The sequence below is a fragment of the Camelina sativa genome, chromosome 9 (assembly GCF_030686135.1).
Source record: "Camelina sativa cultivar CO46 ecotype springtype chromosome 9, ASM3068613v1".
NCBI classification, from domain to species: domain Eukaryota; kingdom Viridiplantae; phylum Streptophyta; class Magnoliopsida; order Brassicales; family Brassicaceae; genus Camelina; species Camelina sativa.
Window position 1 is genome coordinate 19,027,958 of NC_141888.1, and position 144,179 is coordinate 19,172,136.

The window sequence follows — 144,179 nt, forward strand, 5'->3', positions numbered from 1 at the left end:
CTCCTTTTCTTTGGGTTTTTTCTATTCGCTCTGATGTCTATTCCACGTTCTTAACTTTCATGGCTTATATTTCTAACCACTTTTGCTGCAGCATAAAAAACTTTCAATGCGATAATGGTGGTGAATACCAAAACCTGAAATTTCTCAATTACTTCTCTTCTCACGGCATCACACCTCGGTGACATTAAACAACTATGTTCGGTCGTTACTCTTCCAAGCAAACATGCCTAACACATATTGGGTGGAGGCACTTATGATGGCAGCTCATCTCTTCAACATTCTTCCTTCCTCTGCCATCAAAACTGAAATTTCATTCACCAAAATGTTCCACAAGCCGCCCACTTACAATCACCTCCGGGTGTTCGGGTGTCTCTACTACCCAAATCTCCTCCCTACTACTTCACACAAACTCGACGCTTGCTCCACTGCGTATGTTTTCCTCGGCTACCCTTCCAATCATAAAGGCTATCATTGTCTTGACATTACTACTCGCAAGGTAATTATCTCCCGACATGTTATTTTTGATGAGTCAAGCTTTCCTTTTTCCAAACCCTTCTCCGCCTCCAATCTCTACACCTCTCGCCGAACCACCACTTACACAAACTATCTCTCCTCTTCTCCGCCAACAAGCTTCAACCACCCCACAAACTACCGCCTCTCCCACCTCTACCACCTCCAGCTCCGCCGGTGGCACCACAGCCTCCACAGGTCGTTACTCACTCTATGAGGACGCGTAGCAATGGCGGAAACACAAAATAGAGACAACCCCTTTCACTTCATACTGAAACGCTCTCACCTCTTCCCACCTCTCACTTAAAAGCTTTAGAAGATCCTAACTGAACAGCAGCCATGCATGAGGAACATGGAGCTCAAATTAAAAAGAGGACGTGGGACTTAGAACCACGACCCCCTAACACTAACATTGTGCACTCAATGTGGTTGGTTAGGTATAAATTTGGTGCAGATGGAAAGCTCTCTCGCTACAAGGCTAGGTTGGTCGCAAATGGAAAATCACAAGAAATAGGCATCGATTGTGAGGAGACTTTCAGTCATGGCGTCAAGCCAGCAACCATTTGTCTTGTCCTAGAGCTCTATCTTTCTCGAAACTGTCCTATCCATCAACTTGATGTCAAGAATGCATTCCTTAACGGCACACTCGAAGAGACGGTTTTGTGACACCCTAGTTTTATAGACTTGCGGAGAGGTTTAAAAGAATTGATTTGGCCACCTATGTCACCAAAGTGCACTAATCTTTTCGGTCAAGGGTCCTGAGAGAACTCTAGAGTTAAGCTTGCTCGAGCTAGAGTAGTCTTAGGATGGGTGACCTTACGAAAAGTGACTGTCGGAACTATGCGAGTGAGGACAAAACACAGGGAAAGATCATGTGGTGATTTGTAGGGACGGTAACAAGCCTTTAAAAACCTCCCTGACGTAGCAAACCGACCGTCGGATATGGATGGGCTCACGGGCCTAGTGAGAGGACGTGAGGCCCATTAAGGAAGGCGGTCCCATAGACTGAGTGGACATGGGGCCCACTGAGAGATGATGGTCGGGGAGTTACAATTGGTACCAGAGCCGAACCCAGACGAGTGTGGAGTCGAGTGGGCTCACACCGTCGGGGGTGACGGTCTTGGTGTGCAACAAGGACGTTGTGATCTGTTAGTGGGGGTGAATAGTGACACCCTAGTTTTAGAGACTTGCGGAGAGGTTCAAAAGAATTGATTTGGCCACTTATGTCACCGAAGTGCACTTATCTTTTCGGTCAAGGGTCCTGAGAGAACTCCAGAGTTAAGCGTGCTCGAGCTGGAGTAGTCTTAGGATGGGTGACCTTTCGGGAAGTGACTGTCGGAACTGTGCGGGTGAGGACAAAACACAGGGAAAGATCATGTGGTGATTTGTAGGAACGGTAACAAGCCTTTAAAAACCTCCTGGACGTAGCAAACTGACCGTCGGATATGGATGGGCTCACGGGCCAAGTGAGAAGACGTGAGGCCCATTAAGGAAGGTGGGCCCATGGATTGAGAGTGGACATAGGGCCCACTGAGAGATGACGGTCGGGGAGTTACAGGTTTACATGCACCAACCGCCAGGTTTCCACGACCCAAACAAACCCGATCATGTTTGTTTGCTCAAGCGGTCCCTCTACGGACTCAAACAATCCCCACGCACATAGAACCAACGCTTCGCTCAATACGCCCGTAAAGTCGGTTTCGTGCAAAGCAAGGGAGACCCGTCCTTGTTAGTCTACAACAAACCACATGGCACCGCATATCTCCTACTCTATGTCGATGATATTGGTCTCACTGCCTCCTCCAACAAGCTACTTCACGACATCATCACCTCCCTTCACAGCGAGTTCGAGATGACAGATTCCGGTGAGCTTCACTACTTCCTCGGTATCACCATCAAACGCAACACCTCCGGCTTCTTCCTCTCACAACGAAACTACGCTGCGGACATCCTACATCCTTTCCAATGATGCTACGACAACGAGGGAGTGATAGATAAGGGATTATGTAATATTCACTTACCATCTATGTATAGCTAATAAATGGAGAGCACTCTCATATACTTGTATATATGTTGTACCTCTAATGAATAGAATGGCAACTCACATTTATTGAGTAACACTTTCATGATGCATTGCAAAAAAGTTTTTTGGTGAATAAATACATTCGTACAAAAAAAAAACATAATGCTTCATATAAACAAGCAGCACAAAAATTATTCGTTAAAGGCGTGTATATGCAGCTTACTTGAACTAGCTTACTGCTATAGGAATTAAGGCATGCCAGTGTCTAGCAAGCAAATTCGTCGTCTCGAACCATGAAAAACTATCCTCTGAATCAAGATGGATGATATTAGAAAGTGAGTTTAATTGGAACAGTAAAAAAAAAAGTGAATAATATAATGGAATAGAAAAGAGAGAGATATGTATTTACTGTACATATTAATGAGGATTGGGGCTTCAAACTGGAGACTATCATTGTGAGCTTCAGTAGCAGGATTGTTGAGTCTTGGGAGCAAAGGTTAAACGCCAGCATCCTTAGGAAGCTCAATGCTTTCTTCCAAAGAGATTTTCTATGGCATTGAAGTGTGAAAAGGGTAAGTTCACAGAACCGACTCGATCTGTGGAAACACGAAGGAAGAGATGCCAAAATGGTTTTCACTGTGAATCAATTGCCCTTGGCTGTAAAATGAAGACACCACTCACCCCACATCAGTTATAGGACTTTTAAACTCACCAATGGACATCACACATCACACCTCTGGACCTTTTTTGTGTTTTTGGTTTTTCTGCTAAGATTATAGATATATAATCTTTGTGTGAATCACTACATTGTGGACCAGACAAGCTCATCCGTTTATCATAATCAAGACACATGAGGATCCTTGGTCAATCTGTGCACATGTAGCAAAGTAACAGTTGAGGTAGATGAGCTCACACATTCAGCATTATCAAGACACAAGAGGATCATTGGTCAATCTACGACATCCTGTTTTTTTTTTTTTTTTTTATGAACAGCAAGAGGATGTGAATGAGAGTCCATGAGTTACCAACGAGTAAGGGGCGAGTAGGTCATCACTTACTCCATCTGCAAGAACCAGCTTGTAAACAACACAAAGAACAGGTAAGAGTGATACTGAAGGAGAACTGTGAGCAACGATCCCTTGAGAAGCATGAAAGTTAGCATTCACCAATACTAAGAGAATTTTTTAAATTGGTAAAAGTGACATCATCAAGTGGTTTGGTAAATATATCTGCTAGTTGTTTCTCAGGGTCAACATGAAGTAATTCTACAAGCTTTCCTTCAACCAATTCACGTATGAAATGGTGTCGAATATCAATGTGTTTCGTGCGAGTGTGCTGAACAGGGTTATTAGCTATGTTAATAGCACTAGTGTTGTCACAATGAATTAAGAGAGTTTGAGTAGTGATACCGTAATCAGCAAGCATTTGCTTCATCAAAAGAAGTTGAGTACAACAACTTCCCATGTCTATGTATTCTGATTCTGCCGTTGAAATAGATACACAATTTTGTTTTTTGCTATGCCACGAAATAAGATTGTTTCCTAAAAAGAAACACCCACAAGTCGTACTTCTGCGATCATCTGTAGAACCTGCCCAATCTGCATCACAAAAGCCAACAAGACTCGAATTAATTTGTTTTGTGTAATACAGACCATGATCTAGTGTACCTTTAACAAACTTAATGATTCGTTTGACAGCTGTTAGGTGTGACACACGCGGGCTAGATTGATAGCGAGCACAAACTCCCACACTATAACACAATTCTGGTCTTGTGGCTGTAAGATAGAGTAAGCTGCCTATCATTCCACGATACAACTTCTCATCCACCTTAGGATCAGCTTCATCTCTAGTGAGAATACACGATGTGCTCATTGGAGTACTTTTAGGTTTGCTAGTATGCATCTCAAACCTCTTAACAAGTTGTTTAACATATGTACTTTGCAAGATAAAAATACCATCGTTGGACTAGAGGTGTCAAATGGGCCAGCCCGCGTCCATTTGGGCCGTCCGCTGATGTGACCCGCGGACGCGGCTATGGATCGATGGAGGAGTGTGTCTTCGGTCAAGTCAGAATCGGTGGGACTTCCCTCGGCCAATCATCAAGGGTCCGAATCCAGAGAGGATTCCAACGACAGAAACGAGAGTTGAGGAGGTTCCAACGAACGGTTTGTGAAAACGGTAGTGAAGCCTTCTCGGAACGTATGGACGCGGCTGAGCGGATACGGCTAATGGCAGGACTCGGTGGGAAACGGAGGTGGAAGCGACGCGAGATGGTTCTGGGAAGTCTCGAGGACTGATGGTAAAGAACTCGAGGCTGGCGAAGTGGAATTGATGATAGACTCGAGAGCTGGCGGAAGAGAACTCGAGGTTGGGACGGTGGGACGAAAGAGATGGACGATGGAATAGAGGTGGTTTGATGCGACGACACAAGAGGGTTGGCTCTCCTCTTGATACGGTCAACTAAGAGATTACAAACCCGGTTTGTGAATCTCTTAGGGTTTCTCAAGAGCCAAGTCCCGGACTTAGGCTAAGGAGAGAGGTGAGACAAGAACAAAGAATCTCTCTTTGTGAAAATTTCTATTTCTTTCAAGTCTGATTTTTACAAAGAGGGTTGATGCCTTTATATAGTGAGGCTTACATAAGGAGACTCTAAAAACCCTAGGGACGTGGCCATGATCTAAACCATACACATGGCCAAAAAGCAAAAGCAAAGATAAAGCAAAGCAAAGACCAATCTAACGGTCATAGAGGGATCTAGAAGAAATTCAAAAGAAAAGAAGGGAAGGGGATAGGGTGGCCACGTCATTGGCTGAACGTGGATAGGATCTTCACTTCCTTGGCTCCTAAGCATGTCAATAAGTGTTTCCAAGTCATGAGCCAAGTGGGATCAAAGTGGAGATGCACTAGAGTTTGCTGCCTCGTTAAAACCTCTTTGGTAAACCCATTGGGACAAACCCAAAGTAGGAAAAAGTGTACAGCTCCTTCTAATGGCTTAGGGATGTCTTCACACTAGCGTGATGGTGAAGACACTCAATTCAAGCTTCCCAAAGCTGGTCGCGGCTTAATGTGCCTAAGTGGTGATGCTAAACTTGGGTCCATTGTGCGTAGGTTGAAGCTCGGCCTTGAAATACTCAAGAGGTGACTTTGTCTTGTTCCTCCAAGTTGATTCTTCCTTGGTCGCCTTGTTGGAGCTCCCTTGGTCGCGTTGAGGCTCCTGGGAGGGTCGTCGGTGCCTTGGCCGCGTTCGAGATAGGCGTTCTGTCCATGTCCGATGCTTCTCGGTCATGCGTCTCGGAGCCGTCCGGGACGTCTCGGGCGTCTTGGTCAGGGGGTCGAACCCGTGATCACATCATTCCCTCCCTCTTCTAGAAGTTTTGACCTCAAAACTTTGCTTTTCACCTGATTCAACATAAGAAGACCCAAATCAGTAGCATCACAAGTTCATTCGCGGCTTATTACCGGGATCAAAGGAAAATAGTAGAGCCTTAAGGGTAAAGGATAGGACTCCCCTGATAAGGCTAGCGGTGAATGGTGTTTTGATCCCTTCGTAGGCCGCGGTAGGTTGTAGACGCTCTCCAGGATGCCACACATAGTTTTGGTCCGAACCAAAGTTGATCAAATGCATCGCCATATGACCTTGTGCGGTAAAGGTCTTGGCGCTAAAAGTGGAGAGAGATGACTCGGTCTTGGCGACTCCCAGCTGGAGCGTACTACTTGTAGTAGTCAATAATATCACTGGATGGACAGACCTTTCAGTGGCCATCTTCGGTGGCTCAGCTTGCTTGAAACTCTCCATTATCAAGCACTCGTCGGTTATGGCGTTGAACACACGGCCTGACTCCTCTTTGGCCTCGCACAGAGAGTTGTCACTCGTTATGAGAGAAGACTCTTGCAACACGTCCTGCTCTGAGGGTGGTGGCTGATCGTCAAGTCGGCCTTGGTCGGAGACGGTGACTAATTGGCCTTGGTCTGCGTGATGATCAATACTAGCTCCTCCGAATGTGTAAGGTTCACGGTCAGGAGGTTCGGCTGGCGCCTTTACGAACCCGCCTCCCCCATAGGCGTGCTCCTTATTATCCAACTCATGCTCAGATTGCTTCGTCGAGGAGACGTCCTCAGCTAGCTTGGTGCACGGCCTAAGACCCGTTCTTGACATTTCCGGGCTTGTTCTATCCTCGGCGCTAACTCTTCTTTGGACCGGTTCCTTGTGCAGCGTGGGCAGGTCACGGTGCTGAACTGGCGGCACAAAACTCCTTGGACTTGGTAAGGTCGCGGCGCTAACCATTTCCTGGAATGGTTCCTTGTATCGTGCTAGCGGCTCGCGGAACTGCACTAGGGGCGCATAAGTACTTGACCTCTCGGCAGGGGCCGAGTTACGGCTTATTCGCAGGGACGGCATAGGAACTGGTGCTCGGAGTTGAGTTGAGCGCGCATACGTCCTGCTTGGCTGCTCAACATAGGCCGAATGGTGCCGTGATCGCGGAACCGGTGTAGGCAGTGGCTCATAGTACCGGTGCCGTGGAGTCTGTCTTTGCGTAGGAGCACTTGGTGACCAGGTAGGGATGCCTTGATTGTGACCTTGGTGACCACACGAGCTTCTCTCGGCCCGTTGACGAACTGTTGTTGACTCAATCCGGTCGAGCCTGTCATTGAGGTCTCGAAGCGTGTGTTGGAGCGAGATCAGCGCGTCTGTTGTGCTGGGTGGCTTGGGAATAGGCTCCTTTCTTCTTATGGATCGGTGCCTCGGCTTCTTGGTATACGCGACCCAGTCATCACTATCGGAGCCTTCATATAGGCTCGCCCTTGGTTCTTCAACGCGGGTAGCTCGTGATAAGGACGGCCAATAACAGGCTGGCGATCCACGTTCGAGCTCTCCTTGATCTAACTCCTCGCCATAGTCCTCTTCGGACCTATATTCGTCGCTGGTGGCCTCTTGCTCCGGTTCCAGGCCAAGTTCTTCATCACACCACGATTCCACTTCGGATTCGCTTTCAACAAACTCCATGCTAGATCAGTGTAGGACCAAGCATTGCAAGTTGTTCGCGTCTTGGGAATGGCTTCGGAACGAGGTGCGGACGATGGTACGGACGGCTGTCGGAAGTCGTCGGTGTTACGGTCAGATTGGTCGGACGGCTAACGATGGCACGGCAGAGAGACAAACGACCAACGGTAGTTGGGTGAAGACTTGCTGACGCGGCTACACGACCAAAGGTTGATCCTCGGTTGTTGACGCGTCTTGGTCCGTACGTGATGTTGCTGTGCTGGCTGAGCAAGTGGTGTACCTCGTCAAAACAAAAGAATATTCGTGAGTATCTTTAAATTCAAATGGACCACAAGGAGATATTTATCTCACCAAAGCAAAGATTGAGGACAGCTCACAAAAATTCAAACCTAAGACCAACAAAAGCAAAAGAGAAAGCAAAAAGAAAAAGAAAAAGCACAAAAAGACAAGAAATGCTTTAAGACTAAAGGAAAACACAAATCCTAAACAAACTCTAGCAATTTCGATCTAGATGCAAACAAGATGAACAAAGATGCAACAAAGATGAACAAAGATGCAAGCTAACAACCTAGATAAAAGGATAAACAAACTCACACATGCACAAAATTAAACCAAAATGATGCAACGAAACAACTAAACAAAATGATGCAACTCTATCTACTAAAGCCCAAAGCAAAAGTAAAAGCAAGTTACTAAAAGCCAAGGTGACAACTCACCCATGGACCACAAGGTGCATAGGGAACTATCCACGTCCACATTTTGTGGCCTTGACCAAAAGCACTTTAGAGGTGGCTAGTCTCTTATCACACAAACAAAAACTATTCCTAGACCACACAAAAATTCAACACGGCTTTGACCAGTTTGAATTTCAAACGCTTGGCTTAAAATTAAAGAGGAAAAAGCAAGTGGTAGAAACCAAATGTCTTTCACCTTTATATTTACCAAGCGACAAGGTTAAAAACACCAAAACACAACTAAAGCAAAGCACAAACGAATCTATCACCCTATAACAACAAAACAAAAAGCAATTCTACCTTTAAAAGATCTAGACAAAACAACTAAGAACACTCAAGAACAAGACAAGAACAGCAAGAACACAAGAGCTACAAGAACGAACAAGAAACTAAAAACGAGATGGAATCTAACAATTTAAGACAAAACTAACAACCTAAAACAAAGACAAAAACGAAACTAACAACACAACTCAACACCAATTTAAACCAAAAGAACAAACTGCACAAGCGAGACAATAAAAAGCTAACAAGGCTAACACAAAAGCTCAAGATCCAAACTTTGACCAAAGAGATAAGTTTGTGGGTTAGAAAGACACAACCTTTGAAGTCAGGAGCTTTTAGAGCTCTGATACCAACTGATGTGACCCGCGGACGCGGCTATGGATCGATGGAGGAGTGTGTCTTCGGTCAAGTCAGAATCGGTGGGACTTCCCTCGGCCAAGCATCAAGGGTCCGAATCCAGAGAGGATTCCAACGACAGAAACGAGAGTTGAGGAGGTTCCAACGAACGGTTTGTGAAAACGGTAGTGAAGCCTTCTCGGAACGTACGGACGCGGCTGAGCGGATACGGCTAATGGCAGGACTCGGTGGGAAACGGAGGTGGAAGCGACGCGAGATGGTTCTGGGAAGTCTCGAGGACTGATGGTAAAGAACTCGAGGCTGGCGAAGTGGAATCGATGATAGACTCGAGAGCTGGCAGAAGAGAACTCGAGGTTGGGACGGTGGGACGAAAGAGATGGACGATGGAATAGAGGTGGTTTGATGCGACGACACAAGAGGGTTGGCTCTCCTCTTGATACGGCCAACTAAGAGATTACAAACCCGGTTTGTGAATCTCTTAGGGTTTCTCAAGAGCCAAGTCCCGGACATAGGCTAAGGAGAGAGGTGAGACAAGAACAAAGAATCTCTCTTTGTGAAAATTTCTATTTCTTTCAAGTCTGATTTTTACAAAGAGGGTTGATGCCTTTATATAGTGAGGCTTACATAAGGAGACTCTAAAAACCCTAGGGACGTGGCCATGATCTAAACCATACACATGGCCAAAAAGCAAAAGCAAAGATAAAGCAAAGCAAAGACCAATCTAACGGTCATAGAGGGATCTAGAAGAAATTCAAAAGAAAATAAGGGAAGGGGATAGGGTGGCCACGTCATTGGCTGAACGTGGATAGGATCTTCACTTCCTTGGCTCCTAAGCATGTCAATAAGTGTTTCCAAGTCATGAGCCAAGTGGGATCAAAGTGGAGATGCACTAGAGTTTGCTGCCTCGTTAAAACCTCTTTGGTAAACCCATTGGGACAAACCCAAAGTAGGAAAAAGAGTACAGCTCCTTCTAATGGCTTAGGGATGTCTTCACACTAGCGTGATGGTGAAGACACTCAATTCAAGCTTCCCAAAGCTGGTCGCGGCTTAATGTGCCTAAGTGGTGATGCTAAACTTGGGTCCTTTGTGCGTAGGTTGAAGCTCGGCCTTGAAATACTCAAGAGGTGACTTTGTCTTGTTCCTCCAAGTTGATTCTTCCTTGGTCGCCTTGTTGGAGCTCCCTTGGTCGCGTTGAGGCTCCTGGGAGGGTCGCCGGTGCCTTGGCCGCGTTCGAGATAGGCGTTCTGTCCATGTCCGATGCTTCTCGGTCATGCGTCTCGGAGCCGTCCGGGACGTCTCGGGCGTCTTGGTCAGGGGGTCGAACCCGTGATCACATCATCCGCGGTGGGCAATTTCTATTTCCTAGACCGCGACAGGCCGGCCCTCTAAGCCCGCAGACGTAAAAGTTATGTCCAAGCCCGCCCCACTAAGCCCAGCGGGTTAGCGGGCTGGCCCGCGGGCTTAAATAATATATTAAAAATAAAATAAAATTAATTAATAATAATTTTAAATAAAATTAATGTTTATATTGATTTTTATAGATGTTTTTATTATTTTACACTAAATTTATTTGTTTTACCACATATATTTCAAATATATATATTTAAAATTATATAAAAATAATTATATATCAATATTAAATATTTATTTTTATTAAATATTTAAAGACCGCGGGCCGGCCTGCCAACCTATGGCTATAACCCGCTACAACCGTAATCCGTTTGGGCTAAGCCTGCAAGGCCCGCTTTTTAACGGGCTTAATATTTAGTGTCCATGCCCGTCCCGCTGAGATACTATTTGGGCTAGGTCCGCAGGCATCATGCCCGCTTGACACCTCTAGACTAGGTGATTTGAAGACCCAGAAAATAACTCAGCTCTCGACACATACTCATCTCGAACTCTTTAGTCATTGTCTTGACAAACATATCAACCATATCCTTTTGAGTGCTCCCAAAAACTATATCATTAACATAGATTTGGACAATCAATATTACAGAAGAAGTTTGATAGATGACAAGTGTTTTATCAACACTTCCTCTTACAAAACCTTTATGTAGTAGAAACTGGATCAATCGCTCAAACCAGGCATGAGGTGCATGCTTAAGTCCATAGAGGGCCTTTTTAAGTTTGTAAACATAGTCAGGATGTCGTGGGTCCTAAAATCCTTTTGGCTGTGCAACATAAACCTCCTCTTAGAGCAACCCATTCAGAAAAGCACTCTTAACATCCATTTGATAGAGTCGAATGTTGAGTAGACATGCCGTACCAAGTAACAATCGAATGGACTCTAGGCGTGCAACTGGAGCAAATGTCTCATCAAAGTCTACACCTTCAACTTGTGAGTATCCCTGAGCAACAAGTCTTGCTTTGTTGCGGACAATATTCCCTTCATTATCAATCTTGTTCTTAAAAATCCATTTTGTACCAACAACATTCACATGAGCAGGCTTTGGAACTAAATCCCACACATCAAGTCTTGTAAACTGCTCTAACTCCTCATGACATGCACTATACCAGAACTCATCATCAAGAGCTGCTAAGATATTCTTTGGCTCAATTTGAGATACAAAGCAAGAGTGTTGAAACAATTCAATCTGTGCTACAGAGCAGGATTGCTGCAGCATTTCCTGAAAGTTCAGTTTAACATACCAAGTGGTCCTTTCATCCATGTTCCCAGTTACATCTGCTACGGAGTGGTTCTTATGCACCTGTAGTTGATTTGGAACATCTAAGACTTCTGATGACTCATCCTTTTCATCTTTGTCATGTGATGTAGTTTCTTCTGTGTTCTTCTGAATATGGGGTTCTGCAACTGGCACCTGCTGGATCTCCTGTTCATCATCTTCAATACGAACCAGCACAGGTCTACTCCTGTCATCGAATACCACATTAACAGAGTCGACCACCATTCTTCTTCACTTGTTAAAGACTCTATAGGTTGTACTGTTAGTGGCATACCCCAAGAACAAACCTTCATCGCTTCTAGAATCAAACTTCCCCAAGTGATCCTTGTCATTTAGTATGTAACACACACAGCAAAAAATGTCAAAGTAGGCTAAGTTTGGTGTTTTTCCTTTCCAAATCTCATAGGGGGTGGTCTTAGTACCAGGATTAACATAGACTCTATTGATGACATAGCATGCAGTACTTACTGCCTCTGCCCAGAATTTTTGTGGAACACTATTGCCGAGAAGCATAGCTCGAGCCATTTCCTGTAAAGTTATATTCTTCCGTTCTACAACCCCATTATGTTGTGGTGTTCTTGGTGCAGCATACTGATGTCGAATTACTTGTATGTGGCAGAATCTCTAAAATTCCTCATTCTGAAACTCACCTCCATGATCACTTTTGATCTGAACAATGCTTCCTTTCTCAGTTTTAAGTTGTAATGCAAGAAATTTGAAACTTTCTACTGCTTCTGACTTCTCCCTTAAGAAACGTACTTATGTATACCTTGAGAAATCATCTACTGAAACACATATATTTGTGGGTGTGATGATGAATGTATGGAATGATGAGATATGAAATGAATGGATGGCAGGGTGTTTCAATTCCCCTTATGCAATTGTAGTACAAGAGGTGTCAATCCAATCTGAGAGTTTGCAATCAATCAGGATGTGCATAAATGTCTAAGTCAAGCCAAGTATGAAGGATGTTTGTCACTAACAATCCGATTGATGAAGTGTAAAATGCATAATGTAAAAGCTACTAGAACTAGATGTAAATGGAACAGAATGATTATGACAATTATGAAGCTAGAACAAAAATAGAAACTATGGTAATGCAAGTAATGAACTAATGCAAGGCAAGTAATGAACATGACACTAAGTGAATGCAACAAAAATGCAACTAGAATGAAACCGGAGATAAGACATGACAACTACAAAGCATAAACAAGAAATCTGGGGATGAACTCGAGCAAGCACTCGAGCAAGTGTAGATCGAGTGCAGGGTCGAGCTGGACAAACGCGAGAAACAGAGCAATATGAAAGCGAATCAAACAACGACCAAACAACATGATTTAAGCTAAGAAATCAATAAACAAGTTAGGACTTGAGGAGGGATTCATGGGCTGGACTAATGATTGAGGTTATCTAACTTGGTCAACAAATCTCAAACAACTTGAGCTAATCTCTAGACATATATCTCTAAGAACATGTTTAATCCACTCTCATGGCAAAAAACGCTCAAACTCATATATTTCCAGACTTGTTCTCACAAAGTAAAGAATCTACACAAGCAGGAATTAAGCAATATGTCAAATACCAAACAAGACCTCTAATCTCTTAGCAAGCCTAATGGTAAACTCTAGATCTAGCCTTATCTATGCTCCTTAGACATTGGTGTGATGCTAAGAGGCTTGAAATCAAACCCTACCCTCTCAGTTATAGGATCAGCATTAAGAACATCTAGCCTAGAAGAGATTATAAACAATCAAGCTTGACCAAATCAAACAAACCACAAACACAAGCCAGCCTAACCCATCCTCAAGATCCTAAGCAACTACTCACAAGAACACATGATGAACATCAAAGTCATAAACCCAGAAAATACTGAAACTTGCATCAATAGAGATAGATGAAACAGAGATCTAAAATATTGAAGAAGGAATCAAACAAGAATTCTTAAATTGAAAGTTATGGAACCAACAAAATCCAAGAATCTTATGTTTTTCTCCTACAAGGAGGTACAAGATCTAAAATAAAAGTGCAAACGGAATAATTCCCAAAAGGGTAAAAACTAGGTTTTCTGACTCTCTAAAAAGCTGGACTCCTTGGTGGCTGCAGGGTACAAGCCCTTAAATAGAAAAAGTAGTGGAAGCCCTAAAAATGCTAAAAGACAAAACAGCTAGGCGGCTCGGCCAACTCGACCCGGTGCTCGGTCGAGTGACCGGTCGAGTTGGCTTCTCTCGTGCATCTTCCACTCGGTTGAGTCCCTCTCTGCACACGGTCGAGTGTCTGGTCGAGTGGGCGGTCGAGTTGGACTCTGGACCTTGTTTCTTCAGCCTTAACTCTCTTGCTTTCTCCTCTTGTTTGCTTCACTTCTCTTCAGCATTGCTTCCATGCTCCTTAAGCTCTAGAATCACCTGTTTATGCATGAAAAGATGCAAATGCAATGCAACTATACTCTAATGCAAGAACAGTCCTAAACCTATGCAATAATGGTCAAAATGGATAGCAAAAGATGCAAAAGATGTGAATATACTAAGGGAAAACAGGGTAAAATATATGAACATTATATACCAATACAAAAAATGTACTTCTTCCCATTTATGCTCTCAACCTGTATTGGCCCCATGAGATCCATATGGATTAATTCAAGCACCCTTTTTGAGGCTATGTCTGGAACTCTTTTATGATTAACCTTGATTTGTTTTCCTTTGTTACATGCTTCACACACAGAATCAAGCTTATCACCAAGTTTAGGCACCCCTCGGACCAATCCTCCATTAACAATCTTAACCAAACTCTGCACATTCATATGTCCCAATCTCTTGTGCCAGAGTTCAACTTCAGATACAGTTGCGGCTAAGCATGTTGACGAAGGTTTCCACATGTAGCAGTTGTTGCCAGATCTAATCCCAAACAACACATTATTGTTGTTTTCATCGACTGCTTGACAATCGATTTTTGTGAAAATCACTCTCAAACCTTCATCACATAATTGACTTATGTTGATCAGATGTGCTTTCAGCCCCTCACAAAGTACATGTTGATCAGTGATGGCTGATTATTATACTCAAGTTTTCCTTTACCTCTAATGGAGCCTTTTTCACCATCACCAAAGGTTACTTTTCCACCCGGGACTTTTTTCATAAGCTGATAGGATGTTTGGATTTCCATTCATGTGACGCGAACAGCCGCTATCAAAATACCAAGAATCACCACCTTCACTACTTGTTGATGTAAATGCCACTTGTGCTCTAGAGTCTTCTTCCCCAAAGGTTATTCTAGAGAGATTACAGCAGAGGTTGATTTCCTGAGTCTCTTGAATTGCTAAATCATACATTCTTTCATTGTTTTCTAAATCCTTACGGTAAAGATCCTTTTTAGCTACCCAGACTTGGCAAAGTGAAGTGGATCGATGAAACATTTCCTAGCCATCCAAAGCTCCTTGATTTTGTTCTTAAACTTGTAACGAAAAGATCTGACATGCCCAGTTTTGCCACAGTGATAACACTCATAGATCCTACGTCCTTGTTGTGATTTGGTCCAACCTCTTCGCTTAGGTTGATGTTGTGTGTTCCTGTTTGGTGCTAAAGAGACCTTCTGTTGTACCACTTTTTCCAGAATACTTGACTCTGTTTCATGATTTGCATTGCTCTTAACAAAACTTACTGATTTATCACGAGACAACAGCTCCACAGTCTCCTCCTTGTGGTAGCCCAGACCTCGATGTTCGGATCCTACAATTCCCATTGACAAGATCTCATCAAGCTTTTAACCTCCATTTTTAAAATTCTGATTTTTTTGTGATTCTCATTCAACTCCCTTTCTAGGCTTGTTGATCTTTCCTTCTCCAAACCATACTTTTCTTGTAAATTTTTGAGTTTCTTCTCAAACAGCTCCTTCTCAGTAGGAGGAAGTTTCTCACCGATCAATACTTCAGGCTTCTTTTCTTCCAGCATATTGACTTTGGCTTCCAATTTCAGTTTCTCTTTGACAAGAAGTAGTTTTTCATTACACAACTGAACCCAATTGTCATATAGAACACAATAGCTCTCTTTTGTAATTGACTCTTCCTCATTATCATCTGAGCTTTCAACTGGTACATCAAGCTCTTGACACTGAAAGCAAAGAGATTAAGCATTCCTTCTTCTTCATCACTTTTAGACTCTAAATCGCTATAGCTCAGGAAGGACTTACACTACACAAAAACATGCCAGTTGTGACCAAAAAATTAGTCCCAAAATGGTCACAAAGTCACTGTTTGAGACTAATTTAGGACTGTTTAAATCGGTCGTTAATTTTTGGTTGCAAATAATAACGGTCGCAAAACGGTCGCTAATTTGCGACCACTTGATGACGTTATATAACGTCGTATATAAGCGACCATTTTGCAACATTTATATAAAGTCACACTTTAAGACTAAAATTTGACAGTTTTAGTAGTATTAAATTTGCGACTTAATTATGACTAATTTGCTAATGTCGAATTTAGGACTAAGCTACAGTGGTCACAAAAGCGTCACGTATTTGCAACTTATTTGTGACGGTCAAAAATTATATATAAAAAAAAAATTAAAATAAAATGACAAATTTGATTTATTATACCAAAAAAGTATTGTATCCAAAAATCTATAACCCAACCAATTCCTAAAACCAAAAGATGCCAAACAACAAGATAACAAGTAGTTCTAAGATGTAGAGGATGAAGTCTTGAGTTCTTGGTTTGCATCTTTAGGAAAATAGTTCTCATCATCTGTAGAAATAAAAAACGTAGACAACAAATAACAACACTGATTATAACCAATTATTCTCAACTTTAATTGAGAGTATATTGGATTGCAAGAACTAAAGGTTTTTAAAACCTCTATGAAATGGCACTTACCACTATATATAGTGTACAACCATGTTATGATACTTGTTGTGTTCCTTCCAATTGATTATCAGCAAGTGCCCTGTGAAAGACAATGTGAATCACAAAAAGAAAAAAATAGAATCCTTGAAACAATAAGAAGAAACAAAGACAAGCATGAAGAAACAATATAAGGTAGTGCTAATCGATTTCTACTTATTTTTTGTAAAGCTCATGTTCAGTAAATATCAGCATCTAGTACAACATACACTATGACAAAGAAACATTGAAGATGAAAAAAAAAATCAATGGTGTGGAACCATTCCATGGGAACAAAACCATATTTTTTCATTGAGACACTACACTTTGATTCAAGTTAAAACAATTATAACAAGTAGACAAAGAAAAGAGTCAAGTTCATGATGAACACATGAAACTAAAAGAGCAAAGCAACAATCATCAATATGTAAAACTAAGAGAAATAAAATGCTGAAACTTCTCACGGCAAAACTAAGAAATATCAATGCTTTATATCTCAAGGTTCTAGAACACGATACTAAAGGTGAGACTTTTAAACAAATCTATCTCAAAAAGAACACAAAATTATCAAACTTTCATGAATAAACGTCAATATATCACCTCGAGATGCTTTTGTCCTTCTTCTTCAGACCATCCTCTTGCTCTTTACATAATTGTTATTAGTTTTCTTCACAATCCACACAAAAACCAATCACTAGTCAGAATTTCGCCAAAATCAGAAGATACGAAGAAGAAGGAGTACCAGATCTAACTAATAGAAGCACTAGACCGTGAATATAATATAGCCCAAGAAACAATTACCAAAATCAAAAGAAATGAAGAAGAAGAAGTAAGAAAAATGGACCAGATCCAACCAATAGAAACACTCACCCAAGCTATCTTCTGATACAGTGAATGGAACTTAGCCCAAGAATCAACTACCGCTCCTCAAACCAAAGTGCCCCAAATTGACGCAATCCCGAATCAGACCCAGTACAATCGTCTGACACATCGGTGCAGTTGGGACAGAGGATACTAAAGCAGCTGATTTTGGATGGATCTTCACCAAATCAGAGGTACAAACTAAAAAGAGAAGGATTTGGAAAAATTTGAGAAAAGCGAAGAGGGTTAATGGAAGGGAAGAGAGAGAAGATATGCAAAAGACTTGGAGAAATTTTTAGTATTCAAGGTGCTAGGTTTTTGTGTGTCTTAACAAAAAGTCACAAATAAATCTCAAATCAGTCACAGCAATATATGGGAGGTAGTAATTCCCGCTTATAATTTTGTTTCAATATTTCACCAAATTAAAGTTGTCACAAAGTGGTCGCAAAATACCGACTCCTTTGCGACGAGATTTGACTACTTATAAATAATTAAGTAGTGGCAAAATGGTCACGTACGTAATGGGTAGCAAAATAGTTACAAATTTGTGAAGATGGTAGCAAAGTAGTCGCAAACTGTAACCTATTTGTCACTCTATTGTACATATCACAAACGTATATGATTATTTATGGCTAAAATTATATAAATGTACATATATATGACTATGATCTTTCATATTCTGATTTTAAAGTAAACTCTATGTTTTAAACATAAAACAATGATATAGTAAGTAAATATTAAAAGTTATACAGCTTCCACATAACATTTTATGAGAAAGACAAGTAACACTTACTAGATGTTATGGATGATACATTTTTAATAATGATAATATTAAGTTTTTTTCTTTGTTGATACAGATTAAGTGTAGATGGTTGTCTAAATATATGTAAAAACGTATAAATTCAAAAAAAAAACTATTCTATTTTGTTAAATTTGTAAAAAAAATCCAAAAGAGTTACAAAAAGGAAACAAATAAGTCACAATCTCATGTGTTGGTCGCAAAATAGTGGGTATTTTGACGACTATGGGAAATTGGTGATATTTTTTTTACCGGTATCGAACTAGGAAGTTTGGTACATAAACTAACTTTCATATTTCCAGCATTTCTACCAGCTTTATTTACGGACAAATAAAATTGCAATTTGGAGTTGCAAAAAAGTCGCAATATTGGGACAGATTTGTGACTCACTGTTTTGACTAAAAATAGAGTTGCTAAGTAGTCTTAAATTATGACTATATTGCGACCAGAAATATATAGTTATCTACTAGTCAGAAAATAGTCGCAAATATAAGACTGTTTTCCAACTATATAATGGTGTCACAAATATGCGACTTTTTAGCTTCTATATTTCATATAGTCGTTTATTAGTCACAAATTGGTTACAAAATCGTCGCAAACTTTTGTGACGAAAAAAAGAGTCACAAAAAGTAGTCTCAATATACATGTTTTCGTGTTGTGTTATTCTTTGCTTTTTGAAAATTTGGACATTCTGTTTTCAAATGACCAATTCCTTTACACTCAAAGCATTTCATCTTCTTCCTCTTTGCCAAAGGGCATTCAGGTTTGTAGTGTCCAAAACCACTGCACTCGTGACATTGCACGTCTTTTCTATGATCAGCCTTCTCCTTATCAGTCTGTTGAAACGATTATTAGGTCTATCTGCATTGTTTTTGTTCCAGCGAGAAGACTCTCTTCCTCAATGTTTTTAAACCCAGACCGGATGAAAGGACCGACCTTGTTTTTTTTTAATAATAAATATAATCTAATAAATAAACTATAACTAGTGGTCCCATACCCACTAGCCACCTAACCACAATCACAACCAACAGCGGAATAACAATACCAATAAATATCCAATAATAACCAATATCATAACCAATAATTATAACATCAACAATATCCAATACTCAAATAACAGGAAACATGAAACCAGCAACCTAGCAATGTTTCTAATCACTCAACTCTAGCAACCTAGCAATGCCAGACAACATCAAATCGAGTCCCTAGAACATCCTCCTCTTCATTGCCTTGATTCCACGATCACACTTTACCTTTACATGCACCACAAACACATATTGCAATGCATGAGTATTTTATAAACACTCAGTAAGGCAATCCTCCCATCTACTGGGCAATACACAAAAGCAATAGAGTCATCTCTAACCATCAACAACAATCAACAAACAACAATAAACAAACCAGGACTCTGCATCGACCGTGCACCAAGATAGTATTATTATCTGAGACCTGATACTCTGAATCCACATCCTTAGAGGCATTCACCAGCCCCAAATCCTTCTCCTGAGCCAACCGTACCCTACTCAGAAGATCTGCTCTATCAACTGCTTCCAAACCCAACGGTTCATGTGAAACAGCACACAAGCTCAAAGCACTGATCTCTCCTAGCAGAGTCTCCATCTCCTGCTCCTGAGCCGAAGCTACCCTCTTCCGACTCAGAGCATCTGCAACTGTGTTAGCCTTACCAGGGTGATAGGCTATCTCCAAATCATAATCCGCCACAAGCTCCATCCACCGCCTCTGTCTCAAATTCAGCTCAGGCTGAGTGAATATATACTTCAGGCTCTTATGATCTGTAAACACTTGTACCTTTGCACCATAAAGATATGATCTCTAAATCTTCAGGGAAAAAACTACAGCAGCCATCTCCAAATCATGAGTAGGATAGTTGCCCTCATGCTTCCGCAACTGCCGCGAAGCATAGGCAATCACCTTCCCATGCTGCATCAACACACACCCCAAACCAACTCTAGATGGATCAGTATAAACCACATAGGGTTCCCCCTGCTCAGGCAAAGCCAACACTGGCGTAGTAGTCAACATCTCCTTAAGGCTTTCAAAGCCCTCCTCACACTCCTGTGACCAAACAAAAGGAACATCCTTCCCTGTCAACTTAGTCATAGGGCGTGCTCTACTTGCAAAACCCTGCACAAACCTCCTATAGTAACCTGCCAAACCTAGGAAACTCCTGATCTCTGTGGCATTCTGCGGTCTAGGCCATTCCCTGATAGCATGAATCTTCTCCGGATCTACAGAAACCCCCTCTGCAAAAACAATATGACCCAGAAAACTCATAATGCCCATACCTCGTCCTGAAAGCCGTCTTCCTCACATCTGCCTCATCAATCGGTATTTGATGATAACCCGACGCCAGATCTACCTTGGAGAACCAAGTAGCACCCCTCAACTGATCCAACAACTCATCCATCCTAGGAAGAGGGTACTTGTTCTTCACAGTGACATGGTTCAAACCCTGATAATCAATACACAACCTGAAACTCCCATCCTTATTCTTGACAAACAACACCGGCGCTCCCCATGGTGATACACTAGGACGGCTGAATCCCTTACTCAACAAATCCTCTAGCTGCTTCTTCACCTCTGCCATCTCTGTTGGAGCCATTCTGTAAGGAGCCTTGGATAACGGTGTCGTCCCCGGTTCTAGTTCAATGGTAAAAGGATCCGACCGAGATGGTGGTAATCCCTGCAAAGACTAAAACGCATCCTCAAACTCCCACTACCGGAATACCGCTAACCGTAGACGTCCCCACTGACTCTAGCATAGATATAGTAACCAAATAAGACTCACAGCCCTTCTCGATCATTCTCCCAGCCTGAATGGCCGAGATCACGAGGCTCCCCGAAGTCGGTCTAATACCCTGAAATACCAACTTCCCTCCTGGACGCTCAAACTCCACCCTACCCTGATGGCAATCCAAATGCACCATATGCCGATGCAACCAATCCATCCCGAGAATAACATCATACAGCTCTACTGGACTGATAAGCAAATCCGATGGCCATGACTCTCCTGTGATCTGAATATCAACCCCTCTAACTCGTCCAATAACTCTCAGGAACTTGCCTCCCGCAACTCTGACAACTCCTGTACGCTCCCCGGGATCCCCTCTGATTCCCGCGCTCTCTGCACACTCTGGAGTAATGAAGCTATGAGAAGCTCCAGAATCAAACATAACATGGGACTTAAACCCGCCCACCAACAAGGTCCCTACACAAACCTCATGTGTTGAGAACCTAACACTTTATCACAGGAAAAACATAAAATCTGAACCTACTAAAAATCACAAAGTTTAAGTACCAGAAATTATACCTGTGATCGCCCCGGCACTGGTTCCACCAGTCTCTACAGTCGTGTAAACCCGTGGCGCCTGCTCAATCCGTGCCACCTGCTGAGCTCCAGGCTGCACCTGCTGCAACGCTGCCACTGCTGCCGGCTGCAACTTGGCACAAAAAGGCCTGATGTGCCCTGTCTCCCTACAATGATAGCATACCCGAGGACCTGCCGTCGGAGCACTCCTCTTGAGACAACTAGCAACCTTGTGATCCTTGCTCCCACAACTGAAGCAACTCGCACAACTCTGCGTAGCCTCCCACCTCCTCTTGGTTCCCTGTGCTGGCCTACCGCCCCTGCTGCTGAGCATTACTAGGCTGAACTGTCGGACCTACTGCCACTGACTGTGCCCGGATATCCTCCTCAATCTCTGCTGCAGTCTCAACCAGCTTGATATATCATGGTTTTTGTGGTTTTTAACCATGATATAAGGAGTCTTTTAGTGTCCTTTCATTTGTTTCTAGATTGTTTTTGAGTCTTTACAGGTTTTTAGCATGAGAGGAGCAAAATAGAGCAATTTGGATGATTCTGGAGCATTTAACCGGAGGAGAACAATTTGGAGTCTAATCCTATGAGGAGCATCGACCGACACCACACAAGAGGGCATCGATCGACACCCCTCTCTGCCGACTCAAGACCCAAGTTTTGGAAGATTTACAATTTTGCCCCAAAGTCTTCCAAAATTGCAACATAAGTCTATGACGTGTTTTAGGACATAAAAATAGTGTTTTTAGGTTTTTAAAACCCTTAAGTTTTATTCTATCAAGTTTTATTTTTCCTGCAACCCTGAGAGATTTTTGAGAGCTTTTGGAGAGAGATCTGCTTTGTAGAGAAGAATTTCTAAACTCCTTCTTACTCTTTTAATCTCTATTTGCATGTTATTCAGAAAGATGTATTGTTCTTCATTAAACATGTCTGAGTAGTTTGTTTGTTAGGTTTAGGGTTTTTCATAGGGATTTTATGATTTATTAGATCTGTTTATTTAGGATTCTTTATCTATCTAGATCTTCATCTTAGGTTGTTTTTCATATTAATTCTTGATTGATCACCTAGAATTAATACTTTAGGAAAATAAATTGATATGAGAATATAATTGATTTTCCTGATAAAACCTTTTGATGAGCAAAATTATTACTTGCAAAGAGATTTGATTTAATAATTTTGTGAACAATCTAAACATGATTTTATTGCTGATTTTTAACCTAGAATTTTACAAAGAGATTTGGATTTTCTGTTTTAAATTTAGATATTATTTGCAGTGAGAACTGATTTAATTTACAAAAGTGTTTAGAGTTCTAGATCTGTTCTTAATTGCTTGAATCCTAAATTATTGATTGATTTAATAATTCATAATTTCCTGAGAAATTCCCTAGACCTAGCTTTTTGATCTTCTGAATTTACAACAAGTTTTATTTAATATTTTGCATTGCTTTAATTTAATTTAATATGTTTAGCATAATTGAAAAACTCTATAATTTATTGTGTAGACTTGAGTCCTTGTGGAATTCGACCCCTAAGTATTGCATTGACCTCTTAATTTGAGAGAGTAGCTCTAGGGTTTAATTTGAGCATATCAAATTTTGGCGCCGTTGCCGGGGACTCTTTGATCTACCATTAGATTTGAGTTTTAGATTTTGTCTAAATTTTTCTTTATATTTGAAACTTACACCTTTTTGTTTTTCTTCTCTTTGGTGTTTCAGGTGCATGCCTCCTAGACCTCACACAAGGAACAACAAGTCTGGTCCTACTGTGAATCTTTCAAACCAAGAGTTGGGAAAACTTGAGCGTGAGAACAGAAAAGCAACCAAGTCTCTGAAGAAGGTTAATCCGATCATTCTGATGCCGGATGAGGCTGGTGTTTTGAGGGATCAAGATGGCCACTTGCGCAATGAGCAGGGCCAAAAGCTTGATGCAGAAGGAAACGTGATTGCTGAACCTGTTGTCAACGAGCAGGCTGTCATGAACCAGCAAGCTGGTGTCGTTGATGATCCGAATCTCGGTGTCGATCGACACCAACCAGGTGGCATCGATCGACACCCACCTGCTGCAGACGTACATGGAGCTGCCAACCACGTCCAGAACCCAGTTCAAAGACAGGATCAAAACCGGGACCTGATATGGACCATTGCTGACTATAACCAGGCTGATCTTGTGTATGAGAACCGGTCTGCTATTGTTCCTCCACAATTCCAGAGGAATGATTTTTAGCTTAAGCCTGCTTATTTTCAACTGGTTGGGCAGAGACCTTTCTCAAACCTGCCCCATGAGAAGCCTCTAGACCACATTGAGCACTTTGAGGATCTTGTGACCAGTATCAAGGCTAATGGAGTGACTGAGGACTTCATATTCTGCAAGCTTTTCCCATACTCACTTGCAGGAGAGGCATCTCAGTGGTTGAAGTAGTTGCCAGCTGGATCTCTGACAAACTGGCATGATATCAAGGTGGCTTTCTTCAACCATTTCTATGATGATGCAATGTCAGATGAGCTGAGAGTGAAGATCACTTCATTCAAGCAAGGACATGATGAAGCTTTCAAGGCAGCTTGGGTGAGGTTCAAAGCTTATCAAAGGGACTGTCCACACCATGGTTTTTCAAGGGTACAACTGTTGAGTATCTTCTTTAGAGGGTGTGATTGGAAGTATCAGTTAGCTTTGGATGCTGCAAGTCATGGGAACTTCAAGACAAGATTTCCAGAAGATGCTGAAGTTTTGATTGAGAATTTGGCTTCTAGCAATAGCACTAAAAGAGCTGATGCTGAAAGAAAGAGACTGCATGGAGAGTTTGATTCAAACCAGCTAGCTTCTGTTAATGCTAAGCTGGATTCAGTGCATAATCTTCTTGTGGGAAAGAAGTCAGTCCAATTTGCTGCTGAAGTTGAGACATTTGAGCCAGAGTCAGAGAATACAGAGGAGAATGTCAACTATGTGTATGGAGCTGGGTATCAGGGACAGAGATTTGGTAATCAGCAAGGTAACAGACCTTACCATGGTGACCATAAGCAGCAACGGAACAATGGATATACAAGGACCTATGGGAACTCATCCTATCAGTCTCCACCTCCTAAGAATTCTTCAGAGAGTAGAATGGAAGCCATGCTTGAGCAGCTTTTGCAAGGACAGGAGCAATTGACAGTGACATTCAATGGGAAGATTGAAAATGTCTACACTGAGCTGAATGGAAAGATTGAAGCATTGAACATCCATGTCAAGAAGTTGGAGAATCAGGTTCTTCAGATTGTTGGGTCTGTCAAACGACAAGAGGGTTTTCTCCCTGGAAGAACTGAGTCAAACCCCAAGCATGCTTGTAATGCCTTATCTGTGAGGGATGAAGATGCTGTTGAAATTGCTTCTGCAGAACAGGAAGAGAAATCGACCAAATTCTCGGGTTCAGATGATGGTGTCGGTCGACACCCTTCTCAGACAGAATCGGAAAACACAAAATCTCAGGTTCCAGCTGTTGTTGAAAGGGTCTACAAGCCTAAGGTTCCTTTTCCCAAGCCAAGAAGGTCTAAGCAGGAGCTTGAGGAAGCTAGATGCAAGGCTATGATGGACAAGGTGATGATTGAGATGCCATTGATTGATGTAGTGAAGCTTTCACCACCACTTAGGCGCTATGTCAAGAGAATGGTATCAAATGGTTTGAGCCCTGAGGAAGGAGCACTGCTTACTAAGGATGTCAGTGCAATTCTGTTAAACCAGCCTCCACAGAAGAAGAAAGAGAAGAAGCAGGAGGTGGGTGTCTCTAAGGAAGTGAGTGCAATCATTCAATGTAAGACTGCGGAGAAGTTACCAGATCCTGGAAGCTTTGTACTTGATTGCTCTATCTCCACAGGAAGGTTTGCACACTCACTTTGTGACCTTGGTTCTAGCATCAACTTGATGCCACATTCTGTTGCTGTGAGACTAGGGATGACAGAATTCAAGCCAACTCAGATTTCTCTTATCTTGGCTGATCGATCCCGAAGAATTCCTGAAGGTTTTTTAGAGGATATTCCAATTAAGGTGGGCAACTTCATGATTCCCACTGACTTTGTGGTGCTGAAGTATGATATAGAGCCTAAAGATCCTCTCATCTTAGGAAGATCTTTCTTGGCTACAGCTGGTGCAGTCGTTGATGTGCAGAAGAGACACATAGAACTGAATGTGGATGGTTTGAGTATGAACTTTGAGATGGATAAGCTGAGGAGAGCTCCTACTATTGATGGACACACTTTTTCTGTTGAAAAGGTTTCTGTTACACGAGCAATAGGCTCAGTGTCGATCGACACTACCACAGTGTCGATCGACACCCCTCCACGACCGAGACAGAACAACTCCAAAACTGATGCTCCAAGTCTGAAACCTGTTCCCAAACAGAAAGTCTCCCACTCCACCCTCCAGAGTCCTCAGGTAAGGCAAAGGTACACCTCTTCTGCACCTAATCCTCCTCTTATCATCAATAAGACCTTCAAAGATAAAAAAAAAAAAAAAAACTGTTTTCCAGTTAACCAAGCTACGAGATTATCGTAGAGTGCTTGTTTATTCTGTTGATGATTTTGCAGGACAGAAAAGATACCCTCCCATACCTAAATCCCGCCCTGGTCCTATTCTTAGCATCATTGGCAGACCTCATGCACCTAAAGCTTATACACCACCTTGGATGAAGAGGACTTCAATGCCATGTTCTGCTCCTCCGGATGCTTGTGCTCCAACACAGTCAAGCTAATGACTGAAAACAAGCGCTTAGTGGGAGGCAACCCACTGGTAGGTTTTTCTTTTTCTTTTGATTTTGATTTTTATTTATTTTATTTTTATTTTTGCTTTCCTCTTACTTGATAACACTGGGGAGAGTGTTGTTTATGTCTGGGGGAGGTTGTCTACTAACTCTGTTTTCTGTTTTTGAATTTCAGTTGTGTCAGTCAAAACCATAAAGTTTGAGTCAAATTTTTCAAAATTTTTCTTTTTGTCTTTGGGAATTATGATCTTGACTAATGATTTCTCTTATTTGGCTAACACTCTAATGATTATTTGTTTATGCTTGATCTCAGAACTGAAGCTTAGAAAGACTATGAGCCTTATCAACAATCCTGAAAGCCCTTATTCAATGGATATCTGATTGATCTAACGTTGTCTCAACTTTTATCAGGATTTTAACCGAACTTAATCTCTTACTTTGGGGTTGGAAATCAGTGGACTAGACTTCTTCTTCATGCCATACAAGACAGTGCAATTTTTCAAAGTATGTCTCCCCTCTCTCTTCCCTTCAGTGCTCTAAAAAAAGAGAATAAAAGATGAGATGATTTTGATCAGTTTAGAGAGGTAGGTAAATTACCAGTGACCTCATTATTCTACTCTTGAGTCAAATGATCACACAAAGCTTGTAAGCGAGGGGTAGGTAAATTATTGATGGCCCCGGTATTCGCTTACACCTTTGATTAGAAGAAAAAAAATAAGAGAAAAAAAAATTGGAAGTGAGAAAAGTGAGAGGAAAGGAGATGTAAGAAGAATGTCTTGGCCTGAAGAGAATCCATATGCCACTGATGAATACACCCAAGGTAATAACTAACCTGTACTTGCTTTAATTTATATAATGAGATGACAATGGAGATTTCAGAGATTCCAAAGGATTGTGGGATTTGAGTAAGGAATGTTGATGCTTATCATGGTTGAGTATAAGAAGTAAGTTCTTGAGTTAGGTAAATGAAGAGTGCAAATAAAGAATCATCATGCAGTTGAGTGAGTTCCCTGTTTTCAAACCTCTTTCACAGGTCTAAGTTTTTGTTTTGCTTGAGGGCAAGCAAAGGCTAAGTCTGGGGGAGTTGATATATCATGGTTTTTGTGGTTTTTAACCATGATATAAGGAGTCTTTTAGTGTCTTTTCATTTGTTTCTAGATTGTTTTTGAGTCTTTACAGGTTTTTAGCATGAGAGGAGCAAAATAGAGCAATTTGGATGATTCTGGAGCATTTAACCGGAGGAAAACAATTTGGAGTCTGATCCTATGAGGAGCATCGACCGACACCATACAAGAGGGCATCGATCGACACCCCTCTTTGCCGACTCAAGACCCAAGTTTTGGAAGTTTTACAATTCTGCCCCAAAGTCTTCCAAAATTGCAACATAAGTCTATGACGTGTTTTAGGACATAAAAATAGTGTTTTTAGGTTTTTAAACCCTTAAGTTTTATATTTCCTGCAACCCTGAGAGATTTTTGAGAGCTTTTGGAGAGAGATATATAGTTATCTGCTAGTCATAAAATAGTCGCAAATATAAGACTGTTTTCCAACTATATAATGGTGTCACAAATATGCGACTTTTTAGCTTCTATATTTCATATAGTCGTTTATTAGTCACAAATTGGTCACAAAATCGTCGCAAACTTTTGTGACGAAAAAAAGAGTCACAAAAAGTAGTCTCTGATATATGATGTTTTTATCGGTTTTGAGTCTTTGTTTTCTCTCTAATTTTATATTTTTTATTGAGTCAAAGTGTGTTTTTGGAGTTTTTTGGTCCTTTATCGAGTCTTTACAGGTTTTAGGACACTTTGGAGGAAATTGGAGGAAAATGAGCTATTCAGGATACAAACAAACATATGAGATGAATGTTGGTCCACGTGAAAACCCGCCTACTAGAGGGACCCGCCTGGCTAAGCAACAAAGTCTAACCCGACAACTTTCACGTCAAAACCCGCCTACCTAAGATACCCGCCTGGCTGAGAAATGTCTTAACCAGGCCGTTACCTTTTTTTACGCTATTTGGAGAGCTTTATAAATACCTTTTATTTGCTAGGAGAAAAACACTAAGTTTTATTCTACGCTTTCATTCTGCTACCTGAGACTTTTTGTAAGCCACTCTTTTGGGATTCTAGAGATTGATCCTCATTGACAATTTGGAGAAGATTTCTAAACCCTTTCTTATTATTTCTGCAATTTAATCATGTTTTCTTCATCTATGATTTATGATTTCTCTTTTGCTATGTGTGAGTAGTTCTCTAATTGGGTTTTAGGGTTCCAATTAGGAGATTCAATGAATTGATGTTTTAATTATTGTTTGGAGTTCTTAATCTTTAGGTTCTTTGATTCACATGATCTTAATGCTAAAATAGGACTGATCACCTTGTTTTAGACTCTAGGTTTTTCTATGCATCAAAAGTGTTCGATAGAATGCCTGAATGAGTGTGAATTGAGCAATGTATTTCTAGCCTACGAAAGTTGATGTTGGGACGCATTGTGAACTTAATGAACTTGATTGTAATGCAAATTTGGCTAGGAGGTTGCAAATGAAAGTTTAGCAAACTAGTAGTCAAGTTTAGTTTCTAATGCCTTGAAAGAGGGTTAGTCTGTTATTGTGTTCATGTTCTAGAACGGTTCTTAATTATTGAATTCCATATTTCATTTTCTCATTAGGCATTGATCTCTGAAATACCCTATGACCCAATGTTTTAATCTTATAAGCTAATCGATTTTATTTCTTGCATTTTTATTTACAATTCTGAAACCAAACAAATTATCTTTCGTTCGCTTTAGCTATTTACGACTCTCGAAAATCTTTAGTGTACCATTGGTCCTTGTGGATTCGACCCCGTATATACTGCCTTGTGGTTAAGTGTATCGGGTAATTACTCGAGCAATCAAGTTGGCGCCGTTGCCGGAGACCAATTGCGTTACCTAGAGATTTAGGATTAGTTTATAGTCTAGAGCATTTTTATTACAATTGTTAACTAAAGCTGTTTCTCTCTTTTGGTGTTTTCAGGTGTATGACCCGCAGTGCAGGCTCTTCACACTTAGAACAATATCACGAAGACTTGGGAAAGTTTGAGAGAGAGAATAGGAGAAAGAAAAGACTTGCTGAAATGGCTGATGATTTAGCTGGTCGAAATGTTGGCAATGTTGATGATGAACATCATGAAGATGAACATCATGGAGAGTTTGAGGATCCCCCTCCTGCTGGGAACGTTAATCCTCCTGCTGGTGGAGAGGCTGCCCGTGCAGCTGCACAAAGAGAAGCTGTGCGTCACGAAGCTGCCCGTTTAGCTGCTTTTAATCAAAGACCAGCAAATGTTCGACAGACTTTGAGGGAACATGATGCTCCCAATGCCGAGATGTACCGCCGAGGTATCCAACATCCTCCAATCGCCAGAAATGATTTTGAGATCAAACCGGCACTGTTGGGTTTAGTGAAGCAAAATCAGTTTCATGGTTTACCGTCAGAGAACCCAGTTTATCATTTGGAGTACTTTGAGGATATATGTGGCACGACACGAATGAATGGGGTACCTGATGATGCTGTCAAATGCAGGTTGTTCTCATTTTCTCTGAGTGATAAAGCTCATCGCTGGTTTAAGTCGTTGAAGGGAGATACCATTCGAACATGGGATGAGTATAAAGCTGCGTTCTTGGGACAATATTTTACTCAAGCAAGGACTACTATTCTTAGGAATAAGATTTCAGGCTTCCAGCAACATGCTACTGAGTCATTCCATGAGGCTTGGGAAAGGTTCAAAGACTATAAGAGAGAATATCCTCACCATGGATTCACACCAGAATCACTCATCAACACGTTCTACAGAGGGGTTGATGAGAGGTATAAGATGGCCCTGGATACAGCTAGTAATGGGGACTTCATGACCAAAACAGAAGGAGAAGCTGAGATTTTGATTGAGAACCTAGCTGCTAGCAACAGTAATCATTGTGTTGACTATGATAGGACAATGAGAAGTAATGGAGGAGGAGAATCAAAACAGATTGCTGAGTTGACTGCAAAAGTGGAGCAGCTTTTGAGAAGAGATCAGAGGAGTTTGAATTTCTATGATGATACTGGTGATGGTAAGGTTTATCAGGAAGGTGCTGGAGATGGTTCTGAGGAATTACAAGCTGAGCTGAATTACGTGAACCAAGGATATCAGAACAATGGTTTCAACCAAGGCTACAAGAATCACCCCAACCTCTCTTACCGGAGCACTATTGTTGAGAACCCACAGGATCAGGTATATCCACCACAACAGTTTCAACAAAAGCAGTTTATACCAGGGCAAGGAAACTACAATAAGCCATTTGTGCCTCAGGGACAAGGACAGGGAAATGGATATAGTCAAGGAGGTTTTCAGCAAAAACCCCAGTTTAACAACTTCCAGGGAAGTTACCAAGCACCAGTTCAAGCTCCTGTGAGCAACACTTCTACGTCTTCTTCAAGGGATAATGAAATGAAGTTGATGATGCAGCGATTCTTGAAGGTCAGGTGAAGAATGCTGCTGAAATCAATGTTAAGGTTGATAGCATGTATCAGGATCTCAATGGGAAGTTCACAACACTATCTTCACATGTTAAAACTCTTGAGAACCAAGTAGCTCAGATTTCTTCTGCCTCTACGCGACCATCAGGTGTTTTACCAGGGAAAAGTGAACCCAAAAATAAAGAGCATTGTTATGCTGTTATGATTCAAGAAGAACCTGGAGAAGTTGTTGAGAGAGGTCATCAAGAAGCTGCAAATGAGAGTATTATCTCTGAGAAGGAAGTTCTTGTTGTTGATGTTGCTGTAGATAATGAGATTGTAGGAGATGATGAGCCACCATACGTTGCACCACCACCATATGTTCCTAAGCTCCCATTTCCAGGTCGTCTAGCGGAAGCTAAAATGCAGGTTGAAAAGGCGAAAGCTCGCTTTGATGAAGTTATGAAAGAGTTTCACATCGAACTCCCATTCCTAGAGTCAATAAAGAATACAAAAACATACAAGAAATGTTTGAAGGATGTCTTGTCTTACAAGAGGAGCATTGAAGAAGGGGTCATGATGATTTCAACTGGGAAGGCATATGTGCATTTTGAGAAGCAGGAAAAACATCAAAGGAACAAGGAGAAAATCCTTGCAATGGCACACTTGAAAGAAGAGGTAGAGATGGTTAGTTCTGACTGCAATGCTACCATCCCGATTGAGATTCCTAAGAAGCTTGGAGATCCAGGGAGTTTTGTACTACCTTGCCAAATTGGGAGATTCATGTTTGAGAGATGTTTATGTGACTTGGGAGCTAGTGTCAATTTGATGCCGCTTTCTGTGTCAGAGCGTTTGGGAATCACCAATTTCAAACCGTCAAGGATCTCCTTAGTGCTTGCTGATCGTTCTGTGCGATCTCCAGTTGGGTTGGTGGAGGATGTGCATGTTAGAGTTGGGAACTTCTACATCCCAACTGACTTCACAGTTTTGGAGCTTGATAAAGAACCACATGATCCTCTCATTCTTGGTCGCCCATTCTTACATACCGTTGGGGCTATGATTGATGTAAAAAAACAGCAAATTCACTTGCAGATTGGTGACCATACTCAGGAATTTGACATGAGAAGGTTGCTGAAAAAACCTACTATTGGAGGACAAGCCTTTTCAATTGAAACCATTGATGATCCTAGGGATAAGTATGCGAATACATGCATTGGTTGGAGTGAGGTCAAGGAAGTCTTGGATGGAGACCTTCAAATTCCAGTAAAAAAGGTTAGTGCTACTTGCAAGGTTAAGCCCAAATGGATAAAGGAAAATCCTCATGTAACCTTGACACCTATGAAGTGTGTTGGAGATACCATAGAGTATAAGGTGCAGTGTAAGGGAACCTCAAAACCTTTTTCAAAAGCTAGGAGTATTCTAACTTCAGAATTGAAAGAAAAAGGTCGAAAAGCTGTGAAAGGGGTTATGAGTAGAGTTCTGAAGCTAAAGATGAATGATTGGGGACCTTGTTTTGGAGCAAGTCCTTGTGCTCATACTCATTAGTTCACAAGAATCCGGTCAAGCTAGTGACATGAAACAAGCGCTTTGTGGGAGGCGACCCACCAGGTATTTCAGTTTTTACTAATTCTTTTTCTTTTAAATTTCTTTTGAGTCTGTTTGACCTCTTTTCTTGGATTTGTTTTCACACCGAGACGGTGTGAAGCAAGTCTGGGGGAAGGTGTCATATGTCTACTAATCTTGTTTGCTTTGGTTGTTTTTCCTTTGTTGCTTTCTTTTGAGTCAGTCAATTTGTTTTATCGAGTCAAAAGTGTGTTTTATTGTGTCAAAATGTTGGTTGAGAATTATGAGCTTTTCTTAGGGAATTGCACCATGCTTGATTCATTGCCTTGGGACCATTTAGCATTGTTTAAGGATGACTTGGAAGTTTAGAAAAAATCATGACTTGATCACTTCAATAATTCCTGTCACTTTGAAATTTGGATGATTTGAGCTTGACCTTGCTTATTTGAACTTAATATGAACTTATTATATCTCACTTAGGGGGTTGAGAATCATGTAATGGATCATACATTCAGAGTTTAGTTTACACCATTTTTACCACTCTTTGTAAATTCTGAATGGCTAGACTCGTCTTTAGTCTAGTACCACACCTTTACCCATATCCTTGCTTCATACCACTCGCATTCTTGATCATCATCATCATGTGCATTCATGTGCAAAAACTACGGAGTATACAGACCGACATAGCTTTCCTCTAGTTAGGATTGTCATTGTAGTTTGTTTGGGTGACTGATATTGAGTTTTTGTGGTTGTGTGGTTATGTTCATAAGCATGTGTTGAGTTTCCATGATTTAGTTCTTTTGATGCAATTTTGTGAGACGAGAACCGGTTCCACTCCCCCTATAAAAAAGAGAAGAAAAAAAAAAGAAAAACAAAACATGAGAATGAAAAAAAAAAAAAAAGAAGAAAATGGGAAAGGAGTAAGAATGGAACCGGAAAAGTCAGAGTGCTCTTATTTATTTATCAAAAGCATCTAGAACAATAATGATTTGTTTGGGGTTTAGCGTTGGTATCCGAGTTAGAGGGAAGCTGTGTACCTCCTAATTGGTCTGTGTCTCACTGTGATTTTGCATAATGATTTGCATCCGTTCGGATTGCTGGAAACCTTAAACACTTGAGCCACCTTGAAATTGTCCTTACACCTAGACCATAATGTGTTCGATATCCCCTTTGTGAGAGTGCACGCATTTACTAATGAATGTTAAAAGGTTAAGCTATCTGAGTCTGAAAGTATTTGCGATCATAGGATTTATGAAGCTGCTACGGTCATGGCAAAGTAAGATTTAGTACGGTTTGATATGAGCTTTGTGATAGTGGTTTGCAGGCAATTGTTAGATAGCATGATCCCAGAAGAATATGTGAATTCTCGCGTTTTCAAACCTCTTTCCTTGGCAAAGGTTTTTGTTTTGCTTGAGGGCAAGCAAAGATCTAAGTCGGGGGAAGTTGACATATGATGTTTTTATCGGTTTTGAGTCTTTGTTTTCTCTCTAATTTTACATTTTTTATTGAGTCAAAGTGTGTTTTTGAAGTTTTTTGGTTCTTTATCGAGTCTTTACAGGTTTTAGGACACTTTGGAGGAAATTGGAGGAAAATGAGCTATTCAGGATACAAACAAACATATGAGATGAATGTTGGTCCACGTGAAAACCTGCCTACCAGAGGGACCCGCCTGGCTAAGCAACAAAGTCTAACCCAACAACTTTCACGTCAAAACCCGCCTACCTAAGATACCCGCCTGGCTGAGAAATGTCTTAACCAGGCCGTTACCTTTTTTTACCCTATTTGGAGAGCTTTATAAATACCTTTTATTTGCTGGGAGAAAAACCCTAAGTTTTATTCTAAGTTTTATTCTACGCTTTCTTTCTGCTACCTGAGACTTTTTGTAAGCCACTCTTTTGGGATTCTAGAGATTGATCCTCATTGACAATTTGGAGAAGATTTCTAAACCCTTTCTTATTATTTCTGCAATTTAATCATGTTTTCTTCATCTATGATTTTTGATTTCTCTTTTGCTATGTGTGAGTAGTTCTCCAATTGGATTTTAGGGTTCCAATTAGGAGATTCAATGAATTGATGTTTTAATTATTGTTTGGAGTTCTTAATCTTTAGGTTCTTTGATTCACATGATCTTAATGCTAAAATAGGACTGATCACCTTGTTTTAGACTCTAGGTTTTTCTATGCATCAAAAGTGTTCGATAGAATGTCTGAATGAGCGTGAATTGAGCAATGTATTTCTAGCCTGCGAAAGTTGATGTTGGGACGCATTGTGAACTTAATGAACTTGATTGTAATGCAAATTTGGCTAGGAGGTTGCAAATGAAAGTTTAGCAAACTAGTAGTCAAGTTTAGTTTCTAATGCCTTGAAAGAGGGTTAGTCTGTTATTGTGTTCATGTTCTAGAACGGTTCTTAATTATTGAATTCCATATTTCATTTTCTCATTAGCCATTGATCTCTGAAATACCCTATGACCCAATGTTTTAATCTTATAAGCTAATCGATTTTATTTCTTGCATTTTTATTTACAATTCTGAAACCAAACAAATTATCTTTCGTTCGCTTTAGCTATTTACGACTCTCGAAAATCTTTAGTGTACCATTGGTCCTTGTGGATTCGACCCCGTATATACTGCCTTGCGGTTAAGTGTATCGGGTAATTACTCGAGCAATCAGTCTCAATATACATGTTTTCGTGTTGTGTTATTCTTTGCTTTTTGAAAATTTGGACATTCTGTTTTCAAATGACCAATTCCTTTACACTCAAAGCATTTCATCTTCTTCCTCTTTGCCAAAGGGCATTCAGGTTTGTAGTGTTCAAAACCACTGCACTCGTGACATTGCACGTCTTTTCTATGATCAGCCTTCTCCTTTTCAGTCTGTTGAAACGATTATTAGGTCTATCTGCATCGTTTCTGTTCCAGCGAGAAGACTCTCTTCCTCAATGTTTTTAAACCCAGACCGGATGAAAGGACCGACCTTTTTTTTTTAATAATAAATATATAAATATAATATAATAAATAAACTACAACTAGTGGTCCCATATCCACTAGCCACCTAACCACAATCACAACCAACAGCGGAATAACAATACCAATAAATATCCAATAATAACCAATATCATAACCAATAATTATAACATCAACAATATCCAATACTCAAATAACAGGAAACATGAAACCAGCAACCTAGCAATGTTTTTAATGACTCAACTATTTGAGATTCTTTGATTGGAGCACAAGATATATGCATATCTAGAAAGAAGATTTAGGCTTATATTATATTAGGAAAGTAGGTCATAGGATGTATCATATATATTGTTCTATCAAGGCAAACATGTTATTTGGCCGTTTGGAAAAATCTTTTAAGACTTTAGCAAAATAAGCTTTTAGGGTTCTTGGGGTTTTTAGAGTGATTAAGAATTGGCCAGTGACAAGTCTTTGAGGCTGGGTGTAAAGCTGATTAAACACATCTTGTAAGGTGGTTTATATAATTCTTAATAAGAAAAGAAGTTCTTTTCATTACTGTCTACATCTTGTTTTTACAATTGGTATCAGAGCGGTCAACCGACGAGAGCTTGATACTCAAAACAGATTGAGATCTTGAGACAGAGATGGATTCAGTTAATAAATTAATGATGCTTCAGAAGCCTGTGATGTTGGATGATAGAGGTTAGGTCGCTGGAAGGTCCGAATGGTTCAGTTGATCCATAATCTAGGAGAGGATGCTTGGACGACTGTTGAGGAAGGCTGGGAACCTCCTTATGAGAAAACTGAAGCTGGTGACAAGATCACTAAGCCTAAGGCTCGCTGGACGGTGGAAGAGAAGAGCTTGTCAAAGTATAATGCTAGAGCTCTTAATGCTATATTTGGAGCTGTAAACGATGATGAGTTTAAAAACCCAAAAACCGGTGAACCATTAAACCGGATAAAACCGGGTTCTATTTTTTTTTTTTTTAAATTAGTGCAATTAATTTAATTACTTACCTTTTCTAGTTTCTTCTTAGCAAATTAGTAATAGTAGGGTTTCTTAGATAATGAAGATTGAATGTTATACACTCTTAATTATTTTCTTATTGCTTTTAGATTTGAATTTCTAAACTATTTTACTAGTACTGGTTATACTTTGAGTTTGTTGCATTTTGAAATTATTACTTTTAAAGGTTTTTTTTAAACATTATGATTATTGAAATATTTTATTTGGTATATCCAATTATATCATAGTTATAATCATTGAAAGAAAATAGAAGACATATCCATACCTATTATTTATAAAAATATCATCAAAATCAATTGAACCCGGTTGACCCCGGTCGAACCATATTGACTCATGACCCATAAGCTTTTCCGGTTCAGTTACCGGTCCGGTTTTAAAAACATTGGGTCAAAGTCATAGGGTTTGTGACCACTCTTGCAACATCTTGGATATGGATGTGAGAGGCCTCCAATAACAGGACGAGCATGTTCAGGATCATTGTCAGGGTCACCCACATTGCTGTACACATCATAGTTGTAAACACGCTCCAACTTGGTAATTTCGATCACCAACTCGCTCACGGTTCTTGCCTTGTAAGGTATCCAGATCCTCTTTTAGAAAATGTTTAAGAGGCTAGTTTTGGAAGGCATCTAGAATACGCACTCGTACTTCTCATCAGGGGCTTCAAACCATACACGTTGTGCATATTCTTCCATCGGATCCTTCCTCATCCTAGTTCTGAGATACGTGGTTAGACTTATTGATTGCTTTACCCTACTCTTAGTTCACTTCATAAATATATATACTCTAGATGTTCTAGGTAACTTCTTATTTTCAAAATTTAATGTTTGATTAAATATGTACTAGCGCATCTTTTAACATTTTAATGTTATACTAGGTAACAACCCGCACAATGTGCTGAATAAATCTATACAGATAAAATTAGAGTTATGATAAAAGTTATTTTCTAGGATCTAAAATTTGTTTGTGTAAAAAAAAATATATAACCTGTGAGAATATGTTTAGATCAAACAAATTTTGATCGTATATATGTATCCTAGTATAGATGTATAATACGCTCTTTCTTCCATCTATGCAAGATTTTCTAGGATCTAAATATATGTATAATACGCTCTTTCTTCCATCTATGCAAGATTTTTTATTTTTTTTTTTTAAAATCTTTTATTTTGTGTAAAAATATGTTTCACCTATGAAATATTATACCAATGGTATTAAATAAGTCAATTCCCTATAATAATGTTATAGAAATAATTAAATAAATTTTAAATTGAAATGTTTAATTTTTGTTAATTAATTGTAAATGAATATTCCTCAATCATTCAATAGCAATTATGTGTAAATATCCATAAAAATGAGGGCAATAAATTCATTGGTGTCTCGAGCTCTCTAACAACGACACACCAGCATTTTTTTGAGAATGAGAAAGCTTCTCTATTAATATATAGGGGATATACTAATAGTAAGTGTCTCTAATTTTCTTGGAGAATCACATAGATCGGTTCCAATTGTTTTTTTGGGTTTTTATGGCCTCCAGTTTTGTCACATTTTTTTTTTTTTTTTTGACAACAAAAGATCAGCTCATATGAGCCAATGTGAAGAAAAATTGTTTACAAACAAAACATGGTGCGGAGAGGTACATGCATGACGTGCCAAAGAATCCGCACTTACATTAGCATTTCTGGAAATTAGAGATAAAGAGAAAGAAGAAAACTCCTCCCTGTCCATCTTGATATCGTCGAGGTATGTCTTGAACGCCGGCCAGTCCTGAGGTGAAGACACCATCTTCACCAAGTCTGAGCAATCTGTATAAAAAGCCACATCGCGATAGTCGTTCATGAACCACAAAGCCCAAACAAAGACTTCTACTTCAGCATGCAAAGGGGAAAGACTTCGTCGAAAATTAACCGCTCCCCTCTACAACGAACAAGTCTGAGCAGATGAACACACCCAACCCGCCCCGGCAAAAGCATCACCCGCCTTCCACGAGCCATCTACAAAACACCTATAACCGGAAAAAACCATAGGTAGATGACTTTTAAATTCTTGTATCCAATTATTTAAATTTTTCCTTCTAATATTTTACAAAAAAAAAAAAAAAAAAAACATGTACTCACACGGGTAGGGCAAGTCTCACCGCTTATAAGCTCGACGAGCAATGATCTGCCGCGGATATCGACCAAGCTATGCCCTCCAGCAACTCTTTTTGGGCTTTTATGAATTCCTTTACTTTAATTTTCTTACCAGTTTTTTCCACTATATTACCGGTTCAATATTAGACCGTGAGGCTGTAACCTTACATCGTCCTATGAGCTTTTGACGAGGCAGCTTGTCTCGACTTCTTCTGGAGATGGGGTTAATGAGTGCCGATGGTTTAGGGTACAGAGAGCTGAGACTCTTTGCTATGTTCAAGGTCAAGAGACTCGACGACGACTCTCTACAAAACATCTTGTTTATCTCTTCTATTTTCCTTACATTCATCATCGCTTCGTCTATATATTTATGCATGTTTCTGTAATTTCTGAAAGTATAAAAATTTATTGTTCATATACTAGCTGTGATGATTGGAAAGACACCAGTATAGGAGTACACGACATTTAAAAATCTCAAAGAGTGACAAATAGCAATGATCTATTAATCCAAGCGAATGGTACATTAGCGTACTAGTTAATATTGACATTAGCATACGTGAATATTGACATTAGCATAGTACAATATTGACATTAACTAGTACAATATTCACATTAACTAGTACAATATTGAGGGGGAATATTCTACTAGTTTATGTCAATATTAGCGTACTAGTTAAAGTTCTTTCGTATGTCTTTATGTTGAGTAATACAATATCTTTCTGACCTTACGCTATACACGCATGTAACGCACAGGACCACCGTGTGATAATTATGGACTTTTATTGCAAGCTCAAGTATAATGATGCGAACGACCAGTTCGATCAAGGAATTACAGAGTGTTATATACAACCAGGTTAAACCGGAGAATTTTATATACAACCAGGATTAAACCAGAGTCTACAAAACTTTAATTTTAAAGTACATAAAAATGGAACAATATTACACTTGTACAACTGTATCATTAGTTTCTCAAAACTGACAGAATAAAATCTTATTTTCCCTTTTTTAAGTGGACCCATCATTTAGGTTTTCCTATATAACATTTAGATATCTTTCTATATACAACTTTAACATAATTATTATTTATTTTTTAAGTTTGTTGCACCATTATTGTTTCCCATACATACATATCAGAATATTTGACTACTTTGTATTTTCTTCTCTAAATCATCTTTATAAACCAATAGAACGAAACATATTTTTTCACTTACACATTCACAAAAGAGAAAACATAGAAAAAAATGGATTCGGGAAAGGAAATGAACAACATGGAGAAGGCAACAAGGACTCCAAAAGACCGCCATCTGAAAGTTGGAGGCCGTGATCGTCGCATCCGTCTTCCACCGAGTGTTGCTCCCCAGCTATTCAATTTGACAGATGAACTCGGCTTCCAAACAGATGGCGAAACCGTCGGTTGGCTCCTTCGTAATGCTGAACCGGCTATTTTTGCCGCCACGGGCCACGGTGTCAGCACCACCCCAAATGATGTTATCCACTCATCTAATAACAATTTTCATAATTATTATTCTAACTGTAACAACTACACCATTCATGGTAACTGCAGCTACACCATTGATGGTGATAATTGGACAGGAGTAAATACTGTTCATCATGAGATGGTCTTTCCGGTCAGTATAATGAAAGAGCATGCGGCTTCATCTTGTTTTCCGGTGAAAGATAAAGAAGATGTGTCAGATATGTCGAGTCAGACGCAGCCGGCTATGCTACCGCCATTGATCCACCATCAACAGCAGCAAGAACAAGAGCCACAACCACAGTTTGAGCTTGGGAAGGTGGAGATGGCGGCGGATGAGAAAAGATATGTTTGGAGTGAGTAATGATTGAAGACTTCGTTCGATTATAGTTGGTTTTAGTTTGGTTGCTGTCTGCATTTTTTTCTTTTTCCTTCATGTTTTTCAGTTTGGAGTGATGAAATAGGGTTTGGCTTAGTCCGGTTTTAGTTTGCCTTTTTCCGTTGGTTGTATTCTCATATTTTCCGGTTAAGATGAATCAGAGTAATAAGTATTATTAAACTATTTCATATATAACATTTCAACTCTACTCAATGAAACTATCTCCAAGTGCTATTCGAACTAACGACCTCTAGATTTTGAATGACAGTCTTTACCAATTGAGCTATCGACCTTTGATACCAATTGATTGTACATTTAACTTCATATTTCGTTAATTTATTAAATCAAAACTTAGAAAAAAATAGCATCTAGTGTATTTTAAAAACTTCTTAAAATCTCAAAACTGACTGATGAATACTGCTAGATGAAAATAACATAGTCTTGAGTAAACTAAATCTTTCAAATTAATATCTACTAAAACAAAAAATTTAATTTGTCAAAATTTTGTGGTCTTTCAAATATCAACTTTCCTAGGATTGTGAAAAATCATTCAAGTATATATACCAAAAATATATATATATATATATATATATATATATATATATATATATATATATATATATATTTTAAGGAAAACTTGAATAAGGAAAATATCTAAAACTCTTAAACAAAATCCAGCTCATATTTCTCCTAAATATATTTTTCTTTATTTAGCTTCATACATTTATTCTAATATTTGTTTTACCTATTATTGTTAAATAAATAATGCAATAAAAGAGAGAAAATAAAAAAGAGGAATTTTGAAAATACATATTTTCCAATGTCACTTTTCAAAAATATCATTTTTCTAAAACTTTATTAAGAATGTCACTAAAAACTGATATTTGTATAAATACTAGATAAGGACCCGCCCGTTGTGCGGGTTTAAAGTTTTGTAAATTAAATTAAATTTAACAAAAATATATTAAAATTTATTGTACATTATTTATAAGTTTTATTTTGATTATAATATACTAATCTATATCTATTTACAAATCTTTTATGTATGTTACCATTAAAAACGTATTTTTTTACACCTATATAATGTATATTACAAATATATTTTTTACCACCACCTAGAAAATGTTTGTATGAACACATTAAACCAACTATTATATTTTTTTACTTTCACTTTTGCACAGTTTTTTTAATTACTAAAACATTTCGAATAAAAATAGTGTATAACCAACTATGGAGAGAACCTCGGCTCCGCCCTCCTCCCTCATGGAGAGAACCTTGCGTCCAACCTCCTCCACCATGATGAAAACCTTGGCTCCACCTTCCTCCCATGGGGAGATAACCTTGCGTCCAACTTCCTCCACCATAGAGAGAACCTCGGCTCTGCCCTCCTCATGTGTGGAGAAAACATGTTCACATCTTTTAGCTAACTCAAAATGGCTTGCTCCGACCACCAATGATACTAAAGATCATTTTCTAACGTCACAAACTCTTTTAATTGTAACTAATGTCAAATTTTCTAATGTATTCGGGGAAGTGTCTTTGACACACCATAATGTAGCTTTTGTCTCTAGAACGCCCCGACTGCCACATTGCTTAGTGAGCCCTATGTCCACGGGCCCACCTTCCTTAGTGGTCCCCGGCCCATATTTCTTAGTGGGCCCCACGTATACTCTTAGCTCACCCATATCCGACGGCCGGTTTGTTACGTCCGAGAGGCTTTAAATACTTGTTTACAGACCCTACAAATCACCATATGATATTTTCTTGTGTTTTGTTCTCACTCGCATATTTCCGACAATCAGTTCCCGAAAGATCATCCATACTGAAACTACTCCAGCTCAAGCACGCTTCGCAAACCAGGGTGTCACAATCTCCGAACTCCTATGGATCTATTAACAACAATTTATGTTTTTTAATCTATTTATCTATGTTTGTTGTACGATTGTGTTTGATTAGCCTATTTTGTCTAACCACTAGGTTGATGAGCTTCTACTCCTTATCTGCCTTTGAGATTGAATGAATGGTAACAATTATGTTTGCACAAAAAGGGTATATGACCAACCAATCAAAGCTGAGAAATTAGAAAAAAATTAAGTTGACATAAATATAGAAATAATAGAAAATTATAAGCACAATAATATATGAATCCCTAATAATTCAAAAGTGAAAAGATAAATTAAATAAAACAATCTAGAAATACTATATTAAATTTTAAAATACAGTATAAGAAAAAGAGACACATATATTAATCTTCTTTTGGGTCAACATATTTATCTTACCTTTACATTAAAAAAGTTTTACCAATAAAACAAAGTTGAAAATAATATTTTTGAGTAAATTATTTTGTTAGATGGAAAATATGAGATGATCTATGTTTAATTGTTTATATAGAAGTGAGTATTTACAATAATTAACTTAATCCCATTTCTATTTTTTGTAGAATTAATAACTTAAAATTAGAAATAAGTAAATAATATTATAATTTCAAATTTATGAAATATATATATACATATAACCTCCGTATAATTATTAAAAAAACTTTAAATTTTTATAATTTTTTGATAATTATCTTTTTACATTATTAATATTTTTTTAAACAAAATATTTTGTTTTTAATTGTAATCTCAAATCCTTCCTATTAAATATTAACTTTTACACATGTCAAAATCTCAGATAATTTTTTGATAATTATCTTTTTACATTATTAATATTGTTTAAAACAAAATATTCTGTTTTTTATTGTAATCTCAAATCCTTCAGATTAAATATTAACTTTTACACATGTCAAAATCTCAGATTGATATAAATTTTGACACATGTCAAAATTTTGTTAATGGCTAACTTTCAAAACTCAATTTTATATAATAAGATGTGTATAAACTTATAAAAAGAACACATAATTTATTTTTCTATGTGCATATTCAATTTTTTATATAAAAACCTTTTAAAAAGTTTTTTTTTTGTTGGTAGGAAAATCTTTTAATTTTTTTTATAAGTGGCATTGTGGCTGTTGTGTCAAATATTTGAGAAGTGTAACATATAGGTTGGAACGAACATAGGCACAGTTCATCTTTGGAAAAAAAAAAAGTTATTTAGTGGAAGTTAAGCTCTTTTTTATGAATAGTCAGAATGTCAGACATGAGAAAATTAAGGTTTCTGATCATCGAAGACTACCAACGATTTGAACTATCAACAACACCCACACAAAAACAGTGGTTGTTACCACTAGGCTACCAAAGATTTAATCAAATATTATATAACAATTTGAAGGCCAGTCATTGCCGGTCTTGGCCAGCTCTGGTTAGCAGAATGTCTATTTTCCGATAACGTTTACATCATGGCTGGCATTATTAACTTCTTGATCGCGGTGGGATGATCTGCAAGGAATATATATTGGTAAGTTATTTCAAGACATCATATGCATTGATATAAATATATCTACAACTACAGTATATGCATCGAATACTCATATCATACATCATCATTTACTCACACAATTCTTCCAACCTCGATCTCTCATCAATCTCTACAAAACACACGACCAATTTCATTCACGTCTCATTCTGGTGTTCATTGTTTCCGGTCCTTGAGAAGATGCTGTATGGTTTCGAGTTCTCTTGGTTATACAAAGCCAATTTTATTTCTTAATTTCAGAAATTACCAGAAAAAACTGAAGCCAATTTTATTTCTTATTTCATTGTTTACTTTCCGGTCCTTAAGAAGATGCTGTATGGTGTCGGTTTCAAGTTAAAGCAAGTGATTCTCATAGCCCGACGGACAATTCTTGAGTTCACTCCTAAGGGTGAACCTCTTTTATTCTGTTATTCATCCCCTCTTAATTAAATAACCAAATTATTAATTAAAGAAACAAATCTGTATATAATTCAATTTTAATTATAAACATTATATTATAGTTTTTAATTATAACATCTAAATCCAAGTTACATTTTTATAAATCCAAACCGACATATAATTGTATTTAATTGTGTAATTTAAACCCTAACCACTCTTTTATAAACCTAAATTGAAATACAATTTTGTTTAATTGTAAAATCTAAACTCTAAACACTCTTTTATAAAGCCAAACCGACATATAATTTTCTTTGATTGTAAAATCTAAACCCTAACCACTATTTTATGAACCCAAACCGACATATAAATTTCTTTGATTGTAAAATCTAAACTCTAAACCCTAACCACTCTTTTGTAAACCCAAACCGACATATAATTTCATTTAATTATAAAATCGAAACCCTAAACCCTAACTACTCTTTTGTAAACCCAAACCGACATATAATTTCGTTTAATTATAAAATCTAAACCCTAAACCCTAACCACTCTTTTGTAAACCAAACCGACATATAATTTCGTTTAATTATAAAATCTAAACCCTAACCACTATTTTGTAAACCCAAACCGACATATAAATTTGTTTAATTGTAAAATCTAAACCCTAATCACTATTTTGTAAACCCAAACCGACATATAATTTTGTTTAATTGTAAAAACTACACTCTAATCATTCCTTTATAAACCAAACCGACATAATTTTCTTATTAAAAAATCTACAAGATTTGTTTTGTCTTTTTATTTTAATTTTGATTTATTTTTATTAAATATGATATGACATAGCGTTTTGTTGTATATTTTTTTTTGCTAAATTGTAAATATTTCATTGATAATGAAAAAGTTTAGGTTACAATCAAAGATTAGAAACCTATAAATATGGTTCCATGGCAAAAAAAAATTAAAACATGGAAGCATAAGATGGTAATTAAACCAAGTTTTCGGTCCATCTATTCAACCAAGCAATGAAGCTTCGGGAACAAGATGAAGCGATGACGTTTTTGTTGTCCTTCCCGGATGAGTTGCAGAAGGAGAAGGGGATTTGCAGATTGTAAAACACTTCTTTGCGACAATTAGCTCTAGAAGCCTTTCGCAGGAGGTCCGAAACCGAGCCGTCAACGGTGAAAACTCCAAATCATCGATCACATACTCTCCCTGCGTCATGTGAGATCGATTCTTCGCTTCAATCCATGAGCTTTCCCTGAAACGGAACCTCACAAGCCAAATTTAGCAAATGGTGCAAGCTCCCTCTACCAAGTTCATTCCCCGAAGTCAGCAGCGCAGAGCAAAATAAGACTATCCATAACCACACCATAAGCCATTAGCCCTACTAGCTCCTCTATAGGACAATCAAGACGCATGGCAGAAGCGAGTACTCAAAGCAAAGCAATCTTCAAACAAAGGCAATAACAACAGGAAGCCACAACAAAGAACATGCCTTGAACTAAACCGAAGAATTGATATACCTGCGGAATTCTCAAAAGGAGAGGGGAACTAGCTACCACCGATAACTAAAACCTCAACTTATCAAAAACCACGGCAGCTACCCAAAGGAGCCATTTAGCATCTGGTTTGACGAGGGAACTTGACCAGCCACGAGAAAACACGCTCCTAATAATCCTGCTACTGTCCTCAAGCAGAAGGTGCCAACAGAGACGTAATTCTCCTACTATGTGAAGGCTCGACAAAATATAGATGAGACAAACAGCTTCCAATAGTAGCCATGCTCTGAAAACCTATGCGAAGGATGAACAGAAAAGAGAAGTTGAGGCATCAGAAGCTCAAGAGTTGATGAACAACACCAACCAAGGATGGCAAACCATCCACAGAGCTAATGAAAACCTCTCGATTCAAACTCCAACACACGAAATCGACACGCACGGAGTTGACAGAGGCTTCAGGCGTGTGGGAGTAAGCCGTCCTCAAAGCGAACAACCCGACACATAGAAACCCATAACTCCGGTAGACACGAGGTGAAACGCGGTGGTTAGACCAAGAGAGATCTTGGAAAAAATGAGTCCGAGCAAGGAGGAGAGGGGACACCGCGGCACTGCCTAGGGAAGCACGCTCGACCACCGGAAACACCAGGAAGAAGGCGAACTGGAACAGATCTACAAGCAGAAGCTTGCTCTGCCGCTTGAGATGCGAAACGCTAGGACCAAAAATCAGAGCCTTCACCTTGGTCCAATGCCGTCTACAGGCACTGGAGGCATAGAGCAGGAGATTTCAGCCACCGGAGAACGGTCGTCGCGCACGGCGGACCTTCGACACTCGCCACGAGAAATAGAGCCGAATCAATCCAAAGGAAACTTCAAGTGCGCAGATGAAACCAAACCAAGGTAACCAAAAGCCCTCTCACGGCGCTGGTCGCAACCAGACACCGGAGAGGCAAGACGCGGCGCAGTTAGGTTTGTCGCAAAGAAACTTCGGGAGAGAAAAAGTTAGGGGCGTGTGGGGTTCACGCGCAGTTGTGTGAACTTGTTATTGAAAGGTTTTGTTGTATTTTGATTGGTTAATTAAGAGAAGGTGAATAAAAGAGGTGAACCCAAGAATTTTTCTAGTCCGACAATCGTATATAGCAATAAAATGCTAAAAGATTTCTTTTTTTTTTCATATAGGATTACTTATTTTTCTTCTATACATAGGAAAAAAAAAAGAAAATACAATAATCGAACATCACTTTAGAGGATGATAATGTGACATGATGATGCTTAATAAAACATAAACGGATTCATATTAATATAACTATTGGCATCATATACCATACGTTTTATTTTTATTATTTATATTTATCTGTAACATATCATATCGATGTCGTTTTCTATGAGTTATCCACCACCTCCGTTGTTATCACCTCCAGGTCCATAGTTGTTGAAATCTTGTCTTGGGATGTAATGGTGATTCTCCACGCTGTTTCTTGGGTGTTCTAGTTTATCAGCTGACTCTTCTTCTTTCCCTAATATCTCTCGGTATATTATTTCGTTTCCTTGATTATTTTCCAGGGGAAGTATATTCCTTGCAGCCAAACATGAGCTAACCATGAGCATGATCGCTATGATAAAAACCACAGTATGCTTAGGTTTTATCCCCATCACGGTTTATATTATGAGCTGCAAAAGAAAGAAAGACTAATCTTTACATGTGCAAGAGATTTTAGTATTGACATTAAATGTGAAAAACTTACCTTTGCAACTAATTAAGACAAGAGTTGATGGGTTTAGTTTAATACCCTTAAGAGAAAGAAGATGGAGAGTTTTAAGACATTGAAATATATATACATGCATGAGAGAATAGGGTTTTTGTTGTAGTGGGTTGACTATTTGAGATATATTTTAAAATCATACTATTTGGGTGTGATATGATGGTGTTGGTGGTGACAAAAATGATGGAGGATTAATTTTTCTTAAGAAGGAAAGAATTGTGATGACAAAAATGATGAAGTTGGTTGGAAAATGGTTGTCTAGTATTAGCACTACGAATAGGGAAAACCCACGTTACTAATTTAGATTAGCAATATACCAAGTGGTGCTTTTCAAAAAGTAATTAGTTTTTTTTCTAAAACACCTGAGTACTTAAGTTTATGCTTAGGATACTCTTCGGATTTAACTTTTGAGATCCATCTCATGGTTGGATAGTGGTGGTGGTCGTCGTCCAAAATGTCAACTTTTTTAGGATCTTAGTGAACCAAATATAATAGAGTAGAGAACAAACGGGGAATGTTATCGTTTGATAATTGGAAACATATGTCTTAAGGCAATCTGTTCTTGGGAGGTGGCATATGGGAAGTGCCGGCTAGAAACGAGGTGAGCAAAGGTTCTTAAACAATAATAGTGTCAAGATGCTTTCCTAGCTAACAATTGTGGGTTATTCTCCAAAGATCTGTTACGCTGAAGACAAAATTAATAAACCATATGACTCGTAAAAAATTCAGAAGGTTCGAGATGAATCTAAAGTTAGTTTTTTTATTACTTTTGTTTTTCATGAGAGTTTTAAGAATGAAAAATAGTCTTTCCAAAGATGGATTACGCGTTTTTAGGCAGAAGCGAGCTGGAGTTCAACCAGAGGTTTTGGTTTAAAGATTAAAAATTAAAGTAGGGAAGGAATTCCCCAATTTGATAAGTAACGTTTGAACATCTTTGTTTGGGTATATTTTTGCTGGTAGAATTTTATTCACCCTTATAGTTACAAGAAAGTAAGTTGATAGAGTCGTTATTGTTTCATTTGATATAATAACATAGGACTTAGAAATTCTTATTGACTTTAAATTCAGAAATATGGATTTTTTTTTTGTTTTGATAAACGAATGATTCTATTTATTCAAATAGAAACATTACAAGGAAGAGGATAAAGTATCCCAGAGTTTAAAAGATTACAGATAAAAGCTTTCCCCAAAGCCATAGATAATAGTAGCAAGTAGATAGAAAACATCAAGCAAATATCCATGAGATCTATGAAACAAATGCTAAAAAGCAATTGGAGACATGTGGGATCATGGTTGCAGGAATGGACATCATCGAGGAACTCGAGAGATGACAAAGAGGCCACGGTCAAAAGACATAGTGCCGTTAGTAGGAGAATCAAAGCCAAGAAGCTAACTGGAGTGAGGAGCACTAGCAGGAGCAAATCCATGACAGGGATTCGGGGGGCAATAGCCCGGAGGGTGAAGAAGGTGCTGGTGATTGTTTGCTTAACACGGTGGTACCTGAAGTGATTAGCTATAATTGTCGAGGGGTGGATGTTGGTAGAGAACACTCTACGACCATAACCACAGCTTCGACGATTTGAATTCAGATCTTGCAAGCCACGAAACTTCAAGGACTTAGGAGCAGTAGAAGACAGAGTTGAAACTAGTGCCAGGGTTCGGGAAAAATAAGTGTGATAGCGAGACATAACAGGTGGATCCTCTCTGCCATGGAAATGGTGATCAAGAATTCCACACAAGGTATGTGGTCAGTAAGACACTGACGAGTAGAAGACAGACCTGAGCTTCGGAGGAGAGTTTGGTTGTAGGGCAATGGGAACAGGAGAGATTACCAATAAAGCTAATAGCAGGTGCAAAGGAGTAATGTAAGGCCCAAACAACATAGGTGGGTCCTCTCTGCCATGACAATGGTGATCAAGGATTCTGCACAGAGTTTGTATTCGACAGAACACGGGAGCAAGGATAAACAGCCTGAGCTTCAGTAGATAGTAAGATTGCTGGGAATTGAGTAGAACATGAAAGTTCCAGATTTTAGGACCAACAGACAATGACATAAGTTGAGCAATAGCCTTAGTTCCCACATACCCTTTGTATATCAAAGACACACTAGCTAGATGGAGACTCTGATGCAGTCTTCGAACATCGAGGATAGCCAAACAGACTAAGAACCGTCTATAGGATAACAGAGGGCTATACAGAGAGAACCTGGACTTTTGAAGGTTAAGCGAGACCCTTTGGCAAGCCAACATACCGAGTTCGGGTCCATAACTCATCCGCAAAGATCCGGTGGATGTTGTGGATAGCCAGGAGAATTGAAACGCGCAGCGGTTACCCAGAGAGGAGAAGAAGCTCTGCTTCTCTGGTGGGAGTGTCTGTGGGTCTACGAGGCTCTTAAGGTGACATGTCTTTGGAACAGAAGTCCAAAAGCGGAGGCGAAACGCTGCTCTGGGAAAATTCCTGTCAAGCATCAACTCCGATGCCGCCTGGGGAGGTTCGGATGATGTTGCGGGAAGGGGTTCGTCAGAGGCAGAGCACAAACCGGATCGAGCAATTGGGAAGTGTAGGGACTCTGGAGGCATCGACGGTAGGACTGGGCGAGAGTAATTGAGGATGGGGTTCGCCGGACAGCACATCCTTCGGTATGAGAGCAGGCACGAGTCTTCGCCGTTCGGATCTGGGTTGTTGGTCGAAGATTGAGAAGGAAACAAAGATGAAAAATAAAACGGGGAAAAGGAATTTAAAAAGGACATAAAGGAGTACAGGAAGCAGTAGACTATCATAGGGGGTGAGAGAACCCGATACCGGCGAGCCGGAGTCCTACCAGCGTCGGAGAGGAAGGGTATTCACGGTGCCTCGATAATAGTGTCTAGGAGAGGAATTAGGAAAGGTTTTCCAGAAATATGGATTTAAATGACATGATTTACCAACAAGTTTGAAATAACATGTAAATTTTGAAATCCAACACTAAACCATGAGACTAATAACACATAATTTTAATTAGTTCTAGGAAATCAAATGAATGAGTAATATATGATTTCAACAAATATTTTAGAATCAGTGACCCTTATAGTAAGATAAAATTTGATTAAATATTCGTTTGTGGAAGTTTACTTTGTTTTGATGCAAAGGGAAAAATGAAAGTTCCCACTGTGAACTTTCTTCCACTACTAAAAGTTGGAATCCAATTGATTCATTCATTAAAACCCCTAAGGACTATAAAACAAATTACTGAATTAGTTACAGTTTTCTGGCTTTTAGCTAGTACCAATGGGTGGCAACTTACATTTAATTAGCTTATATCCCTAGGACAGTAACTAATCCGACCATGCTGTAAAAATGCCACCATTTTTCATCATTTCAGGGTTCTATTTAACATTGGGAATAGCAAAGTGGATTCGTTTTTGTAGAATGATACATCCAACTTCATATTGCTTTTGCCACCATCGGCTAAAATTATAAAATACGAAAAAAAAATCCAAATCACCTGAATTTAAGATATGCATCTAAAAAGAAAAAATTATTCACCCTCCATTTCAAGAAGTGTGACGTTTATTGACTTCTAAATGCTTGACAGCCTTTCTAATTGGTTACAGAAATTCATTCTTTTTTTTGTTTTTTTTTTTTCATTTTTGATCAACCAAGAAGTTTTGGGCCAATGTCCCTAGGGTCCCTGGACCGAAGACTTAACCAGAATATAAACATTTCTCAATAATTCAGGCAACTTTGCCTACTAGTAGACAAATAACCATCTTGTTAACTTTAACAGTTCATGCAGTCTATCAGTAAGTACTGAACTTGGTTTAGTATATAATACAGTGGCTACACATTAGAAAAATTTATGAATTTTGAATGAAAATTTATGGTTTGAATGCAATCTATAGATGTTCCCGGTTTTTTCTTTTTTTTTGTGGCATCAAGTGTTCTCGGATTTTAAAACCTAGGAACTAGTAGTCTAGTATAAGATGCAAGTTGTGTATTGCGATCACGATTAGGCCTAAGGTTTCTATAGCTCTAGCGAATTATAAAAATAAGCCTCCTCAGTGTAAAACTATAGTTTAGTACAATTTGAGTGTTAAAATACTCTTGATATGATTTTCTATACGACGTTTTCATTTGACAAAATACTTTAAAATTTGTTGAAGACAAATATAAGATTTTGATTTGTAGTCAACATTTATATATTTTCATATTCGAATGAATGAAACTTGGAAAAAAAAAATTGTTGCCGAAAGGCAGTAAGGAATCAACCGTAAGCTTAAAAGAAAGAAGAGGTTTGTAATTGGATTAAGGAATCAACTAATGTGAACTTTCTTAGTTACTTCACAATTCAGTTATGATGGATACGAAAGAGCCAAAGACGATATCTATAACTAAGTAAATGTACTACTCGTTGACTGACCTCCAAAGGAGTGAAGCTCCCTAAATCTTGTTTGCGAGAGATTTCTATTTTGATGAAAAAATGTATGAACTCAACATATTATCCTTGACTAACCAAAAAGGAAAAGAAAACCCTTCGACCATAAGAAAATCGCAGGCTTCCCTCCATCTCAAGATCCAGACTTTAACCGGGTTCAACCCGGTTTGTAACAAATTGACTCGGTTTGTTTCCTTTTTCCTATAATTATTTTGTTAACATACTATTAAGGATCTTATGCTTGTTTAGACTAAACTGTATATGCTTTCTCATAATCATGATCTCTATTTGGATAGACATTGGAGACAACCAACCAACGCAAAACATCGTCAAATTATTAGGTATAAATAGGATATTCTTTACAAATATCCACTATTGCAAAATGAAGTTAAGCGAAAGCCACAGTATTGCAACGAAATCTTATAGTATTCTTTAGAAATATAAATTTCAGATCACTAAATTGTACCCTTGGGAAGTTCATCTACCATATACTAAAATAATATTATGAGAAACGATATGTACCAATATATTATTAACTTTTTTACTGAAAAAAACAAATATTATCTCTTTCTTTGCATGTAAGTTTCATTTAAGTAACATAACAGATAATTCTGGTTATATTATATATGGTACATCTAATCAAATTCATATCTGTGAGAATTTAGAATCTATTTTTCATATGATTCATTTATTTTTATAAATTTTTTCTTCTTTAACTCGGTTTGGTAAATATGCTCTAGAACATTCTAGTCTATCTTCCCTTATAACTTATCCAAAAGATTGACGCATATATATACACATAATAGAATTATCTATAAGGTTGAATTCCTCCTTATCAAACAACAAAGCATGTCTCGAAAAGATGTCGTTGTACACGAAGAAGAAGAGGAAGATCTTGGCACTGCCATGCAGAAAATGACGATCCCTTTGGCCGAACTCAATCAATTACCCAACGATTCTGTTTACAATTTCGTAGATGGGGTACGAAAGATCATAGAAGATCCCAATTTACTAGTGAGTTACTCACAACTCTCCTTAAGACATGTTTTAGTTTTGAATGAGAAAAAAAAAAAAAAAAATCATCATTGTTCTTTCTACCATGTAGTTCGAAGATTCTCGAGAGTTTGGCAATCTTCACCAAGACGACAAATCTGTTGAGGATTCAAAAGATTCAAAACAGTTTGAAAATTCCACAAAGCCGCCAACCGCGTCAAGAGGTCGTTTTAGTGTACCGCCAAAACGATCTAGAAACAAGCGAGGAAGACCAAAAAGACAATGCTTAAAGAGATCAGCAACTGTCGTTGATTCTAATTTCGTCGACATTACAGACAAGAGTTGTACACATTGCGGGACGAGAAATACCCCAATGTGGAGGGAAGGACCAAGAGGACCGAGGACGCTTTGTAACGCGTGCGGGGTGCGATACAGAACAGGTCGGCTATATCCTGAGTACCGCCCTGCTTCAAGTCCCGAATTCAAGCCTAACGTTCACTCGAACTTTCATCGAAAAGTCATGGAAATCAGAAGGGAGAGGCACTCACCTCCCACCCAATAGCATTGAGCTGTCGCATATCATTTAGATTTTTAATTACGGCCTTGAAGTTTTGTAGATTTTTTGTTTCTCACAAACTCATTGTCATACTAGATTTTAGTTACGGCCTTGAACGTTTTTGTAGATTTTTATTGTCATACCAATATTACGAATTGATTTATTTTTATAATAGTTCAAATAATTTTACTTATTTATGATTCATTGTTGAACTTATTCTGTTTTTCAATCTTCACCTCTGAATTCATTAATTCCTCTATCATTTTCCTTTTTATAGATGTAAAAACCTACAAATTCAGCTATAACAATTCACGTGGAGTTACTTTCAATAAAAACGAATAATCTTATATAACTCAAAAAAAATCAATATATGAATTTAGTTTCAAGTTTATAATATCACTATATAAAATAATAACAATAATAATAATAATAATAATAATAATAATAATAATAATAATAATAATAATAATAATAATAATAATAAATTCTTATCCTATTCTTTACTCTATAAATGACAAGTCACTTACCCAATAAAAACATGCCACATATGATTTGTCTATAATTAAAAAAGAAAAATAATCTCAATCAAGTTCTCTGATCAAGTTTCTAATTTTTTACATATATTACAAAATATTATAAAACAAAAGAAAAATAGAATCTCTAAATTTTCTCACACAGTACACCATGATCTTGAGAAATTTGGAATCATCTAAAGATTTCTTAAACGGGTTTCACAATTCTCGACAAAAATCCAATTCACGTTAGAATCCATATTTTGTTCTCTTGCTTTCTCCACATTTCTATTATTATCTTTTTCTAATCTTTCTCATAAACATCGACTTAAAATTGTATTTAAAAAATCATTTTAATCATTCAAGTTTGTTGACTTTCCTATATTTTAGATTTATTGATCTTTATTTTAAATTCATTGTCTTCTTTTGTTGTTGAATTTTTTTTTTCTAATCTTCAAAGAGTATGATTAAATAACTATGATAGTTGGATTTATACAAAGCAACTTAGAGGTTCAACAATATTTTCAAATTTTGGTTAGGACATTAGATTTTGATTTTACAAAAAAAAAATAAAAAAAAAAATTAATAATCACAATACTAGTATATAGCTCATATAATCTCAAATTCCAAAAGCATCAGGCCCTAGATCTCAAGACACATAAAATCGCATACTGGAGTTAGTAAACGATTAGGAATATTCAGTTGTAGTAGAGCTCGAGACCCCATGTGTAAGATCCCGACCCTAAAACCCCTTACATAGTCGTACATGTTCATTAAAAATTTTTTGGGCCTATCAACTTTTAACTCGTTCGCTTAACAATATGCGACAGCGGTTAAGTAAACAGGTGAAATAAACTAAAAATATGCATTCAAATTAAACAAGAGGTTCGAATATCCCAAAACCATGCAATAGGCTAGTACATCTTCTCATAAATATCAAACTATAAATAAAACTATCCAAAGCCACCATCCTCTCCCTTCCTTGCTGATATGTCTATATTTTGTCTCTCCTTAGCTACTATTTATCATGCATTTAGCTAGGATAATTCATTGGTTTTGCATCATTTTCTAGACCTTTCTATACACTTTGCATGTCTAGGTAGTTCTTGCATCATCCTTGCATACATTGTGCATTTCGGAGTATTTCAGGTATTATGGAGACGTTGGAAGCACATCCGTTCAAGCCATGCACTCCAGCCGTCTGATCGAGCCACTCTCACTCGCCACGCACTCCAGCCGTCTGATCGAGCCACGCACTCCAGCCGTCTGATCAAGCCACGCACTCCAGCGGTCTGATCGAGCCACTCTCACTCGCCATGCACTCCAGCTACTGGTTGCACACCGACCAAATCGTGCATGTCAGGAAGGCACTCCATCTTACACGCTTCAGGAGATTCCCGAACTGACGCTCCATCTTGTCGTTTTAAGTTTTAGGGATTCACATGTTTTTACTATAAATACATTTTGCTAAGTCTTTGTGAAGGACAACTTTTTTATCTCGTTTTTTTCAATTCCTTAAAGTTTTACCTAGCCACCAAATACGTTCTGAGACTTTGTAATCCGACATCTTTGAGTTTATTTAGTATTTTCATTTGATTTCTTTAAAAAGTTGTTCTTCACATTTTAATCTATGTAAGAATGTTTGTTTCAATGTTTTCTGGGTTTGCATCATTGATGATGATTTTCAGATCTTAGTAGTGTGGTAGTTCTTGAGGATGGGATAGATTAGGTGGAGGATCTTAGGATGTAGAGTGTTTAAGCTTTGATTGTATGATTCCCTTCTGGACTAGAGTTATAAATACTTGTTTCTCTCTGATCAATTGGAACTAGGTTTTAGACATTTCCGCACCCAAAAGGTGTTCAATGAAATGTCTGGCCAACTAGTGCCAGAGACTTACATTCCTAGCCTAAGAGATTAGTTGTCTAGGATGTTTGTTGACGTGAATGAACTTGTTTTTTTTATGCCATGCTTGATCATTTTTCTCTAGCGAGACCTAGGTTTGGAAGTGGTTGAGTTTGAGTAGCTTCTGTCAAGAGATTTGATTAGCTAAGAAGTGATGTTCATTGTTTATAGATGGTTTGCTTGTGGGATGTTAAACACTCTATAGACTAGGATACTCCACCGACATCAATTACTCCCATCCTTAGGACTTCTTTCTTTCTAATTTTTATTGCATTCCTGAGACTGTTTCGTTTCCTGCTATTTAGTTCATGCTTAGACTCGTTTTTTTGTTTTTACTCAAGTTCGCTTCTTGTCATACATTTTCGTTTATGGTTCTTTGACTCATTTCTTTTTTGCATTCTGATCACTATAGGATTGTTAGATATAAAACCCTCTTTGAATTGGCTTGACTTGTGATTTCTTGATTGCATCTTGATTGTTAGCAACATCCCATTTGGATTGACACCTTAAGTATTACAACACATAAGGTTAATTGAACCTACTAGGAGACACAAAAATCCTAGTTTCAATTTTGAGACTGTTTCGTTTCCTGCTATTTAGTTCATGCTTAGACTCGTTTTTTCGTTTTTACTCAAGTTCGCTTCTTGTCATACATTTTCGTTTATGGTTCTGTGACTCATTTCTGTTTTGCATTCTAATCATTATAGGATTGTTAGATATAAAACCCCTCTTTGAATTGGCTTGACTTGTGATTTCTTGATTGCATCTTGATTGTTAGCAACATCCCATTTGGATTGACACCTTAAGTATTACAACGCATAAGGTTAATTGAACCTACTAGGAGACACAAAAATCCTAGTATCAATTTGGCGCCGTTGCCATTTGGGATTCGTTTTGCTACATTTAAGATATCAAGTTTTGCAAGATTAATTTCTATTACACTTATCATTCTGAGTACTGACTTGTTTTGGTTGTCTGCTTGTTTGTTTTGCATCTCAGGAACCTATTGATTGCAACATTGCATGCACACTAGATCAAGAGGACATCAGAACCTCCTTCCTGCTATTGACGACATGAATCGGCTACAAAGACCACGACAAGCTCGTCAACTCACTGATCATCCCGCACCAGTCATTATGGAACAACCGAATGGACCAAATCCGGGACCGCGAAACATTGGTGTTGGGGATGCACCGAACACTCATACTCAGCGTGCTAGAATCGTCCCTCCCGCCGTGCAGAACAACAACTTCGAAATCAAAGGCAGTCTGATCTCCATGATCCAGGGAAACAAGTTTCACGGGTTGCCTATGGAAGATCCACTAGACCATTTGGACGAGTTTGACCGTTTGTGCAGTCTCACCAAGATCAACGGCGTGAGTGAAGATGGTTACAAGTTGCACCTCTTCCCATTCTCCCTGGGAGACAAAGCTCATCAATGGGAGAAAAACCTTCCCAAGGGATCAATCATCACTTGGGATGGCTGCAAGAAAGCATTCTTGGCCAAGTTCTTCTCCAACTCCAGAACAGCACGTCTCAGGAATGAGATTTCTAGCTTTACTCAGAAGAGCTCAGAATCATTCTATGAAGCCTGGGAGCGTTTCAAGGGTTACCACAGCCAGTGTCCACACCATGGTTTCAACAACGAGTCACTGCTGAGCACTCTCTACCGTGGTGTACTACCAAAGATACGTATGCTGCTTGACACTGCTTCTAACGGTAATTTCCTGAACAAGACGTTGATGAAGGATGGCAACTGGTTAAGAACCTTGCCAAGTCTGACGGCAACTACAATGAGGACTATGACTGCACAGTTCGCGGTGACGCTGGGTCTGAGGAGAAGTACAAGAAGGACCTCAAGAATGTCAATGAGAAACTTGACCGTATCTTGCTAAGTCAGCAAAGGAGCTTCCACTTCGTATCTGAGGATGACCCTTTCCAAGTTCCAGATGGGGAGGGTGAGCAGACTGAGGAGATCAGCTATGTCTAGAATCAGGGTGGATACAACAAAGGTTACAACCCTTACAAGACGAACCCCAATCTTTCTTACCGAAGTAACAACGTTGCTAATCCACAAGATCAGGTGTACCCGCCTCAACAACAACAGCAAGGTCAACAAAAACCTTTTGTGCCTTACAATCCTGGATTCGCTCCAAAGCAGCAGTTCCAGCAGGGTTACCAAGCTCCCTCAGGACCACCGCCAGGATTCCGCCCTCAACCATTTCAGCCAACTCCAGCCCCAGATCAAGAAATGAAGCAAATGATGCAATAACTTCTTCAGGGTCAAGCTAGCGGTTTTATGGATACTGCTAAGAAATTTGCTGACCTTAGTCAGAGGATGGAATGTTCCTATAATGATCTGAACGTCAAATTTGAAGCTCTGAATTCGAAGATAAGGTATATGGAAGGCCAATCTGCTTCTACTTCTGCACCAAAGTCTGGCCAATTCCCAGGGAAAGCTGTTCAGAATCACAAGGAGTTTGCAAATGCAATTACGCTGAGAAGTGGGAAAACTTTGCCTCCCAGACAGAGAGTTCCAGACGTCACTGAGGACAGTGAGGAATTAGATGGGGAGGATTTTGTTCAGGATGAAACTCAGATGAAGAACCCAGCTGAAGCAGTCAAGGATCCGGTTGAACTAGTGAAGCAGTCAGAACCTGAAGCTGTTAAGGAGCCTGCTGTTTCTGATGACAGACCTGCGAGGTTCATCCCTCCACCATACAAGCCTCCTCTACCATTTCCAGTGAGGTTCAAGAAGCAGCTTACTGAGAAGTACAAAGCCTTTTGTTCGAAAAACAAGTCAAGGAGATTGAATTGAGGATGCCATTGCTGGATGCATTCGCACTTGTTCCTCACTACCATAAATTCCTCAAGGATTTAGTGATGGAGAGATCAAAAGAAGTTCAAGGCATGGTGGTACTAAGTCTTGAGTGCAGTGCAATCATCCAGAAGAAGATTGTACCCAAGAAGCTCAAAGATCCGGGATCATTCACTCTACCTTGCTCCCTTGGACCTATGTCTTTTGATAGGTGTTTATGTGATCTTGGCGCTTCAGTTAATCTGATGCCATTCTTTGTGGCTAAGAGGTTGGGTTTCACAAGGTTTAAGGGTTGCGACATCTCCCTCATCCTTGCAGATAGATCAGTGAGACTTCCACATGGTATTTTAGAAGACTTACCTGTCAGGATCAGAGACGTGGAAGTGCCAACCGACTTTGTGGTTTTGGAGATGGATGAAGAATCAAAAGATTTGCTGATCTTAGGAAGACCGTTCCTGGCGACTGCTGGAGCCATCATTGATGTCAGAAATGGCAAGATTGATCTTAATCTGGGAGATGACTTCATCATGAAGTTTGACATCAAGGAACTTTGATGAAGCCAACAATAGGAGGACAAGTCTTCTACATTGAAAGATGGATAAGTTGGCTGATGAGTTGTTGGAGGAACTAGCTAAGGAGGACCATCTCAAAACTGCTCTAACCAAGGATGGAGAAGAAGGGTTCCTGCATGAGGAGACCACTTGTTACAAGAATCTGCTAGACTCCCACAGAGAAACAGATGGACAAGAGGAGTTCGAGCACCTATCTGACGCAGAGGAGGTATGTGCAGTTGAGGCAGAGACTTCAGAACGTGAGATCTCCCACTCGACCGACGTCAAGACCCGACTCGAGCCGCACCTCTCCCACTCAACCGTGGCCGCTCCTGACTCCCATGCTGACGACTGGTCGGAACTGAAAGCTCCAAAGGTAGAACTCAAAACTCTCCCTTCCGGACTAAGGTACGTTTTTCTGGGAACCAATTCTACTTATCCTGTCATAGTGAATTCTAGGTTGAGTGATGATGAATTGGGGATGCTAGTAACTGAGCTTAAAAAGTATAGAAAGGCTATAGGTTATTCTTTAGATGATATCAAGGGAATCTCACCTAGTCTTTGCACCCATAGAATCAATCTTGAAAATGAATCTTATGCTAGTATTGAACCCCAAAGAAGATTGAACCCTAATCTGAAAGAAGTAGTAAACAAGGAAATCCAACAACTGCTTGATGCTGGAGTTATCTATCCTATCTCTGATAGTACTTGGATATCTCCAGTGCACTGTGTACCTAAGAAGGGAGGAACAACTGTAATCAAAAACGAAAAAAATGAGTTAATCTCAACTAGGACCATCACAGGACATAGGATGTGTATTGATTATAGGAAGTTGAATGCTGTTTCTAGGAAATATCATTTTCCTCTGCCTTTCATTGATCAAATGTTGGAGAGACTAGCTAGTCATCCTTATTACTGTTTCCTTGATGGGTATAGTGGATTCTTCCAAATCCCTATCCACCCAAATGATCAGAAAAAGACAACCTTTAATTGTCCCTATGGCACTTTTGCCTACAGACGCATGCCATTTGGTTTGTGCAATGATCATGCCACCTTTCAAAGGTGCATGACATCAATTTTCTTGGATTTGATTGAGGAGTCAGTGGAAGTGTTTATGGACGACTTCTCTGTATACGGTTCCACTTTCTCCTCCTGTTTGTTGAATTTGTGCATGGTATTGACGCGATGTGAGGAGACGAACCTTGTGATGAAAAGGGAGAAGTGCCACTTCATGGTTGAAGAAGGGATCGTTCTGGGACATAAGATTTCTGAGAAAGGAATTGAGGTTGACAAAGCTAAGATTGAGGTCATGGTTCAGCTTCAACCGCCTAAGACAGTGAAGGACATCAGGAGCTTTCTGGGACATGCTGGGTTTTACAGGAGATTCATCAAGGACTTCTCAAAAATTGCAAAACCTTTGACAAGGTTGCTGTGCGAGGAGGTTGAGTTCGAGTTTGATGCAGCATGCTTGGAAGCTTTCAGCAAGATCAAGGAGGCCTTGTTTTCAGCACCCATAGTACAAGCTCCATATTGGGATCATCCATTTGAGATTATGTGTGATGCTTCAGACTTCGCAGTTGGAGCAGTTCTGGGACAGCGTATTGACAAGAAGCTTCATGTCATCTACTACGCGAGTTGCACCTTGGAAGAGACTCAAGGAAGGTATGCCACCACAGAGAAGGAACTCCTAGCAGTTGTGTTTGCATTCGAAAAATTCAGGAGTTATTTCTTGGGTTCGAAGGTCATTGTGTACTTCGATCATTCTGCTCGAAGAAGGATACCAAGCCAAGACTGTTGAGATGGATTCTGCTTCTTCAGGAGTTTTACATGGAGATCGTTGACAAGAAAGGCATAGAAAACAGAGTTGCAGACCACTTGTCAAGAATGAGGATTGAAGATGCTGTTCCAATAGATTATTCAATGTCTGAGGAACAACTTCTGGTCGCCCAGGTTTGTGAGCGGATGCATGAAAAAGGGGTTGAGAACCTCAAACTCAATTGTATGGTGATCACGTCATACACTGCACCATGGTATGTTGATTTCGTGAATTTCAGGGTCTGTGGAGAAGTTCCGGATGACATGGATCCCTACAGGAAGAAAAAGTTTTTCAGGGAGGTCAACCACTACTTCTGGGATGAACCCTATCTGTACAAAAGAGGTTATGACGGTCTGTTCAGGAGATGCATAGCAGAAGGGGAAGTGCAGGGAGTGCTTGAGCACTGTCACGGCTCCACCTATGGAGGTCACTTTGCCACATTCAAGACAGCTCAGAAGGTTCTACAAGCGGGTCTCTGGTGGCCTACCTTGTTCAAAGACACTCACAGTTTCATCACCAAGTGTGACGCTTGTCAAAGGATGGGTAACATTACAAGGAGGAATGAGATGCCCCATAATCCGATCCTGGAAGTAGAAATATTTGATGTTTTGAGTATAGACTTCATGGGACCTTTCAACCCTCCATCTAATGGTAATGTCTACATTCTGGTAGCAGTTGATTACGTTTCCAAGTGGGTTGAAGCCATTGCCAGTCCTACCAATGATCACAAGGTTGTTCTGAAGCTGTTCAAAAGTATAATTTTTCCAAGGTATGGGATACCCAGAGCGGTGATCAGTGATGGTGGAACTCACTTCATCAACAAGGTGTTTGAGAGTATGCTGAGAAAGTATGGGGTCAAGCACAAGGTATCTACTGTTTATCACCCTCAGACCAGCGGACAAGTTGAAGTCTCGAATAAGCAGATCAAGGGTATCTTGTCAAGGATTGTTGGGGTTTCGAAGAAAGATTGGTCTGTCAAGTTGGACAAGACTCTTTGGGCGTACAGGACAGCTTTCAAAACGCCGATAGGCAGAACACCACTTCAGCTGGTATATGGTAAAGCATGTCATCTCCCTGTCGAGATTGAGTACAAGGCAGTTTAGGCTATCAAGTTGCTGAACTTGGATATTGATACAGCTCAGACTAAGAGGACCCTTGATCTACAAGAGTTAGAAGAAATCAGACTTGATGCCTATGAGAGCTCAAAGATAAGAAAGAACCAAGAATTTTCATGATAAGAAAATTATTGTCAAGGAGCTCAAGGATGGAGATCAGGTTCTGCTTTTCAACTCCAAACTTAAGTTATTTCCTGGAAAACTTAAGTTATTTCCTAGAAAGCTTTAGTCTAGGTGGTCTGGACCTTTTGACGTCAAGGAAGTTCTATCATTCGGAGCCATCACTCTTCTGAACAAGGATGGTAGCGAATTCAATGTAAATGGTCAGAGAGTCAAGAAATATTTAGCTGATCAAGTCCGACCAGAGGGGTCTTCTGTACTCCTCTATGAACCCCAAAAAGCATAAAAAGCTGAAAAGTCAAGCTAGGGACTTTAAACAAGCTCACTTGGGAGGAAATCCCAAAGGTATCACTGTAAGTATTTTTTTGAATCCTTGTGTTTTTAATTTTTTTTTTTTGGTTTTCTTGTGTTCAGGATTCTACAGAAGGGAGTCTAAGCAACAGAAAAAAAAATTGCAAACAAAAGAGTGAGTTCAGAGTCAAACCGAGTATGATGGATGTTACATAAGTGAAGTCAGGAAAAGTTAAGGAAGAGATAAAGTATACAGAAAAAAAATCAAGGAAAAGCAGAGTCAAAGAGAGTTTGTTGGTTTTATGCGAGAACAGAAGGCTTAATAGAGGAGGAATCTTAATAATTGGTTTTATCACTCTTCTCCTTTCACCCACGTGTCTGTCATATCACCCTCCCTCACCCTTTGTTTCCCCCACTAGACATATAAACTCTATGTCTCATTTTCTCACATCATCCCACCACCACTCACCCACCACACTCCCTTTCACACCATACTCGACACACTCTCTCTTTCGTTCCATCTCTCGTTTTTTCCAACCTTCATTCTCTATTTATTACACACCTCCCTTTCATTCCCTAATCACCCACCAACCACTCAATTATTCACTTACCTCACTTCACTCTATCTCTCTCTCTCTGCTTGACATCACCACACTGCTCCAATCCGACGAAGTCACGCCAGCGCTCCTCTGCCGTTTTGCTGCCTCCCTCGAATTTGCTACACGCCGTGCTCGACCCCTCGTCACCGTTACACTCAAACCGCTGACCTCCGTTTCATCTGTTCGAGACGTCTTCCGTTCATCACCAACCCACCGTTCGAGCCGTTCCAATGAAGCTGTGACAACCCGTCCTGCGGACCCCACTAGCCCACCGCTAGCTGCCCCAACGGACCGTCCGTGGACCCCACTAGCCCACCACTAGCCGGTCCAACAGACTCCAAGCTGACCCTGCAGGGCATCGATCCTAACCCATCACTGTGGATATCCCAATCCACCAGTAGGTTATTGGTGTACCAGGCGTTCCTCGAACCCTGGTCCCCACCCTTTAACAACCTTCCCACAGGACAAGCTGTCACCAATAGGATCGATGCCCTGCAGGGCCAGCTTGGAGTCCGTTGGGATGGCTAGCGGTGGGCTAGCAGGGTCCACGGATGGTCCGTTTGGGCAGCTAGTGGGGTCTGCGGGACGGGTTGTCACATAAGCCTCGATCGAGCCAGCGTCAAATCCGCCGTTCGAACCTTTCCATTCAAGCTTTGATCGAGCCGACCTACCTCTCTTACTCGACCCGACGCTCGAGCCGCTTCCACAACGCTCCGAACTCCACCGCTCGAGACAACCCAAGTCGACTCGAACCGCTGACCGCCGGACACACCGCTCGACCATCTCTCTTGATCAACTCCTGTCACTCTCGCTCGAGCCACTGTCAAAATCCGATCGAGCCGTCCACATTCACACCGCTCGAGCCATCTCTGTAAAGCGCCAATCGAGCCGACGTCATTTGCACCGCTAAAACCAGCTCCCAACCACTCAATCGAGCCGACGTCTTCACCTACTCCAGCGAAGTTCCACACTCGAATCCACCTGCGTTCACTCGACCGGCGTGAAGCTGCAACACCGCCGAAGCTGTTCTCTCATCGAGCCACCGCTGTTCTCGCCGACACCACTCAAGCCGTTCTTCGTTTACTTGACCGTGTTTAGTCTCAACCAGTTCGTCGTTGCCACTCGAGCCGCTTCTACCACGCTCCAAAAGACACCGCTCGAACCGCTGCTGCACGACACTCTCGTCACACGGTTCAATCACCACTCTCGAGCCAACGTCACCAGTTCCGTTCGAATCAACTATGTCTTACTCGACCGTGCGATTCATCTTCGAAGCTCTCTCTTCGCCGCCGTGACCACTCGCTCTAGCCACGCTATACAACTCGACCAAAGATTCTGACGCCTCCGCTCTATAACGATCAAGCCACTGTCACCATCGCTGCGTTGCTACCTCTCTCGAGCCACTTTCAAAAATCCGATCAAGCCACTTTCATAAACCCGATCGAGCCACTTCCGCTACCCTCTCTCGAGCCATCTCCGTGAGAATCCAATCGAGCTACTTCCAAATCCCAATCGAGCCACTGAACGCTGACCCGCTCGATCTATCATCACATCTCACTCGATTCGACGTTCACAACCTTGACTCGAGAACTACCGATCGAGCCACTCCATCGGTTACCTGTTTCTTAGCATTCATCATTTTAGACTTGATAATTGATTTTGTTATCTGCTCACTGACCTATTAACGCTTAATTTTGAGTTCAACATGTCTCAGAGAAACAGGAAAAGTACTGAACTTATACATGAGATGAGAGAAGCATATGGTTGTGTTGGTGGAGAACGCTCATCACCTGAGTCCATGGCCAAGCGTTTCCTGAAAATGAAGAACATGGTTGACGAAGTCGTTGGGGGTTCAGCACAGGCTGCAGGGTCAAGCAGACCAGACAAACCGCTCTCTAAGAGCAAGAGTCGCGGGAAGAGACCGGCACAAGCTTCAAACTCAAAGGAGGAAGGAGTCATTACGAGCAGGAGGAACCTGCGTTGCGCTCAGAACAAGCTCCCAGAAAATGGGTCTGACGGAAGAGCGCTGAGACGAAACTAACTCCCAAGGAATACTATGAGCTGTTCCAGCAGTTGGAGTTTGATGGAACAAGATATCCCCATGTTGAGACGATGCAGCAACTCGGGATTGCGGAGTATGTTCAGTATCTGTTTAGGCAGTGCCATCTGGAGAGAATCATGAACACACCCAAGAATAGATACAGGGAGGAGACAATTCAGTTCCTCTGTAGTCTGGAGACGCACCTGTATGCGGATGAGCCAGGAATGATGTCTGATGGAGGTCTGGGCTACATTACATTTCGCGTTCACGGCCAGTTCTACACTCTCACCTTCAGAACTGTCGAAGATATGTTTGGATTTCCCAGTAGAACGGGGACTACACTGCAGTTTGATCGGAATGAGATATCCGCACTCTGGGCAACGATTGGGAGCACGCCCACATTCACTTCACCGAAGACAAAAGCGCTGAACCTGCGAAGACCAGTGTTGCGTTACTTTTAGAAGGCGGTTTCCAATGCATTCTATGCCAAAGAGATTAAGGGATACATGACGAACGGCAAGCTTAAGATGATTGATCTGGCGCTTAAGGGACTCTCATTCACTGCCATGGATTGCACCGCGCTGCAAGGTGACATATCCAACACTTCCGTCTCGCTCTACCTTATCAACTACATGATGTCATACAAGAATTGGGTCTCGAGGCTCAGCAGCAACCACACTCCCGGAGTGATGTGCATGGGAGGCGTAGTGACTTGGTTTCTTGAGGCTGCTGGTGTTCCCCTACACTTTGAGTCGCACCCACCACGTTGGATAGACATCAACAACTTGCGACAGCTACGCACTTTGGATTGGGGTTTGAGGCATGGACGGTTGCTCTACAAGTTTGTGCATCCTGCGGTCGGTCCCTCGAAATTACTCCTCCCTTGCGTCGAGTTGACTAAAATCTTAGGGGGTGAGCATATCGAGTTCATCCCTCCCGCGGATATTCTATACAATTCTGAAGCTAAGGAGGAGCAGGTAGACGTTGCGGAAGCAGAAGCCGAGCCAATGGAGGAAGACACCGAGGAGTACCGCCCAGAGCAGTTCTACTTCGAGGAGTACTCAGACCTAAGAATGGCTAAGGGGGTCAGAGCAGCTCATCAACGCTTCAGCGATGGGGGAAGGCCAGAGACAAGGCGCTCAGCAGCTTCACCAAGACTATCAAGAACTTCATGCGTAAGTTTAGCTGCTTGACTTCCACAACCGCCATCCCTAGGTCTATCCCCGAGGAAACTAGACCAATGCCAGGACGTGCTTCCGCGACCCTAGAGCGAACACCTTCTTTGATTCCCTCTCCAGCACGTCAATCTTCATATGTGCCTCGGGAGTGTCAACCTTCCCCCGCTCCTTCACGCTACTCGTCACACGAGTCTAGGGAGAGACGGAGACGCGGTTTGCGAGGTTCCAGAGCCTCCTCTAGTCATCGATCAGCGCGTCGTTCTGCAGCTCGAGATGATCATGAGATTGAGGTTGAGCAGCGAGTTGAAGCTCAGGGTGATCATCAGGGTATGCACGGGGTTGAGCAACAAATAGAACATCAAGGTGATTATCAGCCTACGGAGGTTGTTGTGTTGGTATCAGACCATGGTGAGTCCCGAGTCGATGACATGCAGTGTGACGAGCAGCCGAACATGTATCAGAACACGCAAGCGGTTGAGCAGCAAGTCGACCAACCAGCTAAGGTCACACCTGCGGATCCCGAACAAGGTGAAGGACAGAGTCAGTTTCATGCTCCTCCTTGGGCGAGCACGGACTCCTTCTTCTACTACTGAGGTACTCCGACATTTCCTTTGTACATATGATTTCATTCCTGCATTGTTTCTGTTATGATTCTTAAATCCTCCTGTAAATTTTTCTTACACAGGAGACTGTGTAATTTAAGTTTGGGAGAGGGTTTGAGATGATGTATCTGACGTTGTGTTTTGTGATTCTTATTTCAATTTTTTGCATCATATCATGTTTGAATTTGCATCCATCTATTTGCATAGAAAAATCAAAAAAAAAAATTTGAAAAAAAAAATCAAAAATCAAAAATTTCCACAAAAACAGAGTGTTAATGTAGTTTGCACTTACATATTAGGATTTGAGTCTAGGGTTATTCATATAGGGTTGTTGCATTTAGCATAGGGGTTGATGATGATTGTAAACTTGTTAGCATGCTGGATTCAATAGGATAGGATCAAGGCCCTTGTTATTAGTTCTTTGATGCTTGTTGATTGAACTTGACAATGTAAGATTGAAGCATGTTTTGAATTGATATTATTTCTTACCTACCTGAACCTAATCCTGACTTGCAATTATCCTGTTATGCATTAAAGTTGAACTCATAGATACCATATACATACTTGGATTATCTTTCTCCTTTTTACCACCCTTTTTAATCCAAGTAGCTGATTCTCATCTTTGGAACAGTTCCCCGCACCCTTAACCAACCCTTCTTTCAAGCCAATTGTATTCTTGAGTGTCAGGCATTTTTCCGAGTTGAGCTTGTTAGAAAGTGTTAGGTTTTAACCGACAAGAGTAGGATCCTGTGTAGTTCTAGTTTGCATTATCCGGACTAGTAGGACTAGATGAGAACTCGGTTTTGGGTATTGGGTATGGATTTATGCAGAAAAGTGAAGAGTAAAAAGAAAGTAAATGGTACAAAGTCTTTAGGAGGGGGATGTGTTTTTAAGGTTTACAAGTCTAGTAAAAGATTTGGGTTGAGCAAAATAATGAGTTATTGGTTTTGGGCATAAAATGAAAAGATTAGACAAAGAAAAGAAAGTAAAATGTTTACGATGTCTAGAGTCCTTAGAAGAAAAGAAAAAGAACCTTGCTGATAATAAAGATTTCCCAATCAGCTAGAATGATGAGAAGTGAACTCCTCCTAAGACCAAGTGTAAAGAATGAAATAATGGGTTTGAGATGATGTTTCTGATGAAGGGTAGAGATAGGATCAACTTCGGTTTGGAATGTTCTTTGGGTAGACAGGACGCTGCTCTTGTATGTATCAGTTGGTTTCAACCTTTAGCCTTCTCTTAAGCTCAACTCCTTTTCGTGAGAGAACCTTGTTTTGAATTGATAAAACCACCTGAGAAGGAGACCATCTTTGTCTCTGACCTTTTACCCTAGCCAAATGAGTTCAATGACATTGCTTAGCTTGATTCACGGTTCTCTGTTAATGAATGTTAAAGGAAATGATTGATAGGATTGCATGTGTAGATTAAAGAAATAAAGTTCTTTCACCATGCATCATAGAACTAAAAACAAGGACCTTGATTCTAACTATTTTATTTAGCATGTTTTAGGTTCAGAGACTCCATCTTCACACCTCTCTTCCATACTCTGTTCTCGATTGTTTGCTTGAGGGCAAGCAAAGAGCAAGTTTGGGGGAGTTGATATGTCTATATTTTTTCTCTCCTTAGCTATTATTTATCATGCATTTAGCTAGGATAACTCATTGGTTTTGCATCATTTTCTAGTCCTTTCTATACACTTTGCAAGTCTAAGTAGTTTTTGTATCATCCTTGCATACATTGTGCATTTCGGAGTATTTCAGGTATTTAGGAGACGTTGGAAGCGCATTCGTTCGAGCCACGCACTCCAGCCGTCTGATCGAGCCACTCTCACTCCCACGCACTCCAGCCGTCTGATCGAGCAACACACTACAGTCGTCTAACCGAGCCACGCACTCCAGTTGTCTGATCCAGCCACTCTCACTCGCCACGCACTCCAGGCGTTTAATCGAGCCACGCATTCCAGCGGTCTGATCGAGCCACGCACTCCAGCAGTCTGATCGAGCCACTCTCACTCGCCACGCACTCCAGCTACTGGTTGCACACCGACCAAATCGCGCATGTCAGGAAGGCACTCCATCTTACACGCTTCAGGAGATTCCCGAAATGACATTCCATCTTGTCGTTTTAAGTTTTAGGGGTTCACATGTTTTTACTATAAATACATTTTGCTAAGTCATTGATGATGATTTTCGGATCTGAGTAGTGTGGTAGTTCTTGCAGATGGGATAGATTAGGTGGAGGATCTTAGGATCTAGAGTGTTTAAGCTTTGATTGTATGATTCCTTTCTGGACTAAAGTTAGAAATACTTGTTTCTCTCTGATCAATTGGAACTAGGTTTTAGACATTTTTGCAGCCAAAAGGTGTTCGGTGAAATGTCTGACCAACTAGTGCCATAGATACAATGGTATATAAATAAAAATACTATTAAAAACTGAAGACAAAAAAAAAATCATTTCTCGAGCTTTGTGTGCGCAACACGTCAACATTTTTATGTTTTCGTGAGAAAGCTTATACACATAAGGGATCCCGGGATATGTACCATACTAGAGTAATCTCTCAAGCGTGATTGGAGGATCTCTCTTTGTGAAGCATACATAAACTAGAGTAAATCAGTTACATATTATCAAACAAAAATTATCATATGTCTATCTTATTACTTTGCATTTACAATGTCATTCCTTTTCACAGTGATGATTGTAGTATTTGAATTTTGGCATGTGATAACAAAGGTTCCTTGTCTCTCAAAATTTACATATAAGAACACTAATGACAAATTAAACAATATTTAAGATCGAAAACCAAATATTTTAAATTAAAGAAAACTAAATCATCTATAACTTTGACAATTAACATAATCCTTATAAACATTGTATACATTTAACATAAGTATAATATTTAAATAATAACACAAAACCAAACTAAAGTAAAAATATGTTTACTTACTTTGACATATGTGGACTTGTTATAAAAAGAATAGGTAATTTACAAAAGGAAACAAAACAAATAATAACGTAACAACAGCATAAATTATATAAACTTAGATGATTAAATTCGTAAACTACAAAAAATACACCACAAAATAAAACTACACTAATATATCTCCCATAACAAGTAATAGGAGAAAAAAATATAGCATACAATAGAGTTAAACCAATTATACGATTAAATTTATCTGACTTAAATGTAAATAATTGTAATAACAAATATTACGGAGTTACAAACTATTGTAGGGTTTTTTCAGTCCATTACTATATTTTAGCATTGTGTAAACCATAATTTTCATGATTAATATAACTTCAAAAAATTAAAATCATATTTTAATATCTAATGTATTTCAAGATGTATAGAATAACAATCTGCGGCATCACGCAGGTCTAACCTAGTACGTTTTAAAACACTAAGCGTTTGTCTCTGAATTAAATATGAAATGTGAAAAATATATTTTTTTTTTCTGGAGAAAAATGCCATAAAAATCATGAACCCTTCAATTCCATTTGAAAAAAAACATCAATTTTGCATTTTGTTGATTTAAATCCCCAACTTTTGAGTGACTTTTAAATTTTAAATTAGTATTGACTTTTCTAATTAAGACACGTCGTTAAACTGACATACGGAACAATTAGACGGGTTAACTCGTCGTTTATTAGATCCATTATTGTGCTAAACGACGGCGGAATAAAACGCACTAAAACCCCAAAGCGATTCTTACTTCCCAAAATCCCCAAATCAGAAGCCCTAGATCTATCTCTCTCTTCTTCGATTACTCTAATTTCTCTCTGATTTAAACGAACACTAATTAATTCCTAGAACCGTTAATCATGACTTGAAACAGCAATAGTACAGCTCCGGTATGTGGAGTACTTTTCGTTGGTCTCTATCACCTAATAAGCACGTGACGAATAATCTCTCTGATGAGTAACTTATAGCTTCAATTAAAACATACCCGTAGACATTAAATTCAGAGTTTTTTATTATCCAAGAAAGTGCAACCCTCACGAAAGTCTTTACAACAAGAGTCCCAATAATCAAATAGTCAAACGTAATACGAAAAACTGAGTAAAATAAATCCTTGATAGGCATATAACAAAAGCATCCAAACTTGTAAAAACCTAAAAGAGCATATCAGTCACTTGGTAAAATATGCAGAAATAAAAAACAAAAGATGACTTAGACTTAGACTTAAGACTTTAGACTTAGTAGTGCTGTACATTCACACGTACCTTCCCTTCCCGGTCTGTCTGGGAAATCCTTCAGACAATGATTGTCCCACGTCATCAATCCTTCAAACAACGATTTGTGTCACGTCATTCAACTACAGTCACCTCCTGATCAACCTTCCAGTAGTTAGTGTCGTTGTACTCCTGCATACTATCATCGGGGCTCTCCTTTCCAGGGGAGGCTGTTGTGGTGTTCCTCTTCATTGGCCCTGCTTCTCCCACTATGCCTTCCTTGAGAGCTTGATCCATTGCCCTTTCAGTTCCTTCTGGCTCAACTCCCACAAACTCAACGTCCTTTCCAAACAATGAAGGCACAGGAGGTGATCTCGGGCTGATATCGCCTTCTGAAGATGAAGAACCGTTTGGGATTCTCACATCAGGCATCTTCACGTCGTCTTCCGGGAACGGATCTACTGTGTCTGGTGTAGTGGATGAAGAGGATTCACCACGTTTAACCCATTCGGGAGACAATTCATCTGAACCCACATCTTCATCAATCTCAATATCGGCGTCTACAGGGACTGCTTCTGAGGTTGAGGCTGTGGCTGCAGCTGAGTCGACAAAAGGGTTCTTACTTTCTGTAATCAAACAGTCTTCGTCTTCTTCATCTCCACCACCGGAAGTTTCATTCAAGCTTACATCTTCCATTGTTTCCTCAGAAGATATTGCTCCTGTTCCTGTGTTTTCGCCCAATTCATCTCCTTGGAACGTGAACCAGTTCGAGTTTGTAAATAAATTGCTGCATCAAGAATAAACCATTTCGTTGTTTTAGAACCCATTTATTTCTATCTGATACATGGATTGTATAAATCAGATTTGGAAGCTTACTTCGCCTGTTCATCACCAAGCCTTAGAGATGATATAACAACTTCAGCAGATTCGTCATCAAAATAAACATCCTGCAGAGAATATTACAGTAAGGCCTATTGTAAAACAAGCAATATTTTCTCTGCATGTAGAACATTATAATGAAGTACCTCTTCATCTCTGTCATTGGAACCTTGCTCCTGGAACCATAAACATGGATTTCAGATACAGACAAAATTTTAAGAAATATTAATCAGAGAGATAAATAACTACCTCCGCAGCACCATTGTTCTCTTGCATGTTGTATCTGAACTGGTTTAAGTTATTAGCTAAACCAGCAAGATCATAATCCCTGTCGTGAACTTCATCATCGTCACTGTCCCTAGTCCTATCATGTAATGCAGTTGGGCGTCTGCACGCGAAGGAAGTGAAAACAATGGTTATCATGAGACGAATTCAACACTAGCACGATTAAATACTGTGCCATCTTTCCTTAAACCAATTACTAAGACAACATTGCATGTAAATTCTGGGAAGTACATGCATCACTGATCATTGCATAGATAGTTGTGACAAGAAACCGTTAAGGTTTGAGAAGAGGCCTACCCGCAAACCCAGCGATAGACATTCTCAACAGCATTTCGATCATGCAGCGTATTCGCTTCCCACTCGCCCCATTCGTTATTTTCCTAGCAAAGAAAAACTTTACACATCAAACAGTTGTATCTACCAAACAAAATGCAAATAAATGTACACAAGTTTGACGTAAAACAATGCCTAAATACAACAATAATATATATACGTGGGATAATTCAATATGGACACATCTTGATGGATTTCTAAAGAGAGAATCCAAGTAATTTACATTGGTTGACTCCCACGAGTACGAAATCAGAGTGGTACAGTAGATGCACATAAATAGGTGTTCAGAAACACCTGTTAACGCAGTTATTTAACGTATCAAATTGTTATATATATATATATATATATATTTATGTAGAAAGACGATAAACTGCAGACAACAGTAAAACTGCAATCATTGTAACAAAAAACGTTACTATAGCTGAAACACAAACCTCAAGTATAGTCTTTATCTGGTTACTGTTAGTTGACAGCTGAACAAGCTTGTTTGAAATTCTTGAGATATGACCAACATTTCCCACCCGTGGAGCTTGCTTTCCAGGAGCAGCTAATGTTGGCTGCATGAAATCAGAACCAATTATATAATACAAGTCAGTGCATCTTTTTCATTAGAAAAGTGGAAAAGTGGATCTAACGGGTTTTTAAATCTGATAATAAAGAATTATAACAATAAGTAGAATTGCTTGGCAAAACACACAATCTGATGTTCTACATTGCCTCACCGAACCAATGGCAGAATTTCCACATTTTGTCTCACAGAACTGGGGACATTGTGTATTCTCTCTATCTCTATCTCTATCTCTCTCTCTCTCGACAAACTTTTCTCACCAATATGCATGTGCGAAACAATTCATACCTGCTTATCACCAGAAAGAATTGGCTGTTTCTCTGTTTTGAGAATTTTTCCAATCAAATCACACTCTTGCAGAAGATGGTCAACAATCTCATCGTTTTTGCTTTCCAAACACGATACTATTATACTCTCCACCTGATGGTGCAGTGCATTATTATATGGGTACCTACATAGTTGGAATAAATAGTTATAAAATGATTTCACCAAACAAAACATAAGAGACGTGCAAAATACGGAACAATTTCGAAATTTTGTAATCGACCCAGGGAGAAGTATTTACTCAAAGAACAGATCAATGACTCTTCTAATAGCTCCTGAGCTGGCTAGTTCTTTTCCTGTTGCTTCACTTCGAGTTTTCATCAAGACAGCAATGAACTCCACAATCTAAGACAAGTCATCAAGAACGCAAATGAAATCAGAAAAAAGATATATATACAGAAAACAGTCACCGGAGCACATAGCCACATATGTAGTTCCAAGATCTGATCCCAGAAGCATCTTATAACTAAACCATCTTCCAGTTGGCAATAACTAAAATTTCACAATGAAACCTTACCTTCAGACGATGACTGCCAAGAGGAGGCTTTAACTGCCCATAGGTAGTAGGTAAAATTTTTTCATCAGAGGTCACATTCATAAGTGCAACAAAGTCACCTGCACCAGAAATGAGAGCAGTATAGGAAAAATCAAATAAGTGGTCCAAGCACATAAGAACTGAGTCAAATTTTAAGATATATGTTCAACAAGAATGAGAGCTCAAATATATCCAGCTAGGAAGATCAAGCATATTCGTTTTTTTTTTTTCCTGCTGAATACTTTCGTCATAAAATTATATTAGCTTTTTTACTGATTGCCAGGATCTGATTCTCTTGGTCATCCTAACATCTGCTACATCTCATAATGATCCTAATGACATAAATGCTTGCAAAACAATGATAAACGTCTTAAAAAAAAACGAAAGTATTCACGTGCAGAGCACAATGGGTCCTAGCAATCAGTAAAAGAGCTAATACAATGTTACACTAACCAAGTCTAGGCAGCATGGTGGCAATCGTCTCCGGATTCACAGAAATTGGAGCCTCGAAGATTTGTTGGCCCCTGAATGAATACATAAAGGGGGAAGAAACTACAGATCTTCTTGGGCTCAACAACGAAATGCAAACTGAAAGCGTGTGGACAAGGCTAGATTTGGACTGGGGATCTCCGAAAGCATGACCAAATATCCTTGCAACAAAACTGTAAACAAAAAGGCCACTGAGTTAGCTTAACTACTAAATAGGTTTCAACGTATTCAAGAGTAAGACATCCTACAAACCTTGAACTAGAGAGTTTGGTAGCCAACGGTGACGGTGCATTTTGAGCGATAGTGCAGAGTGTTTCAGCAGCATTTGCATGAACTTCAAGAGAGTTCTAATCCAACAGAAAATGAAGACAAACTTTCAGAATATTGATGTCTGAACTAATCAAAATTAAAAAAATGCAAGTCTTGTTGCTATTTGAAACAATAACCATACGCAAAAAGGCTCTCTATACTGCATTCAGGAGTTTCAAAGTAGGAAATCACCAACCGCACCAATAAGATAAAACAGAGACGTGCAAGTGCAGGAGAGTCTCTCCAACTATTCTATATTGTTTTATAAGCAATGAGCTTTTCAGTAGCTCTACATAGCAGTTACATGAAGAACCAACAGATCCCACTTTTTATTTAAACAATAATAACGAGAAGAAATCAGACGCAGCTTAAATACGTCCATGGTTCCTATATTTCAATCATTGGAAGCAAAAAGAAGGGGAAGGGATGCATACACGCTTTAACAAATGATACTTACTGTTGGGCTAAGCTTATCCACAATCATTTCAAGCAGATTGCTATCAGCTAACCATTGCATCACATCTACGTGGTTGGGATACACATGATCATCCGCACCAACCAACCGAATTAGAACCTAGGCAAATCACATATAGATGAGCTTAAAAGTGACTACCAGAATCAAATTTAAGGATAGGAGAAGAAGGACGGTTTACCTCCATAATGGACGTAATCCCTATCAAATCAACCAGTTGCTGGAAAACATTCTGATGGGCCTGTATATGGTATTTTAAAAGATTATTTGCTACTTTTATATCGAATGTACACCACATAATTCACACAGTAACAATTTTCAAAGAACAGATGCATCTCAATGATATGTCAGTCTATTCAAGGAGTTTCTGCCACAATATTAGTTTACATCGACTTAGTACAATTATGATTATGATTAACGGTAGGTTGAAAAGGAATTATTGAACATAGAGATTAGAAAGACAGGGCACATCCCCTTAGTACGCTTTCTACCACACAATCTCATTTTCAATCAGAACTTAGGATGATTTTCGTGCTATTTGCAAAATTTTCAAATAAATATCCAAATAAAACTTACTTTTACATAGTTCATCAGCGGGACTGTCTTCCTCAACATGAGGCATATGACAACCTATACCCGAATGTGATAATATACATTGTTAGTAAGTAGCAAACTTGTGGAGACATCAAAACCAAAAATCGTTTAAGAACTAGAATTCTAAAATGAACTATCAACAATGTACAAACCTTGCTGAAATACCCAGCTAGCATCACACTGTGGGAACGGTTTGGTTCCAAAAAGGAGAAAAGTAAGTTCATAAGCTGCAACAGGAAGTACAAACCATTAAATGAGACCAGAGGAATAGAAACATCAAACTCAAACTAACAAGGTTCCGCATTCATCAGAATAAAGGAAGAAGAAAATTAGTACACTACCTCCTCCTCGTCCACTAAAGTCTTAAGAATAACATCAATTTCACAGGTCAAAACTTCAGAGGAGATGAAAGGAAACCTAATAGAAAAACATGCTTTAGAGTTAATAAATCTCGGTTCAAGATAGTTCGCAGAAATATTCTAAATCAGGTATAAAGTAAATAACCAAAAGCAAGGGAAGTTTCCACAATGCACATACTTGAAAGCACGCTTGCTATCAGCATCTTCAGGAGATTCTTCAACAATAAAACGTAATAACTGTTCCACTTGAGCTCTTTCTCTCAGACTGCAAATGAGCATATAAAATAAGAGCATAAAAGGCCAACATTCCAACCCCTGCTACTACTATGAGAAACTAAAACTTCCATAGTAAACCAAGGTGATCCTGCAAAGAAAACATAAAGAAGTACGCAGTAATTCTATCTAACTTTCGTGCAATATCTGCTAGATCGCATATCCTCTTCCATCTTTTATAAGAAATGGTTAATATAAACAGAAGAAACATGTCATAGTACAAACTAAAAATATAACAAAATCTACACATAAACAACAACAAGGTTAAAAGAAATAGGAGGACGCCTAAAAAATGAATTTACAAATTGATGAGCCGGCTGTTCAAAGCTCTGCATTCCTGGATTATGTCTTCCTCATCCAAGAGTTCTTCCAAAGTGAAGTCTTCCTTGTCTAATATGGATTCGACCTGTCAATCGCAAGTAATAATAAATAAGGAAAACAAAAGACTGAAAAATGAATAAGAACTCCACATTCACCGCCGAAACTTTACTGTTCCCTATCTGATTTCTCTCTTCTCTAAACTACATTACCAGCTTCAAAGAACTGTTTCCCTCAGAACCTCAATAGAAATGAATCATAATGAAGAAATAAGCAAACATTGAAAACCGAAATCAGACACCATGACTATGAAAACAACAAATTCGAAGCAGTAAACGTAATCTGAAACCAAACGGAGTAAGCATTCACCAAAACAGCTAACATCCACATCAAATCAGTTCAGAAAACGAAACGAAATCTCAAAAACAATCTCAGCCAATCTTCACTTTGCGTACGAACAAAGCAGATTTAGAAACGAGAGAATCGAAGTCAGAATAATAATTCCGAATTCATAAGTAGAGAGAACTTGCTGTACTCACCGGAGAAGCAGCAGAGAGAGCAGTCAACTTCCAGAACATGGTGAAAGAGAAAAACAAAGAGGATGATGAAGACGAAGGAGAAGAACACGGGAGCTGCTAATTAGATCTCTTTCTTCTTAGAGCCAAACTCAATCACTAAAATCTCAGGGCACTCGTGTAAAGAAAAATGAAAACTCGCCTGAAAAAACCCTAATTTGGTGGTGGTGGTGGTGGTGGTGAAGAAGGAGAGGCCGCACAAATGAGAAATCACATAATTTTAGAAAGCGTCCAAAAAACAAAAAAAACAAAAAAAAAAAAAAAAAAAAAAAAAAAAAACTAATCTCGGAGAGACATGATTCACCAACAAATAATAATAATAAAACGATTAAGAAAAAAATATTATTATTTTGGAGTCTCATCGAATTAGATTATGATGACCACTAACTTAAAATTAACCGAAAAGACGGTTTAGTTTGCCTTCATTCTCGGTTTAAAACAGACATTAACCAAAATTTTAAAAAATTTGGTTCAAATCAGTTTTTTTGGTTAAATTCGAATAACTCGGTTCAGTTAAATTCAGGTATTCGTAAAATCGATCTAATTTTAAAACAATAACCGAGAAGTCGATCGGTTTGACCCAAACTTAACCAGAATTTTCGGATATTTGAACTTAAATTGAAATATGTCGATCGGTTCAGCCAAGATAATAGAAACCAAACCGACACCCAAATTTTCTTCAATTTAGTTTTGTTCAAAATCGTTGCTGTGTTTAACCAACTTTCAATAGTTTGTGTTAGGAGAAATTAGAAGCTTGGTTTACTGTGGTTTAGTGTTAAACCGACTTTCTTTTAGAAGTCTTTTTTATTATTAAAAGATTGTATATGGTGTAATCCTAAATAATGACATTGTGTTATAGTGATAAATTTTTGTAATGTCTATTAAAATCAAATCATATTAAAGTATTGATTTGAAAAAAAAAAATTGCCTTTAGATTTATTTTTATTTAAGTAGGCATTACCAAAATTAAACTGTAACTGTATTTTGGACCGTAACCGGACCGTATCATAACAATAACCAAACCATAACCGTATAAAATGGTTAAAAACTGTAACCGTTAACCGTAAATATTTGGTTAAATTATATTAACCATAACGTTAATTAACTGTAACCGTATCAAAACCGTTGGTTAACCGCATAGTTAAACTGTAATTTGTTAACCATAACCGTATTAAAAACATAATAAAATATAGTAATAATTATTTATTTAATATAAATCATATGATACATAGAAATATAAGTACACTAAAAGATTAATTATAAATAAATAATATCAATTATATTATATCATCAAATAATATTAACTGTATCATATTATTAAATAATCGTGACCGTATATAACTGTAACTGTTTATTAAACGGTTATGGTTAAGGTTAAACAAAATTTCTAACTGTGACCGGTGGTTAATAAAGCGTAACTGTGATAACAGTAACCGTGGTTATGCCTATATTCAAGTATTGAGTTTCAAAATGTTTAAAATAAAAATAAAAACCAAACGTGGTTGGGTTCGTTACATATATGATCTTTGACTTATTAGACTACAACATAAGATAAAACACTTTTGGCATCACAAAGGTAACACAACAAAAGAGAAAACAAATATTTTGTTTTGCTTTAATCGATCAATTAGATAGGTTTGTCCTATTCTTATACTTACGAGCCCAAATGTGTTTTCCGTACAACTCAAACCTTCTTTTCATCTGGCCGTTGAGTACGCGATCCACACTAGCAACCGAATCCAACATAAGCCTCGCGAATAGTGATTGTTCCTGCTGCCAGCTGCTGCCATTCACATATGCATTATTGGAAGCGTTTTTGTAGTCGTGTTGCATGATAACGCTCTCAACACAATTTTCTCCGAATTCCTTGGTGAAGAGTTCATATACCTCTGCATGAGTTACTGGAAACCCACGAGAAAATGTAAGAAACAAGGTGCGGTCATTCTCAGTTGCGATGCAGTTAGCATTCCATCCCCATAGACCATGAGGGATGAAAAACAAGTTGTTGTCAAGCATTACGTTGATGCTCCCAAAAGTCGGATGAGGGAACCCAGGAATGCTAAGAGGTTGGCGAAGTCTTGTACTGCCGAAGGAAGATGATGGTGAAGAAGATGGGAGAACTCGTTGAAGGATGTCTGAGAAAATTCTAGAACAAACGGTGTTCAAGAAGTTCTTGATTCCTGTGATAGCGCTATACCGATTCTTGTAGATTAGTTCGATCGATATGTCGTTTTTAAAATATTTGGTACTGAGAGGGATTTGACTTAAGCCATTTGGGGGATCGGTAGATTCAAGGCACTGAAAGCATGAGACAGCCTCATCAGCAAGAGCCACAATGAGTGGATCTGTGAGAGCCTCGATGATTGAGAAGATGTTTTCAAACTTAAAGTCCTCAAGCCAAAGCCATGTGGCCATGACAAGAAGAGACTCAGCTGGAGGTCTTGAGTATTTCAGGACCAATTTAGAGAATATCTCTCTATCTTGAGCATGAAAAACATTTAGTTGTTCGGTGTTGAGAGGGGACGACATAGTCGAATTTGATTGTAGAAAAAAATTTGGAGAACGTGAAAGCAATTGGAATGTATTGGTATTATCTAATCATCTCGTTTTATACACATAAAAGGCTCATATTTTTTACAGGTTATTTAAGATAACAAATGCAAGGATAAAATCTCACTAGCCCCACTAACAAGATTTTTTTCTAGTTTTGTTAACTCTGTCTATGGGGCTCACATTATATCTTCTTTTTTGTCTAAGTGAAGAAGATATAATGTTTTAATTTATATGTACTTTTATAGTGGACTATAAATTTTAAAGTTGGTAAATATACTTTTAATAATTTTGAAATATAGACAAAAATATTAAAAGATTATAGAATTATTTGATATACTATATACTACCCTCTTTGGTAGATTTATTACTCTTTTTATAATTCATACTAGATGAATAGCCGCGCTATGCGCGGGCTTATGGCTTACCGTTTTTAATATAGAGTTTATCTTTTATGTAGAGTTTATCTTTGTTTTTTATGTAGAGGTTATCTTTGTTTATTTTTTAATTATGAAAATCTTGAAAAATATAATTTAATGTTGATTGTTTTAATACTTCAGATACGTTTTCTCATTTTGTAATTGAATTATTAGATACATGCATGAACAAATTTGTTTTAAGAGATCTAAACATTCTACAATTTTTGTCTAAAACTTCAAAAATATATATTTTAAATGAAAGCTTAATCTAAGGATGCATATTTCGTAACAAAGAGTTTTTTGGTTGAATTAATTTTAATTTAGAATTTGGTTTTTAATAAGAATTTCATTCAGTTTTCTTTTTGACAACTTCTAAATATTAGAATATGAAAACCAACAGTCATTAAGTTATTCAACTATATTCCTCTTTGTTGGTGTTGGGTTTCGCGAGTTAGAGGCCCAATCGATAAGTCCGCTAAGAAGCAAACCTCAATCCGGTAAGTGGGCCTGACGAAGGCCCAGGAAGAGAGCTCAAGCTGGAGGACGAAGTCAACCCAGAGATGAGGTCGAGATTTCGCAGTTAGGATCGCGGGCGAGATTACAGGAGGAGATTCAGGAGGAGTCTCGTTCAAGATTTCAGTTTAAATATTCAGCTTTTGTGAAGTGTTCGAGACATGTAACTTTCCACGATTAAACACAGAAAATCAATAGATAAAATCCAGTTTGCTTGTTCTTCTTAATTCTTGTTGATTTGCACCGAAAGTCTGCCCAGATCTTGTTTCTTAAAATCAGATTTCTAGTTGTTGTTTCTGATACCAACACTCTTTGTCTCTTTATTTTTCTAAACCAACATTCTACAGTTTTATTCAACTATCTTCCATTTGATAGTAAACAAACCCCAAACTATTTATTTGTTTAGGGACAAACTTTCATATATTTCTTTACAATATTAACCAATATCTCTATCACTGCTGCAACTCTTCAAACTATTGACAAAATTGTAACGTCTAAACCATATGTCCATATATTCATGGTTTACACCAAGAGAATGAAGTGGCTCTTTTATTCACTTTCGATGGTCTTTTGTCTTTTAGTGATGTATCTATTTTTTTTGGAAATGTTCTAAGTCGAGGAAACGGCCAAAATCAACCCAGACTATTTGCAGAACGCTTTTTCATACCCGAACTATGATACCAAGCATTTCTCAACCTGAACTGACTAAAATTTCAAATTGTCTATCTAAACTTTATAAATATAGCTGATTTTAACATCTCCGTAAACGACGTTATTTAGCCATTTAACGGCGCTGAGTCACATGCCAACGAGGTGACCATGTGGCATATGGGCTTAGCAAAACGACGACGTTTTAGTAGCTTAAATCAAAAACAAAAATCTACTTGTGGGATTCGAACCTGCGTCGTAAGTAGAGTTAATTAAACGGGCTCCTTAACCACTCGGATACATTGATTTTCTATCATAACGTAGAAAAAGATAAAATATATTATCATTCGTATCTCTTCTTCTTCTTCTAAAAGCATATATAGGCATCTGACCATACTTCTCTGGTTTGAGCCTTGACGGTCTTCTCTCTTCTTTGTCGAAGTCATCCGTCTCTTCTCTTTCTCACTTCCGTTTGAGTAATTCATTTTTTCTGCAACTGACGATCCTGCTGCTCCTAACCAGCCCTTCGTTATCGGTGATTATCGATTCTCCTTTACCCTCCCGCGCTTTGATTCTTCCTTAATTAACAACTAAAGTTTCTCAATTTTTAGGGATTAGTCTTAGTTTCCTTTGATTCAATTTAATATGTAAGATTTAATCTTTTCATTTGGGAACATTGCTAATTCATCTGAGGAGATTTTGGTGAAGCTTAATGTCTGTATTTTTATGGGAAGAGAAGAAGAGAGACGGAAGACAACACTATATATTACATCGTTGTTCATGGAATCCTAACATATTGATGTGTCCTAGTGGTTAAGAAATAGTTTGACTGACCAGGCTGACACATGTTTAAATCTTGTTGACAACATTTTTTTTTTATGTTATTTGACCTTGATATGCCATGTGGTTGCTTCGTTGGCATGTGATTCAGCACCGTTAAATGGCTAAATAACATCTTTTACGGAGATGTTGAAATCGGCTATATTTATAAAGTTTAAGTAAAAATTTTAAAATTTTAGTCAATTTAGATTGATAAATGCATGATAGACCAAAGCTTTGACGACAACATATTGTCCTGGTCATCACCTTTAAAGTTTAAACTACAACAGTTGGTCTTTCCGTATTCTAAGAGTCGATTTTTGTCCAGTGAAAATAGAAACAGAATAATACTTTCATTCATCATCATTGGAAGTTAAAGCTGACATCATCATAAGAAACAAATTTTTGCCAAAAAAAAAGAAGAAAGAAACAAATTATACTACTACTACACTCGTTTTTAGTTTGACTAGGTAATTAGCCCACGGAATGCATGGTTGTATGCATCATAGTTTTGATTATATTTCTTAAATTTCTTAAACTAAAATATTGTTTTACTAATGTATAATCTCAAAAAAATTATACTAATGTATGAATCTCAAAAAATTTTATAGCAATTTCTCAAAATAACACTCCTGTCAACATTTTTTTGGTATGGTTATTTATTATACAAAATTTAAAATATATAAACTTCCTATAAATCAAAAATTAACCAGTACTACAAAAAATTATTACAAATTGATTAGCTATATTAATATAAATAATAATATAGAAATTTAAACATTTTCCTAATATGAGAGAATCTATGTTTATGATCATGTTTGATAGAGGTTAAACATTGATTTAAAGAATTTTTCTTAATAATCGTTATTTGTAAACTCTTATCCTCCTGTTTAGGCAACCAATCTTGGAGTTCTCTTTTAATTAATTTATTAATGTTGGTTGAAAAAAAAAGAATTTTTCTTAATGACATAAGACTGTAGTATAGTAAAACTAAATCAAATAAAATTATCAAAAAAATTTAGTAACTACGTATAAAATTATTGTATATAAAATATTCCTCATTTCAAAGTTTAAAGCAATTAAAATAATTAAAAATTATTAAAATTTTACCAAAAACATTTTTTTCTTGAAAGATAAATATATTAGTTGGAAAATTATTGGGTATGAGTTACATTTGAGTTAAATGTAGAGTTAGATGGAGTTAAATGCCTTTAAAAGTGGGTTAATTATAAATAAATATTTTAATTTATTTTTGACGTAAAAGAAAATGAATACCAAGTGGCTCAATCAAAATTTAAACTTACACTTTTTGATTGTTTTGTTGATATAAACTCAACACTTACACATGATATCCCAAATTAAACATATTACTTTTGAAGTGACAAACTAAATTAGTTTTTTTTTTAAATTATATGAACTTCAATCTAAAGTTTTTTAAAACCCCAAAAATAACTTCAATCCTTTTGTTTTTATTTTTTTTTTTGTTTTTCACTCATCAATTTAATTTATAGTGCTAGATTTCATACTTTCATCTTTAGAGGATTTAGTTAAATGGTATTTTAATAATTATATTATTTTCTATATTTCACTTCCAGTTAAACATGATTTCTTTTTGGAATCATTTTTCAGTTTGCTTAAATCAAGAAAATCAATTTTTTATAATTAAGTTCTTTTTGTTTTCAAAAACCTCAAATCTTAAATAATATAAATATTATATTGATCTTTACATATTTATCTACTGGATCACAAAACAAAATAGACTTTACAAAATAAAATAGACTTTATAAATGGATAATTATATTGATCATTCTAAATTTTTAAAAATGATACATGAATATGTGAGATAACCAGAGTACATAATAGAGAATTAGAGATGGATCTTTTCAATTTCATGACCTTATCATGTGGTGTATATTGTAAGAGTATGAAAAATAATGACTTATAAGATGCTAATCTAAAATATATAATGAAGATAAACCTTTTAAAACAGATTCTCAAATAAACTTGATTTTTTGTTAAAACCAACATATATGAATTTAAATTTAGTTATGGAAATTTTAAAAATAAATATGAATAGATTAGAAAGGAAAGAAATATATAAAAAATTTATTTTTATATAAATAAAATAGAAATTGAAAACAATGTTAATTATATATAATACTTTCTAAATTAAAATATAGAATCAAACTCTTACAACACATATTAGATATAACAATTTGATATTGGTGAGGGTGGAGGAGAGAATGATTACTTATAAGATGATAATCCAAATTAGATAATGGAGATGAATCTTTAAATATAAAAACAATGTAAAATATATATATATCATGTAGCACTGACGGCGAGTTGACAGCGAGGTGGTTTGAAGTAGAGGAGGAGGGAAATAAAGCGATTTGCTCAGAGGTAAATTTCTATATCGTGGTTTAGTCTCTATTGCTTACTGTTTTCTTATACCCGAGTATTACATAGTAGGCCTTGTATATTGTATGTTAGTTTTCTGTATGTTGTTCAGGTGTGCAGGGTGAAGATGGTAGTGGAAGGTTATTTACTATGGTTGAAACACTAGGGGCAAAAATGGATAATATTCAGATATCGTTTTCTAGAGCAATAGCGGAAGTTGTATTCAAACTTCAAGGTATGGAGAGTAGGATGGATAACTTTGAGAGTGACGTTCAACTATTGAAGAAAGTTGTTATCAACACAACGGATGGAGGAGCGCATACGCAAGGACCTCTTACATTAAGAAATGACGAACAAAAAATAGAGGAGGTATGATCTGCGTACCGTATTGATAAAATTGTTATTATATATCTATTGTTCAGTATGAAGTCTTTGTATTTATCTATTCGAGGAAACAATATCAATTTCAGTTTTGTGAAGTTGTATAATTTTGTAATTATTTTGATATATGATTTTTTTCGTACACACAATTTAGCAATTTGTATACTTTGTCTCTAGTTTAACAGCGTCATATTATATTTCAAATGTTTTGTATATAACGTCAAATACATGTCTTTTGTTTCAAGTCATGGCTATATCATATAAAGCATTCGGACAAGGATGGTTATAAAGTTGCTAGTTGTGTTAGGAATCCGTTAGCCATTAAGGATAAGGTCATGTGGTCTGGGAGTATTAAAATCGAACCAGAGGACAGTGTAGAGCGAATTCCAAAGCAGATGGTAGACAGTGTACAGCGTGTCAAAAGAGTACAGAGTTGGGAGACAGAGGAAGGCGATAAAAGAGCAAAGTATAATGACAAAGTTGATGGAGCAGGTGCTCAACCCATTCCTATTAATGTTATCCATCCGGTAAGTGGTGGTAACCCTGGCTCGTCGGATCGAAAGTGCGAATCTGTTGTGGATTTAACCAAGGGGACCAGCAGTCCTGCATCGTCTCATACAGTGAAAGATAAAGAGAAAGCCAGGTATTTTGCATATTTGTTACAAAAGGTGTTTCCTCCATCAAGAGAGCTTGATCTTCTATTAGTAGATCCAGTAGGCACCAACATAGGGTTAAACCCTAATGACGAATCAATGCGAGCTGCATTAATGACCCGACGTGAAAGCCACATTGTAGTCCTATCTCCCGCAGTGTACGATCCTTTTAGTGAGGCAAGTCCTGAGAAAATTGCAAAGCTGATGTCCTTCCTAACTGATGATTTGTAAGTCTTCATTTAGAGTTGTATATAATTAGTGTCTATATTCGGATTTGAGGACTACGATCTATAACTGATTTGTTAATTTTGGTATTCAGGGCTTAAGTACCTTGCACTGGAAATGCCGAATTTTATTTTCGCCTCCTGACCCCTAAACAATTGTGGCCAACTACAACATTCGGCAGGTTATGGGATGCGGTAAGCTTCGTAGCATAACATTGGACGCAGTTAACTATGGTATACTAATGCCTGATAGATGTCACTCGTGTTGCAGCACATGGTTACATGTATGCATATGTTCCGTATTAGGGGGACGCAAACGCCATCCCCATATAAAACAGATCGTATTGCTTTTCTCGATCCTTTGTTTGTTAGTATGTGGGCATTCGAATTCCCTAAAATGGAAGCCTCTAATCAATGGGTTTTTGGAGAAGGTTATTTTGAGACGTACGTGGGAAGGCTGCCAAAATACGGAATGACAAACAAGGTGTGGGTTGACGATGTAGACACCCTGCTCTTCCCATACAACCTCGATAACAACCATTGGGTAGCCATTGAAGCTGACTTAGTCCAGTGGAGGCTAAGAGTTTACGATAGCATAAACAGCGGTAGAACCGACGAGAGTCTACAAAAGAAGTGCAAACCGTTCGCAAAAATGATCCCACGCTTGATACAAGCATATAACCGGAGGTACAAAGATGAGCATATCGGGGCGGCGGCATTTAGTTACTACCGGGTGAAAACACTCCCACAGAACTATCAACAAGGTGACTGTGGTGTGTACACGTTGAAGTGCTTAGAGTGTATAGCTCTTGGAGTAAATTACACAGGCCTATGTGATGCGGCCATGCCTTCTATTAGGATGAAACTTGCTGCAGACGCGTTTGATGAGGTCCCAGACCGAGACTGCTTTCTCCAACTAGATGCTACGTCGGAGACAGTAGATTATCCGGAAGCTGAGTTCAACTCGGGATCAAAAAGTTGAAGAGGTTCCATGTACATTACCGGAGCAGTATGATTTTGCAAAATTGAAGATTGGTTTTACGCGTGTTGCTAATAGAAGATGCGTGTTTGGTCATTTTTTTGGTAACATGTGGGATTTGAGGATGTCGTTCTTAGATTTTCCGAGGTCTGGTCACTCACATAGCTCCTATCGGTTGTTTGTAACCCTCTTCAGGTGTAGTGTTTTTTGTATATTGGAGGGTATAGATATGTATCATTATGACGTCTTTCTAACCAGTATTAGTATATGTTAGGCCTTTATCAGATGTGTACGTACCATCAGCTAAGTAACGGCCTTATTATGGTCTGTGTACACACGTACGTATATTCATATGTGTACGTACCATCAACTAAGTAACGGCCTTATTATGGTCTATGTACACACGTACGTATATTCATATGTGTACGTACCATCAACTAAGTAACGGCCTTATTATGGTCTGTGTACACACGTACGTATATTTATGGTCTGTGTACACACGTACGTATATTCATCAGTGTACGTACAATCGATTTTCTAACGTTATAGACTTGATTTTTAGGTCCATGGTTGGTGCTTAGTTTCTATCCATTTTGAGCACACTAACTTGTCCCTACTGGCAATCCTATGATATGATGAGCGTGATGTGATTAAATTGTATTCAAATTCAGCGAACCATAATCATCCTAACAGACTGTTACGGATCATATGGACCACCTGCGTGAAAGTAATAAGTACAACCAGGAAGAATGTTTATTCGCTACTTAAATTATCGGACCAATAGCAGCTTCGTAGACGTCCATCGCGAACTTCTTTCGGAAATTGTCAATATTGTTGTCGGTGATCTTCAAGCAATCAGTCATCGGTTTGCCCATGCTCAACAGTTCTAAAAACTTCATAGTAAAAGGTCCACAATCTCCCGTCCTCAAGTTTTGTCCTACTTGGCTAACCCTTTCAGCGGTAAATGGATCAAGAGGGTAATTGACATCGATAACCCTCTGAAGTAGGTACGGTATCATCTCACACACCGGCTTGATCCGGGACATTGCAAGAGTTTCTCCGGAGGAGGTCATCAAAGGATCGTAAATGGAAACATGTCTCTTTATAAGATTTATGCCCACTCCTACCCAATGCTTAGATTTCCAGTTCATTGGAGCATATATAACGTCGACATCTGTAACCCACTTCAACCTTGGTTCATGGTGCATCCTTTCCCCATTGACGATGTCAATGAGTACTTTGTCCCATCTGAAATTCCGTTTCGCCGTGCTCCTGTTGAATGCTTGGAACCTTCTTGTCAACTCGTAAAAGAGAACGGAGTCCAAAATTACGGTCCTTTGTTTTATCATTTCTTCTCCGTTTTTGTGCCACAGCGTTAGGGCAATCATCTCCATGTGCTGCAGATGCAGTTAAACGCAAACCGGTCGGATTTAAATCCAATAAGAAACCATGAACACCCCAAAATCGTGTAGTTAAAGTTTAAAATATGTACCTAACTATGGACCCATTTTTGGGACGATATAAGAGTAGTGAAGAATAGGATATCTGCCTTGCGTAATCCGAAAAAGGTGTGTACCCTGCGAAATTTTGTAATTATGAATATCCTATATCAATGATTGAGCATATCAATATGTCATCGTAGTAATATATACTACACTTACACATTATCTTGTTTTATCATCTCGGTGAATTTGGCGAATTTCCCATCAGCAACATCTTCCATAGGGTCGTATGAAACCGACCCTGCTTTTATCACTATGGCTTTGGATGGTTGACTCGCACGTATCTCCATTATCACTTCTTCTGCGCGTCCTGTTTCATCCACAATAATAACCGACTGCGGCACTAAATTGTCTGAGTCACCGGGAATACATTCCTCCCCGGGACTTTGATCTGGTTGACCTCTAGTCTCTTTACAGCCCTCTTCGACATCGCGTTCGTTGGGTATTGCTTGGTCTCCGGCCTAATAAGATGCACGTACATAGATTAGTTGTGACGTACACTGGACCATCTAAGTAGACACTATAAATATGGCAAATATTCGAAATAAAAAATAATTTTGCACTATTGGAGGTTAACTGTTGTTTCTATTTGTACATGTCCATTAGTTTGGTTACAGCCCTCCTCGCCATCGCTTTCCTTTTGTAGTGCTTGGACTTCGGCCTAATAAGATGTACGTACATAGATTCATACTTACGTACACTAATGTCACAAATACTCGAAATCATCAAAGTTAGACACTTGCCTCTTGTTGACCGTCAACTGCAGTTTCATTTTCTACAGGTATTTCGGTTTTGTTACAACCCTCATCTGACTCGCCTTTCTGACGTCTTATGTCCCCTCCGTTACTGTTAAACCACTCGACTTTCCCGCCTTCTTGATGCAGTTCTTCCCCATCCTCCTATTCAAAATAATGAAACTTTTAAGACGCGTGTTCGTAGTAGGAAGTTGGTACAAGCTCAATTTTTCACACATGTAGATTAGAGGAGATAAACAAATAACCGAATATATATGAGACCCACAGATGGTTATCCCTTTTATGGTTACTTCCTGACCTACCATTTTGTTACAATGCAGATCAGGTTCCATTTTAGTATTCAGCTGCAGCAATATCTGTTCAATTAAAGGTGGACAATGCTTTATTACGAATATAGTGTTGTAATCTCCATTCCGTGTCAAATACTTACATCGGATACGGTTTTAGTTGGTGATAGCTCGACAGCAATGTCCCCCGCGTCATAATCTTGGCGACACTCATTAACTCCATTGTCCGGGGATGGTTCGTTCATGCCACAGTCGTTATTATCGGTTACCCACTCATTAATATGAGTACGGGTTGTATCCTACGGTCAAATATATTAAGCGTATATGATAGGTGCATAAGCAAAAACACCCCCATTACGTTGATTGAGTCGCATTCTAAAGAGGATCTTGTTGTCCATTACCTGGCCTCCAACTAAAGAATCACCACTGACAGAGTGTTGACCATCTATGGCATCCTTCGAACCATCTATATTCCGATCACCCTGTGCACACCACGATAGCAATATAATTTAATATATGTAAGTAGTGAAAAAATTACAACCCTTAAGCTATTTGTCATATCAACCTTAGCAGTGTCAGCGCATCCCCTGTTTATGACCTTCTCTCCCTTTTTTTTCATAACCATTACTGAACTCATTCTTCGAAACTTTATAGTTTTCCCTCTTCTTTTTTTTGAATACTTCTTCTCTGAAACTGTATGCGAAGCGTAAGAAGGTTCCCCATGTTCGTTTCTTTTAACCTCCAATAGTGCAGCTCTTATCTCCTTGCGGATCTCTGTATGTACGAAAATCTCCATGTTTGCCTGATTTTCCTTCATCATTGCTTCTTGTTTCGTGTAGAACCGGCTTAGTTCCGCCGCATACCTTTCAAATTGGTCATCGTCCAAACGTTCATCAACAATGGGCGTACCCCCCGGTCGCCCATCAGTTCTCGTGCTCTTCTCTTTCTTATTGTCAATTGTTACGGTGTCTGCTCTTTTCCTCTTCCGACAGTCAACTGTAACTATATCACCAATTAACCATTAATTTTTAAAAAAATTATCTTTATAGTGAAGCCCTTTGTAATGTATAAATGTTTTTAATACCTTTCTCTTCGGGACGTGTCTGTTTTGGACACCTATCATCACCTCCCATCCATATTGCCTCATCCCATTTGTGGCCAGCTTTAATAAGATTTTCAATGTTGTCAACTTGATGGTCTTCCTCTTCGTCACGCCACTCCAATTCTCCACTATCACAATGCTCCCCACTACCAACCATCCGTCTAATAACCACCTATAATATGATTACAAATATATATACATTTGACGAAACTGATAGATTCAGGTCGTTAACGTATTATATCAACCAAGTACATACCTCTTTAGCAGCCTCGCATGCGAAGATGTCTGCTGTCTTGATTGGCCGCAGTTTAGCCAGATTGTGGATCGATCTTTGATTAAACGCCTGATCTTGAACGTCAGATGGTACTAATCTTGCAATTGCTGGGACAGATTGGAAAGCCAGCAGCTGGAGTGCTAGAGGAAATCCATGAACAGCAACTGATTGTTGCTTGAAAGTTTTTACTAAGCTGTCTACGTCTGCTGGACATTTAAATCCTGTAATAGTCTCCAGCGTCCGTTCAAATGACAACCTTCCCCATGGATATTTGAAAAAAAAATCAATATTCTTGGTCATCTCCACTGTCTTCGGATCTGGTTTTACTGGTTGCGTGGCGCATGTTAGAACTCCATCAACTATTATTATCAGCGCTAAAGCTAGTTTCTGCCACGTTTCCATTTCCTCAGTCTCCAACCTTTTGACCAACTCGGAGATCGTTGGTTCTATGTTTTCCCCGAATAGAACTTCCCAAACAGTCTTACATCCTTTATCCGTTTTTGTAGCTCTTTCCACATCTCTCTTTTTTGGATAATTTCCACATTCGAGACCTGTCAACTCTGCAAATTCCTGTGATCCAAACTTGATTGGATTGCCACCAAACACAATCCACATCTCATGCCGCTTTTTGGTCACCAATTGACGGCAAACAAATCCATGAACTAGTTTACCGGAGAACGAGATCTTGTTAGCAGGGATACAAAAAAGCTGCCCAAATGGAGACTCTAACAAGTTTTCCATTTCTTTTGTTCCACTCAGCACCCTCGATATTGTAGAAAGATATTCCGATTTTGAATACGCATTTATCTTGGTTTTGAGAGGGTAATGGTCAAGAGCAAATAACCTCCTCGGTAGATCCAAGCTCAATTGAGAAACGATCTCTACAGCCTCGGGATCCATCCTATCACCATGAAGTAACGTACATATTAATATGTACGTATAACCCTAATACCAATGTCTACCAAAGTTTAATTCTGTTGACGATTACGGTTATTTATCCTCTGCCCGCCACAGATACACTACTATTCATCGATTTCACATCCTGGGCTACTCAAACCGATTCTTAAATGTATTTGCTATATACTCTTCCAACCTAATATAGAATTTGGGGGTATAATCTCTCTTCCAATTTAAAGTAAGAAGCCAAGAGAAACACTTACCTTCTGATTCAACACCGGTGATGAAAAAGGGATCGAAACTAGTCGCCTTTCTCTGATTTCACCTGACCTCTGTAATCTCTTCTTCCTTAAATGTTCCGTCGCCGACTTCTATGGAGTGTCGTTTTGTAGTACTTATCCCAGATCTAAACACCTTAATTCAAAAAATCGGGATGTAAAACAACCTTATCGGACATCCAAATGCGCCGTCGCAACTGAGGCCTCAGTTTTCCGTCTATTACTAAGAACGAAGATTTTGCCTCTACTACTAAACTATTTTAAAATAATTTTTTATTTATAAACAGTGCAATGGCTGAGCTTTTCTTTAAATATTTTTATTCAAATTATACAGTTCTTCAACGTTATTGGTTCATTTACACTATATATCAGCCTTTATTCGTCTGGTTAAACCATCATTCACTATTCCTTGATGTTTTATAAAGTTTTACATTGAATTGGTTTGTTAAATGAACCAATATATTTTCCGCCAATATATAACGTCGACTATAGGGTCATAATTAAGTAGTGCATGCGATGTCTCGTCTTCGCTTAACCGGCAGTTACACATGTTAAATATCTAAATGCGATGAATCTGTATGGAATGCAGTCACGACGTTTGAAAAGCCATAATATTGATAATCCATTTGTGTTTGTTCGCTGCTTATATAAGAAGACAAATACACACCCAGTGAACTATGTATTCGTCTCTCAAAAACCAAAATATCACATCACAAAGTAAACATAAGTGCAACAAATTCATGGTGAATTTCGATAGGCTATCCGATCTCCAAACGTGGCGACCTGATTGGAAGGTTTCTGTTAAGATCATCCGCAAGTGGAGAAAGAGAGAAGCGAACATCGTCACCTTTGAAATGGTTGTTTCGGATGTTTTCGTAAGTGACTCGTCTCATCATCATATTATATGCACTTAATATTAAATGATACATGTACATCATGGTTGAACTTTTTTCCCCCACCGTAGGGAGATAAGATGCAGGCAACAATCAGCGAGGACCGGTTGCCCCAGTCCTGTGCGGGGATTGAGGAGGGTTTGTGGAAAACCTTCTCTAATTTCGTCGTCACTGACGACACATCCGCTGTGAAGGTCGTGGCTTCCAACTACCGGATCAAATTCACTGCTGACACGGTTGTGGACAACATTCGCTGCTTGTCGACCAATCACTACATCGATTACGTCCCCTTCGACCAAATTTATGAACGATGGCCTCGTTGGACCCAGAACTGCTGCTTAGGTAACGTTGCATTGTGTTGTTCCGGTTTTTAATATCATATCCAGTACCATAATTCTAATGACATGACACCATAGACACGATGGGGCAAGTTACTCACGTCGAACGAAGAATATTGGTGGACGATCCAACTGCTCCACGTTTTGCCGAGAGAACCTGGTTGATACGGTTTTCATTGACGAATCTTGAGTGAGTCGTTTTCGCGATTATTAGCTTTCACACACTTTGAAGATATACCGGGCTATTAACGTAAGGTGTCTCTGTGTGTAGGGGTCATCACTTGCAATGTGTGGCTTATGATGAGATGGTCGATGATTTCGTCCGCAATTTTTGGCTATGCGGAGGCAAACCAGTTGTAGTCTTGCGATTCTGGAAGCCCAAGTTTAAGGATGGAGGTACTGATTAGGCAAACGTATTTAAAACAATTCAACACCTTTTAAATATAAGATTACTGCATAAAACTAATTTTGGTTACCCTTTTTCCTTATTTTTCCACACCGCAGGAGGGATGGAAGTGGTTAGTCAACCGGGTGTCTCTAAAGTGATATTTGAACCACCCTTCCCTGAGGTTAGAGATTTCAAACTCTGGTTGAAATACTTCGACCAGCGCGAGCAGAGTGACGACGATTCGTAGCCTATGTTTCCATTTGTCAATGTTGCTTATATTCCAAACTTCTAAACCACGTTGCTGGACTCCTTATATTATCTTCATTACCTACATCCCAACAATCTATCTTACGTGGATAGGAATAATTTGATGTAAAATGTTTGTGTGTATTACGCATGGTTAATTATATATTTTTATTTGGTAAGCATCTACCTAATAGTGCCAACCTTTAATGTTAGACGTATGTGTACAAACGTGTACAAATGTTTATGTTTATGTTTAATTTCAAGGGTTTGGTCGATAATAATAACACGACAAGGTTTCAAACAGTCTTTTTTTAGACGATAAAAAATGGGAGTAAACCAAATAAAACGTTTATAACTTGATGTTAAACAATTAAACCACAACCCAAAGTACTACTAATAAAACGACCAAACTACTTTAAAAATAGGTCATTGTTGCTAGTATAACCAAAGTCGCAACAAACACATTGGTCAGTTTTAATTCCATAGTTAATCCACCACTCTTGTACGCAATCAACGCCTTCATCCTTTCCAACTCCATCTGATTTTCCTTGTGCATATTTAAGATGTAAGAAATCTCCTCTTTTTGTCCCTGAAGCGCTTCACGCATTTGATTCAAACTAGTTAACTTTAGAAGATCTTCCTTCACTGTTTTCAGTTCCTCCATCATAGCTTCATCCCACCATTTAAAAATGTGATAGTCCCCATCCTGCATTTTTTTTGCTTATAATGTTTGTTAAAACGAAAACCTCAAGTTATGCAAATAAATCTGATCTTTAATCAACCTCGGGGAAACTGTACGTTACTTACCTCTCTATTTCTACAAGTGTAGTGGAGCCTCCCTGGGTTTGTCCTTGTAAAAGAAGGTTGTAGGTTTGGCCTTTCACCACAGTAACAAACAGCCGGGATCCCATACTCCGCATCGTCATACTCGACTGGACTCGTGTTTGCCAAAGCAGACATTAAGAACGAAACTGATAACGTAATTGAAGGAGGGAAAATAAAGAAAAGAGGAACGTTAAACTATTAACTGAATATCCAACTCTCTAAATCTAATCCAACATCTATGGCAGCGGCTCTCTCTGTTTCCCCCAAATCAGTTCAATGAACCCTAATTTCCCTGAATTTTATAAGATATCGATTATATTCCAACTTGTGTCGTTTTCCACTAGATACGAACGGTCCGGTCCTTTAATAAAGCCCGTAAATCAAGGGCTTTATGCTACAGATTATATTAGCGATTTTAGGGGAATAAATATCAAAAAAGGTGCGGTGGTACAGTGGTAGGATTGGCCTTGACTGTCCTTCAGTGTCACGAGTTCGAGCCCTTGTAAAGTTGTAGTAGGAACTTTTTTTTTCCTACTGTTTGTTAATAGGCAAAATTGGTTGGGCCGGCACTGTTGATAGTTTTGTGTGTTTGCCCGGTGAAACTAAGTACACGTCGTCTATATGGATGGTTCGAAGCTAGGAAATTGCCATTTTAGACCTTTTTCTGAATATAAGGAGCAATACGACATCTAGTACACATTTTCGGAACAAAAGGAGCAAAACGACCAAAACGACAGATATTGGCATACACGTTAATTAACATCTTCATTACATAGTAATTTAATTATCGAATGAAACATACGTGGCGAGGTGAAACGCAACACAGAAGGGAACCGACGATACACCTAGAGGATTTCACATATAGATTTGGCCACCCACCACACTCCGCAATTTACACAGATGATATCATAATAACGTGTGTCGGTCGATAACCTGCCCCATCTCAAACAACTACTCATGGCACAGTCCGGGAAAGGGATCAACGAACTGGAGGGATATACAAAACAATCTTTGTACGTGTTTTTACGCGCCGTCTTAAACATACTCAACCGTTGGAACAGATCTTCCCCGATAAGCCGTACTCCCTCTGATTGGAGTGGATAGTGATGTGCATCAAATTGGTGAAGAAAACGAACCGCCATCTCCTCGTCCCCATATAACATAGAGAAAATTCCACATGCGAGAGTGGACTCGGCATCTTCTGGAACGTTGTTTTTTAGTAGTGCGATACCGCGCTCAATGTCTCGCTCCTCGGCAACGATCCGTAGCCCCTCGTTGTAGATTGCTATTCTGTTCCCTGCGTCCAAGCATTTTTCGAAAATACGCCTGTGAATCCCTTCTTCCTGGAGTTCACCATTTGGCTTCCTTGTCGTTTGGAATGAAGAAGGATGTTCACAGATTTGGTAGATGCTGGCAACCTTCAGAACTTCTCGGGCAAGCACCATATCCACTCCTCGCCGACCAGCCTTTAATAATGGGCCTGCTCGCCAGAACCCATCAACTACGAGATGCTTGACTATTTTTATCAAGATCTCGTCTGGCAGATCAGTCTTCTTACGGCTAGAAGTCGCCATTTTTTGGGAGTTAATAGCAATATGTGCAGTATGTGCAGAACCAAATAGACTGAAACTGCCGCCTGCCCACTAATAAAACCTACGATGTGAGAGGTGGTTGGGGAGTTTGGCGAAAATCCTGGAAATTTATACTAGTTTCTATATGACGTCGTTTTAAATTACCCTATTGTTAACTACTTAATTACGAAGGAACCCTTTTTAGGTTTATGAGCTCTCATGCACGCCTACTCGATTAGAATTACTAAAACAAATAAGTAGTGCGAACCACGTGTCAGTTTCGTATTATCGGATTTCAAATTCATTATATTCGAATTCGTTAAATATCGGCTGTAACTCAACCATCAGCTAACCCTAAGCCTAGACTATGACATTTGTAGGTTCTCTGATGTGACAACTTCGAAGAGAGTCGTATTTATTGTTGCTTAGATATGATAGTTTTTTCATCATTATGTTTATTTGATGTGTATCCAGTTACGTAATTATCATCACTTCCTCTCAACTAGATCAATCCAAAGGGTTGCTATTCACTTGTATTGATTGTACGATTATTTAAGCTTCTGTACGTAGACGACTACCACAATATATTATGACTCCCAACGTACATCAACTATGGTGTGGGGAATAAATTATCCTTCTGATAAGACAATACAACATTAAAGATTCTACTTATTATTAGGAGATAGTACAAGCATTCGGTCATTTCTTTTACTTTATTTAATGTCCAAAAACAAATGAACATTTTCTAATATTTTTGTGAAATAGCTACTAATAATAACAATTTTAATATTCAAAATTCTACATATTATTTTCTATCTCAATTTCAATAATTATTAGAATATAAAATAAAAAGGATAGAGTACGTTTTAACAATAAAACCATTGTACATATTCTCACGAAAATAAACCAATATTTGAAATAGAAAACAACATTTTGATTTCTATTTCTCGTCAGTTTTTCATTCCTCATTCCGCGGACAGTCTGACGAACGTCTGTGCAGATTCTGTATGGGTTCCGGAGCTTTCTCCTTCCTGGGAAATTGTTTCAGTTGTTGTCCCATCGTGTCCCATCACATTGTTAATGTGGTGTTGTGCAGCAAACTCACTTCTATAAGTTTAAAAAATTAAATGTACATGTGAGACTGTGAACAGATAAGAACACATACGCTTTCATACCAAGTATCAATATAATATCAACTTACATCTCCTTGTAATGTCGAAGTCCTTCGAAATCTGCTCGAATGAAGAATTTAGAAGACGCTTCGGTGTGTACAAGACATGGTACGCCTACACACATTTACGTAATTGAGTTGATAGACAAATTACATGTACTTGCTTCTATCATAATATCAATTTCATCTGACGTACCTTCATAACTCTCAACCTTAAAGAACCGGAAGACACAAAGCACTGGCTCGGATTTGTGGAGAACATGACATCCCTTTAATTCCCAATCAGAGAGGAATTGATGGGCATAGAAGTCTGTGAGACGACATTTGACACTTTCATTCCTGCATTAACGCACAGTTGCTTTCAAATTTAAACCTATGAAGTTCAAATATATATATATATGTATATTACTATGTCTATAGCATAATAGGTCCTTAACCTGCCATTCAGGAGAGTGAAGACAACTTCAATACACCTGCCATCGTAACGTCTTCTTATGACGTCCACATTTACGATGCACCCACAAACATCTAACGGGGGGAAAATAAAATGGGGATGTAACGTTTATTTTGTACTTTTGCAAATGATACACTTAAAAGTAGCGTCCTCAACTGACCAAACGACCACTAAATGAATCTCAGCAACCATCGCAAGTTCATAATTCCACGGACATTAATATATACATATTAAAGAAATTATAGATAAAACATACCGAAAGAAACGGGATGAGTAACTCTACCACGAGTTATATCATCGATATCCTCGAAGCGGAAGTAATTTTTGTGATTCAAAGGTTGGATCACATCCATGGTTGACTCATGCGTAAACTTGATTTGGTATGGGTGATGAGTATTCCTCTCCTTGAGAGTTGGATTGATTAATTTAAACTCCCGAATATCGTACCAGGAACCGATTTCAGGGTTTGGCGGGATATTGGGGTATTCACCCTGTAGAAACGCCACTTCGATTGTGGAACCCTTCATAACAGATAAATTGTTATACATCAAAAACTGTTGGATTTAGCGAAATAAGAAAGACTTGTTCAACTAACCTCTTCGTCCACAAGGAGGAGAACTCGTTTTATAAAGCATTCGTGAATCGACCAAGCGTTCAACACCTTGGCGTGGATACACCAACACCAATTCCTTCTCTCGCGGTCCAGTTCAGCAATACGATCGGTTCTGAAGCTCATGGTGATCTCAGATTTTGGATATCTCTTACTTTAAACTGTGTTAGGAATTGACGAAGGTTGAGAGCAATTTAAATATTTACGGAGAGCGAAATCTCGAAACGGCGCGGCCTTTCAACTTTCCATGGTGTCCGTTTAATAAGACCCTAAATGTACGTACCTTCCCAATGTAGTATACGTATATATGTATAGTTTGTATATTTCAAGACTAACAAATAACCGGGAATCATAAATTAATAACGAGATCCCGACCAAAACGAAAGAGTATATCGCTAAGCCCACACCTTAACCATTAAACTCATAAATATTAACAAGCATCGATAGACCAAAATTATGTTTCCCTCAATTCGAAACCCTGTACCATAATTGTGATAAACACTTTAAGAGATGGTTTACTCGGGCTTGTTTTAAATAATATTCGGTTATTAGCGGTATCAGATTTACAAGCAGAGTAAAGGTAGATCAAATATTTAGCTGTTCAGGTCTAGATTAAGGGTGAAGAGCATAATAAAAAGGTATACAATTTATGCATGTATTTCTCATGCATTAACCACAAAAAAGACAAATAAACTGCAGTTAAAAATAATATCTATCTTGAATGGTAACTTATAAAGTGATGACAGGACTTGATGCTTTTCGCCCTTGATCTGCACTTGAACAGCCACATATTTGATTTATAAAGTTAGAGAACTCGTGTAAATTTATTTGTAAAATATGCTAGTACGGAAACGTGTCTTTTTCTACAAACCGGATTTGAGTCAAATTATATACGAACTACACAACTTTCCAATTTGACGTCCGGAACAGCCAATAGCTATAGCATTAAATGCGACAAGTACATGCAGGGATTTGACATCTTCTTTTGTGGAAAGTCATTCTTACTTATATTTTCAAATGACTATTATCTCATCATAGTGTTTACTGATCACTTTTTAAGCAAGTAATAATTATAAACTTTGCCCAACGAGTACAGTATATATTTTTGGTTACCGAGACGACGAGAGAAAAACCTTTATCGTGTGAACCAGTATGATGTTGCGTAAGCATTACGTACACCTTTTCCCAACTAATTACTCTGTGTAACTTATTCTTCATTATGCATTGTGCTAAAAGGACACGCAGAGTAATTATATTGTACAGTATATATACAAATTTCACAACCTACCTCCTTTATTGTTGAAGCATATATAATAGCTCCGATAACGAAATCTCAAAAAAAAAAAAAAATGGCGAAAGCACACAATAAGCTCCCATATCTCCCTGATGATATTTTACTCGAAATCTTTAGGCTTCTCGCAGTAGATGGGCTGTCGCACCTTGCTCCAATTTTAAAGTTGGGTCGGCGAGGACTGAAGACGGTGCTCGACCCCTATGTTCTAAAGGATGCAAACATCTACAACATCTGTTGGCATTCGTTATTGATCCAAACGTCAGACGACCCAAATGGTGGCCCTCAAGATAAAGGGATTCATAGGCGTATATTCAAAAAATGCTTCAAAGCTGGAAACGAAGTTGCAATCTACTACGAGGGCCTCCGGATTGTTGCGGAGGAGAGAGACATCAAGCGAGGCATTTCTGTTCTATCTCGTAACGTTCCCGCAGACGCTGAGGCAACACTGGCATGTGGTATCTTTTCTATGTTATATGGAAGCGAACAGATGGCGGTTCATTTTCTTCACTTATTTGATGCACATCACTTTCCTCTCAAATCGCATGGGGTCAGATTTGTAGGCAAGTCTGTGTTTCGCCTGTTGTTTACATACTGATAGACTCCTGGTGAGGAATCTGCTTCCCAAGAACACACTCGCAGGGTTTTGAAGATGAATGGTCGGATTGATGATGATCAGGGGATGAAAGATGCAATAGATCGAACAAATGGAAGGTGAAGGGGTGGTTTATGCAGCGGATCGAAGAAGATGAAATGGTGAAATGATGCAGCGGATAGAAAAGGGGATTGAAGTGAACTTCCAAGAGAGATGAAAATCTCTTAGACTTCAGGCTCTAATTCAACTTAGATATGACACAATAAGAAGAAGACAAGTTGAGAAGATATTACACACTTCTCAGATCAAACAAGTAAAAGAAAGGTTTTTGATTAAAATGTTTGATGAGAAACAAATGAGAGATACATGGTGCTTAAATAGAAAAGAGGGAGGACGAGGAAGAGAAGGGGAAAATCCTAGACAACTTGCAAGTTCAAGTTCAAGCTCATGCAAGATGTCTAGGAAATTACAAAAGCAATAAATGCAAAGTTTGAATGAGAAAGAGATAGAAAATGGGCCAAGGCCTTTGTGGGGAACCTTGGACCACGAATTGGGCTGGTAAAGGGGCTTGAAAATGTTACTTAGGCCTCATTAAAAACCTTGTCAAGAAAACCCAATGGGACAAAACTTGACCAAGGGAAAAAGAGCACCAAAGCAACACTTTACCCTTTACCGAGCACCTTGAGCTGTGAGCAAAGTCATAGTGGTTCGAGCCACGTCTTCTTGGTTCTTGTTCAGCTCCTTGAGTAGTCCAGTGATGGCTTGATTGAACCTCTTGGACCGTGACCTTGTTATAGGACCCGCCGGGACGGTTAACGCTTCCTCTGCTGCTTCCGCTGGTTCAAGCTGTTCCTCCGGTGCTTCCTCTGGTTCAAGCTGCTCCTCCAATACTTCCTCTGGTTCGAGCTGCTCCTCAGGTCTGTGTGGTTCGGTTGAGCTTTCCATGGTTTCATCATCCTCTCCCACTTGAAAAGGATTTGACCTCAAATCCGAATTATCTGCACAATAAGGAAGAAGATTAGAAACGTTGAAACTGCCATTCACTTTGTACTTACCTTGGAGGTCGAGTTGGTAAGCATTGTTGTTGATCCTTTTGAGAACTTTGAATGGTCCATCAATTCTTGGCATTAGTTTGGACTCCTTTTCAGCTGGAAATTGTTTACTCCTCAAGTGTACCATTAGTTGTTCTCCAACCTCAAAGATCATCCTAAAATAACCATCAGATTTATGATCATGCTTCAAAACATCTCCAATGCCGGTTCTCACAAAGATTTTGGACGAATGAACTGTTAAATCTGGGGGCTCCTCTTTTGTACCTGCAAAGTTGTCAATACCTTTGGCAAAGATCAAGTGTGTCATTATAGTCATGGTAAAAATCTGAGCTTGGTACAAATCATTATCCTTGTAATTTTCTAAATTTTCTTCGAATGAACCTAATCTTTTCCCAAGATTTTCTGAATGTAACAGACTGATAATCAAAGCTCTAAAATCATGAGAATAAGGTTGGGTTAAGGAAGTACTTAGCTGAATAATGCCTTGGCTATGAAACGCTCGTCATGATTAATGGAAGTGAATCTGGGGGTTCTTCTTGGATTAGTATGAAGCTGCTGACATCTTGGTGCTCATCTTGATTCAAATCAGGTGGCTTAAATCTTTTGTTTCCCACATTCTTTTCAGTTTTTCTTATGCGCGTCATGACTGCTCTAAAATCTGTATTTGGCTCTTTTGACAAAGACAAGCGAATCATATCTGTGTGATCTTGGATAAGAGAATCCTTGAGAATAAAAACACTTATCTTATGATTGTTGGATATGAGCACAAGTGTTGCATCAGGTGGTTCATCTTTGAGCATTGAGGAAGCTTTGACTTTTCCATGCTCATGGTTTACTGATTTAACTTGTAAGAACACAAGATCTCCCACATCAAAAGGAAACAATTTAGGCACATTGAAAGAGATCAAATAGATATTCATATAGTTGTTATCAAAATAGAGTTTCAGAATGGAGCATCCTTCGGTGATCATAGTTGTTTTTCTGAAATACTTCCAGCTTCTAACTCCAAAATGATAAATCATTTGTTGGCATATATCTGGTGGTTTCTCCTTGATTTGAACAGAACATCTTTCTTCTCCAAAGTAATTTTGCTTCTTCATGTAACCTGTTCCTTTCTTAGCAATCATGGGAAAGAGCAAGTGCATTATACTTGAAATAGAGAAATTAAAAACATGATCTTTCAAAATTGGTTTGCAAAGCTCAATGAACAATTTAAACTCATACAACTCTTTTTCAAGCAAATGTCTCATTTCAGAAAAAGGTTTAACCATTACATGCTCAGTTTGAGTTCCAAACGGCTCAATCACAATGCTACTCAAAGAAACTCTAAAAGAAGAGTTAAATTCAAGAAACTTTTCAAATAACAAATCTTTTGGCTTAAAGAACTTTTCAAAAGCAAATGTTTCAAAAGTTGGAATCATTTTGTTAAAAACAGATTTTGAAACACAAAATTCTTTTACATTTTCTAAACCAAAACGTTTTTCATCTTGAGCAGAAATCAACACAAAATAATTAGGAACTGTCCTAACCAAATCAATTTCCTTACAGTGCTTTCTTGGGTAGTCGCAAAGATATGGCACATGGACTGGGTTTGGCATAATGCTGATCTGCTCCAAATCACTAATCAATGGCAAACTCATTTGTTTTTTTCTAGTGATTTTTCTTCCTCAACCTGTAAAAAGGAAATAATACTACTCGGTTGCTCCGGTTCAAAATGGATTAGTTTTTCAAGCACAAAATCAGATTGAATTAAAGAAAGATCACACTTAGCTTGAGATAGAGTCATAGGTTCAGTTGGTATAACAACATCATCCTTAGCAATGAACTGCCTCTCCTTGGCTTCTTCTCCAAGCTGTTTCTCCTTGGGTACGTCTCCAAGCTGTTTCTCCTCGGTTCTAGGCTTATCCTTTCTTTCAAGTTCCTTATTCTCCTTTTCTGGTTCTGATTGCTTCCATTGTTCTCCATTAGAATCTGTACCTATCTCAACACTTTTGGGAAAAGACAAATGCATCATACAAGAATTGGAATTTTCTAAACCTTGAACAGTTACTTCCTTGGATTTTGAAAGTGTAGAAGACTTACATTGCTTTGGTTCTCCACATGATTCAAGTGACGAATTTAGACTTTGCTTGTGAACAATAATCTGTTCAGGGACCTTCTTTGGTTGAGATGTTGACTTAGTCTTCATCCTTTCAAATTTAATGTACTCGGATAATGCCTCAAGAAGATCTGATTGCGCCTTAGCCTCCACAGATGTTGGGTTTTTCTTTTGGTCTGGTACTTTGACTAGTTTCTTTTCAGGAACTGGTTGGATTGTGACATTGGCTTGGGCAGCACGGTGTAGCGCTTGTGGAGCATACTTGTTCCTTAGAAGCTTCTTAAGATCTCTCCACATTGTGATATTTGGCTCCTTGTAATACCAACGGTCATCAACTTCTTGCAACCACCATTTGTAAGCGTCTCCTGTGAGTTGGGTAAGTGCAAAAGCTAATCTCTCATTTCTTGGGATATCCTTGTAGTAGAACCAATCCTCCATGTGTTTCTCCCATTCAAGGTAATCTCCTTTTCCTGCAAATTTATAGAGTTTATGAGCTAAAGAGATTTTAGAATGAATCACAGATTTAGATTTGGGAGTATGAGAGGTTTTCTGTAAGCTGCTCCAAGTTGATCTAGATGTGTCATCTGGTGGCTTGGGTTTAAGATCTTGGTGTTGTCTTTGACGTAGAGCACCAAGCTTTTCGTCAAGCATTGTTGCCATAGCAGCTGTGATTGATCTCGTGATTCTCCTTTCCAGGGTAGAGGTGGATGACTCTTCTTCTTCCATTGTACCTGAAAAGTCAAAAACAAAGATCCACAAGTAAATAGTTCTAAAAACACATAAATGAAAACAGATCTGGGAAAATTATGAAAACGAATCCAAAAATTCTCAAATCAATTTTTAAAAATACTAGACTCGTTCCTGGTTCTAAAACAGTTGAGTTTATAATTTTTGAACGAGTAAAACATTTTATAAAACTCTCGCAAGATAAATGACAGATCTGAAAATAAGAGAGAAGTGACGATTGGAATTCAAAACCTGGTTGCAGAGTGGTTGCTCTGATACCACATGATAGACTCCTGGTGAGGAATCTGCTTCCCAAGAACACACTCGCAGGGTTTTGAAGATGAATGGTCGGATTGATGATGATCAGGGGATGAAAGATGCAATAGATCGAACAAATGGAAGGTGAAGGGGTGGTTTATGCAGCGGATCGAAGAAGATGAAATGGTGAAATGATGCAACGGATAGAAAAGGGGATTGAAGTGAACTTCCAAGAGAGATGAAAATCTCTTAGACTTCAGGCTCGAATTCAACTTAGATATGACACACTAAGAAGAAGACAAGTTGAGAAGATATTACACACTTCTCAGATCAAACAAGTAAAAGAAAGGTTTTTGATTAAAATGTTTGATGAGAAACAAATGAGAGATACATGGTGCTTAAATAGAAAAGAGGGAGGAAGAGGAAGAGAAGGGGAAAATCCTAGACAACTTGCAAGTTCAAGTTCAAGCTCATGCAAGATGTCTAGGAAATTACAAAAGCAATAAATGCAAAGTTTGAATGAGAAAGAGATAGAAAATGGGCCAAGGCCTTTGTGGGGAACCTTGGACCACGAATTGGGCTGGTAAAGGGGCTTGAAAATGTTACTTAGGCCTCATTAAAAACCTTGTCAAGAAAACCCAATGGGACAAAACTTGACCAAGGGAAAAAGAGCACCAAAGTAACACTTTACCCTTTACCGAGCACCTTGAGCTGTGAGCAAAGTCATAGTGGTTCGAGCCACGTCTTCTTGGTTCTTGTTCAGCTCCTTGAGTAGTCCAGTGATGACTTTATTGAACCTCTTGGACCGTGACCTTGTTATAGGACCCGCCGGGACGGTTAACGCTTCCTCTGCTGCTTCCGCTGGTTCAAGCTGTTCCTCCGGTGCTTCCTCTGGTTCAAGCTGCTCCTCCAATACTTCCTCTGGTTCGAGCTGCTCCTCAGGTCCGTGTGGTTCGGTTGAGCTTTCCATGGTTTCATCACATACCAGGTGGCACTTCAAAACACGTACAAGGATACATTCCTCTATCCATCTACTCACCTCATCCCTAACCCGGACTGTGCCGCCATTTGTTGTATCCAATCCGGTTTCTTCTCTATAAACTTTCGAGATTACGACATCTTGTGTACTAATTGCGAACTTTGGTGGTTGGCGAAATCTATATGTGAAATCCTTTAGTTCTATAATCTCCAATGGCTGCTCTTTAAAGTTTATTTTTTTTTGTTTTAATTTGCTGTTGTATACGTCTGGTACGTACATGTGAACTTATATGAGCGGTGGTACGTACATCGATAATTTGTAGGGTATGTTATTAAATAAAACAGAACGATATGAACGGGACTAGTCCATGTGTACGTACACGTCACACACAATAGAACTGGTTTGGAACCGTGTACAACTATGTATTTATGTACGATGCCCTGTTACGTTGTACGTACACAAATACATAGGTGTGGCACCGTGTACGATGGCGGGATAATACTAAATAGAATACATACGTTGATTATAAAATAAACTCCGGCATACACCGGATAACGGTTCGAGGTTCCAAAAAGAAAAAAACAACCATCAAGTACATAAAAATTTCTACATTAACCTAGTTGAAAACGTCGTCACTAAGGTTAAGCCGCAAAAAAATAAAAACATGAAAAGAGGATCTTAAAAGAACGAGCGCAACTCCTGTGCATACCAGTAGAAAAAACAGGACTTACACCCGGTGAGGTAGCTACTGCAAGTACACCTACGGTGGTGGAGGAGAGAAGGCAACGATCTCACTTCAAAAAGGGGACCACGGAGATGGAGGTTCGCAACATGGAACATAACCAGGCCAGCGACTTCAACGGCGGTGTTCATGTGAGGGACCATGAACCAGAAAATATTGCCAAACGCCTCGGCCTCCATCACATGGCCGGTAAACGTTGCGAACAGCACATAAGCGAAATTCGCATACGGATCCGTTGGTGCAAAATAGCGTAGCTTTGCCATACCTTCAGCAAAGGTGGGGGAGTTTGAAGCTATCCTGACGCCCTCAAGATAGTTCGCTACGATGTGGCCCCTGTAGAGGAGAAGCTCAAAGTAGGGCCTGAACTTAGACTCCATAGTGATGAACTGTGGCCACGTGATGAACGGACAAAGTTGAACAGTTTAGAGGTCGACAGTGTTCAGCGCCTCGACCAAGGCGGGGATAGGAGTGACAGATACGGGTATAAAATTGACAAGGAGGCTTGTAGGGTTTGGCAGCTTGATGGCCAGGAATATCTCGTTCGGAGGGATGTTCATTGTTTTTTTTTTTTTTTTTTGTTGGAGACGATATGGGCTGTGGATAGTATTTGCTGTGTGTAGGGAATAAAACATCGTCTTACGTACACACATCTATATATAGTGAGAAAATTTCATAATTTTATTTTTACTATAACTGGTAATTAACTCGATGGTATTTAACAGTAAAATGTACTGATTGTATAGGAATATATTTATATAAAAATGTAATGATTTAATTCTGTTTATTAGCCACGTCAAAAGTATTCAACAAGCTCTGTTGGTTCTTTGGTACTCGTGTACGTATATAAGTAAAATTACATAACTGATATTTGACATCTACAACCCTGCAAGTCATATCGATTCAAATTGACTTATATGGACGTCAAATCAGTTAGCCATTGCATTAAAAATTGCAACATGTCATTGCATTAAATACGACTACTAATAGATACAAACACATTGTTAATTTCCCTATATTATATATTAAATATAGTGGTTTCAATTTTAAGTATAAAAGGGTACAATTCAATTCAAGCTACACGGGCATGTAACTGTTGATGTAGGTCTTAGCCATGTACAGAATAAGATATTCGATAAACTATTAGTTTTCATGGAACTAATAGCCAGTTATCACATCTAACAAAGTTCGTGGTTACCTTTATTAGCTTGCCTTATTATGCAAAGGTGCATCGCTGACAAAATACTTCGTTTAATATTAAAATTAGAATTGATAGGAGATAAGGTGTACACGGAAACGAGGAAATGCAAACATGTTTCGTTATAACTACCAAAGCATTTGACTAATTCGGCGAGCGCACCACCAGATTGTGCATTTCCTGCAACGATGCTTGTAAGGGCCCACCATATTGAGTACGTCTTTCTTCCTCATTGAGAGCGCGCATTTTAGTGCGGACGAAGGAGTTGTTATTTCCCCATCATCAGGGTAGTCAAAAAACACACCATAAGTTGTATTGTGTGATGCTCCATATTGAATAAGCTCAGTGATGAGTTCTTCACACATATCTCCAACCTCTTCGGAGTCAAGTGGGTAGTGTTTTATAGAAAAAAGCTGAAGCAAATGACCCGCCTGGACTCCGGACCCTTTACAGATGCACAACATGGCAGACGCAAGAGTAGCGTCGGCATGTGTTGGTACGTTACGCAGGAGTAAATTTACGGCCCCTTCAATGTCCCCATCTTTTGTTGCTAGACGAAGGCCTTCATAATATATGGCCATTGGATTATCCGCATCAAGGCACCTTTCAAAAAACTTCCTGTGTCGACCACCAAACATGATATCATCGGGGTCACTGCACATGTTGAAGATGTTTGCCTCTTTCAAGACGTCGCGACGGTAAACTATAGTTTTGCCTCTATTTCCCGAACGTATGAGTGACTGCATGTACCACCAGTGTTTTGCTGCCATAAGTTTAGCTATTCGCGCCAACAGATCGTCAGGAAGATTTGGGTTGGTCATATTTGTAGTGCAAGTATTATGTGCACATTGTAATGCAAACGATTTTATAATACGAACTTGTTGATATGGTTGGGGAAGTATTTGGTATGGATATAAATGATACTTGATATAACTGCGTGACAAGATGGCGAGGTGACATCAAACCACTAATTTAATTATTAAGTTTTTAAAACATCCACTAACAAAATAGATGGAGTGTCGTTTTGAGAATATTAATGGGCCGTTAATATTTTAGGCCCATTTACATCATAACCATATATGATCCCCCACATCCCCTATTAGTATACACGTGTCATAACCATATTACGGATTTGAAGTCTACTAGTATAATCTACTATCTCAATCTCGATTATTCACTACCCGCTCAGCTTAACGTAGTGGCAGACATGACACCAGTTGGCAACTGCGATGTGACAACTGATACCCGCAAAAGTCGTATATGCGAAGACGTAGAAGAGTTGTTTAACAAGTAAGTAGAGGGATGTGATGTGTCTTGATGAGTACGTTTAATATGATGTATTTGTAATCATTACTAAGTTACAAAATCTGGTCACATTGTGAACTAAATATGTTTCTGGTTAGCATTCTATATATATTCACACATGGTGTGTATGGAACAATGATTACTACGTATTTAGGCTATAGTTTGACCTCTCTCTATGTCGAATTATGTGCTGATTTGTAACTTGTATTAGTATTAAATAAAAAAGAAAAATCAAATTATTGCTTTGTTCAGTGCGGAATTTATTAAACCGCTGGGTAAATGGTAGTTGGGTAAAGTATATGCGGTTCATGGGTTAATTGATTGTTTTGGAAACCGCAACAGTAATTTTTTTTTTTTAAAAAATACGAAAACTACATAATATTTCTTGATTGGTAACATAACGCGGATTTAAAAAAATAAAGCTTAAAAACCGCACTTATGCATGTCGCCGTTCATTGCCATAAATTATTAAAAAACCTGCAACTCCCAACTACAACTCTCCCTTTATTTAGAGTACTCTCCACAAGTTGCAACACATACGAAACATTGTTTTAGAAAAAGCAAGTGAAAATGCCGCATGCAACTGGAAAAATGCCTGAGATACCCGATGAAATATTGATTAAAATCCTCGGTTTTCTCGCAGTTGATGGTTTGGAGTACCTTGCTCCAATACTGAAGGCAGGTCATCGAGGTGTAGAAACGGCGCTCTCTCTCCAAGTTTTAAAGGTTGCTAACATCTTCAGCTTATGCTGGCATCCGACGATGTTCCAAACACCACATCACCCAAATGGTAGAGTCCAAAATGAAGGGGTCCATAGGTGTATTTTCGAAAAATGCCTAAATGCTGGCAACAAACAGGCAATTTTTTTCGAAGGTTTCCGGGTTGTTGCCGAGGTGGAAGACATTAAGCAAGGTATCGCACTTCTAACTCGTAACGTTCCCGCGGAACCTATCTCGACACTAGCTTGTGGGTTTTTTTCAATGTTAGTTGGGAACTGCAAGATGGCTACTCATTTTCTTGAACTGTTTGATTCACATCACTACCCAATTAAATCGGAACGAGCAAGGTTTCTGGCCAAGGGGTTGTTTCGGTTGCTGTGTAGATATCAGACGGCGCGAGTAAACACATACTGGGACACATTCGTCTATCCTATTGCTCCCTTTATCCCTAAACCGGAATGTACTCGATTGTGTTTACGGGAACATGGTTTCTACTCTCTCCGGTATGAAGATTATGACATTGTCTGCACAAAGTGCGGCCTCTGGTGGTTGGCGAGAGCTATATGCGAGATCCTGTAGGTATATTTTATCTTTCAGATGTTTCGCCCTTAACGTACTATCTGACGAATATCTTGTTATCAACGCAGTTCTAATATCTTCTAGAATCCTTGTAAGGCCTATAATTATTATAAGAACGCGGAATCTATCGCTACTTAATATGTTGTTTACGAAAGCTAAGAGGTTGGGTGCCTAAATGTGACCATCGGAGATGATTTATGAATATAAAACTATATAACTCGTACCTTCCCATTGCAAAACCAATTAAATATAATACTAAGACGTACACAACCTGAAAGATGTTAGTGTAATAACAACGTTTAAAATTACAGTGTACGTTCAAGAGTAAGTACGTTTAGTGTATGTACAAAGGTTTATACTTTAAGGCCTTGTACGTATTACAGTTTGCAAATTGCGTGTACGTAGAATGGGAAGGAATAGTTCGGGCATTATCTCCCTTCATGCAATTTTTATTATGCAAATTAAATATAAATAAAGGTTTCTGACGCAGATTCTTCTATTACGTATCTACGTGGCGCCACCATAATAACGGATGTCAAATGCGTTATACACTACTTGGACAATTATTTCTCTTAAATTCCGCTAGGCTCTACTTAGGGTACACATGACAGCAGTAGGTTGGACGAAGTGACAACTCCTACCCCCAAAGTCGTGTTACCATAAACGTGATGTGATTTATTTCTCAGCGAGTTTTAATTAAACAGTAGTAAGTGACGTATGTCTCGGCACATTACAACAATGAACGGGTATGGTGTTAGCGAAATAAGTATCTCGTTAGCGTTCTATAAATTATAATTACCAGTCCCACTGAGTGCAACCTGAACTTTGAGTTCTTCAAACACCCTTCTGTACAAGTTGCAGTTCCTACTTAAAAACCACAGCAAGCTGGCGTCTGCGTCTCAAAAAATGCCTCATCTACCAGATGAGATGTTGATTATCATCTTCGGGTTTCTCGCAGTAGATGGTTTGAACTACCTAGCTCCAATAGTCAAGGCAGGACCTCGGGGAGTTAAAACAGCGCTTACGCCTCAAGTTCTCAAGGATGCTAACATCTCCAGCATTACTTGCCATCCTTCTTGGTTTCAAAAATTACATCATCGAAATCGTAGAATAAGAGAGGAAGGGATGCACCGGCGTATCTTCGAAAAATGCCTTGAAGCTGGGAACAAAAAGGCAATCTATTACGAAGGTCTCCGGGTTGTTGCCGAGGAAAGCGACATTGAGGGAGGTATTGCACTTCTAACTCGTAACGTACCCGCAGAAGATGATGCCACACTAGCATGTGGGTTTTTTTCTATGTTACATGGGAACCTCGACATGGCGGGTCATTATCTTTACCAGTTTTTGCATACCACTACCAACTAAATACAACTCAAACAAGGATTTTGGGCAGGGAGTTGTTCATGTTGCTGGGTAGATATCAGACGGCGCGAGAAAACATGTACAAGGATACATTCGTCTATCCGATTGCCCCTTTGATCCCTTCTCCGGAATGTGCTAAATTGTGTTTATTGGAGCATGGTCTGTACTCTCTCAAGTATCGAGACTATGACATGGTGTGCAACAATTGCGGCCTTTGGTGGTTGGCGAAATCTATATCCGAGATCCTTTAGTGATATTATCTCTTTAGATGTTTCGCCCTAAACGTTTCATCTAAATGTCTTCTGTAATAAACGCTGTACTAATATCTACGTCATAGGGTTTACGCGCACTGAATCCGGCCTTTTGTTTCCATGGTTTTCGATTCTAGTTATTTTTAAGCATGTACCAATTGATGTTGGTTCCTTTCCTTTTTTAACTGTTCTATCTTGCAAAAGAACTATACACAATTGATATATCTGCCTATTGTGTATGTACAACAAAACAACAAAGTGTGTGTGGGTACATGGGTGCTTACGTTTGGTACGAGAAATGTATTGTTTTGTTACAACTGTGCATTCGGTTGGTGAAGTCGGATGTGTACACATCTCTATGATACATAGGTATCGGGCCTCAATTTTAGTAAGCCCATTCGGTATGGATTTGTTGTTTATTTTCTTAAAAATAAGGCCTCAATTTTAGAGTTTGAGTTGAGGCCCCATTTAAAAATTTAAAAATTACATCGGACTTACTGAGAAAAACAATTTAAAAGTAAACAATACTTGATCTTTTCGTATTGGGCCTCCAATGTTGCTGGACCGGTAATTAAATTTTGGTTTGTTTAAACCAAATTGTGACTAGGATAACTCTACAATATCAACCATTGAATCAATTTTGTCGTAGTGGGTGGGCGCCATAACGTAATTAAGAAACCATTGGGGGGGGGGGGGGGGGAAAGCATACATCAACAATAAAAATAAAACAAAACCACGTACAAAACGTAAATTAGTTGTCTGTACGTACACTACGAATTAAAGTAAATTTGAAATATAAACCCGAAGAAAAACAAAGAAAGCGAAGAGTCGCGCTTATTAGAGTAGGAGAGAGGGGGAGTCGGTAGAAAGACGGAACTACTACTGGCGACGTTTTGTTTTATTTAAATAGCATCACCCTTTCTCCTTTCCAAACCCAGGGTAGAAACGAGTAACACGATATTATCAGAAAAAAACCATGGAGTTTAGAGTTGATGCCATCGCTGATCTTATACCAGGAAAAACGAATTGGATTATCCAAGCGAAGGTCTTGAATTCGTGGTATGTTACTGAGTTCTTTTGAAAGCGGGTTCTGCTCCTTGCTAATACACGGGTTAGTCCACTTTGCTTTGTAAAATATTTGCACGAAGTTGTTAACCAACGCAGTGGTCTTATACACAATTGATATGCAATTTGTAGGGTGAAACAATCGAGGTGGCATTTTTACCAGGGACCTATAAGAAAATGAGGAAGTATATCTATGATGGTGATTGGTATGAAATTCGGAATTTCAAGGTCATCCAGCCAACACTTAGGGAGAGGAATACACATCATCCTTTCCAAATCAAATTTACTGATGAGTCGACGATGGGCCTGCTCTCACCGGTGAATCAAAAACACTACTTCCGTTTCGAAGATTTGGGTGATATATCTCGAGGGAGAATTACCCATCCCATATCATTCGGTACGCTTATCTTCAATTTTCAATTACACAAATCGTTTGAAACAACGTTAACAAACGTTTGCTAATTGATATATTTGTGATTATCACTAGTTTTTAGGCCTGATACTAAATAAATAGGTTAGTAGACAATTTCATATCAAAATACATAGGTCGTAACATTTAAAGTATGTGTCTACCCCGAATCAGATGTCTGTGGGTGTGTAGTTGGGGTGGAAGACAGAAGATTGCTCGAGGGGGCAAATGCGGCCAATGAAGTTGTCCTCACCCTACTGAATGGGAGGTAAAGGAGATTTGTGCTACCTTTTCAATACATTTACAGTTAAAGTTTTTTCGTATGCCCGTTCAATATTAACATGAGAAAATCGTAGGAATGAAACCCTCAAGTGTCGTGCCCTAGATGATTATGCTGCTCGCTTCATAAATGCTTGGGAAGCACTCGGGTGTCATCTTACTTTTACATCTGAACCCGTCTTTTGTATTTTGCGGTTCTGGAAGGTTGGAAGCTACGAAGGTATGTTCGATTTGATAGATCAGATAAGGAAACTAGCCTTGTGAAACCATATACAACTAATTTTGTAAATGTTCTGAAGGTGCTCCTTGCCTCGTCAACACAACCGCCTCTTCGCTGTTCTATATAAAACCAGATTTCGAGGGAATGGAACATCACAAGGAGATGTAAGCTCTTTGTTTTTCTACTAAAATATCTAATTGTATTTGTTGCTACTGTCAAATACGTTAATACACTTTCTATATTTACCGCAGATCTGAAATCGCTGGACGTTACTATATAGAACATATAATGGAGCACGTAGGGGAGAATGCAGTACCTTGAGAATAAAGGAACTAGATGGGCGAAAGGGAGAACTCAGGAAGTTTAGCATATTTATTTAAAGAACCGGCACAGATCTATGCAATTTATTAACTTTTTTTTCCCCGGTGTGTTTGTACTTTTGAGTGAACCCAATGTTATGCTGATTATGGATAATATATGGTTATGTTTTGTCAACAAAATATAAAATTTAGTACTCCGCAATATATGTACGTACATAACAATAGTTATCTACGATAAGTGAACATGTCAACACTATCCAACCATCACATTATGTCCTCTCTAATGGACCATATAAAGCCCACAAACAGATATATTTCGCTTTAAAAAGCTTCTTATTCAAACAGAAAACCGTTTGCTTGAGATTTCTAAAAAGCCCACACGAGTAATAGGCCCATCTAGGGCAGCCGGGAACAATTTCTCCAACAATTATAGTTAAACAAAAATGTGGGCTTAGAAATTAAAAAGGGCCATCATAAACATGTTACAAAAAGCTATGTTGGCACTTAGGAAAAAAGAGTATTATCCTCACGCCAAGAAAAGATAACACATCTATTGTCGCCCATGCACTACATATTAGCTGGACATGTTGTACGGTTGTGGCCAACCTGTTGACACTGAGAACAAGCATGCTGTTTGCGGGGCCGCTTCGTCTCCAACGCAACCTCGACAAAAGACTTCCTCCTCGTCATCTTTGGCCTTCTTGGAGGATTCCTAACAAAAGGCGGTTTACATCTGGACGGTGTAATATCAGTAGGAACGATGCAGGATGTATCTATCGGCATTATCGCCTCCGCATACCCACTGCAGAGGCTGTCTCTGCAGAAGTATGGATGGTGGTGGTTTATAACTGATACGTTGGCCGTATATGCGGCTGCGATAGCATGTACGCATGGCATCCTCTCTAGATCAAAACGCCTACATGAACACCTCTTATACCTCAGATTGACAACATGCATTGAGTTACCACCACTTACTTCAAATCGATCTTCATCAATTTCTTGAACCTTTAGACGCCTTGACTGTTCAATACGTGCCTATGAGTTAATCAAAGCGTAAGTTCATATAACCAAAACAACACAACATATCCACTAACATTTTTCATTCCTTTCGTTAACATATATATCGATGGATATGTTAATGAATGTCACACCTGTAACAGGTTCTCCACTCCTTTGGTGAGTAAAGTTGGCATTGCGGCAGCTTGTTTTCTCCTTGTAGCAAACCAGCGTGTCAACATATTCCGAACAGCTTCTAGTAACTCTACAATGGGATAGGCTCTGGCAGGATTCAGTACATTGTTTAGCGATTCTGCAATGTTGCTCTTGGTGAAGTTGTACCTATCACCAGGAAAGTGCGCCCTGCTCCACTTGGTTACATCTGCACGAACCAAGTAAGCATGCAGTTGCGGATTCGCTTCTTGAATTTGCTGGAAGATTTCTTCGAAATCAACTACACGGTACGCTGCAGCTGCTTTTTTTACCAGCCGGAATGTTTCGCTCCCACTAAATCTCAGGATAATATTCTTGTGAAGATGATAAGTGCAGATTCCTCGACTTGCCAGGGGGTACACTTTAGCGATAGCTTTACCAATAGATTTATGCCGGTCAGATATAAGTGCAAGCTCTTCATCATCAGGAATTACACTACTTAATTGAGTAAAGAACCATTCCCACGACACGTCGTTCTCTGTATCAACAACCGCATACGCCAGAGGGAAAATATTATAAATCCCATCTTGTGTTGTCGCTATCAGAAGAGTCCCTTTGAATTCACCTTTCAAAAAGGTTCCATCTACAACTACAACTTTCCGCATATACCTGAAACCCTTAATGCATCCAGCAATCGCAATGAAAACATACTTGAATCTGTCTTCTGCATCAACGACCAGTCTAGTAAGGGTCCCCGGATTAGAGGACCTCAGCATGTATAAATATGCCGGTAATTCAGCGTATCCACTTTCAGGTGTACCCCTAACATACTCTCGCGCCTTTATAAGTGTACGATGTGCCTTCCAGTAGCCAAGCTATTATATGAAAATGGTCAGTAAAAGACATCAGCACTAAACAATATCAACTAGATCGAATTATATATATGTGCAGTGCAGGCCATAGAATCAACTAATTTCTGACAAACTCAACAAACTTAAGCTACGATCTGTTTGTACACCCTATAAACAAGTACACTCACAGAGCCAACCATAAAACAAACATATTGAAGTATTCCAGTAGCCAACCTGTACACCATATCGTAGGTTGAGCCCATCCCCAACAAGATTTGGCACAACAGAACTTCCCACACCACCAACATAATCCTTGTATAATTGACCTAGGATTGGTGGTTTAGCATTACGGCTACGGCCATATCGTTCCGTAACAGAGGAAGTATGTTCACGACAATATCTGCGAATATGAAACACCGGCGAATCACCCATGGTTGAAGCCCGTATTCTCCATTTACAACCTTTTACCCAACACTCAACGATTAACAAAACGGGCGTTGAATATCGAACATTGTAATCATATTTATCTAATACACTCAGCACCCTCAACCTTGCCACCAACGTTTCTTTGCTATCAAACTTATCCCCCACAGTAATATCACCACCTCCGTTTTCTATTTTGCGAACCTCCTTCTCAATTGCATCAGCTGCAGAGTTAGTCTTGCGGGTACGGTTATTTGATTCTGTGTTACACACATTTTCCTCTATACAAGACCCACCCCCAGGTCCGTCGTCCAATGATTCCTCTGCTTCATCCGGGGCGAAGTTGGAGTACAGCAGATAGTCTTCATCCCCTGAACTTGCACCATCGCTGTCGTCACAGTAATCAAATCTACTTTTGTCCTCGTCATCTGCTTCATCTTCATCTAGATCATTTCCTACATTATCTTCACCGTCTTCCTTCCGACTCTCGTACTCATCATCTTTCTCTCCCATTTCCTCTGCCACGCCTACGAAATCATCTACAACGACTTCAGGGGTCTTGGGTGTTGGTTATGGGGTTTTCGGTTTAACTTCCTCGAACAAGGTTTCACCAGATTTAGCTTCGATCTCAAAGCATAGCCGGATGAGTTCACTCCTATGCTGTTTGAGAAAGTTTTGAAACTGCCGACCATTCGAAACAATCACCGGTGGCATATAACATCCGCTTTTTTATATCTATCTAACATATAGCTCAACTTTATCGCGGAAGTTCTTTCACAAAAACCAAAGTCATCGTACACTATAGCAGTAAAGTCTTCAAACTTTGTTTCTTTATCGGCAACTATAATCCTGCACCCTTTCCTAGTATCAACATCAAACAACCATCGCTTTTTGTCTACCCTCCCTCCCACACGCCAATACGATATCTTGCTCTTCCATGGATGAACCGAGATCAAAGATTAAAGAAACTGAGTAGGAAAAAGACGTTTGCTCCGGCAGACAAACAGAACACGATTGATGAATCTGCTACAAACTTTATTACATGAACACCATAGATCGGAAGAAAAGTAAAGGTGTTTAGATCTTCTTCCAATAAGTCTATCGCGACGCTCGACTGTCTTTGCCAGCTCAAACAAATTCGTGTTATTCTGGTAAGACTTTACAGCTGTCAATCTTGCTTACTAAATCTACCACGGACAAGAAGCCTACCACAACACTACGAAAACTATTTCAAAAAACAAACAAAGTATACCAAAAATATCTGTAAGGAGAGAAGGCTGTCGCATAAATCTGTCGCAACAGGCCATTAGTCTACCATAAATATCTTCCCACCCTGTTACGTTTGCCGCTACACGCGCTTAAAACAAAAGTCTATCATCAAAGGGAAATTCCTCTACCAACTTAATCTAACGAATCGATTTCATGTACGTCGACCGATAAGTGTACCAACACTACAACTAAGTGTACCATCTACAGTGACCGATAAGTGTACCACATCAAGGCACCTTTCAAAAAACTTCCTGTGTCGACCACCAAACATGATATCATCGGGGTCACTGCACATGTTGAAGATATTTGCCTCTTTCAAGACGTCGCGACGGTAAACTATAGTTTTGCCTCTATTTCCCGAACGTAGGAGTGACTGCATGTACCACCAGTGTTTTGCTGCCATTAGTTTAGCTATTCGCGCCAACAGATCGTCAGGAAGATTTGGGTTGGTCATATTTGTAGTGCAAGTATTATATGCACATTGTAATGCAAATGATTTTATAATACGAACTTGTTGATATGGTTGGGGAAGTATTTGGTATGGATATAAATGATACTTGATATAACTGCGTGACAAGATGGCGAGGTGACATCAAACCACTAATTTAATTATTAAGATTTTAAAACATCCACTAACAAAATAGATGAAGTGTCGTTTTGAGAATATTAATGGGCCGTTAATATTTTAGGCCCATTTACATCATAACCATATATGATCCCCCATATCCCCTATTAGTATACACGTGTCATAACCATATTACGGATTTGAAGTCTACTAGTATAATCTACTATCTCAATCTCGATTATTCACTATCCGCTCAGCTTAACGTAGTGGCAGACATGACACCAGTTGGCAACTGCGATGTGACAACTGATACCCGCAAAAGTCGTATATGCGAAGACGTAGAAGAGTTGTTTAACAAGTAAGTAGAGGGATGTGATGTGTCTTGATGAGTACGTTTAATATGATGTATTTGTAATCATTACTAAGTTATGAAATCTGGTCACATTGTGAACTAAATATGTTTCTGGTTAGCATTCTATATATATTCACACATGGTGTGTATAGAACAATGATTACTACGTATTTAGGCTATAGTTTGACCTCTCTCTATGTCGAATTATGTGCTGATTTGTAACTTGTATTAGTATTAAATAAAAAAGAAAAATCAAATTATTGCTTTGTTCAGTGCGGAATTTATTAAACCGCTGGGTAAATGGTAGTTGGGTAAAGTATATGCGGTTCATGGGTTAATTGATTGTTTTGGAAACCGCAACAGTAATTTTTTTTTTAAAAAAAAATACGAAAACTACAGAATATTTCTTGATTGGTAACATAACGCGGATTTAAAAAAATAAAGCTTAAAAACCGCACTTATGCATGTCGCCGTTCATTGCCATAAATTATTAAAAAACCTGCAACTCCCAACTACAACTCTCCCTTTATTTAGAGTACCCTCCACAAGTTGCAACACATACGAAACATTGTTTTAGAAAAAGCAAGTGAAAATGCCGCATGCAACTGGAAAAATGCCTGAGAACCCGATGAAATATTGATTAAAATCCTCGGCTTTCTCGCAGTTGATGGTTTGGAGTACCTTGCTCCAATACTGAAGGCAGGTCATCGAGGTGTAGAAACGGCGCTCTCTCTCCAAGTTTTAAAGGTTGCTAACATCTTCAGCTTATGCTGGCATCCGACGATGTTCCAAACACCACATCACCCAAATGGTAGAGTCCAAAATGAAGGGGTCCATAGGTGTATTTTCGAAAAATGCCTAAATGCTGGCAACAAACAGGCAATTTTTTTCGAAGGTTTCCGGGTTGTTGCCGAGGTGGAAGACATTAAGCAAGGTATCGCACTTCTAACTCGTAACGTTCCCGCGGAACCTATCTCGACACTAGCTTGTGGGTTTTTTTCAATGTTAGTTGGGAACTGCAAGATGGCTACTCATTTTCTTGAACTGTTTGATTCACATCACTACCCAATTAAATCGGAACGAGCAAGGTTTCTGGCCAAGGGGTTGTTTCGGTTGCTGTGTAGATATCAGACGGCGCGAGTAAACACATACTGGGACACATTCGTCTATCCTATTGCTCCCTTTATCCCTAAACCGGAATGTACTCGATTGTGTTTACGGGAACATGGTTTCTACTCTCTCCGGTATGAAGATTATGACATTGTCTGCACAAAGTGCGGCCTCTGGTGGTTGGCGAGAGCTATATGCGAGATCCTGTAGGTATATTTTATCTTTCAGATGTTTCGCCCTTAACGTACTATCTGACGAATATCTTGTTATCAACGCAGTTCTAATATCTTCTAGAATCCTTGTACGGCCTATAATTATTATAAGAACGCGGAATCTATCGCTACTTAATATGTTGTTTACGAAAGCTAAGAGGTTGGGTGCCTAAATGTGACCATCGGAGATGATTTATGAATATAAAACTATATAACTCGTACCTTCCCATTGCAAAACCAATTAAATATAATACTAAGACGTACACAACCTGAAAGATGTTAGTGTAATAACAACGTTTAAAATTTCAGTGTACGTTCAAGAGTAAGTACGTTTAGTGTATGTACAAAGGTTTATACTTTAAGGCCTTGTACGTATTACAGTTTGCAAATTGCGTGTACGTAGAATGGGAAGGAATAGTTCGGGCATTATCTCCCTTCATGCAATTTTTATTATGCAAATTAAATATAAATAAAGGTTTCTGACGCAGATTCTTCTATTACGTATCTACGTGGCGCCACCATAATAACGGATGTCAAATGCGTTATACACTACTTGGACAATTATTTCTCTTAAATTCCGCTAGGCTCTACTTAGGGTACACATGACAGCAGTAGGTTGGACGAAGTGACAACTCCTACCCCCAAAGTCGTGTTACCATAAACGTGATGTGATTTATTTCTCAGCGAGTTTTAATTAAACAGTAGTAAGTGACGTATGTCTCGGCACATTACAACAATGAACGGGTATGGTGTTAGCAAAATAAGTATCTCGTTAGCGTTCTATAAATTATAATTACCAGTCCCACTGAGTGCAACCTGAACTTTGAGTTGTTCAAACACCCTTCTGTACAAGTTGCAGTTCCTACTTAAAAACCACAGCAAGCTGGCGTCTGCGTCTCAAAAAATGCCTCATCTACCAGATGAGATGTTGATTATCATCTTCGGGTTTCTCGCAGTAGATGGTTTGAACTACCTAACTCCAATAGTCAAGGCAGGACCTCGGGGAGTCAAAACAGCGCTTACGCCTCAAGTTCTCAAGGATGCTAACATCTCCAGCATTACTTGCCATCCTTCTTGGTTTCAAAAATTACATCATTGAAATCGTAGAATAAGAGAGGAAGGGATGCACCGGCGTATCTTCGAAAAATGCCTTGAAGCTGGGAACAAAAAGGCAATCTATTACGAAGGTCTCCGGGTTGTTGCCGAGGAAAGCGACATTGAGGGAGGTATTGCACTTCTAACTCGTAACGTACCCGCAGAAGATGATGCCACACTAGCATGTGGGTTTTTTTCTATGTTACATGGGAACCTCGACATGGCGGGTCATTATCTTTACCAGTTTTTGCATACCACTACCAACTAAATACAACTCAAACAAGGATTTTGGGCAGGGAGTTGTTCATGTTGCTGGGTAGATATCAGACGGCGCGAGAAAACACGTACAAGGATACATTCGTCTATCCGATTGCCCCTTTGATCCCTTCTCCGGAATGTGCTAAATTGTGTTTATTGGAGCATGGTCTGTACTCTCTCAAGTATCGAGACTATGACATGGTGTGCAACAATTGCGGCCTTTGGTGGTTGGCGAAATCTATATCCGAGATCCTTTAGTGATATTATCTCTTTAGATGTTTCGCCCTAAACGTTTCATCTAAATGTCTTCTGTAATAACCGCTGTACTAATATCTACGTCATAGGGTTTACGCGCACTGAATCCGGCCTTTTGTTTCCATGGTTTTCGATTCTAGTTATTTTTAAGCATGTACCAATTGATGTTGGTTCCTTTCCTTTTTTAACTGTTCTATCTTGCAAAAGAACTATACACAATTGATATATCTGCCTATTGTGTATGTACAACAAAGTGTGTGTGGGTACATGGATGCTTACGTTTGGTACGAGAAATGTATTGTTTTGTTACAACTGTGCATTCGGTTGGTGAAGTCGGATGTGTACACATCTCTATGATACATAGGTATCGGGCCTCAATTTTAGTAAGCCCATTCGGTATGGATTTGTTGTTTATTTTCTTAAAAATAAGGCCTCAATTTTAGAGTTTGAGTTGAGGCCCCATTTAAAAATTTAAAAATTACATCGGACTTACTGAGAAAAACAATTTAAAAGTAAACAATACTTGATCTTTTCGTATTGGGCCTCCAATGTTGCTGGACCGGTAATTAAATTTTGGTTTGTTTAAACCAAATTGTGACTAGGATAACTCTACAATATCAACCATTGAATCAATTTTGTCGTAGTGGGTGGGCGCCATAACGTAATTAAGAAACCATTGGGGGGGGGGGGGGGGAAAGCATACATCAACAATAAAAATAAAACAAAACCACGTACAAAACATAAATTAGTTGTCTGTACGTACACTACGAATTAAAGTAAATTTGAAATATAAACCCGAAGAAAAACAAAGAAAGCGAAGAGTCGCGCTTATTAGAGTAGGAGAGAGGGGGAGTCGGTAGAAAGACGGAACTACTACTGGCGACGTTTTGTTTTATTTAAATAGCATCACCCTTTCTCCTTTCCAAACCCAGGGTAGAAACGAGTAACACGATATTATCAGAAAAAAACCATGGAGTTTAGAGTTGATGCCATCGCTGATCTTATACCAGGAAAAACGAATTGGATTATCCAAGCGAAGGTCTTGAATTCGTGGTATGTTACTGAGTTCTTTTGGAAGCGGGTTCTGCTCCTTGCTAATACACGGGTTAGTCCACTTTGCTTTGTAAAATATTTGCACGAAGTTGTTAACCAACGCAGTGGTCTTATACACAATTGATATGCAATTTGTAGGGTGAAACAATCGAGGTGGCATTTTTACCAGGGACCTATAAGAAAATGAGGAAGTATATCTATGATGGTGATTGGTATGAAATTCGGAATTTCAAGGTCATCCAGCCAACACTTAGGGAGAGGAATACACATCATCCTTTCCAAATCAAATTTACTGATGAGTCGACGATGGGCCTGCTCTCACCGGTGAATCAAAAACACTACTTCCGTTTCGAAGATTTGGGTGATATATCTCGAGGGAGAATTACCCATCCCATATCATTCGGTACGCTTATCTTCAATTTTCAATTACACAAATCGTTTGAAACAACGTTAACAAACGTTTGCTAATTGATATATTTGTGATTATCACTAGTTTTTAGGCCTGATACTAAATAAATAGGTTAGTAGACAATTTCATATCAAAATACATAGGTCGTAACATTTAAAGTATGTGTCTACCCCGAATCAGATGTCTGTGGGTGTGTAGTTGGGGTGGAAGACAGAAGATTGCTCGAGGGGGCAAATGCGGCCAATGAAGTTGTCCTCACCCTACTGAATGGGAGGTAAAGGAGATTTGTGCTACCTTTTCAATACATTTACAGTTAAAGTTTTTTCGTATGCCCGTTCAATATTAACATGAGAAAATCGTAGGAATGAAACCCTCAAGTGTCGTGCCCTAGATGATTATGCTGCTCGCTTCATAAATGCTTGGGAAGCACTCGGGTGTCATCTTACTTTTACATCTGAACCCGTCTTTTGTATTTTGCGGTTCTGGAAGGTTGGAAGCTACGAAGGTATGTTCGATTTGATAGATCAGATAAGGAAACTAGCCTTGTGAAACCATATACAACTAATTTTGTAAATGTTCTGAAGGTGCTCCTTGCCTCGTCAACACAACCGCCTCTTCGCTGTTCTATATAAAACCAGATTTCGAGGGAATGGAACATCACAAGGAGATGTAAGCTCTTTGTTTTTCTACTAAAATATCTAATTGTATTTGTTGCTACTGTCAAATACGTTAATACACTTTCTATATTTACCGCAGATCTGAAATCGCTGGACGTTACTATATAGAACATATAATGGAGCACGTAGGGGAGAATGCAGTACCTTGAGAATAAAGGAACTAGATGGGCGAAAGGGAGAACTCAGGAAGTTTAGCATATTTATTTAAAGAACCGGCACAGATCTATGCAATTTATTAACTTTTTTTTCCCCGGTGTGTTTGTACTTTTGAGTGAACCCAATGTTATGCTGATTATGGATAATATATGGTTATGTTTTGTCAACAAAATATAAAATTTAGTACTCCGCAATATATGTACGTACATAACAATAGTTATCTACGATAAGTGAACATGTCAACACTATCCAACCATCACATTATGTCCTCTCTAATGGACCATATAAAGCCCACAAACAGATATATTTCGCTTTAAAAAGCTTCTTATTCAAACAGAAAACCGTTTGCTTGAGATTTCTAAAAAGCCCACACGAGTAATAGGCCCATCTAGGGCAGCCGGGAACAATTTCTCCAACAATTATAGTTAAACAAAAATGTGGGCTTAGAAATTAAAAAGGGCCATCATAAACATGTTACAAAAAGCTATGTTGGCACTTAGGAAAAAAGAGTATTATCCTCACGCCAAGAAAAGATAACACATCTATTGTCGCCCATGCACTACATATTAGCTGGACATGTTGTACGGTTGTGGCCAACCTGTTGACACTGAGAACAAGCATGCTGTTTGCGGGGCCGCTTCGTCTCCAACGCAACCTCGACAAAAGACTTCCTCCTCGTCATCTTTGGCCTTCTTGGAGGATTCCTAACAAAAGGCGGTTTACATCTGGACGGTGTAATATCAGTAGGAACGATGCAGGATGTATCTATCGGCATTATCGCCTCCGCATACCCACTGCAGAGGCTGTCTCTGCAGAAGTATGGATGGTGGTGGTTTATAACTGATACGTTGGCCGTATATGCGGCTGCGATAGCATGTACGCATGGCATCCTCTCTAGATCAAAACGCCTACATGAACACCTCTTATACCTCAGATTGACAACATGCATTGAGTTACCACCACTTACTTCAAATCGATCTTCATCAATTTCTTGAACCTTTAGACGCCTTGACTGTTCAATACGTGCCTATGAGTTAATCAAAGCGTAAGTTCATATAACCAAAACAACACAACATATCCACTAACATTTTTCATTCCTTTCGTTAACATATATATCGATGGATATGTTAATGAATGTCACACCTGTAACAGGTTCTCCACTCCTTTGGTGAGTAAAGTTGGCATTGCGGCAGCTTGTTTTCTCCTTGTAGCAAACCAGCGTGTCAACATATTCCGAACAGCTTCTAGTAACTCTACAATGGGATAGGCTCTGGCAGGATTCAGTACATTGTTTAGCGATTCTGCAATGTTGCTCTTGGTGAAGTTGTACCTATCACCAGGAAAGTGCGCCCTGCTCCACTTGGTTACATCTGCACGAACCAAGTAAGCATGCAGTTGCGGATTCGCTTCTTGAATTTGCTGGAAGATTTCTTCGAAATCAACTACACGGTACGCTGCAGCTGCTTTTTTTACCAGCCGGAATGTTTCGCTCCCACTAAATCTCAGGATAATATTCTTGTGAAGATGATAAGTGCAGATTCCTCGACTTGCCAGGGGGTACACTTTAGCGATAGCTTTACCAATAGATTTATGCCGGTCAGATATAAGTGCAAGCTCTTCATCATCAGGAATTACACTACTTAATTGAGTAAAGAACCATTCCCACGACACGTCGTTCTCTGTATCAACAACCGCATACGCCAGAGGGAAAATATTATAAATCCCATCTTGTGTTGTCGCTATCAGAAGAGTCCCTTTGAATTCACCTTTCAAAAAGGTTCCATCTACAACTACAACTTTCCGCATATACCTGAAACCCTTAATGCATCCAGCAATCGCAATGAAAACATACTTGAATCTGTCTTCTGCATCAACGACCAGTCTAGTAAGGGTCCCCGGATTAGAGGACCTCAGCATGTATAAATATGCCGGTAATTCAGCGTATCCACTTTCAGGTGTACCCCTAACATACTCTCGCGCCTTTATAAGTGTACGATGTGCCTTCCAGTAGCCAAGCTATTATATGAAAATGGTCAGTAAAAGACATCAGCACTAAACAATATCAACTAGATCGAATTATATATATGTGCAGTGCAGGCCATAGAATCAACTAATTTCTGACAAACTCAACAAACTTAAGCTACGATCTGTTTGTACACCCTATAAACAAGTACACTCACAGAGCCAACCATAAAACAAACATATTGAAGTATTCCAGTAGCCAACCTGTACACCATATCGTAGGTTGAGCCCATCCCCAACAAGATTTGGCACAACAGAACTTCCCACACCACCAACATAATCCTTGTATAATTGACCTAGGATTGGTGGTTTAGCATTACGGCTACGGCCATATCGTTCCGTAACAGAGGAAGTATGTTCACGACAATATCTGCGAATATGAAACACCGGCGAATCACCCATGGTTGAAGCCCGTATTCTCCATTTACAACCTTTTACCCAACACTCAACGATTAACAAAACGGGCGTTGAATATCGAACATTGTAATCATATTTATCTAATACACTCAGCACCCTCAACCTTGCCACCAACGTTTCTTTGCTATCAAACTTATCCCCCACAGTAATATCACCACCTCCGTTTTCTATTTTGCGAACCTCCTTCTCAATTGCATCAGCTGCAGAGTTAGTCTTGCGGGTACGGTTATTTGATTCTGTGTTACACACATTTTCCTCTATACAAGACCCACCCCCAGGTCCGTCGTCCAATGATTCCTCTGCTTCATCCGGGGCGAAGTTGGAGTACAACAGATAGTCTTCATCCCCTGAACTTGCACCATCGTTGTCGTCACAGTAATCAAATCTACTTTTGTCCTCGTCATCTGCTTCATCTTCATCTAGATCATTTCCTACATTATCTTCACCGTCTTCCTTCCGACTCTCGTACTCATCATCTTTCTCTCCCATTTCCTTTGCCACGCCTACGAAATCATCTACAACGACTTCAGGGGTCTTGGGTGTTGGTTCTGGGGTTTTCGGTTTAACGTCCTCGAACAAGGTTTCACCAGATTTAGCTTCGATCTCAACGCATAGCCGGATGAGTTCACTCCTATGCTGTTTGAGAAAGTTTTGAAACTGCCGACCATTCGAAACAATCACCGGTGGCATATAACATCCGCTTTTTTTATATCTATCTAACATATAGCTCAACTTTATCGCGGAAGTTCTTTCACAGAAACCAAAGTCATCGTACACTATAGCAGTAAAGTCTTCAAACTTTGTTTCTTTATCGGCAACTATAATCCTGCACCCTTTCCTAGTATCAACATCAAACAACCATCGCTTTTTGTCTACCCTCCACCTCCCACACGCCAATACGATATCTTGCTCTTCCATGGATGAACCGAGATCAAAGATTAAAGAAACTGAGTAGGAAAAAGACGTTTGCTCCGGCAGACAAACAGAACACGATTGATGAATCTGCTACAAACTTTATTACATGAAATATTCTATGCCTTCTTCTTCTCATCAAGTTATTTAGTAAAAAAAAGTTTTACAAAAAGAAAAAAAATGGGAATATTGTCAAAATAGGCATTATTTGGGTAGGACTCTCGGTTTTAGGCATTATATACAGTATACTTTAACTGTAGAGCAAATTTCAGCTTTTTCGGACGATATTGCCCTTGAGAGAATGAGCGAGAATCTTAATGGTTAGTGAACGAATGGGTTGCTGACGTCATGTAATTAAGCAATGTTTGAAAAGAGAAGCAAGAGAATACATTGATAAAATACATAATGTATTTGAGTGTTTCTTCCACCATTAATAATGAATTTTCACCAAAAACTGGGTCTAAGAAATTAGCTGAAATTATAATCATGAATATTCGTTCATCCACGATAAATCAATTACAATGTTAAATCAACATCCAGTTAGCTATATATACCAAAAAAACTCTACTCTTCTTGACATGTCCACATCTATCTCTCCTTGTTAACTGGCTGAAATTTTCTTTAGATAATAGCTGAAACAAAGGAGATTATAAGAGAAAGAAGCAGAAGACATAAGTAATCACCTTTCCATGAAAATGAAATTAATGTATTATCATACCTTTAGAAGAAAATGAAGAGAGTTCAACATTTGTTTCACCTACACAAATTCAGATCAGCATAGTATACTAAGAGTAGTATAGAATTTTGGAAACCAAAATTACATTTTTATAACGCTTGTTATAACTAAGTTGACAACTATTACATGCACCAGATGTTGGACATATCTCAAATTTTTGGGCATCTAGACCAAGACGGTTGAGTGAACCCAAGGGAAATTTATTTAACAATGTCGTGGTGTTCATAAATCATAACTAAACCCTAAAGCCAGGGCAAATGAGTAAACGCAAGGGAAACCAATTTAAAGATGGAGTGAGTGTATAAAACTATACCCTAAAGCCAAGGCAGATGACTAAACCCAAGGGAAACCAATTTAAAGATGGAGTGAGTGTATAAAACTATACCCTAAAGCCAAGGCAGATGACTAAACCCAAGGGAAACCAATTAAAATTGCAGTGACAAAATGCACAATGCCAAATATTATCTCCTTAGACCTTACCTTGAGACAAAGTGTTCAATTCCTTAGGGATTTTTACAACTCAAACGAGTGAGAAAGAAAAGTTAAGAGAGTCAAACACAGAAAGAGGTTCATGAAATTTCACAAACAAATCAGCAAAATTTAAGTTTTGGACATGAGAGATAACATGGTGATGTCAATATCAGACAAGTACAATGTACAAATAATACAGTATTAAACATTAGTTTCTACATGAAACGTAAATGATAGAGCAGAAAGCTGTAAAATGACTAACCTTCACCATCGGGAGAAAACAAATCACCAATTTTTTCATTCTAGAACTGGTTAGCCATCCGTCTTTTAAAACGAAAGACTTGAGAACTATGTATATATGAATGATACGGGAAAGAAGGATTACTTGGAGAGAAGAAGAACATAGTTTGGATGTGGCTGACGTGGAGGTTTTGAGGAATCTGATTGGAGGGAAAGGAGCTAATGACGTGGTGTCCGTTGGTGTTGTTGACCATTGACGACGTTGAAGTATAAAGAGGCGGAGAAGTTCATTTGCAAAAATTATGAAAAAGAATCATTTGATAAAAAACTTGTAAAACTCAAAAATAGTTCTGTATTTGCTAGGTTTCTCTCATCTTGAGAGCTAGCTATGTTGATTCTGTGTTTTCTATGAACATCGGATCGATTGGTTACGGTTACGGTTCGTTGGTGAATTGATTTGTTGTTGATCGTGAGTTTTATTGTATCAATGAAACAAAAGGTTGATCGATACTTGATGCAGAGAGCCATCGCTCATTGATATATCTGATATAGTTTGGTAAAATATAGTGAAAGACCTTTATTTAACTTCAAAATTGACAAATCCTATATCACCCACACAACACGATTACAAGCTTAGAGCGTAAAATCTGAATTTAACCTGGGACTGAAATCTGAGGCGGCGTTGAGTTCGCCGCCGTCTTTAATTTGCCGAGTTACAAACCGTTTTACATTTGCGGCCACATATTATCTGAGCAATTGGGAATCCTTCTTGCAATCTTGAATTGCCCTCTCTCGTTGTGGATGTCTTAAGTCTAGACGCGCCTCACTGACTTTTTCTACGGATGATATTGAGCAACTAGCATAAGCTTGAAGACGGCTTACTCCTCGTCTTCACCATCGAAAGGATTCCTAAAGTGAATGACAAAATTGCAGAGTCAGCAATGAGCGATTACAAGCTAGATGAGTAAAGAAACTCGACTACAGATTTATTGGAAACAATAAACCCTCAAAAATTTTTTTGGTTTTGATCGATCAGCGAAAGAGACGAGAAGAGAATGACATCACAAATAGAGGGGCAAAATGGACTTTACAGTAAATCAAAGTGCCTGTTTTTGTAAGGCACATGCGAAAGTGCCTAAATCCGAATACATTCATAAGACAAATGCCTTTTTTTTAATTAACTCAAAAAAATTATCAAAATTCTCCCAAAAAAAAAAAAAGAGAACCTTATACTTATAAGAAATTAATCCAAAAACCCAGTCTTTTCCAAAATTGCATTTCTAACCCTACTCATATCTCTCCCTTTCAAAGTCCTCCCAACACCTTCATGCACCGAGAACGAAGCCATTCTCGTCTTCGCCAAATACTCATGCGGCGGCAATAACTCTCCTCCTCCGCCGTCTTCGTCGTTTTCGATGCTTCTTCTCCTGACATGGCGATTATGATTTTCTTTCCCTAGAATCTTAGACCAATCCGGTACGTTCACCGGAAGCGAAGAAGCTACTACCATAGTGGTTTTCACGGTCGCCGGAGACGGAGACGATCTACGATTCAATGATGAGAAGAGTTTACGACGAAAATCAGGTGAATCGGAGCGGGTGGAGTAGAGATCAGACTCGTCGAACTCGAATTCTGAATCGTTGTGAGAAGACCGATCTGTTGGAAGGAAGCGATGACTCGGCCTTTGGTAATAGCTCTTACGCGTCGCCATTGATGAAAATTGAAGAAGAAGAACTTTTTTTTTTTTTTTTGGTTATGAGAGAAGTCTTTGAGTAGTCTCTCTCTTTTGCTTTTATAAATGCTTTTGAGCTTATGGAAAAAATGGATAAAAAGACTTTTGTTCACAAGTTTGGTTTGTGGTGGAAGAATATTACATTTACATGCGGCAATGTATAATGGGTTAATTTTGTGGCATATTCTCAAAAACCTTTTTGTAAGTAAATGTCAGTTTTTTGTTCGTTAAAACTTAAACGGTATGGTAAAATTATCTACCTAAATTATCGTTTTTATCATTTTTTTAGATTCTTAAAGGAGAATATTCTAGGTTAATATAAGTTTGAGATAATATTTTTTTGGTTAAAGATTTGTTTCTTAAACTTCGGCGCAGAAATTTCTAAATCAGTTCTTACTTTCTCATATATGGTACTGGCTACCTTTGATAACGTGAGTCTAATATGTATGAAATTTATAACAAAAAAAAGGATATCATTCAAAACCTAAAATCCTCTATATAGTAAAACGGAAGTAAACAAATTTATTTTGTAGACTATATAATTTTTGTAAGTTGGTTACAAAATAGATTATAGATTAAATATATGATGGTTACAAAAAAAAGTTATAGTTTAATTGGTCAATCTGTGGACTATGTCTATATAAATACACTTAAGAATATCCCATAGAATCCTCTTAAAGACAATATTCCAAATGATTTATACAATTTCAAAAAAAAAAAATTAGTATTCCATGTATTGTTACAAAATATATACTGTTAGACATAAAATAAATAAAATTTTGGTAATTTATCATACTTAATCGTGATTTCCAAGATCTTATTGTGCAATTGAAAATAAAATCTTACCTAAGCACGGATCATATTAAAAGTTAAAACACTTTCATCAAACAGTATATGATTTCATATGATTTCATCAAACAGTAAAACGGAAGTAAACAACTTTATTTTGTAGACTATATAATTTTTGTAAGTTGGTTACAAAATAGATTATAGATTAAATATATGATGGTTACAAAAAAGTTATAGTTTAATTGCTCAATCTGTGGACTATGTCTATATAAATACACTTAAGAATATCCCATAGAATCATCTTAAAGACAATATTCCAAATGATTTATACAATTTCAAAAAAAAAAATTTTAGTATTCCATGTATTGTTACAAAATATATACTATTAGACATAAAATAAATAAAATTTTGGCAATTTATCATACTTAATCGTGATTTCCAAGATCTTATTGTCCAATTGAAAATAAAATCTTACCTAAGCAAGGATCATATTAAAAGTTAAAACACTTTCATCAAATATGTTCAAAAATTAATATAAAAACAAACAACAAACATAATCATTTATCATACATAAAATTACAAAATTAACAATATAAAACTTACAAAGTAAGTATTTTTTCCAAGCTATCATATTTAGCATATGATTTTATTTCATAATATTTTATCAAAAAAGACTTTTAAAAACAATAATATAAATTATATTTTATTCTAAAATTATAATAGAAATAAAAGAAATTTCAATCTGTGCTCTAGCACGAATCCTAATCTAGTTATAAATTACTATGTAATTTTACAGGTACCGTACTTCACATTAGTAACATATTTACTTTTCATTTTCACTAAACATGTAGTCGCAAAATATTGGGTAGTTAAGATCCTAATTTCATTTAACGTAACCAAAATGTAGAACCCAACCCATTTAGTTAATAATTAAAACCCAAATCAGATATATCATACCTGCTGTACCTGTACCCCCATCAGAATGGTTAATGAAGATAATTCGTAGTGGTAGGCATGTGTGGGTGTGATTGAATTTTTGGATAGTCGTTACCTGCTTTAATCTGATTGATGTATAAATATTGGTAGCACGATTTAAAGTTGGCCTAAACCGAGATGAACAGTAAAATTCAGTGGCTGTTTTACAAACCAAATTCAGTGGATTGTACACACAAAATACAACAAATCAGTTCGATTAGTGTTTTGAAGGATCAAGAACTTGACCCATGAACAAAATCACTCCACTCTTCTCTTCTCTCACTGTGAATAGAAATGGATGGTCAGCTACAAAATTTCCCATCAACAACATGTCTTTTGTCATGGAAGCAACAGAAACGGCTGCAGCTTCAGTTCCCTCTTCATCCACCTCAATGAAAGCTTTGTGGATAATTTTTGAGACGTGCATATTCTCAGCAATGGAAGAAGAATCAACCATCTCAGTTATACTACCATGTGTAAATGGTAAAATCAGCCCCATGTCCTTCAAAACATCTGAAGCGTTAAACTCGAAAGAGAACTTAAACTTTGGAATTCTGAAAGCTTCAACTAATATACGTTGGCGCGGAATATGGTTATCAAGAAATCCCGGTTTGGAGGCTATGTCCTCAAGCAGATTAGGTAATCCATCTTTATCATTAGGAAGATAAATGTACATGGCGAATTGACGTTGATCCTCTACATAAGGAAGCCGCAAAACTTTGAAACCATCATAGTATTCTAAGTATTGCTTCTTGTAATTGGTCATGAAGGCGACTTTCACAGTGGTGCCGTCAAGAAGATGGAATTCGTTACTCTTTGTTAACTTTGCATCAAATTTTTTGCTCCAAGCCTCTTTGAAGTACACTGCATTTGCAAGTATTAGCGTACTTTCACGGATACTTTTGATAGAATCTTGTGAAAGAATCTGCTTGATGAGTCCATTAGTGTGGAGTTCAGCCCATGTATTCACTTCATCAATCACTTCAGCAGGCTTCAACATATATAAGTGATCAACAAATTATTCAATCATTCCAAAATTCGATGTAATATAAATAAGATGGTACCTATAAAAAGTTATGTTGTAAACATTTAGTCATGTAACCACTAGAACTTTTTTTATTATATAGGTACGTAATTTGCGGCAACAAAAAAATTATAACAATTTTTTTTGTTACAAATATTTGATACACGGAAGATGAGTTAATACATATTGTAGCAAATTTGTTATTTAGCTATATAGTGATAAATATTAATTGACGGGTATCGTAGGTTGTAGCATATTTGACACAACATAAATTAGTCATAGCAAACTTGTAACAAATTGAAATTGCTAATTAGTTTCAAGTTGGAAACTCATGAAACCCCTGAATCTGAGGGAAAAATTTCAATAAGAATTGAAAAAGCCATAGAGAAGTTACCTTGGTTGCGAAGTCAACTTGACTACAAGTAGCCTTATAGGAGTTCTCCAAAAGCTCTTTAAAGGAAGGTTTGAAGGAGAAAGATTTGTCGATCCAGACACCATAAGCCGTGGATAAGTGCAAGTCACTCCTATTCATTCCATCAGCGAAGGCAACAGATACGGTTTTGGCCAAGACTGTGTCGAGGTGATCCAATGAAGGTGACATGAGGAATGATAGGATTTGTTGTTTGGTGACGCAGTTGGAACCAGCGGCAATAAGGCAGAGCAAAATGTTGATTGACATTGGTGAGAAGACAAGGTTGGAGCCGTTGGCAACCGTGGCAATGACATGCTTTGCTAGTAATATCGCAACGTCGTTTTGATTCTCCATTTGATGTTCCCAAATCTATGTGAGAGAGACGAAGGGTACTATATATGCAGAGGTGATAAATATGGTATCTTGTTTCAAAGAAAATAACTATAAACTTTGAACAGTCAACGACTCATCACCTTAGCACGATTACAGAGTAAATCTTATTTTAAAGGTCTGAATGATAACAGCGGATTTGGTTGTGCGGGATAAACGATTTGATAATGCGGTACGGTTGATCTGCAATACGTGCGGGACAAATATATTTGCGGGACAAGTGCGGTTAATGCAAAATAAGCAGTACAAAATAATGTTTGATTGGTGAAAGTTATTTGCGATGCGGATTTCATATTGTTTTATTAATAATTAGTATAATTATATTTTAAATTTTTTGAATTAATAAAGAAATATTTTTATTTTTTATATACATAAATGTTTATTGAAAATTATATATTAAAATTTATTGTAATAAAATAACTATATATAGTTATATACTAGGTATATTTATCTATTTACAAATGAAATATATACCCTATTTTTTTAATAAAATTTTGAATTAGGAAAATATAGATTAATTGAACTATTAGTACATAATAAAATAGTATAAGAAATTTTTTATAATTTCTTTGTATGTGATTTTTTGAAAGATACGTATAATATATATATAGTAAATATTAGTGAATTAAAAAATAAAATGAAATTTTCAATTTGACTAACTTTTTCTTTTCTTTTATTTAAATCTGTTTTTTCATAAAAACTCATTATTTTATAATTTATGAAAAATTAATGAACTAATTATTATCTTTAAATAGACACATTTAAAAATTAAATTATCTGTGAGAAGTATTTAACAATTTAAAAAATATATATGTTGATTACTAACTCATTATTATAAAAAAATTAAACAGAAAAAGTTGTTTTTATCCTATAGATAACTAACTGGAAACAAAACCGCTGATAAATTGATGAATCATATTACAACTGCGGTCCAAAAGTAAACATGTCTTCCTTGAAAAACGCAACCAGACTTTTTTTCTCTTTCCTAAAAACGCAAATTACAAAATTTATTTGTGATTGGTGTAAAAATCATTTTTTAGAAAACCACACTTTGAAATCCGCATTTAGTGTGTCACCATTCATAGCCTAAATACCTTATGAAAATGTCTACATATTAACTTAATACTAAGTCGAAAACTATTTGAAGTCACAAATTGAAAACTAAGAGTTGTGTTAGTATATTCTAACACTATAAATCATTTTTCCAAATCAAACAGACGAGAACTATTTAAAATAAATCAACTAGTGCTGATGTATGCAGTAACTTGTTTCAAGAAATAAATCAACTAGTGCTTATGTATTAATATTTTATGATAATGGTCGAACCAATTGAACTGATCTTGATTTGAATACTTCAAATATATATAAAACCGTTTGACAAATCTCTTATTTATGAGATGGACATCACCACCATACCACACAATAGGCAAATTAATGTATTGTGCATAAAAAGTCAACCAATATTGTTTTGGTTCATTTTCTAGAATCCTTAATCATCTACATAGAGTTGTATCAGTAATAGTATAGGAACGGTAACATAAATACAAGTTTGGAATGAAATAATTGAATGAAAAGTAGCAATCTTTGAGAATTACGTAGGCACAAACTCATGATGTAACTGTCTTCATGAGAGTTTGTCTATGAGAATTTCTTTAGGAACATTTGTAACTCAATCAATAATTGACAAAATGACGAGTGTGGAACTCGGTCTCAGCATGCACGTGGGTGAGAGACTTTGTCAAAAACCATTTTGACTCGAGATTGATTGTCAAAAAGAAAAAAAAAAATAGTAACATATAGCTAATGAAACCGAATTTTCACATTTGGCTCTGGCAAATTTTGCCCATAATTTCCTTTTATTAATAAACTGACTTACTTGTCTAAATTATGGGCTATATATGACGAACTATAGTCTTCCTTGCCTGGATGAGCTATTTTGTAATTTTCTTTTAAGAAAGCTGATCAGAATGGTTACTGACCAAAAGAAAGTTCAAAATATATAATAGACCCGTTCCAATATCTTATATAATAAGAGAAAGTTTTTCTCAACCTCTGCTTAGAACATGACATATGGCTTATTATATAACTGACACATGTCCTTTCTTATTCTTAAAGACCATTGTTTTTACATTTTCAAATTGGGCCTAACAAAATAAAACCAGTTACAAGTCCAGCAAATATAATTGACAGCCTTTATACCCATCCGGAGGATATGAACCAAACGATGTCAAATTCACCTATACTCACTTTCTCACAATCATCGTTCCCAGCAGCTACCACCTCCGATGTACCTTCACAAAAATCTCCTAATCCTTGGGTTTCTTTGGTTTAATTTTCCTATTCCACCACAAAATTCTAAATCATTTCTGGTTTAATGTCTGTGTTAAGATCCCGAACACCTATTTGAAGTTCTGAATTGTATGTAACATTAATCCTGTCCAAAATCGTTTTTAAATTGCTTGGTATCAAATTTAGAAATATTAAGAAAGGGGTTTAGATCTTCACTACCAATTAGAATCATATAAACCATTATTATGACGTTATTTGTATTACTTATTACAATCTTTAAGGTAATTAAAAAATTCCATTGAAGTATATCCTTCATTTTCATTTTTACGTTTACCACCCAATTATAACGTAATGAAAATAATACCAAACACCTATGATTTCATGGTCATTAACATTCCATTCCAATCCCTGATTACTCTCCCTCATCCATTGCATTAAGTTTTTTTTTTAAATAACAACCTTTGACGACACTCATCTTCTCTCTCACACACCATGGGTAAAACTAAAACAATAGCACCCTACTCTACCCTTGATTCAACCTCCAACGAAATACACAACACTGGTATCAATAGGATTGTTGTTTGGGTCATCCATATTTGGGAAGTTCGAGACTTTTGAAGAAACAATATGTTACTTATTGTTCCTAATGAAAATGTATCCTTACTGATGAAAATGTATATTATCTCTATGATTGTTCCTCTTGACCCCTGATTTACCTCCATTTTAACACATTCATTTAGCCTTTGTTTCAGGATTGTACTATACAAGCTTCAGTTGTTCCTAATTGTGTGTCTAAGTTTCAAGATCAATTGGTTAAAGGCCAGTTGTACAGCATCAATGATTTCGATGTTGTTGCATCCTCCAACCGTTATCGTCGCACCAAGCACAAGTGGAGAATTGTTTTCACGGAGAAAACGTCTTTGGAGACTGTTAAAAAATGACAATGCTCTATTGGTTTTGATTATTTTAGGTTCTCTACTTTTTCAGACTTGCTTGATATGGTAAACAAGGGTGAGGAGCTTCCAGGTAACAACCTTTTTTGCATTGTTCGTATTTCTGGTCTCTTAGCTTCCACTATGTTCTTCAGTATATGATTTATATCTACATTTACCCACTCACCAGATGTTGTTGGCCAAATATCCTCGTCTCGAACATTTGAAAACAAAGATCAGAACCACCCTTCAAAGACAACTTTCAGTTTAATACTGACTTGCATTTTAGAAAGGTATTGGGTTTTTTTTTTTTTTTTCAGATTCGTTCTACATTTTGTAAGTCTGTAACTGTGTAACATTTATGGTGTTTGTTGTAGTGGTGACAACGTATACATATCTCTTTGGAGAGAACTTGCGGTCGATGTCCATGCCAAACTTTTAACCCTAAAAGATGAAACAGTTGTTGTCATTGCAACCCATGTAAACCCACAAAAAGTTAGGCGTAAGTGTTGTGTTTTTAACGTTCTACTTTCTATTAAATACTAATTGGTTCAACGTTAGTGTTCTAAAACTTAAGACCAATGTATATGAGCCTATGAATGAATATAATGCTAACAATGGGCCATATGTATTCTTGACAATTTCAAAATTAGAGCATGGGTTGACAATTTCAAAATTAGAGCATGGTTAATTCTGTTTAAGATTTGATGTTCTTCATCTTCAATTCAATAAACCGTGGAAAGCTAAATATTGTTTTAGTAACGTCCCATTATCACCTTTAAATCCCAATGAATTGGCTTACATTTATATCAAAAAATCAGTTTCAATGTTTAGTCATAAATTTATATTGCAATCTCTTATTTCTCTTCATCTAGAGTTCTATATTGTCCCATTAATTTTAAACGGCCAAGTTCTGCTACTATAATGGCTGCTGGCTGGTCCCTTAAAATGTATATTTCATGTGATTGTATTCTATTTCGTACTTAAATTATTGTTATGATTCGAGGAAAGTTCTAATGTCTCTGAAGCATTTTTCCTTAAGATCACGTAAATGACTTGCTCATTGCATAGTTCATTTTTAAATCCCATTATCACCTTTAAAATCCCAATAAATTAGCTTACATTTATATTTAAAAAATCAATTTCAATGTTTAGTCGTAAATTTATATTCCAATCTATTATTTCTCTTTATCTAAAATTCTATATTGTCCCATTAATTTTAAACGGCCAAATTCTGCTACTATAATGTCTGACTCGCTGGTTCCTTAATATGTATATTTCATATGATTGTATTCTATTTTGTACTCAGATTATTGTTATGATTCGAGGAAAGTTCTAATGACTTTGAAACATTTTTCCTTTAGATCACGTAAATGATTTGCTCATTGCACATATAATTTTTAAATCCCATTATCACCTTTAAAATCTCAATAAATTAGCCTACATTTATATCCAAAAATCAAATTCAATGTTTAGTCATAAATTTATACATTTCAATCTCTTATTTCTCTTTGACTAAAATTATATATTGTCCTAATTTTAAACGGCCAAATTCTGCTACTATAATGGTTGACTGGCTGGTTTCTTAATATGTATATTTCATGTGATGTATTCTACTTCATACTCAAATTATTGTTATGATTCGAGGAAAATTCTAATGTCTCTGAAGCATTTTTCCTTTAGATCATGTAAATGATTTGCTCATTGCACAATTCATTTTTAAAGGAAAATGGAGGATTTAAGATCTCAGACAAGGAACTAAACTTTATGCAAGCATGTAAGGTAGTAGTCTGGACTGGTGGTTAGGTGGAGGAGAAAACCTTTACGGAATGACCAAACAATCAAATAAAAAATTTAGTTACTCTTATTTTCTCCTTTAAGCTTTTTTTCTATTGCCATATTGAGTAAAGTTTTCTATTAAGTTATGGAGACACACCATGAGCCTACGTGCATGTACACTACGACATATTCATAAAGTTAAAACAATGCAGCTTAGCCTAAGATATATATCACACAACGGTATAATTGTGTTAGAAAATGATTTTTTGAGTTTAAAATTTCATTATACATTCTTTTATTTATATATTATTCTAACTTGGATATTTGTTAAGATTACTACGGATAGGGAGACCTAAAGCTTAATATTGATGTTAGGGGTTACTAACAGTTAAAAGAAAAATAAATTACACATTATCTGAATCTGAGGATGAAAAATATGCAATATTAAGGAATATAATATTTACTTTATATCTCTAAACTTCACCATATTTAATAAAAGATTACTCATGGGATAAATTCAAAACTCAACAATGATGGTAGATCTCGGCTATTTCTGTAAAGCCACAGCGGAAACAACATCCAAACAAGTTATTGTCGTAGTTTGAAAGTGACATGTATTAATATGACTATATGAGTCTATAATTTTCAATAATCACAAAATTTGCCTTAAGTGTATTGCAAAATGGTTACATCGCAAAACAACATGTCCTAAAAGAGAATCAGTCTAAGCTTTTAAACATTTTGTTATTTAAAAAAGTAAACATGATTAATAAAATCCATTATACATGAGGGTGTAGTTTAATTACTTAAGATACATACTCTTCTCCCTAAAATTTATATAATTTTTATCAATTAAAAAAAATCCAATTAAGAAAGCAAAATACAGAAATATAAAAATCTAACAGTTAAAAAAGTTACCAATCGAACAAATACTAAGATAAGCCCGTGCGTAGCACGGGGCAACTCCTAGTATAGACTACGACAATGTTAGCTTCTGTTCCAAGTAAGTCTTTGAACCCTTTGGTTGCACGTGGTCACGAGAGAACTGAAGCAAAATAGAACAAACAAAGAGATAAGACTATACATCTTAGCTAGCAATTAATACATAATTCCCAGGACAGCTCATCACTATCTTTGGCACGAAGATAAAAGGCTTTAATGAATTTTTGTTTATTATTCGGAGCGGACTAGCCTAATTCCGATCACCAGGATATATCTAAACCCAACTTTCTCACAAAATTAATCAATCGAGCAAAAAAACAAATTACTTCCGTCCCAAGCATCCGTTAATGCTTAAGTTTGACGTTTTAAGACGATGACGAAACGTCGTCATCTACTCCTGTAGTCCTCTTCATCGAAAAATACTTAATAAGAACCTTTAGAGCATCCCTACCGGCCGGTGAGACATCCATAAAGGTAAATCTCAACAATACATTAACACGATCATTAAACTTTAATTTTAGTTTCTTCCTTAGCTCTGATTTAACTTTAACGCCCAAACAAATTAAGTTTTTAGTGATTTTAGAAGAGGACACCTAAGCCGAAAGCTGCTTAGTATCAATATTATTCTCTCGTCCTCCTCCTCCTCCTCAGCCGAACAAGAAGACTCTCTCTGTGATGTGACCGCCGGACGCGGTCGTCTACGATCGCGGTACGGACGCGGCTTGAGCTCTCGGCCAACTTTCAATCGGTGAAGCTGTTCACGGCCGAGGTTCTTGGCTTCGGATCTAGGGGAGAATCAAACGATAGAGACGGAGTTTGAAGGAATTCAAACGAGCCGTTCGAGAGATACTCCGGGAAGCCACAAACGGTTCAATCGGACAGTACGGATGCGGGACGAGCGGGTGGACATTTTCGAGGGAAACGATAGCGGGAAAGATTTGAGATGGTTCGAGGGGACTCGAGAAAGATGAAAGAGGACAGATGGAAACGTGATGAGGGAAAATACGGATGGATCGATTGACGACACAAGAGGTTTGGCTCTCCTCTTGATACGGTCGCTAACAAGGGCGAACCCGGTTCGCGTCTTGTTAGGGTTTTCTCAAGGTTCAATCCCGGATTGAAGAAAGAGAAGAGTGAGACAAGTTTCAAGAATCTCTCTTGAGGAAAAGTTTTATTTTCATACAAGTCTAAGGAGGAACAAGGGCTTAAAGAGAGTTTAAATAGCTAGGTCTAGATAGGAGCTTAAGGACACGCGGATTCATCTTGATCCGCACATCGTCCTTTTGACGTGTCCCCTTTACAAAGAGAACACATCGCCACCTTTTGACTAACACGCTTAGCCACAAACACTCTCCAACGTTCACAAACATAGGATCAAAAGAGAATATTCTCAAGTTCAAAATTAAACCAAAAATAAGAGGGAAAGAGAGATAACCGCCTTGGCTTTGCGCGTGAAGCAACTTAGCCTTTAGGCGTTTTGCGTTTAGCTCCATGCCTCGTTAAAACCTCCTCCGGTAAAACCCATTGGGACAAACCCGGAGTGAGGAAAAAGAGTACACTTCCTCGCTTAACGACTTGACCGTCTTCACTCTTGGGTAAGAGTGACGATTAAGCGGACTGAGCCCTCGGAGTCTTCGTTGGGTGGCTGGTGTCGGACGTAGGTTCGGACAAATAGGTTGAGCCGCTGTTTGGCCGCCTTTGCTGAGCTCTTGGAACGTGTGGTGGCTCCGGGAAGGATCGTTGGAGCCTTGGCCACGTTTGAAGAGGTTGCCCTGGTCGCGTCCGATGCGTCTTGGTCAGGCGTCTCGGTCGCGTCCGGTGTGTCTTGGTCTTCTTGGCTGAGGTCGCGTCCTGCGATCACATCATTCCCTCCCCCTTGAAAAGGTTTTGTCCCCAAAACATCTTCGTCTTCACCTACATCAAACGGAACGAGGTCAGTGACATTGAATGAGGTGGATGTACCAGACTCACCTGGAAGCTCAAGTCGGTAGGCATTATCGTTGATCTTCTCGATGACTCGGAATGGACCATCTCCTCGCGGGCTGAGCTTGTCCTTGCGTTTCTGCTGGAACCTCTCCGGCCTGAAGTGTAACCAGACCCAATCACCAAGTTTGAACAGCATCGGTTTACGTCCTCGGTTGAGGAAGCGTGCATACTGCTCGTTCCTTTGCTCTATGTTGGCTCGGACCTCCTCGTGCAAAGCCTTGACCATTTCTGCTCGTGCGACTCCGTCTTGATTCTCGGCTTCATTCGGTGGTATAGGGAGGAGATCCAGGGGCGTCAAAGGCTTGAATCCGTATGCGACCTCGAATGGCGACCTTTTCGTAGTTGAATGTACCGCTTGGTTGTATGCAAACTCGATGATCGGAATGCACTCGAGCCAGGAGCCTTTGTTGCTGGCGATAGCTGTGCGGAGTAAGGCGCCTATTGATCTGTTGACGACCTCCGTTTGGCCGTCAGTCTGAGGGTGAGCCGCGGTGGAGTACAGTAACTTCGTCCCGAGCTTGCGCCAAATAGTTCGCCAGAAGTGACCAAGGAACTTGGGATCCCGATCGGATATGATGGTGCGCGGAACGCCATGAAGCCTTACGACCTGACTAAAGAACAAGTTCGCCAATTGCACAGCATCATTGTTCTTATTGCACGGAATGAAGTGAGCCATCTTCGAGAACCTATCAACAACCACCATGATACTATCTTTATGCGCTAAGAGGGGTAGGCCGAGGATGAAATCCATGGAGAAATCGATCCATGGTGCGGTGGACACGGGCAAAGGCATGTAGAGGCCATGCGGGTGAGTTGTCGACTTGGAGGTGCGACAAGCTATGCAACGGCCGACGTGCTTTTCTACCATACTTCGCATCTTTGGCCAGTAAAAATGCTCCTTGAGCACGGCCAAGGTCTTGGTGATGCCAAAATGACCCGCTAAACCTCCACTATGGGCTTCACGAACTAGCAACTCCCGGATAGAACCATTTGGTATACACAGCCTTCGACCTCTGAACAGGAAACCCTCGTGAATGTAGAACTCGGTGTAGATTCCTTTCCCATGGTTCTGGAAGCAATCTCCAAACTCAGCATCTCCAGCATAAGCATCTTTGATGCTTTCAAAACCCAATACGCGCGCGTCCATTGTGGTGATTAGTGCATGCCGTCTTGACAAGGCGTCGGCGACTACGTTCTCCTTGCCCTTCTTGTACTTAATGACGTATGGAAACGACTCAATGAACTCCAACCATTTCGCATGACGTCTCTTGAGGTTGGTCTGGCTGCGGAGATGCTTGAGAGTTTCGTGATCAGTGTGAATCACAAACTCTCTCGCCAATAGATAATGTTGCCAAACCTCCATGGCACGAACGAGGGCGTATAACTCCTTGTCATACGTAGGGTAATTAAGCGTAGCTCCACTAAGCTTCTCACTAAAGTACGCCACCGGTTTGCCTCCTTGAGTCAGGACAGCTCCGACTCCAACTCCCGACGCATCGCACTCAACCTCAAAAGTTTTGTTGAAGTCAGGCAATGTAAGCAAGGGTGCTTGCGTGAGGCGTTTCTTGAGCTCGGTGAACGCCTTGTCTTGTTCCTCTCCCCATCGAAACTCGCTGTTCTTTTTGATCACGGAGGTGAGAGGCGCGGCGATCGTACTGAAATCTCGCACAAACCTCCGGTAAAAACTGGCTAGGCCGTGGAACGACCGGACTTGAGTGATGCTCGTGGGCGTGGGCCACTCCTCTATTGCGCGTATCTTCTCTCCATCGACCTTGAGGCCCTGCGAACTCACAACAAAGCCTAAAAAGACCAATTCATCAGCAGCAAACACGCACTTTTTCAAGTTTGCGTAGAGTTGCTCTTCGCGGAGGGTAAACAAGACAGCCTCTAGGTGTTTTACATGATCAGTCAAACTAGAGCTATATACCAATATATCATCAAAATAAACCACTACGAACTTATTGATAAACGATCTCAAAACATGGTTCATAAGACGCATAAAGGTAGAGGGGGCGTTAGAAAGACCGAATGGCATTACCAGCCATTCGTACAAACCCTGTTTTGTCTTGAAGGCCGTTTTCCACTCGTCACCCTCCTTCATCCGAACTTGATGGTAGCCGCTCTTCAGATCGATCTTTGAGAAGACACTGGCGCCGCTAAGCTCGTCTAGCATGTCATCGAGGCGTGGAATGGGGGTGGCGGTATTTGATAGTGATGTTGTTGACGGCTCGACAGTCAACGCACATCCGCCATGATCCGTCTTTCTTCGGGACTAGTAGCACTGGTACAGCACACAGACTCAAACTCTCTCGGACGTAATCTTTCGCCATGAGCTCTTTGACTTGTCGCTCAAGCTCCTTCGCCTCTTCGGGGTTGACACGGTAGGCCGGCCGGTTGGGAAGCTGCGCTCCTGGGACTAGATCGATCTGAT

At 38.6% G+C, this 144,179-nt stretch overlaps 12 protein-coding genes, 2 long non-coding RNA genes, 3 other non-coding genes and 2 pseudogenes across 21 annotated transcripts; 6 read left to right on the forward strand and 13 right to left on the reverse strand.

The window, feature by feature from the left end:
- Nucleotides 1-16,114: 16,114 nt before the first annotated feature.
- LOC104772995 (uncharacterized) lies at nt 16,115-17,780 on the reverse strand. Its single transcript, XR_765006.3, has 4 exons — nt 17,336-17,780; nt 17,066-17,132; nt 16,460-16,529; nt 16,115-16,330 (listed from the first exon to the last, which is right to left on the reverse strand). It is a non-coding gene; the product is annotated as an uncharacterized LOC104772995 (long non-coding RNA).
- Nucleotides 17,781-23,961: 6,181 nt separating this feature from the next.
- LOC147938304 (small nucleolar RNA R71) lies at nt 23,962-24,068 on the reverse strand. The gene has a single exon (XR_015567660.1). It is a non-coding gene; the product is annotated as a small nucleolar RNA R71 (small nucleolar RNA).
- Nucleotides 24,069-29,883: 5,815 nt separating this feature from the next.
- On the reverse strand, nt 29,884-29,990 carry LOC147938305 (small nucleolar RNA R71). Its single transcript, XR_015567618.1, has one exon. It is a non-coding gene; the product is annotated as a small nucleolar RNA R71 (small nucleolar RNA).
- Nucleotides 29,991-39,512: 9,522 nt separating this feature from the next.
- Nucleotides 39,513-40,398, forward strand: LOC104772996 (transcription factor TCP16 pseudogene; annotated as a pseudogene). Its single transcript, XR_015567137.1, has one exon. The product of XR_015567137.1 is annotated as a transcription factor TCP16 pseudogene (transcript).
- A 2,780-nt stretch (nt 40,399-43,178) lies between these two features.
- LOC147938306 (uncharacterized) lies at nt 43,179-44,202 on the forward strand. Of its 2 annotated transcripts, none has more exons than XR_015565263.1 (2): nt 43,179-43,599; nt 43,927-44,202. It is a non-coding gene; the product is annotated as an uncharacterized LOC147938306 (long non-coding RNA). The 2 variants fall into 2 exon arrangements; XR_015565262.1 differs by having other exon boundaries at nt 43,330-43,599; nt 43,924-44,202.
- A 1,371-nt stretch (nt 44,203-45,573) lies between these two features.
- On the reverse strand, nt 45,574-46,275 carry LOC104773005 (uncharacterized; annotated as a pseudogene).
- Nucleotides 46,276-46,625: 350 nt separating this feature from the next.
- On the reverse strand, nt 46,626-47,369 carry LOC109125234 (uncharacterized). Its single transcript, XM_019242564.2, has 2 exons — nt 47,234-47,369; nt 46,626-47,159 (listed from the first exon to the last, which is right to left on the reverse strand). Exon 2 carries the CDS (start codon nt 47,139-47,141, stop codon nt 46,878-46,880), a length of 264 nt encoding a protein of 87 aa, XP_019098109.1. The 5' UTR covers nt 47,142-47,159; nt 47,234-47,369; the 3' UTR covers nt 46,626-46,877.
- Nucleotides 47,370-52,512: 5,143 nt separating this feature from the next.
- Nucleotides 52,513-53,322, forward strand: LOC104773006 (GATA transcription factor 14-like). Its single transcript, XM_010497556.2, has 2 exons — nt 52,513-52,679; nt 52,771-53,322. The coding sequence occupies exons 1-2, from the start codon at nt 52,515-52,517 to the stop codon at nt 53,218-53,220; spliced, it is 615 nt and encodes a 204-aa protein (XP_010495858.2). The 5' UTR covers nt 52,513-52,514; the 3' UTR covers nt 53,221-53,322.
- Nucleotides 53,323-57,161: 3,839 nt separating this feature from the next.
- Nucleotides 57,162-57,268, reverse strand: LOC147938307 (small nucleolar RNA R71). Its single transcript, XR_015567502.1, has one exon. It is a non-coding gene; the product is annotated as a small nucleolar RNA R71 (small nucleolar RNA).
- Nucleotides 57,269-70,709: 13,441 nt separating this feature from the next.
- On the reverse strand, nt 70,710-77,603 carry LOC104772998 (uncharacterized). The gene is made up of 19 exons (XM_087464367.1): nt 77,208-77,603; nt 76,653-76,756; nt 76,256-76,342; nt 76,060-76,135; nt 75,871-75,945; nt 75,701-75,754; nt 75,306-75,365; nt 75,110-75,226; nt 74,596-74,690; nt 74,308-74,516; nt 73,837-73,934; nt 73,561-73,664; nt 73,284-73,446; nt 72,862-72,984; nt 72,392-72,474; nt 72,059-72,197; nt 71,956-71,985; nt 71,807-71,877; nt 70,710-71,717 (listed from the first exon to the last, which is right to left on the reverse strand). Exons 1-19 carry the CDS (start codon nt 77,244-77,246, stop codon nt 71,066-71,068), a joined length of 2,379 nt encoding a protein of 792 aa, XP_087320493.1. The 5' UTR covers nt 77,247-77,603; the 3' UTR covers nt 70,710-71,065.
- Nucleotides 77,604-78,642: 1,039 nt separating this feature from the next.
- Nucleotides 78,643-79,942, reverse strand: LOC104773007 (uncharacterized). Its single transcript, XM_010497557.2, has one exon. It carries the CDS (start codon nt 79,770-79,772, stop codon nt 78,867-78,869), a length of 906 nt encoding a protein of 301 aa, XP_010495859.1. The 5' UTR covers nt 79,773-79,942; the 3' UTR covers nt 78,643-78,866.
- A 10,768-nt stretch (nt 79,943-90,710) lies between these two features.
- On the reverse strand, nt 90,711-91,649 carry LOC147938308 (uncharacterized). The gene has a single exon (XM_087465580.1). It carries the CDS (start codon nt 91,647-91,649, stop codon nt 90,711-90,713), a length of 939 nt encoding a protein of 312 aa, XP_087321706.1.
- A 1,015-nt stretch (nt 91,650-92,664) lies between these two features.
- LOC147938309 (uncharacterized) lies at nt 92,665-93,790 on the forward strand. Its single transcript, XM_087465581.1, has 5 exons — nt 92,665-92,799; nt 92,889-93,159; nt 93,234-93,345; nt 93,427-93,551; nt 93,660-93,790. Exons 1-5 carry the CDS (start codon nt 92,665-92,667, stop codon nt 93,788-93,790), a joined length of 774 nt encoding a protein of 257 aa, XP_087321707.1.
- Nucleotides 93,791-100,611: 6,821 nt separating this feature from the next.
- On the reverse strand, nt 100,612-101,822 carry LOC147938311 (uncharacterized). Its single transcript, XM_087464404.1, has one exon. It carries the CDS (start codon nt 101,672-101,674, stop codon nt 100,976-100,978), a length of 699 nt encoding a protein of 232 aa, XP_087320530.1. The 5' UTR covers nt 101,675-101,822; the 3' UTR covers nt 100,612-100,975.
- On the reverse strand, nt 100,612-104,807 carry LOC147938310 (uncharacterized). Its single transcript, XM_087464403.1, has one exon. The coding sequence runs from the start codon at nt 104,180-104,182 to the stop codon at nt 102,995-102,997; it is 1,188 nt and encodes a 395-aa protein (XP_087320529.1). The 5' UTR covers nt 104,183-104,807; the 3' UTR covers nt 100,612-102,994.
- Nucleotides 104,808-112,815: 8,008 nt separating this feature from the next.
- LOC104774040 (uncharacterized) lies at nt 112,816-113,867 on the forward strand. The gene is made up of 5 exons (XM_087465582.1): nt 112,816-113,035; nt 113,240-113,315; nt 113,404-113,546; nt 113,626-113,710; nt 113,798-113,867. The coding sequence occupies exons 1-5, from the start codon at nt 112,816-112,818 to the stop codon at nt 113,865-113,867; spliced, it is 594 nt and encodes a 197-aa protein (XP_087321708.1).
- Nucleotides 113,868-122,375: 8,508 nt separating this feature from the next.
- LOC147938312 (uncharacterized) lies at nt 122,376-123,693 on the forward strand. Its single transcript, XM_087465583.1, has 6 exons — nt 122,376-122,510; nt 122,597-122,861; nt 123,066-123,141; nt 123,230-123,372; nt 123,452-123,536; nt 123,624-123,693. Exons 1-6 carry the CDS (start codon nt 122,376-122,378, stop codon nt 123,691-123,693), a joined length of 774 nt encoding a protein of 257 aa, XP_087321709.1.
- A 5,357-nt stretch (nt 123,694-129,050) lies between these two features.
- On the reverse strand, nt 129,051-130,338 carry LOC104710977 (protein S40-4). 3 transcript variants are annotated; one of them, XM_010427641.3, is made up of 2 exons: nt 129,784-130,338; nt 129,051-129,407 (listed from the first exon to the last, which is right to left on the reverse strand). In XM_010427641.3, the coding sequence occupies exons 1-2, from the start codon at nt 130,207-130,209 to the stop codon at nt 129,390-129,392; spliced, it is 444 nt and encodes a 147-aa protein (XP_010425943.1). In that variant the 5' UTR covers nt 130,210-130,338; the 3' UTR covers nt 129,051-129,389. The 3 variants fall into 3 exon arrangements, with proteins under 3 accessions (XP_010425943.1, XP_010425944.1, XP_010425942.1); XM_010427642.3 differs by having other exon boundaries at nt 129,822-130,332; XM_010427640.3 differs by having other exon boundaries at nt 129,725-130,332.
- A 1,733-nt stretch (nt 130,339-132,071) lies between these two features.
- Nucleotides 132,072-133,901, reverse strand: LOC104710978 (serpin-Z4-like). Its single transcript, XM_010427643.2, has 2 exons — nt 133,413-133,901; nt 132,072-132,985 (listed from the first exon to the last, which is right to left on the reverse strand). Exons 1-2 carry the CDS (start codon nt 133,782-133,784, stop codon nt 132,212-132,214), a joined length of 1,146 nt encoding a protein of 381 aa, XP_010425945.2. The 5' UTR covers nt 133,785-133,901; the 3' UTR covers nt 132,072-132,211.
- Nucleotides 133,902-144,179: the final 10,278 nt, after the last annotated feature.

Coding starts and splice junctions, on each gene's coding strand:
- LOC109125234 (XM_019242564.2), bottom strand. CDS start 47,141: ATGGGGATAAAACCTAAGCATACTGTGGTTTTTATCATAGCGATCATG.
- LOC104710978 (XM_010427643.2), bottom strand. CDS start 133,784: ATGGAGAATCAAAACGACGTTGCGATATTACTAGCAAAGCATGTCATT. Junction 132,986..133,412: donor AAGTTGACTTCGCAACCAAG/GTAACTTCTCTA, acceptor TATATGTTGAAG/CCTGCTGAAGTGATTGATGA.
- LOC104710977 (XM_010427640.3), bottom strand. CDS start 130,209: ATGGCGACGCGTAAGAGCTATTACCAAAGGCCGAGTCATCGCTTCCTT.
- LOC147938310 (XM_087464403.1), bottom strand. CDS start 104,182: ATGGAAGAAGAAGAGTCATCCACCTCTACCCTGGAAAGGAGAATCACG.
- LOC104772998 (XM_087464367.1), bottom strand. CDS start 77,246: ATGTTCTGGAAGTTGACTGCTCTCTCTGCTGCTTCTCCG. Junction 71,878..71,955: donor CCAATGACAGAGATGAAGAG/GTACTTCATTAT, acceptor TATTCTCTGCAG/GATGTTTATTTTGATGACGA. Junction 71,718..71,806: donor CTTGGTGATGAACAGGCGAA/GTAAGCTTCCAA, acceptor TTCTTGATGCAG/CAATTTATTTACAAACTCGA.
- LOC147938312 (XM_087465583.1), top strand. CDS start 122,376: ATGGAGTTTAGAGTTGATGCCATCGCTGATCTTATACCAGGAAAAACG. Junction 122,511..122,596: donor TGCTCCTTGCTAATACACGG/GTTAGTCCACTT, acceptor TGCAATTTGTAG/GGTGAAACAATCGAGGTGGC. Junction 123,142..123,229: donor CTCACCCTACTGAATGGGAG/GTAAAGGAGATT, acceptor AGAAAATCGTAG/GAATGAAACCCTCAAGTGTC.
- LOC147938308 (XM_087465580.1), bottom strand. CDS start 91,649: ATGGATCCCGAGGCTGTAGAGATCGTTTCTCAATTGAGCTTGGATCTA.
- LOC104774040 (XM_087465582.1), top strand. CDS start 112,816: ATGAGGAAGTATATCTATGATGGTGATTGGTATGAAATTCGGAATTTC. Junction 113,036..113,239: donor TACCCATCCCATATCATTCG/GTACGCTTATCT, acceptor GTGGGTGTGTAG/TTGGGGTGGAAGACAGAAGA. Junction 113,316..113,403: donor CTCACCCTACTGAATGGGAG/GTAAAGGAGATT, acceptor AGAAAATCGTAG/GAATGAAACCCTCAAGTGTC.
- LOC147938311 (XM_087464404.1), bottom strand. CDS start 101,674: ATGACTATAATGACACACTTGATCTTTGCCAAAGGTATTGACAACTTT.
- LOC147938309 (XM_087465581.1), top strand. CDS start 92,665: ATGGTGAATTTCGATAGGCTATCCGATCTCCAAACGTGGCGACCTGAT. Junction 93,346..93,426: donor TTTTCATTGACGAATCTTGA/GTGAGTCGTTTT, acceptor CTCTGTGTGTAG/GGGTCATCACTTGCAATGTG. Junction 93,552..93,659: donor GCCCAAGTTTAAGGATGGAG/GTACTGATTAGG, acceptor TCCACACCGCAG/GAGGGATGGAAGTGGTTAGT.
- LOC104773007 (XM_010497557.2), bottom strand. CDS start 79,772: ATGTCGTCCCCTCTCAACACCGAACAACTAAATGTTTTTCATGCTCAA.
- LOC104773006 (XM_010497556.2), top strand. CDS start 52,515: ATGTCTCGAAAAGATGTCGTTGTACACGAAGAAGAAGAGGAAGATCTT. Junction 52,680..52,770: donor TAGAAGATCCCAATTTACTA/GTGAGTTACTCA, acceptor TCTACCATGTAG/TTCGAAGATTCTCGAGAGTT.